The following is a 144,179-nucleotide window of genomic DNA, read 5'->3' on the forward strand; positions in this document are numbered from 1 at the left end:
AAACCACGTTAAATATTGTTACTTATTGTTGTACTTTATCTATCAGTCTTTTCACTAATTTTTACATTCAAGTAAATTCTCCATTCTTCCTTAACAACTATGTCAACAGTCTTTAATTATAAAGGTTCCACACGTTCTTTGATGTCAGCTTAATAATTGGGACACCTAAAGAAACTTGTTATTAAAGAGCCTTACTGCCATTAACAAATTTTTAATCTTTGATATGTAGAGTTAAATAAATCAATCTTACTGATTTTAGGCATAGCTTTTTACTATAATTTAGAATTAAAACCAAGAGTTCAATTTATTTATCAATGCATATTTATGAAGAAAAATATTAACAAACATTTTTAAAGATATTAAACATTAGACTCTTTGGTTGATAAGCATTTGAAAGCAGCTGATTTTCCTTTTATGTAGTAATTAACTGTTCGATTTCCAGAGGAGAAAATGAGCACTGAATAATAAAATAATCCAGTTTTCAAACAAAATCATCTGACAGTGTACTTCTGTGGAAACACAACTGACTATATTTAAAGTTTATTTCTTCATGAAAATAAAATGTTTCAATAGTGCCAACTATTTTAAAGCCTTATATAATACGGATTTTTTCCCAGTAAATTTGACTGCAGATTATGCCATACTTATTACAATTTTATACAATTTATATATATGGCACTTGGTTCATGCATACAGGTCATGTATTTTATTTATGTTTTTGCTCCAAGATTAACTATATGTATGTTATCATATATGTCAATATGACAATATTTAATAATACACAAAACCGGTATTTGAAAATACATGCATTCTAATTGATTAAATTTGTAGTCAAGAAAATATTTTGATGAAAAATTTTTAGTAACATTCAAGAAAATCTGTTACATTATTTTTGCATTGAAAAAGTAAAATACATGTGATTTATCATCCTTATTTATTTATTAAATTTGTTAAATAAGTAGAATTTAGAATTCATTTTTTATGTGACTTCAAAGTTACTTCAACTTCTAATTAAAACCGAGATTTTTTTGTTCTTTTTTGAGTTTAATCATCTTCATTTCTTAAGGCTCTTAAAAAATCTGCTACTGTAAATGAGAAAAATGGCATTATACATTGCATGCGACTAATTAATTCATTTTTCAAAAAATGTATATATAATACACAGACTAGAAATGTCTGTGTATTCCACAGTAGCTAATTAGAAAATACTTTTGAAGGAATCTGTTTATTCTCTGCTTACCATTTGCCTAAGGACAGAAGACATTTCTATGCAGATCAAAGGAATGATTGTACCTGTTTCACATATCTGTGAGTTATGACAGTCTTCATAGGCAGCTGGCATAACACATTCAATTTTACACAGTTTATGTACATGCTGTATTGTAAATGATGTGATTGACCATCATGGAATTTCTAACAACATTTACCACTTAATAAATATTTTATTACAATGTGAAAGTATATTGTACTTTACTTTTAATATTAACACAGTCTACTTTAACACCATATCTTGTATAATATTTGAAATGTAATTCTAATTACATTCTAACATGTAAATAATTCAAATGGTCATTTCAAATATAATGTTCTACTGTAATTGAAATAAATTTGGTGGCAAATCTCAAGCACCCAATATCCTGAAATAAATATTCATATTTATTTAACATATTTATGAGCATATTCATAAGTTTAAAGTTATAATATTAATGCTGAAAATTATGAATTAGGAGGATATAATTGCTTATTACATAATGATATATTTCTGATTCTTGTACCACTTAGGAAATTTTGGTATCCTAGAAATATACTTTTATTTATTAAATGTGAATAATTAAATTATTCCATACTTTTACATATCAATATTTTAGTAAATATTTATTTTTATACAACAAAATTAAATATACTGAAAAACACTGTACATGCATCCAAATGTATGCTAATATTAGATACTTATTTTAATATATTATGTAGTGATATTTCATTACCATGGGCCAAAAGCAGTGGCTCTCTTACAGGAACAAAATTATGAAAGTCTTTCTCATATTGAGACAGGAGGGAAGGGAGCAGATCACTACCATTGAAGGAATGACAGCAATTGAAGATAGGAAAAACCTGTTAGAGCCAAGATGGCAAAAATTTAACTTTCAGTGGACCTTGAACCTCATGGCACACACACAGGTGCCATGACAGTTCTCAGCCTGACTATAAAAGGCAAAAAAGTGGGCAGGGCCCAATTTCTGGAAATCCCCACTCCTTCATCACAGTTGGGAATAATCCACCCACTTGTTAGCATATGAAATTACCCAGCCCATAAAAACTAACCACCCCCCCACACCTCAGTGACCTCTCTCCTTCTTGTCTTCTGAGATGGCCTTCACTCTGTCTATGGAGTGTATATCTCTAAATAAATTTGCTTTCACTTTACTATAGCTTGCTCTTTAATTCTTTCCTGAGAGAAGCCAAGGACCCTCACTTGGCAAGATCTGGGATCTGACCATCCTCTCAGGTCCCATTTTTCTGCAACAATAATATCATTTTGAAATTTTAAACCTCTAGGAAATGTAAATGTTTCCAGTGCACTGTGATAACCAAGGTGTTCTAGTGAGGTTACCCACAAAGGCCACCGGGGTCCCGGGAAAAATAACGTAAGAATTTGGGTGATAAGGTCTTACCTCTCCTTTTAGGCTTAGTCAAGTTTCACTTGCTTCTAGTGGGCTGTGTGCAGAGGCTTTGCACCTAACACGTGGGACTAGTGTTCCCCGGAAGAACCAGTTGCCACGGACACCTGCAATTTGGCGTGCAGTGTGGAGAAGCACTGTCAGGGTACCTCAATTCAAGATGGCCATGCAGGCCAGGCTGTGTGCAGAGACACTGCTGCACTCTTCACCTCAGTCTGACCTGAGGTGAGCAGCACGCAGGAGCCTCACTTGGGAGAACCCACTCGCAAAACCTCTCATTAGCCAGAACTCCGCCTCGAGAGAACTCTGCCTCGCGAGAACTCCCACTCGCGAGAGCTCCCACTCGCGAGATCTCCGCGACGCGAGATCTCCGTGACGCAGGAACTCCGCGACTTGAGAACGCCTTCCTCGGCCTGCTGACGGGAACCTGCCGCGTCCTGTTCAGTCAGGCAGAGCAGTGCTCTAGAATGGGAGGTCGCACTTCTGCATCCTTTCATCAAAGAGTAAAGCTTTTCTTTGCTTTTGAACTGAACTCAGTCTCCTTCTATTGGCTGAAAGAACTTGGGACGGAAGGATGCTTGGTCGGGACCAGCTCTGGAGAGTCGGGAACGGTGAGAGGTATGGTATTTTGTAAATGCTTTTAAAAAAGCCCTCTTGTAGAAACAAAAGAGCATTTTTATAATGCCCTCTTTCTAAATTCAGTATTTTATCCACAAATGTTTGAGTGAATTGCTTTATAAGCTTTTTGTGAGAGCTCTGCTTGCTCTTGGCTTCGTTCTATTCAAAGGACACTGAATGAAAAAGACTAATGAACTGACTTCAGCTGGGCCAGTCTTTTTCACAAAGTACGCTGGTCTGGCGTTTCCCTTTAACTCAGGAAAAACTTGTACTGGAATCCAAGAAACTCATTACTTTACAACATACCCATCCTAGATTATGGAGTAAGACAGTCAAATCTCTAATAGCAGAATACCAACTTGCTCTTTTTCTTCTGCTTAACACCAACCAGTAATTTTATGTTACCTTGGCATTTATACACAGAATGCAGCGTCCGTGGTCAAGGCTGTTAAATTCTATAAAGAAAAAGTCAGTGGTTATTATAAGGCAGTAAAGAAATGAGGAAAATACATGAATTTCAAAATTTTTCTACACCTTAACCTCTTAATGTCACCTCATCATCTACCTCAGCCACTGCCCTGTCCCGAACCACACTAAGACCATGGGCCTTGAGGTTTTTTTTTTCCTCTCTTACGTGTTTTTCAGGAATGTTTGTATTTATCATTGTTTTCATATTGGTTGTTTGGGTTGTTGTTCCTGGAATCCACAATTACCTCTACTTTTATGTTTTATCTTGAGTTGATTAGAACTATGGTGTCCCAAATGTATCCTAATGAATTATCTCGGCAGATACTGTATGGCAACACTAAAATAGGTTCTTTTGCATATTTAGTGTGTGATTCTGCTTGAATACCTGACACAGCAAATCCCTGTGCCGTATAAACCCAAATGTTCATCGGCTTTTCTGACTGCCAGTTCAGTAGGCCGCGTTTTCAGGGCTGCGAGTGCAGTGACCATCCATGCATCTGTTTTTTGACCTCCAAAATTCTTTTTTCCGTTATTCACTTCTTGTCTTCCTTTTTGTTTGTTTCCAGGTTCATACCTTTAAAAAAATCATTTTAGTGGAGTTTTGGGAGAACATAATATAAATGAGTTTGTTTAGTCTTATTTTTAACTCAGAAGTCAGCAGTACATTTTATGCCTAGTGAGGGAGACAGCTATTTTTCAGAAAGTATTGTAAGGGCAATTTATTTTTACCTTAGAAATGAATGCCAATGCATATCTTAAAGGTTGGAATAGAAATCCAACATGAAATAAATATTTTCAAATTAAAGGCAACAGGAGGGCTTAAAAATACTGCAGTATTTACTAAGGTGAGCATGCTTTTATTGCTCCATTGAATGTTCCATGCTTATTAATAGTTTTATCATGGAATTCTTCTGTTCTTAGTCTGCACTAGACTTGATTTCTCATTCAGGGAGTCAGGGTACACTGTATTCATTCACACCTTGTTATGGATCTGTCAGATTAACACTTATTAAGTGGAGCACTGATTGCTGCATGGTGAGCCGTGGTCAATAACAGACCACAAGAGAAATTGAAATAGAAAAGCTTATTACTCTCAATTCCTGGAAGAATTGGTCAAAATAGGGCCACATAGGGAGCTCAAGGCAGGGTTTGCACAGACAGACAGGACCTGGGGCAAATGCCTTTATCAGAGTTTGTCAGTGAAGTGCTTTGGAGTTCCTGGGAGAGGGCCAGGTTGGAAGATTAAAACCAAAGGAGTGGGGTTTTGGTAAACCCCATGGAGCTCTTATAGAATGGCCCATAAAGGGAAGGTGTTGGGAGGCAAAGGAGATTGTTGATCACAGGGCTGTTGGGGAAGTCCTAGCAGGGATTTACATTTGCTTGTGACTCTGCGGGCTGGGCTGCTGTCTAAGACAGGTACTTGCATGAGAGAGCGAGTGTCCGTTTAAGGTCCCTGAAGGCAGCTTGACCAAACAAAATGGACCCCAAGGCAGCAATACTGGTGAAGTAGCTTAGCTAATCTCTGGACACACTAGCTGGAAGTAAAGGTGACTGCTGCTTTTGTCTAAGGCGGATCCAGGGATTGTCAACCTCTGTGTGCATTCATAAGATGAGCACTGTTTCCCATTTACTCGAGTCATTGCTTAATTGGAAATATTTAAGTTTTATATATAACAGAATTCTAATCCCAATTTTGACTGATATTTTACTGAAATTACATTAACAATCGATGAGGGATTCATATATCTACAAACACAGATATTTGGTTATGTAGTTTTAAGAAGAATAATTTAAGTAAAGCACTCTTAGATAAATTTAAAGCTGTTTTAAAGGAGCCATTTTTTAAAGATAATATAATGCATGCTTGAAGGTAATTTCTAATATTAGAATTTCCTATATTTCCTTAGACCTTTAAACAATGTTGCAATATTTATCTATACATATCCTTATGATTATTGTTGCCCTGTGACTTTGTTTTCCTCTTAAATTGGGTCAGTGGTTGGAAGGAAGAAAGAAGATTGAAGGTAATTTCTAATATTAGAATTTCCTATATTTCCTTAGACCTTTAAACAATGTTGCAATATTTATCTATACATATCCTTATGATTATTGTTGCCCTGTGACTTTGTTTTCCTCTTAAATTGGGTCAGTGGTTGGAAGGAAGAAAGAAGACTTCCCTCTCCATAACAAAAATGCTGTTATAATGGGGTCAGATGGAAAGTTAGTCAGAGATGTCCCAGTTTCTTGACTAAATAAATTGGTTCTTTATACAATAGCACAATTTTCCTTAGAGGATTTATCAACAAAGAAGGATAGCTCTCCTTTTTGAGATTTTTCTATTTAGCATTTGTAAGGTCATATTTCCTGTCAACCAACAAGAGATCCAATAGTAATTGTTTTGTCACTCAAAAAAAAATGTAGTTTATAAAACTATTTGGCAACACATAGCCCCAGGGCTATCACAGCAAATTAAAGTCTTTTCTATTTGAGTACATGTATACCCAATCATTCAATGACAAACCTACTTCATATCCAAATGGGAATACTCTTTTTAAAAATTTTGTTACTTCATATGTTTTTATTTTCCTTAAAGTGACTAAATCATTTTATACTATCATGAATTTTATATTTTAAAAATAATTTATTAAAACTTATAATTAGAGAAATTAATGTTTAAATAGTATTCTTAAAAATAAAGCGGTTATTATTTAAATGACTTACTTAATTAAATGTTTAATTATAAGTAAGTCATTTAAATAATTCAGTTACAAAAAGAGTTCCTAGTAAAATGATGAATGCATTATCCATATTGATAAATTTAGTTTAATCTAATGCTGACACTGAGAGTCAGATTCTCTGGACTGCCTGATAGTATACTAAATTTTTTTCCTGACAAAAGGTTATTTATCTGAATGTAAAAGGAGCCCATCAGAGAAAGAGTTCATACTCTGAGAGGACTATCTTTAATAAATCTGACCTGATATTTTGTCATAGCCAATTTGCAGGGAAATGAGAGAAAATAAATGATTAGTAATTTCAGATAGCTGAATTTTAAGATAGTTTGTTCTACAGAATTTTTGTGGCAATAACTGACAGACACAGTCACCAGCACATGTTTCAACTGTAGAATCTCTAATACTAGCATATGTTAGAATTCCAAAAGAAATTCATTAAAATAGATCACTGCTCCTTAAGGGAATATGAAAGCACTGCTTTATATTATACCATTCCTGAATTCATTGACACATTATAAAAATGATAACAGTTTATCATGTTTTTGCATATTTAATTTTGACCTATATTTTTCTACATGCTGTAGAAGGTATACATAATCGATTTATAACCAGTTAAAATGTTGCATAGACATTTTAGCAGTCTGTCCACTTAAATCTGCAATCTCACTAAACTACAAGTCAGAATTTTTTATGAGTACAGAGGTTAATTTTGCCTAATTGCCTTTCTAAAAGCAGTTTTTAGGGGATGTGAGGAAACTGAAGTGTACAAAAAATAATTTTTCTTTGATCAGAATGTGTATCATCAGTATCACAAATGAGTACCTAAAACCAAACACAGCCATGTTTAACCTACTTTGCATAAAACTATGTGACTAGAGATGACCACTCTCAGTATTAGTAACAGGAACAGACATTTGAAAAATACGAATTATTTACAAACTTTTCTATTCATTCTTCTTATTTCTGAAATATTTATTTTGTGTGTATAACTGTAGCATTATAACACTTCAACATCAAATAAAGCACATAGGTTAAATATGATGTAAATAAGAGTAACACTCCCACAAATAACTAGTTATGGTTATAATATAGTCAACTATCTACTGAAGAAAAATCCAAATGTAACCTACCATCATCTTTTAGCTAATGAATAGTTAGAAAAAACATGCATTGTTTCTCCTAGGATATGTTCGTACGTGAAAATCTGTCAAAGGTCATTTTTTAAAATCTTATTTCAATATGTTTATTATCTTTAGGAAAAAACAGAACAAATTTCTACTTTCTCATGAATTGCCTAATACAGCCAAGGTTATGCTTAATTTTAATAATGAATTAAAACTTGAGCACTTCTAGTATCCACAGTTTGGTTAAATAGACGTCAAGGGATCTGGCATTGTTTGAATTAGTGTATATGCTAATTTCATTTTCATTTTTATTAATGACACTTATGTGGCCTTCCTATGACCTAGGTATTTTTTAATTACTTGTAAATATTAGCTTTTTTAATTCATTTGATATTCCCAACAATCAACAACAGTGATTAATAAAAGTAGAAATAATTCGATGAATTGCATAAAGTAAACAGTATAAAAACACACCAGAAGCAACTGTGATATCTGGCTCTTAGTTGGATCAAAGTCAACAAACTCTAAAGTAAATTCCATAGATGTAAATATTTTAGGCTGTGGCAACTAAACTCAAGCCTGCCATTGAGGTAAAACGGCTGCAGACAATATGGAAATATATGGTCATGACTCCAATAAAACTTGTTTTTTAAAAGAAGCAACAGGTTGGATTGAGCCAGTGGGTAGTAGTTTGGCCTCCCCTAACTTAGATTGTAAGTATTGGATATGATTCTGATCATATGAATATAAGAGAAACTGATAACACTTGGCTCTAAACACCCTAAACCTTGTTCCCTTGAGGCATGCTCCTTGTGGGGAAACCATAAAAGCAATCCGTGCTCATTAAGAAAAAAGTGGAAAATGTAATAAAATGAGGAAGCATAACCATATATGATACTGTGGCTGACTATATAATATTTGAGTTATTTCATCTTTGTGAATTGAAAAAAACACTCTTTATTTGCAGTATATAAAAAAATCAAAGAAATGAAAGTTCATTGTGAAAAGAAGTGAGAATTATGTAAACATTAAACCATTTCCACAGATCGTACCTCTGATTGTATATTATTATTTTGTCAGGATGTTTACTGGACTAAGTCATTGTTGAAAGTAAAAAGATCACAACAAATCTTTTTATATTCTTGAATTTTAAAAATAAGATAACTGAAAACAGTAACAGTGCAATAACATTGCTTTCACATATGAAGAGATCACATTTAGTCTCCTTATTGATGAGTAATTTATGACTTTTGGTATGTTTGGCTAGCAGAGAGGAATTGAACAGCATGGCCCTAGTAGAGAGAATTAAATACATCAGTATACTTATTATGCCAAGCAAATAGAACAATTTACAGATTGGGAGCAGTGCAAAATGTTGTCATTCTGGGCAAGAGCAACATCTATCATTTCATACAGAAATAGAACATTCTGTTCATCGTGTTCCAGCCTTGTCTTTCAATTCCCAAGGTAAATCTTAAATCGGAACAAGTCGGGGATAGGATACAGCAGAGAGCATAACAGAGAGCTGACAATGCAGTGATTAGTTAATTAACCTGAGTAGTTAGAGCCTAGTTCATCTGAGAGAAGTTACCAAAAAAAAAAAAAACCCAAAAACCCTGAATATGTAAAAAATTTCCTATATTTGCAATGAATCTCATTCTGACTATAATAAATGATCCTGGCAATCTGTATATAGAAAAGTAATGTATTTACATTCCCTAAATATGGTGTTACATTTTAATTGTCAATACTTTGGGTCAGATTTTTGAAATAGTCATATTAATTCTATTTATTTATGAAAAGTGGAGAAAAATAGATTGTTCACTTGACTTAATAACTTGTTTATGACCAAGTGATAGATTCTCCTAGGCTTTCATAAAACTTTGTTAACACAATTAACAAAGACACTCTCCTATTGTATAATTAATTGTTTTCATGTCCATGTCCCTTTAGCTACTTGAATATGCACATTATATATATGTATTTGTATGCCTAATACCATAGTTGGCATCCAGTATTCAATAAGTAATTGTTAAATTACTTCAATTGAATATAACTTTTTGTTGTTGTTGTTTTGGGGAATGGTACAATGGAATATCTGAAAAGCACCTTCTTCCTTCCATTTCTGATTCCAGTTAGTTTTAAAAGTTTGCCGGTCTTGGAATTTTTTGGTTTAAAGGGGCAATTGGGAAGCACTGTCAATTGTGGCATTTTCTGTAAAACCAAAGTAAATGATCAAAATTCACAAATCCTAGATACTCAGATATATAAATTATGAAATTTCAGGACCAAGAAAGAATTCCCACTATCCATATGATAAATAAAATAAAATAATTATTTAGGCATTTCCTTAAGGCAAAATAGTATTTTATTTTAAAGCAAATTCATGTGAAAAAAGAAAGTATTCTAAGAGTCAGAGGCCCAGTATTGTATGTTTGGATAAATAGTTCACTGAAATAGATGCATGAACCACAAAATGCACAGGTAAACCACTTGTTATAATAGTTTAATATATTAGAGATAATTTGTGCTGAGTTTAATGTATATTCTAATAAATAAGGAGCTCATATGTTTCCTGTTAATATCATAAGCCACTGTCATGTGCTAAGCTTAAAAGATATGGGATAAGTGAGAAAAGTGACTTTTCAACCACTGGACAAGTCCTCAAATAATCAAAATTGGTGGTGGCATCATTCAGAAAACCACCAGCAGAGAACCTGAATGGACACTTTTCCAAGGAAAATATACAAATGGTCAACAGTACATGAAATGATGCTCAGCATCACTAAACAATAGGGAAATGCAAATCAAAATCACAATGAGATATCACTTCACATCTGTTAGAATGGCTGTTATCAAAAGGACAAGATATTACAGGTGTTGGCAAGGATGTAGAGAAAAGGGAAAACTTGTGCACTGTTGGTAGTAATGTAAATTGGTGCAACCACTATGAAAAATAGCATAGAGATTCCTCAAAAAACTATTCAGCCATAAAAAGAAGGAAATCTTGCCATTTGTGACAACATGGATAAACCTTGAGTGCATTACACAAATTATTGCAAGTCAGGTAGAGGAAGACAAATAAGGTATGATCTCTCTTTTACGGGGATCCTAGAAAAGCCAGACTTATAGAAACAGATGATGGCTGGTTGTTAGAGGCTGGAAGGTGGAGGAAATGCGATAATATTGTTAAAAAAAATAGAAACTTCTGGTTATAAGATAAATAAGTTCTAGGGATCTAATGCGTAGCTTGGTGACTATGGTTAATAATACTTTATTATGTACTTGAAAGTTGCTGAAAGTAGATCTTTAATGTTCTTACCACGCACACAAAAGATAATTATGTAAGGTGATGGATATGCTAACTAATATTGTTGTGGTAATCATTTCACAACATATACTCACTTTAAACTTATATAACGTTGTAAGCCAATTATATCTCAATAAATCTGGGGAAAAATTCACCAGAAGAATGGGATACAGAGGAAATGCATAGTGTCATGCAGTAATTTCAGTAACTTTTTTTTTAGTTTTAAATTTGATTGATATCTAATAGCCTTAGTGGGCTCATAATCAAGGCAGACAACGGTATATAAATACATAAATTACATAAACTCACTACGTGTGCTAGAAAAGCCATTGGCAGAAATAAAAAAAAAGTTTCTGATTAACAGAAAACAAAACAATTTGTGCCCATTTTATGACCTGTTTTGAAAATACATTCATAGGTAATAGGAAGAAATAAAATGAGTATGGACCATAAATAACAGACCGGAGTGTGATTCTTCTCTCCACTATTTGCTGTGTATATAAACATGGACATACTATAGTATTTAGTATCTCTGAGCTGGTAATCCCTAATATGTGAAAAAATGAAAAAAATATTTTCTTTATTATGATGCATTATTTAGGAAGTATATCAAAAACATGTATAGGCTTATTAAAATGGTAGCCACTGTCATTTTTAAAATATTTTATTGATACTCCTCATAATCAAGAATAGAAAGAAGATATTATCAAAACCAAATTGGTGTTACAGTGCAAGCTATGACTTAAAAAATCCTCACAGTATTCTGGTACTAGGGAAAATAATGGTTATTGGGGCAGAGAAACATAAAAATATGTGAGATAAGTTAAGCTGCTGAAAACAAGCGTGAATATCAGATATGGATGCCTAATCAGTAAAAGAAAGAGGGAGTGGAGTGCAGAGATTTTCTGAACCAGAGGAAGAGGACCAGGTGGTGGAAATATCCACTCAATTCTACATGGTTACAACAGTGAAGGAAAAATAATGATATAAATACATAATTAGATTGAGAAATTACATGAGGGTAGAATGAATCTGTTGGGCTCAAGGCAAAAGGAATAGGATAATCACAATATAATGAGCTCCCTGAGAAAGATTTTCTTAAGGAAAAAGGGTAAGATATATGGAAAGCAAAAGGCAACTAAACGAGTTTTGAGGTGGGCTATTTCAGTGCTGGGTCAGATCCTATATATCTACATATCTGTATCTATATCCGTCTATCTATATATATAGAGAGAGAGGGAAAACAGTTGATAACATTGTGATGCCAAGTTTAGAACTATTCAGTGGAGTAAAACACAGGTTAAAAAAAATTAAGCATATTGAGTACAATCTTGACCATTTTTATGCATTGTTTTTCACTATTTTAAAATAATTATAATATAAATCGAGACTTTTTGTGTCAACTAAAATAAGTAAAACATATTTTTGTCTTCATCAACATTGATAGGCTAAAAATACAAATATGATAGTTTTGCATCCTCAAAATATATAGAGTGGACTTTTTTTTTCTTGGTCCATATAAAACAGAAGAGAACCACTAGCGGCTTCTGTAGCGTGATTTCAGGTGGCCATTGGACATCCTCTGTCACTTAATTTATTCTCATTTCTTCTGGCCTATTTCTGTCATTGACTTGAAAGACTTTTCGTACAAATGACATTAATGCTCTTTCACACTGAGTGCTGGCAGCTCACAGGAATTTCGTCTAGAAAGTTTTTATCAACTTTTGATTTGTTTTATATAAGAATTGCAAGTGAGTTCACTATGAGTTATTCTTAAAGTCTAAGAGGAATAAATCAATCACTATTGTAATAAAAATTAATATAAAAATTAGAAATGTATTTTGAATCATGCATATTTTACTCATTTTATAACTTTATATCTTAATATTTATTTAAATTAACCATTTGTTTCTCCCTAATGTTTGTATTATATCTAACATAAACCCTGAACCCTGTTACGTTTTAGGGCCCTTTATAATTTCCATTAACTTTTCAGTTGTTAATTTTCATATCCTTCTACCTCACTGCAAATATGAATGTGGATCTTCTTATAGTAGTACACTTTAGGAAACTTTAGGTTTCTTTTACCCTTTATGTATAACACTCCAATGGAGTACAGGATGTGGGTTTTAAGTTCTCCTAAAGAGAATTTATTTCTCCTACTTTTTTAGTGTTTGATCCTCAGTGTTTTCCTATAGTATATTCTTTTTCAAATTCCATCCATTCAGCAAATCTTAAAATTATCTAAATTTGAACATAAAGCTTACCAATCTTCCAAGATAGTAATTTAAAAATTTTTTTTAAAAAATTTTATTTATTAATTTATTTTTTAATTTGGAGGGGAGATAATTAGGTTTACTTATTTATTTTTAGAGGAGGTGCTGGGGATTGGAACCAAGACCTTGTGTATGCTAAGCATATTCTTTACCACTTGATCTATACCTTCACCCCCCAAGAATTTTCTTAATGAAAAGTTTAAAAAATTTAAATTATTTCCATAATTACTGAAGAAAAGTTAACTGTTGTCCAAAAATTGTTCAATTCTCTCTATATTATTTAAGTCACTTTTACATCTTTAAATTTTCCACCTCCTTTATTTTTCTTTCATCTTTCCTAATTCTTCATGTATTTATTGCTATCTGAATATTATAAGTCTATCCAGTGGATATACCTCCTTCTTCCTCAGTTTACCCCCTAACTTCAGTCAATATTACCTCACTAAATATTTTTAGGTAGCTATTAATGATTTGTCTTAACATTTTCTGTGAAGTTTTATCTGAAAGAATCACCCTAATGACCATCAGGATTTGAACCATACAGTAGAGAGTAGGAGTCCCCATCTCAGAACACATTCTAACGTTCTTTTTATAGACCTACTAACATTTTTTTTTTACCAGCTCAGTTATTCTTTTTCATCCATCATCTAATGTTGATGGGTACACTTAATATATAATTGTTCTAAGGACAAATTAACTTCTTTTTAGTCGTTCTACAAAGGTATTATGTCAATCAGGGTCTTCAAGACAACTCCCAAATATATATTTTTATCTAGGGGATCATCATTTACATAAATCTGGTTTCAATTTCAAGTAAGAAATAAAGATATCCTTTATTACAACAAATAGCTGCAAAAAGAATTTTAAATTAATGCTTGATAAACCAGTGAGTTAAAATTTCATTGTTCTTTCTACCTTCTCAAAAGAAATATTTTTTCATGTATCTAACATTTTCCATAACCATGGAGAATGAACAGAAGCCATTTTTTAGTAAATTCTGGATTCCATCTGAATTTTGAATGTAACTGTGTCTCAGATGCCATGGTAGCACTACTTAAGGCACTGGCATTCAGATGCCATTATGTAACACTACACCCCTATGCCCCCAAATTTGGTACCACTTGCTGTTTCTTTTCAACCTCAAACAGTTGCACCATAAGGAAAAATAAATTCCCTTTCAGTCTGTAATACCTGGAATGTTAGAAAACAGTGATCAAATCTACATTTACTGACATTTTGGTTAGTCATAAATTTGCCATAAATTATTGGGCATCCCAAGAACATCCCCCCATTGCAGCCATCTTTAAAAACATTGAAATTCATGATTCCTACAATGTCTATAATCCTTTCTGGCTGATGAAGCAAACATACTCACAGCTTGTTGATAAATATGATGTGACATTAAAAATAATTATTTAAGTCCATTCAAATAGTGCTTTGTAGTCTCTGTAAACTGACTTTTCACCATAGGGAGTTTCTTAGAACATAACTCCCTCTATTGTCCATATTTGGGTTAAGTTTTTTTTTTTTTGCTATGATGATGACATTCCAGGTATGTCTAAGATTTCAGACTAAGTAGAGCAAGGCCAGCTCCTAACATCCCCACAGAATATTTGAAACACGTATATGTACCAGGGTGGATAAAGCCACCATAAATACAGTTGTCAATAAATGTTTATGTCATTAGTGCAGTTTCGGAATATGCTGTCAAAAATTATTATGTATATTATGAGTCTCTCAATTGTGTATATTCTTCCCTCAAAATTATTTGTTTGAAGAAGATACTGTAACCCATTCACAAGTATCTCTTGTGCTAATTTTGGAGGGCAGTTTTCTACAACATTATGGCCCATCTTTCTCACATCAAAGTAATTTTCACTTTCTTTAAATGAATTATATTCACATTCACATTTAACATACAGTCTTCCCTTGGTATCCATGGAGACTGGTTCCAGGACCCTCACAGACACCAAAATCTGCAGATACTTGTCCCTTATATAAAAGGGCGTAGTACATTCCACATATGCAGATTCAGTCAACCAAGTATCAAACCAAGGACCAGCTATTCAGAGGATGAAACTAAACTGTGACCTAAGAAGTTTTGCTCAATATTTCTCAATATTGGTAGAAATAAAGTAAAATCTACTTTATTCACACCAGGAAGCTGTCTTATCACCAATAGTATAACTAAGATAATATACTATCTTGGTTGTTGGAAATACAGAATTCAATAACTCTACTGTTTAATATCCAACATCCTACTCAATTGGTTTGCAGCACTTCTCCCGAAGTGTCTGAGGAAAAAAAAAAAACCTAGAAATTTAAACAAAACCTACAGACCGCATAGCAATAATAATTGTAGTCAACAGCCTATAAATTGAGTCGTCAGAGGATACTGTGTCATGCAAATTATTCAGGTGGAGTCTTTAGGGGGTATGTGTATATCAGCAGGAATCTAGTATTTTTCCAAGAAAATAAATCTGTATATTTCTCACAATTTACACCTTTAGTGAGCATCAGATCTAAAAGAGGTAGCTAAAAATACTATCATTTTACTCCATTTGGCTCAGTGGGAAAAATATGTTTACAGTTTGTCCTAGAATTGATAACCATTTATGAGGCCTTTTCCAATGACTTTAATGTCCTCCTGTTTCCATGTATTACATGGTTTGGTTATGGAGTGACCTAAAACATTTTTCCTCATGTTTCTTTTGCTTGGAGTTCTCTGAATTTCTTAGACATATGGATTGATAATAGTTTTCCAAACTGGGAAAATATTCTGCCATCTTGTCTTCAATTTTTTTTTCTCTTCCTACTGACTCTCTGTTGGGAATTCCTATTACCCATAGAATAGTCCTCTTAAAATTGTTCCACAGTTAACTGATGCTTTGTTCATGTTTTTCCAGCTTTTTTTCTCCTTGTGTTTCATTTTGGATAGTTTCTACTACTGTCTTTCAAGTTCATTAAACTTTTTGTTTCATTAATTTCATCTAACATATATACATATATATATATACTTTCTATGTAACACTTTCTTCTAGTTTATCAAATGTATGGAATACAGTTAGAATAACAATTTTAAACATCTTTGTTGACTAATTTTAACATCTATCAATTTTGAGAAACTGATTTTTCTCCTCATATGGCTTGTATTTTTCTGCTTTTTTGGTATAACTGCTAGTTTTTCTTAATAGATATCAAATACTGTAAATATTATCTTATTGTATTCTGGATACTTTTTTAATATAAATATCCTTCATTTTTGTTCTGAAATACACTTTAAGTTACAGGAAAACAGTTATTTTCCCTCATTCAGGCTTGCTATTAAGCTTTGTTAAGCAATACCAGAGAAGGATTTATTCTAATCTAAGTCTAAATCTTCTACCTCATACACCTTTTGACTTTAGCTGGTAGGAATAGGAGCTCTCTATAGTCCTTTGTAAGTGCAGATGATGTTTCTTTCATAATTTTAGATTTTCTTCCCTTGTTCTTGGGTGTTTTCCTCGGAAGATTGTATGGTAAGTATTCTCCTAAGTTCTGGAGGGTGACCGTCTGTGGATCTCCAGACTTCTCTCTCTCTGAAAATTCCTCCTCTTCATTACTCTGCCTTGTGACTTTATTCACCTTGGTCACCCCAGACTCTCATCTCATCTCCTTAATGTGGGACTTGGGTAGGCTCCCCCAGATGTCCCCTTCCTGTGCTGTGGTCAGCAAACTCTCTCAAGACATTAGTGCATGTGCAATCATAGAGCTCACCTGATTCGTTTCACTGCTCTTTGTTAACCAGAGACCAGTGTAATGAACACTGTGTTATCATGTGTTTTGTCCTAGCTTCTTATTCATTTGGGGCATGAAGGGCCTGATGTACTCTAAGTCTTTTAAACCTATCGCTTTAGGGTCATAACATGTAACATTTATGTGTCATTGTTTTAAGTGTTGTTTAAATGATCTACAGTTCTCACTAAATTTTAAACTTAACTAGGTATCTGTAAATTCTGATCAACAGCTTATTCACACTCAGTGTCTGGAAAAAAATCTCAACCTTAGCATCTTTTTTGATTTCAGAATATAAACCAAATTATGCATAACAGAAAAATGAATAAGTAATATACAAGTTAAGATATTAAAGAAAACAAAAGCATGATTTAAAATGTAGTTAAATTATTATTGATGTAACTTTGGGAATTAAGTAGAACTCTGCAAGGGCTGATAAATAATGGGTTCATTTCCATTATAAAAAGAAACAACTCTTAATACAGCCAAATTGTAAAAAGACAGCCTCATGCTGACAAAGACATTTTACACAGTGCATTGTTTCTTATCATCAGAATCAAGTAAGCACAGTTGGTGTGTGGCAGTTATTCTTTAATTTCTCAATAGGAATAGTATGAGGAGAGTACTGAAAGAAAACGCTCATGGAATGTTCTCTTATAAACAATGGAATAAATTGCATATCTTTTTTTAAATCTTCAATTTCATCATCTGAAATGTACTAAATCAACTTCTTAATTGGCTAATCTACATAAGCTCTTACTCTGAACCACACTATTTACTACATACTTGTAGAGTAGGCACTGAGGATATAGAAGTGGATCATAGGCAGCTCTAATGTTGGGGAGCTCATCATATTTTTGTAGATACAGACACGTAAATAATTGAGACATGTTAGGACAACTGCCATAATAGACGTGTGTGCAAATGGTAGAGGGAAAAAGATGAGTGAACAGTAAATTCTTTATAGAGTTATAGTGCTTGTTTACTAAGAACTTAAATTTCTATAGCCAATTTCACTTCCTAAGAAGTTGGTTGAAGTTGAACAAATATACCCTGGCTAATACTCAGTTGTACAATGAGAAAGAGTAGCTTTTACATCTTTCTGAAGTTCATCTTTCTATCAAAAATGAACGCTAAGTTTAACACAGGAACTTGATAAATATGTGGAAACTAAGTTATACAAAGTTGTCCATTAGATTGTTCTTTTTAGTGGACTCTTAAAATATGTTATTAAATAATAAACTGTGTAAAAATACAACTGTTTGTTATAAATATATTTGCAGCATTTTAAAATTACTATAACAAGTTGGAGCTATATATGACATTCAAAAAGAGCAATATAATTGAAAATGTGTTTATATTAGGCCTTTTACTTGACACAGTGCAGCTATTTTATATATACCACTAATATTCTCTTTTAGCTAAACCAAGGTACTAGGCTTCGCTCTCTCTTCCCCGGTGCCTCTCTCTCTCTCTCTCTCTCTCACACACACACATACATACTATGTTCCATGCTTATGACATTCATCTAAGTGACTTAACCACTTAAGAGAAACTAATATACAAGCCAAAGTATTTATACTTAAAATGGGCAGGATTCTTGTATTTGAACAACTTCATACTTTTGATCAGTGTTCGAAAGCTTTAAGAAAATAATTAACTTAGCTTAGGGACAGTAAGTAAGGGAGAGAAAGTGGGTACAGTGTGCACAGCATGTGATTAATAACCCAGCCTACACATCACTGGGAAGAAAGATGGGACAGGATCAAGCTGCTGGCACGACTCCACTATCCCACCTTTCCAACGACCTTGGCTTCCTCCCAAGTCAACCACATTCTGAAACATTTTTCTCTATTTTTTTTTTCTCTTTTTTAATCTGCTGTGTATGCAAAGCCAGGAGCCATAGGCTGTCCGTGAAAGTGATTCCCTCATTATCGTCCTTTACTCTTTTCATAAGAGTAATCAGGTTTTTCACCTGGAGCAATCACATGTGTCAGCTGGAGGGCTCTCTATGCCATGCATGGAGTTCAAATAATATATGCCTTAGATATCCTGTAGGATCAACTTGTTCTTTTTTTTTTTTGAGAGAAAGAGTGGAGAAAGTGAGGAAAAAAAGAATGGAAACAAACAAATTGAAGTAAAAACAGAGCAAAAACAAAAATACAAAACAAAATCAGCTCTCAGAATCTTCTCAGTATGCTTAATCTAAGCCTTTATATTGATTTTTTTTTCAGATTTGTTAAATTTTTATCTATGTACTTACTTTCATAACATATGGGCTACTTTCTTCTCTACTTACTAGAAAATAAATCTAGATTGCTCAAAATATGGTGACAATAGTTAATAATTACTGAAAACTTACTTTTATATCTGGAGAACACTTGATTAACATTGCCTGATTAAAACCTTGGAAAAAAGCTTATGGAATAGGTAAATACTAAATTATTGGTGAAAAAATTGGAGCTCAGAAATGCTAAGTATGTAGGCAAAGCCGAAAAATAATACAATACAGGCCAAGGGTATAACCCAGTGCTACTGAATCCAAATTATTTATATATATATATATATATATATATACACACACACACATATCTGACATGTGTACATATACATATATATTTAGTTCAAAATACCATATATATATACATAGATATGTACATATCTATTTAGATATATACTTAGTGCTAAATGCTACATTCATGTCATATATATGGTTTCCAATTGTCATGTGTTAAGAATTTATAATGGTAAAACATATTGTTAAAAATAGATATTAGTGCCTACTATATATTATATGTTTCTGGAAATTTATGACATTAAATGAGAAAAAAGCAAACTACAAATTGATCTCAAAGAGCATATGGTTTAGCAAGGAAAAAAAAATCACAAATGTGTTAATTTGCCAAGAGTCAGATGGGTGGTGTAAAGTATGATGAATGTCTATATTACACATTTGGTATAGTCAGTGAAGGGATGCTTGCAGTAGTAAAATTTCAAGTGAAATTAAATTAGGATTATAAGTACATTGGTGAAAAGAAAAAGTATTTCAAAGATGGGGAGATGTGCAATTATCAGGGCTGCAGAGAGCTTAACTTATAAGGAATCTGAGTTCCAGGTAAGAAATTGTGTTGTCAGATAATACCTAGTACACATTTTATTAAAATGAACTGATTTAGGGTTTAGTACACAACATATTGAAAAGTCTCTAAGAAACAATGAAAATGTTTAAAAGATTTTATTTTGAACACAAAATGTTTTAAATTTAGTTAATAAGATAATTTTAATTGTATTTCATGGAAAGAGATTCAAAACAAAATAGCAAATATTTTGCCTAAGAGAAATTTTTTAAAAACTAAGATGTGTTTGTGTTTCTTTTTCAATAAGTTTGTGTCATCAGAGAATAAAACAGTGAGTATGTGCAAACTGCCATATGTATGTGCAAAGTCAATATAGATAAACGTAATTTTGTCGTGAACAATACTACTCTTTTCTGAAATGTTCTATGAGGTAAAGAGTTATCCAAATGATTTTGCCTAAAGAAGAAAGGGTTCAATTTTAATTTTACATGTGTAATTTCCTTCCCTGAATGATTTTGGCACCTTATTATAAATATATTTTGTCTGTGAATATCAAAATTCCTTCACAGAACGTAGCAGACCTTCATCTCTATCAGAGTGTGAAACACTAGCCAAACGTATTAAAAAAAGGAAAGGGGGGAATTCTCTGTAACTACCAGGCTTGCGTTTAAACTAGAATATATGCATTTACAGAACATATAAAGAAAGTTGGTTTTAAGCAATTTGCATATCTTTGAGCATTAGTGACTTCATCTGTAAAAGCAGGTGCTAACAATACCATCTCCATATGAATTGAACAAGAGTTTGATGTGCTATATGCAGAAGAACACAGGCATGCCTAACTCATACTGTCACACAAACAAATCTAAAACTGAATTAAAACTGTAATAAATAATTTCAGAAAAATATATTTGAGAAATGAGTAAACAGCCTTAAGAAGCATTTAAAAAAGTACATTGGTGTATTGACAAATAATAATAGTCAATCTAAGAAAGAAAGGGAAAATTTTATTCAAGCTAACCTGATGATTATAATGCAGAGACAGTCTTTCAGAAAGTTCTGAGGACTGTTCAGCCCATCAGAGGTAAAAGCACAGTTCTACACATTTTTTGAGGGAAAGGGTTATACATCAAATGATGTATTGACAGTTTACACAGTCCACATCTGCGTGTACAAAGCAAGCAGTGGGTCATCATGACCCTTTCTTTACAAGATTAAGGAGGAATGATATGTCCTAAGGAGATCTGGTTAATGCAGGTGCATTATACATACTCAAGGAAGAAGGAAGCCCAAATGGGCTGGGAAAATTTATGTTTCAAATTTTCTTATTTTGCCATAAAATATGAATTTTATTTCAAGTGGACTAGCCATTGGCTGTGTGTATTTTATACACACACACACACACACACACATATACATATATACGTACATACATACATATATTTCTCTTTCATGCATTGAGATAATGAGCCCTGACTCCAGGGAGCTATAACAAAGAGAGACTGGGAAGAAGAGCCCTCTTTTGATGGAGTGAAAGTGATTATACCCATTTCCCTTTTCCCAGGAGCTGACGGTAGAATTCATGAGACTGGTTTCAGGAGTAATGTCAACGTTTCTGATCCAATAGTGATACAGGACTCCTTACACTCTTATTTTTCAAGTCCTTACCACCTTCCCATGTGCAATTTGTCTCATCTGCTATGTGAGTAATTAAGCCATATTCTTTTTAAAATACATAGAATGATTGAAGAGGCATTGTCCATATCCTGGAAAAGAGTGATTTTTTTTTTCCCAAGTGTGATACCATCTATTCCCCTCACAAAAAAGGGAAAAGTCCAGGTGAGTGTGCATTCCATAATTTGCTTTTCACAAAAGCCTCTTGTTTGTAAAAAGCTTCCCTTTTTGGAGGGCAGTGTCATTCCTGAATTTAAAGCTCAGTGTCTCCATGATGTCACTGTATTCATTCTGCCACCCAAAGACAAGGCCTTCATCAAGATACCCCTGTCTTCTTTACGTATCACATAAAAAGCTGAGCTAATAACATTCACGCTTGCTTGAAAGTGACAGGAGTACCAATTAGCCTGCAATGTGCCCAGTATTCTCTTTTCCCCTGAACAGATGCATTTGCAATAACTACAAATGATGCTTCTTATACAACTAATTCTTAAAACTTACATGTAAGTGTATATTGTCTTAAAATTTTATTTACATAAATTTCTAATTCTGTGACTCAACTTTTCTGATTTTTTGAGAAAATCTTCAGATATGTTCTTTTCTAAAAGCCAAAGCAAGTGGTTGAAATTTATTACAAAATGTCCTATGTTAAAAAATAGTCACAAACTTAAATTGTCTTCTATATTTTTCATTATAGTGGAAGTTTGAAGGCACTCATGCAAAGAACAATTTAACTATGTTGAGCAATATTTATTGGATTGTGAATGACATGTTTTTTTTCCCCTCCTAAACATTTAATTGTTTCCTACTTAATCCTAAATCTAGACAGAGGTTATGCCTACGCTTTAGATGTAAGGAGTTTTTAGTTTATTAGCCACAAAACGGTTTAGCCAAATGGAATCTACATTGTCAGCTGTGGCATTAAAGTGAAGTTGACTGTATGTCTCAGGCAGTAGTACACCACACATTGCCTATTTTCAAGGTTTAGGTCAAAATATATATTCCCAATTACAGATGCAAAAACCACAGTCACTGTAAGTACAGCAATAAAGTTATAAATCAGGTTCCCAGGGATTTATTCACTTGCTCTGTGTATTCATTCATTCATTCTTTTACACTTCAAACATTTGTCCATAATGTGAAGAAAAACAGAGTACAGCGCATTGTAACAAACAAGGTGTGTGGTGTAAGAGGAGCAATAGTTAGACCATTTGTAATAAAATGAGTGATTTGGGGGTTACTCATTTAAATTATCCATGTCATATCTTTACTTCTGAGATAAGAAAGAGGACACCCCCCCACACACACAGGTGAAAATTGAAGTCTAAGCTCTAAATCAATGTGCAGATGGTATTAAATTTAATTAGTTTGTAATTATTTTATCTGCCAACATAAGAAGTAAATATTGATGTTGACAGTTTTAGAGAAGATGGCTGATATTTTGGGTCTAATGTATTGGAATTTATCAGAATTGAAAAGTTACAGTCATCATACAGCCTATAGTGTTATCCCTTTATCACTTTCTGAACATTAACCACACTCTTAACAACAATCATATAATATTCTTAATGCATAATCTTACTTTTGGTGTGCTTTAAACAATTTTTCCCATGGCCACCAATTCCACTAGGAAGGTATTCAGTATGTTGACCCTTGTGTGAATTAAAAAAAAAAAAGGCCAAAATCACTCTGGGAAATATATGTTAAACTTGATTTAGCCATTGCCAAAGAATTTCTGTGACCTCCCTCCCTCCTAACATCGTTGAAACATCCTCCTTCTTCTGCTCACTTTTCTCTTCTAGTTAGTGTGCTCGCTGTGACTCTCGGGTCCTGCAAGCACTGAGGAACACTTGGACCAGTTCTTTCAACTGTTGACTCACTTCCTCACCTGAAAATAACTGCAGTTATTTGCACTTACCCTTCGAAGCAAGCTGATAAAACTCAAATTTCTGTTTTTCTCTGATTCTCAACATGTAATACATGCAATCCAGTCTTATTCAGTTTTTCATTATCTCCTACCAGCTGGTTTCCTTTGTACTACACATGGCTTCTATAATCCACACGCCTACTTTTTTGTAGTAATCAAATTATACCATCTGAAATTAGAATTCATGGTTACCATAACTTTTTATTAAAATTATTTTTATTGCTTCATTTGATTCTCTTTTGTTTGACACCTAAAAATCTTTTTAGATCAAATTTTTCTCCAAAGCCATCTTGTTTTGAAGCACCTATAATACAATTTCTAAACAGTTCGGTAAAAAGGTTGGAAGTTTTCCTTGCTTCCCAGTGCATGTTCCAGCTGTTTATTCTCCCACCCTCTGGCAACTATCCCTGCTGCCCAGAAGTTTAGTTTACCTACAGTGTTACACTATGCTTCCTCCAGCTTTGTTATGGTTCATCAGGTGAATAGGTTATTCTTTGCATTCACTGAGGAGTATCTGGATCTTTCCTTTACTGTACCAACTTCCGACATTACTATGTAGCATCAATAGTTATGTTCCACAGAACATACTGGGATATTCCTTTATCTTCTCTCCACTAATGACTTTCTTTTTTCATCCACCTCAATTTGGAAACACATTGGATTTCATTATTACTTGCAATTAAATAAACTCTCAACGGACCACAGTCTATCAGTTATTATTACTTTCTATTATTAATCTGTTCTGTGTTTATGAGTACTTCTCAAAATTTAATGTTGACCGACCCCTCCACTTAATGGCAAACCTCCTGACAAAAGCAAACTGTCTTATTAAGGAATCCAAAGTCTAGCAACTAGGTCAGTCTCTCTCTTCCTCTCACATTCTCCCTATCTCCTTGCAGTGTTTATACACGTATTTATTTCACAAGTGCAAAATTAATAAACATGAACAAGTTAGATTGAACATGAAGGGAAACTATAAAGAATTTTTGTATATTTTTAACACATATAAAAAAAATCAAAGTTTGTAAATGTTTAATGAAATTGCTAAAAGTGAGTACATAAAGCACCCATCCCTAAACTGAGTCATTGAATTCGATCAGCCAGTTGCTCAACTATATGACATGGTGTCATGCACACCAAGAAAGTAGTTTTTTAAGTTATACTATACATAAAATGTGGAGTATTTTATTGTGAAATTCTGTGTCCAGAGGTTTGACAGTGTACTACAGATATGTTAGTTTTATGGGATAGAAATTTAATTTGAATCAATAAGTGTTTAGTTAAACACATACCTGGCTAGAAAGATATAAAAAATTCAGTAAGTAAAAAATATGCAATACCAGCTGCAACAATAAAATTACTACTGTCATTTTAATAATGTAGAATATTTTAACACAATTGGAAAAGTGCTTATGTATTTGCATAAACATAATGTAAATGACATTGTGCACGTGAATATAATTTATAAACCAAATACATAATGAATATTAATAGCAATGAATGTATCATTATAAGTAAGTTTGTGATTGTGAAAATGTAGTTACTTTGGGTACACAATATAAACTGTCTGAGAAACAGTTTTCTTATATTACAAAGTATTTACCAGGAGTAACTGATTTTGAGGATTTGTGACATAAGTTTAGAAACAGATTCATTGGAGAGGGGAACATTCTTGGGGATGACAATATGAAAGCTACAAGTGTCTATTTAATGTTTATTTATTTAATAGAATTCAGACTCCACTAAGAAATATTTATTTTTTTATTGAAGTATAGTTGATTTACAATGCTGTTAATTTCTGATATACAGCATAGTGATTCATTTATACATACATATATGTATATTCCTCTTCATATTCTTTTTAATTATAGGTCTTTACAAGGTATTGGATAGTTCTCCGTGCTATACAGTGAGACCTTGCTGTTTATCTATTCTATATATATAGTAGTTAGTATTTACATATCACAAAAGAAGAACTGTTTATAAATTAAATTATTTATCTCTGATTATCTAGCATTCCTGTGATCCAATTTTTGTTTACCTCATAGTTAATAAAATTCTGATTATTTTTAATCAAATAGCTACAGTTTAAAATCTATTTTATTGTGGCTCTTTTAGAAAAATGTGTCTTGTGATATGAGTACTTTTACTCCATTCACCCTTATCTGATCATATTGGCTGAATATATTTAAGCAAAGTCTAATTACTAATGCCAAGTGATAAAATAAGGAATGCCAATTGCACTGTTGTTTCATCCTTCTACATCCTAAACCCCAGAAGAGACCGATGGTTATGGTTTCTTCTTCATCTGTGAGACAGATGTTTGCATTTCTCTCTACCACTCAGAGGCATGAGGCATAACTGGGCTGAAGTGAAGAATCTGGTATTCATGTGTTCTTCAGATGAGAAGAAAAATATGTTTATCGAAACCTTAATTAACCTTTATTTATTCATGACATCTTCATTTTCTATATATCAATTAACACCATTTTTAACTGTTAATATATATGATTATCCATTTATCTGTATGCAGCAAGAGACCATGAGCTTCATGACAGAATATGTATGATTTATCCAAGACCATTCATACAGTTACTTTTTATTTCTACAATAGAGTAAAATCAAGTATTTATGTTGGATTTTCATAAAACTTAATGCTTAGAAATTTTTAAAAATATAGAGTATAATATGACCAGATGACTTATTTCATCAAAAAGTGCTTAAACATAGATTTTATTGAGATACCATGTTTACAGTATTGTTTTTAATACATATTTTATATTGAAATATAATCAATTTACAGTGTGTCAATTTCTGATATACAGCACAATACTTCAGTAATATAGGAGCATATATATACTCATTTTCATATTCTTTTTCACCATTAGTTACTCCAAGATACTGAATATGGTTCCCTGTGCTATACAGTATAAATTTGTTGTTTATCTATTTTATATATATTAGTTAGTATCTGCAAATCTCGAACTCCCAGTTTATCTCTTCCTATCCCCTTCCCACCCTGGTAACCATAAGTTTGTTTTCTATGTCTGTGAGTCTATTTCTATTTTGTAAATAAGTTTGTCTTTTATTTTTTATTCCACATATTAGTGATAGCATATGGTATTTTTCTTCTCTTTCTGGCTTACTTCACTTAGAATGACATTCTCCAGGTCCATCCATGTTGCTGCAAATAGCAATTATTTTATTATTTTTTATGGCTGAGTAGTATTCCATTGTATAAATATACCACAACTTCTTTATATTTTATATAATTATGTTTTAGCTTTATGGAGGCAAGAACTATCTCATATATCTTAGATTTTGTCATTGTGTTAATCAAGTAGATCTAGTGCACTTGCTTAAAATTATTTAATAGACTATTTATGTATTTCTGATATTAGCTATTTCCCTAGCATATAATTACACCAATAGGAAACTTCAGCTTTCAACTATATATAACTGAAGTATGAAATTTTCATTATACATGGAGTCATTTCATTTTAATTAAGCTATAACTTGCTTTATTTATAATATTATAGTAGTTTTCTTGACTTAAGAATGAGATGATTTTCAAATTTTCTTACATCTTATGTTATTTTATATTATGGAATAAAAAATAATGAAGAATAAGAGTATAAAATTAATTGTATTAAATACTGTAAAATATTTCTTAATTAAATATAATAAGGCCATCGTAGAAGAAATAGTAATTTTCTCAAATACAAATATGAAATTAATTATTTGATCTTATTAATAAGAGGAAATTCTAATTTTTTTACAAGAATATGTAATAGTTCACTAGGTAGATTAAATCAGTAGTTTGTTCATCAACAGCTATGAATTATAGAAAATAATTGGATTTTTACATGAACAATTTTTAGATAACATGTAAAAAGACATTCAACAGAATGGCCACAATAGGTCAAAATTCCTGAGAAAAATATATTTCAGTTAATGCAAATCCTGTTTACCTATTTCAATGAGAATTAGTTATGATTACCTTAAAAACAGCTTAAGGATCTAGAATATCATTTCTGTAATAACATTTCCTTAGCTTCTTAACACCATGAGCTAATAAGGCTGACAGCATAAATAGTGTAAAAATTAAGTTGCTTTGGAAATTTCACAGAAAGGGGAGAATACCAAAATAAATTGAATTTTTAAAGAAAATTTATCTGATAAATCTTGATTGTTTTAAGGCATTTAGATTGAAATGGTAACCTTTTCATCCCTTGCTCATTATCTTTTTCTTTTAAATCTAAGAAAACCTAAAATGATTGAAATAAACACCTCATTTTGTGTCTTAAACAGATAATTCAATCTATGATGCAGCAGTGGTAGCTCATTAATTCCTTAAAGCTTAAACATTTTAAAGAAAATATAGTCAGAATGAAATGAATGCATAGCATGCAGCATGTAATGAATTTAGGAATATAAATTTTCATGTACTGCAAAAAACACTTTTGATTCAGTGAATAATCTGGCTATAAATCTGTCATCTATAAAAATTGCATCATCAAATAAAATACAGTACTTATAGGTATTAACATGCCTATAGAATTTTACTAACAGCATTAAATATATCAAGGTGTGATTGATATACTCAAAGTATAATATATATCTTATAGGAAGTAATATATTTTGCAAACAGCTTTCTAATCTGAATTCCAAACTGTATCTACCATACAATGAATAGCTGAGAAATACCTTCCAACTTCTTCAACACTGTCTTTTGCTTTCAAGGCATAAGAGCCAGATTAGGTTCTCTTGTTTTCCCTGTCTATATAATAAAAATGATAATGGTGCTTGTCATTTCCCTGCATTGATTAGAATAGTTACTAAAAATTAGTATTATTGAATAAATACTAGTGGCTTTTGTGATTGTAATTTTTGTTGTCTTTGATTCTTACAGTAGGAGGTAACAAAGAGAGTTAAAACCAATTTCCGTATCATTACTAATTCTGTTTATACCAGTTATGATTAACAGTTTTATTGGATGCCAGCCAAAGTTGTTAATTTTGAATATTCCAAAACATTGTTAACACATGTATAAATTTATATAAATTGATATATTTTAAATATTTTAACATATACCTATAATTGATGACATATATGTAATAGGTAATACTATTTTTCTCTACAATTTTCTCTTCTTTGATAAACTGACAAAGAGGTTATATGGAAGCCTATAAATCATAACATCTAATTAGGACTTTTATTCAGGAACACTTCTAACTCCAAAATAAAGAGACAAGAAAACAAAACAATTAAAATATGGGAATACTATGACTAGAAAATTATCCACAAGAAAACAAAACAATGAAAATATGGGAATACTATGAATAGAAATTATCCAAACAAGATATATAAATGGCCAAAAAAAGCACATAAAAATATACTCAACATCTTTAGCCCATCAATGAAATTCAATTAAAAAATTACGATAGAAAAGTATTTCATATCCACTAAGATGATGATAATCATAATCATAAAAACAGTGATAATATAACAAGTGTTGGTGAGAGTGTGGAGAAATAGGAATCCTCCTACACCACTGGCAAAAATGTAAATTGATGCAGCCACTTTGTTAAGCAGTCGGTTATTTCTCCAAATGTTAAAGATAGAGTTACCATACAATGCAGCAATTTGACTTATAGGTATTTACCCCAGAGAAATAAAAACTATGTTTAGAAAAAAAATTGTTCATGAATGTTCAAAGCTGCATTATCCATAGCAGCCAAAATGTGGAAACAACCCAAATGCTCATCAACTGATGAATGAATAAATCAAATGTAAAATATACACATGATTCAGCAGTAAAAACAAATAATGTAGATGGATATATGCAATTGTATAAATGAACCTTGAATATATTACTCTACAAAAAAGATAATTCTAAAAGGCTGTGTATTATATAATTCCATTTGCATGAGATGTTCAGGAGAAGCAAATCTGTGGAGGAAGAAAGGAGATTACTGTTGCTTAGGACTGGAGGTATAGCAGAAATGAGTATGGATTGCTAATGGATAGAACATTTCTGTTTGTGAAGACTGAAATATTCTAATGTTGATTGTATTTATGGTTGCATAACTCTGTGAATATACTAAAATTCTTGTCTTGTACACTTTAAATGAGGGAATTGTATAGAATCTGACTTACTGCAATAAAGCTGTTGTAATAGAAGAATAAACTATATCCATTTTCAAGCAGTTTAATACACAGTGGTCATATTAAATGCCTAAATTGAAAATGACAGAACATAAAATGAAAGTTAGAGTGTCATATTAGGTTAGATTTTTACCCATAAATAATTAAATTCATTCACTTACAAATACAAGATCATTCAGAATATAATGCATATTGTATAATGTTTGGTTTGGGGAAAATTATTTGCGGTGACCCATAGAGAAAGTGAATGAACCTGTCTTAAAGGCAGATGCAGTTAGAATTCTATTCATTTCTAACTGCACACTTCTATATTTGACCAATTAACTGTTTAAAATGTTTAAATAAGCTAATGTAATTGTGATAATTAATTTGTCAATTTTTTTTAAGTGAAATCTGTGATTCAGAGGATAGTTAAGTAGTTATCTCAGAAGGTACACAGCTAGTCAGAGGAAATCTATGATCAAACTCAGTTAGGTCTTATTCCTAATCCTATGAACTTTCTGATTCTCTTAACTACCACATAAATTAATTTGGGAAGAAATTTTTTTTTGTGTATTAAGATTCAAGTAGAAACTCATTTACATTATTAGTATGACCTTTCCATAATAAATAGAAGAGAGAGACATAAATGTTAGAATTTGCATAATGCTTCTTTAATTGAACAGTTACAAATTTTGCAAATTATTCACACAAATCTATTGAAAATCATATGTTTCTACTTCAGGTTATTTATGTTATCTTTATCATAGGACAAAAATCAAACTAATAAAGGCACTTACCTGTAGTCAATGTAATATTCTGTCACTAAAATAAAAAATTTAAATACCCTAAATTGGTTATTTTAAAATCCTTTCTCAACAATTAAAAACAAACAAGCAAAAAAGAAACTATAAGCACTATAATTTCTCAAGATCAGATGTTGAAAATAGTCTTAATCTACTCAGTTTATCATTAACTCCAAAGTAGCTCTTCTGACTCTCTTAAAAATCTTCAAATTCTTGAGTATTAAAAGAGGCTGCATTATTTTGATAATGTTTAACTTTATTTTGCAGAAGCAACAAGCATTTAAATTTTTGAATAATTTGTGAAGCTTCTGATTTTTAAAGAATCACATAAATTTCTCCCCACCTAATACATATGAATGTTTCAGATTTTAAACTCTATTTCTCAAGTGGTGACTTTAAATAAGTGAATATAGCATAACAAGCTCTTCTAGTTGGATTTAAAATAACATTAACATTTAATTTATAAGTATGTAATTTCTTCAGGCTGAACTAACCAGGTATTAAATATACAGTCAAACTGCTGTAAAATAATTTTTCAAAAATTAATTATTTTCATGAGTTAATTTTAATTTTCACAGTATTTTTCTGTATGTCTGAGGTTTCAGGATGATGTGCTTGATATCTGAATCAGTCTTACTTTGGTAATGTTTTGATAATGACAGATACACTCACAAGTTTCATGTAATTGCCTACCAAATAGATAGGAATACAGTCAAAGTATGCTCAAAACTACAAGCCACTCTTTGTTTACTTTTTTTTGTTTTTTTTTTACTTGAAATTACATTTTATATTTGCTAATAATATTTAGATAGAAGAGAATTAAAGGGATTCTATTCTGTGTTTTAAAAACAACTTCTGTGTCTATCCATTTCTGTTTACTATCTATCAATCATCATCATCATCATCATTATCATCATTTATATTAGAATGTTTTAGTCCTTAGAGATATAGTAATGTACAACAAAAAAAGAACTTAGTATTCAGGGAGTTTATATTCCAACTGGTGAGGTCAACTTACAAAGTGGATAATTACATGGACTATATTTCAACTAAAAAGAAAGTGACTAGCATTTGGATCATTTCAGATAGTTTGTAAGAAATATCTTCTTTCAAAGATGTGGCATAGGACAGAGACTTGATTAATAGTCATTGAAAATGTATGGCCAAAAAAGGAAAATAAATATGACCCCCAAAATTGGCATTATTACAGTTTCTTAATGATTGGCAGAAAGGCTATAATACTAAGACCAAGGGGAAAGTGGTTAGCGGTAAAGAAGTAGACATGAACTGAGATGGGTCATATGAGACTTTAAAGTCATGGCCACAGGTAATTCTATGATTAATGGAAGCTGTTAAAAGGTTTTAAGGAGAGTAATGCTACATACAGTCTGAAGTACATTTACTAATAGTGAAGTATAGTTGGAGGAGAAAATCAGAAGCATGAAATCAGTGATTTTATAAAATTCTAGGAGAGTCTTATGTTCATTCAGAGCAGATAAAATGGCCTTGATAAAAATTGCTTCATATCTGCAGGCAGAATTAAGAAGAATTGCTGATAATAGAATATACAAGCGAAAAAAATGTAAGATAACCTCCTATTTTTTTAATTTGAGAAATATATTTTCATTTACTAATATTGAAAATGAAAAAATGGAATTTGAAAGGTATGACAGTGAGTCTTAAATTCTTATTAGTCATATACGGAAAATTACAATGACGTGGTATTTGAATAGTACTTAGTCATTTAAATAAAAGTATGAAATACAGGTAATGAAAAGCATTAATGTTTTCAGAAGATTAACAACACAAAAAACTTTTTGAAAATACTTATGGAGAAAGTGCTCCAGCAAGAAAAGAAATGAAGGAAAATATTTGATATAGAAGAAATAACTCTAAAAAATGACTCAGTGATGTTTGTATTCTAAAAAAGTCAAAGATCAGAAAATGGTATACGGAATATACAGTACACACACACATAATTAAATGTATGTACATACATACATGTAACTAAAATTATTTGTATAAAAGACACCAAAATAGATGAGGTTTTGAGTATTTGCGTGAAATTATGGGTGGGCATACAGGAGAAAATAAATAATTCAAAAGAGTTCTTAATGTTAGTTTTCAATTAAAATAATAAAAATACAACGTCACGAACCAAAATAAATCTAATAAATGAAAGAAGAGAGAAAAATATGTACAAAGCAAGGTAAATAAAATACACAATAATAAGATGCCAGATTAAATCCTAAAATTTTAAAAGTGAATGATTATGTGAGTCAGTTTAATCTACTAGAGCAGAAAACACACTACGTATTCAAATCATCATGATTGCATGGTATATTTATCAAAAGCAAATAATTTGATGTGGTTAGTAGTGAACATGTAAAAAGTACAGCTAACTGTTATAAAAGATATATTCTTAAGAACATGTTGATAAGCAAATTAATTTGTGTTTTATTGAGAAACATTGGAAAAGAAGGTACTCAGTTTTCAATTCTATAGATATCACTGTGTCTTTGATAAAAATATGACCATTGCAAAAAGGGTATTACAAGCGTCCATGAATAAGATAATGAGCAAAGCATTTGGAGTGAAGGCAAAATATATACTAAGGGTAATTTAAGGAAGAATCATCACTATGTAGAGACTGATTAAATGTTGACAGTACAATGGAAGGGAGATGATAAATTATTCATGTCTCTTCTTCGGACTATGTGATATGACAGTAAACAGAGTAGAGGTTCCTGAAGACAATGCTAAAAATGGGTGAGAGAGGCAGCAGTGTGAAATTAATATTCAGTTTGGGGCATGCTGTGAAGCAAACAAATATAGATATCCAATATAAATGTAATATTTATGTCTTACTTTCAGAAGAGAGATCACAGCTAGTGATTCAGATTTGAGAATTGTGGAAGTTAACATATGTTTGCCCAGATGTTTTTGTTCCTACGTCTTTGATACTAGATCTTTATGGTGGGAAAATTTCTCCCTTGAATGCATAGATCCACACCTTTATTCCACACAGGTATAGGACACATTTCAGACCAATTTCATGACTTCTGTCAGAAACTGGGCATAAATGTGTTAAGTCACTCCTTTGCCTCTTAGGAAAATAAAGTTTTTGTTGCTGATATTTAAGGACTGCTATTCCCACTAAACTTAAAGTATCTTCTTGTAGTTAAGGTCTTCCTTTAATCCTACAAACTATTTTCATTTCTTTTTGTTAGTTACTGTTGGTTTCTGTAGCTGGCAAACAGACATCTCAATAAATTATTGAAATTGGTTCCAGAGAGAGAGCTATAGGTATTATTCCCTCTGAAATATATGATGTGTTTGGAATTAAATACTGAGCTACATTTCAGTGAATGGCAATGAGCGTGTGATTCATATTTCAGAATGGTAAAAGAACAGCTTATTTTAGGAAGTTGAGAAACAGTTGCTCAAACTATGTTTACATAGGGCCATGAGTTTATTGAAGAAGATGCTCTGAGCCACCAGACAGCTGCTGCCATAGGATGACTTAAAAGTTAGTATGAGTATTGAAGCCACACTTCAAGGAAGCTGATTTGACATTACTGAAACACACAGTGAGAAATGTACACACTCAAATACCAAGTGGAGAGGCTGGTGACAGGTTAAAAACCTGTGTGGGATTTTTTAGGTCTGACCATAGGCAATGAAAAATGCGTGACCTGGCAGACCCTGTGGAGGAAAGCTGCCCGCCCACACCATATTTGGTGCTCAGCCAGTGTGCTGCAATGTCTGATGGGAATTACAGTCAAGAACTCAAGGACTCTAGCTGGTCATTCTCTTGGCATATTTGCACTCTTAGCCCAGGCACCTTCATTCTTAGGTCTTTTTACATGAAGTCTTAGGGAGAGGTCTTCTCCAAGCACCTCTTCTGAAGCTTTCTTATGAGGAAAAGAGGGATAAATCCCTTCCAGCTCAGCTGAACTCCTGACATCAGGATGCTCACCACAAGATACAGAATGTAACCCAGTGTTTTTCCCTGTTCACACTGAAATATTCTATTATTGATTCTGACTCTTAACAATGAGATCATTTATTGGCAACCTGGATGGCTAATTCTGTAGGTTGCTGCATTACAATGTCAGTTGAATTTACAACCTGCTGTGTCACTCTGTGTGAACTTGAAGGCACTGATTGATACTGAATGAGATAAGAAACACAAGAAGATGGCTATCATAATGGATATGAAAGACATGGAGCAATGTCCCCACTGTGGATACCTTGTCTAACAAAGCCACGTTCACATGCAAAAGGAAGCTAGTAATGTTCAAAGTCCCTTTCTAGTAATAATGTTATAAAATTTACCTGGAGACCAGGATAAAAGCTTTATAGTCCTTAGGCGTTTGGAGGTAAAAAAAAAAAAAAAAAAAAAAAAAACCAAAAAAAAACAGCAAAGAGAAGGATTTTACTTACAGAAAGTGTATACATTTAGCATTTTGTAAGAAATCTTGAAAATTCATGCTCCTGCTTTGCAAAAGTAGACAAAATTATTGAAATGAGTTTGTTCATTAGAAGATTTACATATATACTTTAAGTTGAAGGATATATGACTTAAAATAATTTTTGTTGTTTTTGGATTTATGTGCTGGGTTCCAAAAAAAGGCTTAGAATAAGGAAAGCCGTTGGCATAGTATTAAAAAGACATTCAGTGGTTATAGGATGACAGACATTTAGACTGCATCTGTTGTAGGCACGTGGCTAATGATCCTCTTACTATATCTCCCTCAGAGTCTGGACAACTATTTTTCCCTTCTTCGTGTTGCTGAAGATAATCAGAATTTAAAAAATGACTTAGCATCAGTGGCCAAGAATGCTAATACGACAGGCTGCAGTAAAAATTAAAACCTCAATTATAGTGCAGATTAGAATAACTCTGGATAACCATGTTCTAGTGGATAAATATGATGTACAGGATCATATGATAGGAGACATTTAATCAGACATCAAGACACAAACAGGTCAGTTATATGGTTTACAGCTTGCTCTCTATGTCTTCTTATTTGATTTATATCAAATATAAAAGCCAGCAAAAAAATTAAAACATCCTCTGTCTCACCAACACTAGTGAAAATAAGCCATGCTGAGCTATTAGATTAAAAATTAACAACCTTTCACTGAATGAGATTTGTAGTCTTTCACCAGATCACAGTCGTAGGGCTGGTGGTAGTAGCACTACTAGTAGCAGAAAGAACAATAGTGAAAGTTTAAAATATCGCCGTTCCCTTGAAGAAGAAGCACATTATGACATGCTGTATAATACTACATTTCAAAGGAAATTGCAGATTATCATCACCATCAGACACATCAAGGATATCGGTCACTCCTAGCACATTATAATTTAACTTGCCGTTGCTGAAAGTAATAAAATGGGTTGATGTAAATTTTATTGGGTATTTATCCCAATTAATTTGCTTTTCCAGATGTGGTCTCCTCATTTGAGAAAATAAATATAGTTATTTCCATTTAGAATAAGGCTACTGATTTTTCAAATGTGTTTTCTGAATTCCAAGAAAAGGAAAACAAGAGAAATAGAAATTTTTAAGGTATAAAAATATCAACCATGACTTTTCTATGAGTTTCTAAAGGGGAAGCATGATCAGATTGTTTATCAGAAGTACACACACTTATAAAATATAATTCATCTATAGCCATGGATGTAATTCAAAGAATATACACTTTCTTTATTCCTGTAAATATACATATATATGTATATGTATATTTACAGGAATACATATATATGTATATGTATATATATATGTATATGTATACATATATGTATATGTATATTTACAGGAATCAAACAAACAATGGCAGGAAAAAAATCTCTCTCTTTGGGAACCCATTTACTGGTCTCTGGTCTGCCGTATGGTCTCTCACACTTTCAGGAATGAGACACTCATCCTCACAGGTTCTGGAGTTGTGGAGAATGTTGACTCACAGCTGAGTCTAGGATTCAGAGAGAGCAGCCTCATCTGATGTTAACATTTTCCAGGGCTGCCAAGATCCAGTGATTGGTCAGTATGAAATTATACAGATCCAGCCTGGTTGCCTCTAGGCAGGACAATTCTGAAGGTTGTTCAGAGGTTACTGTGAGATGCTCTGAGCTCTCTGTTGCAACTGCATTGTAGTTTTCTCACTCTGCCCAGTTCTACTTCCACCCTTGCCAATCATTTCTAGTTACGAATGGGCAATCCTGTAAACTTCCTAGGTGCACATCTTCATCCCAGAGTTGTCTTCACAGAGACTCTGACAGAAGATATTTGTGAGAGAATTGATCTGAGGAATCACTCTAAAGAATGGGATTTACAGATACTAATATATATATAAAATAGATAAACAAGTTTATACTTGTATATAGCATAGGGAACTATATTCAATATCTTGTAATAACTAATCATGAAAAAGAATATGAAAATGAATATATGTATGTTCCTATATGACTGAAGTATTGTGCTGTACACCAGAAATTGATGCAACATTGTAAACTGACTATACTTCAATTGAAAAAAAAAAGAATGGGATTTGGGAACTGAACCACAGACCAACTGACTGGCTAACACTGAGAGCAGATGAAGCATGAAATGTCCTCGGTGTGTTGTAATGGCACTGGTTTTTATTGGGACATCAGAGAAAGGGAACATACTGACAGGTACAGTATTCTAAGCATTTGAGAAGTTTTGGGGAAAGTAGTAGTTGTAAAAAACATGAAATTGTATGATTGCCTCTGGGGAAAATTTGCATATTGGAGAAAAACAATGAAATTCATTCAATTCATCAACAACTGAAAGTAAGGTACACAAGTCAGACAGCTTCCTTGACTCTTAATCTGTGATCAGAGGACAGAGCATTAGGTCCAGGATTTGTTTTGAAGAGTAGCCGAGCTCCAAAATAGGCCGAGTTCTCAAACTTGGAAGCTCTTCTTTGCCAAAGTCGGAGACTTGATTGGGGATAGATATTTCCTAAGACACAAATACATAAGCAGACAAATAGTGTATTATTCTCATTTACAAAATCGTAATTTTTATTTATATCTTATTTTGATGTAGCAGACATTTAAATCTGCTTTTAATAGAATATGGTTAGTGCAGTTTCAGCATTTTCAAATACGAGCATAATTTGTATTTGCCTTCAGGCTAAATACAAGCTACTGTGATTGTTACAGGAGGGTTTATATGTAGTTAGCTCAGGATTCAAATACCACTTTTATTAATTCCAAACTAAGATGCTTTGGCAAAGTTTCATAAACTTTTCAACCATTGATATCATCATTTCTTTTTTCTTTTTTTAGCTTCACAGTTGAAATAGGAATAAAGTGATACTTATCTCACTGGGCTACTTGTAGGATTAATAACAAAATTATACAAATCAATAGTTACAGTGCCAAATACATAGAGGACATTAAATAATATTGGATGCTAGTATTTTAGATAATGATTTACATAGATAAAATCATAGGTCAAAATTGTATTCTCTCAAGATTTTTGACATTGCTCCATTGCTTTCTGTACTTAATTTTGAATCCAATATTTGATGACAGTTCAACTTGTTTCTATCTTTATATTTTTCTTTCCAAATATGAATCAGTATAAGATTGATTTTTATTGCTTTTTTTCTGTCTTAAATGTGAATATATTTCTCTTTTCACCATTTTCATGATGATTAGTACTTTCAATACATGCATCATTATAGATTATGATATGTGCATAACAGAAAGGGGATTTGATATGCCTAATTTGTAGCACCAAATTCTAATATCTAAAATGTAATCAATAGTATGCTGCCATTCTGTATCTAAAAAGCAGTATATGTAGACAATTTCTGTCAGACATAGATTCTGTAACCCACACACTCCCCTTCCCCAAATATTTATATACTGATTTATTTATTGGAGTCATATAACATAGGGTACAATGTCCAATTCAGTGTTCTTTTTTTTTATGGTCATTTATCTGTTCTTACATTAATTCAATAAACAGGTATATTTGGCAATGTTCACTATATGCCAATTTTCTGCTATATACTATCAGTTTCTGGTAGTTGTAGAAACAGAATCAGTAAAGGGTACAAAGTGTTAAGATGAGGAAACTCAGTCTGAAGTAATCCCAGCACAAGGGCAACAGAAAAACGCCTTTCTCATTTTCCATTTATGGCAGATGTTAAGTTTCCATTCTTGACAAATATTTTCAGTTCTATAATTTTGATGATTATAAATTAAAGCTAATGAGTAGAATTTATTCACTTACATAGATCAAAGTATCTTTGAGGAAAGGCAATGATCACAAATAAGAACATGTACACTGCAGATTATTTGCTTCCAGGGATTGTGACTTGTAAATTAAAATGTAAAACAAAGACGGAATGTAAAGTACATTATCTAAAACCCTATTGTAATTTTGTTTGTCTAATGTACGCATGGCTGAAAATAAGGCAATTGTGTTGAAGTCTTCCATCTGTTCTTTCATTCATTCTTCCCCCCTACCCCCATCGGGTTGTCTGAAATGATCAAGCTCTAGAATAACTAAAAAAAAAAAAAATTCAGTTAGGTAAAAAAAAAATATATGTATGATTTGAATTACCACTCCATTGACTTCAGCCTTTTGACTCTTAGTCTGTAAAACACAATCGTAACAGCACATTACTCCATATTTGATCTATGTTAACCAGGTTTCTTTTGGCACTAACATTATATGATGCTTCAAAATCTCTTGATTAGTATTGACTTGTCTCTGAGTTGTGTGTCAACTTCTTTGAGCTTCCAGGGCTGCACATCTCATTTTAATCATGGTTTGGCATTAATCTTTATGAGAGATAAGAATGTGTGCCATTAGAAAGTAAATTGATTTGAGTGAATGCCAGAAACTACACAAAACACTTAAAATCTTCATGCTGTGCCTTTGAGATTTGATATTATTATTTTCAACATGCATACTTTGCTGTTTTAGGACATTTAAATACTAATGAAATTAATGTTAGGTGAGTTTATGTTAACTTCTTGGGGATAGGGTTGATATATTTTTCTTAGGAAATAATACATTATCATATGAATAAATATTTGAATCAACTTTTGATTGAAACTTTAGTTTTTGGGAGATTTTGAATTGAAACCTACTCACTTTCACTTTTCTTAATCTCAAAGACTTTAAGGAGAAAGTTATAAAATTAATGATTACAATTAATTGACATTATATCCAGGTAAACATTAAAGATAAAGTAAAATCATAGTTGATAGACATAGCAGTTAGCTTTTTCTGTTTTCTTTTAAAAATGAACTGAAATAAAATAGTGTATGAGACAGAAATTTTATGTGTGGGTGGAAACCAACATTGAGTATTAAAAAGAACAGAGTTTAAAAAATGATTTCTTATCTAAGAAGAAATTCATAGCTATGAAGTCTAGAGAAATTATTGCATTTCTTGATGATATTAGAGAACCAGGATCCATCCCTGTTTTTCTCAGTCACCCTCTGTGTAGCTTATGGGCACTCACAAGATTGCTACTCTTCTGCAAGCATCAGGCCCATGTTCCAAGCAGAAGTAAGAAGATAACAAACAACACCTGTGAGCACACTAACATTGTAAGAGTTTATCTAGAAGCATCACCAAACAAGTTCTACCTGTCAGCAGCACTTCTAGCCTCAGTGCACTAGTGGAATGTAGTAATGCCATCTGGGAAATTTGTCAGTTTACATAAACTGTAGATTTTGTTAGTAAAGCAGAAATGGGGAGCAGATATTAAATAAACAATAATCCGTGCATGTCTCAAAATGTGAGAGATACGATATATTAAGTTTCACCAGGAATACCAAGGAGACTGAAATGTTGCAATAAGCTTAATAGGAAGGGGACACAGTCAGGTATCCTGAATTTTACAGCTTCAGAGTGTACAAATTGAGGAACATGTGAAATTACTATTTTAAATATATATTTGTAAAGTGGCATTACAGATAAACTCCTTCTTATTCCTCAAATTCCTTCAATTATATCATCTTTTATTATTTATACAGCTATTCAATATAAATAAATTACTGCTAGTAGTTACAATGCTGTCAGTCCTGTCTTTGTGTGTATGCATGTCTGTGTGTATATATATATATATGTATATATACACATATTTGTCCCAAAGATTTTTATGGATATATGATTTCATGGGTTTGCTTAAAAATTTTATAGCTCAAAGCCAATTTTTAAAGTTATTATTACAAGCCAAATATAGATAAGTACAAATACAATAGATAAGGACTGAGAGATATAATGATGCTTGTCTAGTAATTTTAGTAATTTTTTCCTCTTATGCTTTCTTGACCTGTGAAATTTCATCTGCTTTAAGGATAGGGATCCATCAGAAATGTTTCTTTGATTTCACAGGGATTTCACTATTTGTAATCAGCAAATAACCCCAATTGACTCATGATTTTGGTAGAATTGTGTTTATCAATTGCCCTGATAAAGAGAGATAGAAAGGAAAGAAGAAAGGAAGGCAGGAAAGAAGTGGGGCGGGGAGCGGGGGGGGAGGAGGAAGGAAGGTATCTAGATTCATTAATTCTTTTTGTAAAGTATATTTGAGCCCCTAGTACTTGCAAAGCACATTTCTATGCAGCATCGTTCCGACTGTGAGAAAAACTTAAAAAAGAAGAGTCTTTTGGATTAATGAGTTAGCATTTGTAGGAGGAGGGAAAATAAATAAAGACATCTGTAAGATGTCAGAAGCTAATGAGTACTATGAGGAAAAATAATTTAGGGTAAGGGGATTGTGATGAGAAACTGCAATTTTAGACAGAGAGAGCTGACAATGAGTATTTCTTGAAAGCTGACAATTAGCGGAAAGCAGAAAAAAGTGCTGGAGTAAACCAGTAGGTAGTTGGTGGAAGAGCCTGGAGGCAGAGGAAGAGCACTTACAAAGTCTCTGGGGTGAGGGAATGTTCCATGAGCAGCAAAGCCAGCAGGTTGGCGGAGATAAGGAAGAAGAGAGAAGGGTAGGGAGGTGTGGTGGGATGAGAGGCCAGAGGAAGGGGTTCACAAGGGCTATAGTAACATTTCTGGATTTTAATCTGAGTAAATGTGAAGTAAATCATGGGATTTGAGCTGACATAATCTGGCTCTTTTTCAGATTGCTTTATGCAGAATAGAGTGAAGGAAAAACATCTATTTTTTTATATTTGTTTCTGCAGTTTTCCTGTGTGCTGTTTTTCACCCCAATTGTCTTATTGAAAATGGTGGTATTTAAGTATGTATTGTCAGGAATCAGTTTCTTCACTTGTACTCCTTCAGAGGGTGAAAATTAATTAGCAATATCTTAACTATATTCCAGAGTTTATATCTTTTGTTGGCTGAAATCCTTAAAATTTGATTATGTGTTGCAATATTTGTATACATCTTATTTGTATATCCATTAAATTTTTGTTTATATATACTAATATGTAATATACATTTAAATATAATTTTTCACATATATGCACATACACACATTGATACTAACAATAAACACTCTTCATAATCTTTATCCCCAATTATGACCATTAACTTTTTGTTTTCTTTCATTTTTTAATTAACTGATAATTCAAATAATCCAAACTCAGATAGATAATTTGAGTGTATGTTAAATATACTTCTCTCTTTTTTTAATAGAATTCAGTTTTAAACAGCTGTGCTAAATTTCAGATACATATTAAAATTTTAGTACCTCTTACAGATTTTAGTGATTTAGTTTCAAGTTCTTTTATTCCACAGTATATCTTTTACTCTTTTAAAGTGTACATGAACAATGTGTTTTGTGCCTTTGCCTACTTCTAAAATACATTGTTAGTTTGTTCTTTGTGGTAGTTATTACTGCTTCTCACATAGATCTGCTGGCTCTTTGACTTTCAAACAGATGGTAAGATTTCTCATCCTAATCTATTTCTAGTTGAGCTGGCCCATATGATTAGTTCTATTGAATATGATGAGAGCGGAAGTTCTGCATTGCTGGTATTTGAACACAGATATGTGTTCCATAGATCTCTGTTTCCTTCTGTCATGGCACCAGCAATATTTACAATGGCCCCTTCTCTATTGGGCTTTAACTGTAAATGTGTAAAATGAACAAATCCTCACTTCTCTCAAACAACCACAATGGCTCATATAGCATAAATGATATACTATCCATTTGTGTTTTAAGATACTGGATATTTGAATATGTAGCATATCTGTTACCTTTTAAATACTATGAAAACACTACCTAAAGTGAGGGTGCATCTATAACAAAAATATATGTGTCAATTTTAGGTGTGAAGTTTAGTAGAAATAAACTATTTAGGGGGCAGGATGGTTTGTCATCCATATTATAAGGAAGCAAAATCTGTAGTTCTAGGATATGAGATTTAAAAATTTAATTTTACTATTGTGGGTTTGCTGTTGTTGCTTGTGTTTGAATAGTTGTAAAAAAAAAAAGAGATTGTAAGAGAATTGTCTAATTTGAAATTAGAAATGGAGAGTCAAGGAATTCACAAATTCAACAATTTATAGGGCGTGAATAAATTATAGCTTCTTAGTTCCAAGCAATCATACAGTTAGGGAAGCCTTTAAGCAAAAAGGCAGAATCAAAATCAGCTTGTAGCTAAGATCAAGTCAAGGGGGTTGGCTGTCACATCCATAGCTAGAAACCCATGAAAAAAGATGAAGTCATTACCAAGTAAAACCCTTTTAATTGGACTAAATGACTCAAAGCAAATTTGCTAAGTTTTGAGTGTCTGTTGGAGCAACAGAAGCCTGCTAGGGTTACATTACTTTCTTTAGGGAGAGGGAGGGAGGAGGAGAGAGAGAGAGATCCATGGAGGTGGTTAGCAAAAAAACGAGTAATCTAAAACAAACCATAACACTTCAAGTATGTCTATTAGCACAAAAATTAATAAGAATAAAATAGAAAAGAAAAACATGACATTATGCCTTTGAGATAATTGATTTACAAAATATGTATCAATTTAGAAGAAAAATGTCTCTGCCTCTTTTGGACTTAAATGACCCTTGGGGCAGAAAAGAGGCTTAGGAACATGCTTAGCCACCAAAAGTAGACACTTCAATAGGTGCCAAGGTATTTAAAGAAAATTGAAATAAAAAATCTGTGTTTGTTAATTATCTGACTGTGAATAAATTACTGAGTATATATAATTTTGCTTAAATTACCATTACAAATATTTCAACCTCAAATGGTGCTTTTTAAAATCAATAGAGACCAATGACAAATATGTCTTAGATATTGTGAATGTGAAACATCTATGAGACCCCTTACAGAAAAATCACTGCATAAGAGATAATGACCAATTGTTTGGCTCATTTCAACATAACTTAATTAGGCCTTCTGTAATCTTGTAATTCCAAAAAGATTCTTACACCATCCAGGTTATTTTTTAGCAATAACATTTTCCAAAATAAAATTTTTACTGAGAACTACATACTTTTTATTTGATCTCTAATTTATTAGGGTTGGAAAACATCTTTACCATGTCATTCAAAACAATTGCATATACCATGGAGAATAAGCTCTAAATGAAATGGCATGACCTACTAACCTTATCAAAAATCTGATATCTTGGACTGACATTAGTGGCAGTCACCATTTAACTGGGTCAGTTTCTAAGAGAAAAATAAAGTGGAAACAAAAATTGTTCAATTTTTTAATGTCAATTGAAATACTGCGTTTGATTGGCAGAAGACACAGATTCACAGTAGTTCAATAAATGGAAGTATCTAACATGACCCTGAGCACTCACTCTAGGTTACCTGGAAAATGAGCTACTTGATACTGGAAGAACATCATCCCCTCTGCCTAGAGGGGACTGTACTCAAGACAATGTTAACCCCACAGTGGAACTCTTAACATGCCACTATTGCCCTAATTCCTCAGGAACAGAGCAGCTGGTATTATCGGACAGTCTTAAACAGTTGACACCCCATAACTGGACTGCCTGATGTCACACAGTTCATTTTCAATCCAGTTAGCAAAATGGCTTTCCTTCCTGTGCCATAAAGAGGAGCAAAATGGCAGCATTAGTAGTTCCTGCACTGGAATATAGACCCATATTGCAAGTTTACCTTCACTCTGGCTTCAAGATGTGAGATGACAGGGAAACAGAGGGATTTATGCCCTAATTCCTCTCCTTTCTGATCTCCAATTTGTGAATTTTCTTTTCTCAATAAAGCTGCTTGCTTAACTCAAGCCATGTTGTGACTGAAGTCTATCCCAAACCTTAGTTCATAACAAATGAAGGCTCACACAGAGGATAACATCACTCAGATAGAAGATACACACATACCATTAAAAATATGGAGTGCCACGATCCTTGACCCCTTTTATTGGGTTTGAAAATGACAACAATAAAAAATAACTTATTCATAAATACTGAACTGCAAATATGAGTAAACCATTCATAAGTATCTTTCTACACACAAGCACACATACACACATGAAGTTAAATGATCATATTTTGATGATTACAAAAGGTAATTTAGAAGAGGGGAGGGTAAAACTCAGTAATAGACTGCGTGCTTAGCATGCAAGAGGTCCTACATTCAATCCCCAGTACCTCCTCTAAAAAATTAATAAATAAATCGAATTACCTCCCCCATAAAAGGAATAAAAAGAATAAATAAACAAAAGGTAACTTAGGATATTTTCTTGAACTCAAAAATAGTATAGAGCCATGATGAAAATATACAAGTATTGAGGTTAAGCTGTAGACAAACAACTAAAAACAAAATAGATTTTCCCCACAGTTACTTTAGACAGTTCTCTAGCTTACTCTGGCATATTCTTTCTATTTTTTCTCTTATTTTCCTTCTTGCTTCGACATGGGCAGAGGAGACAATAAACACAAATATAGGTACCAATAAGGATGAAAAATCAATAGCTTCACAGAAATAGATAAATGGAAAAATAGAAGTTTATCATTTTGACCTTTCCAAATATTCCTGATTCAAAATTTAAAGAAGATTAAAATAAGGATATGCGTCTGTCTGTCTCTCCCTCTCTCTCTCCATTTATTTATCTACATTACATATAATTATACATTAATACATATATATTATTTATCATGAATTTATCTTTATCATTATTTATCATATTTATCTTTCAATTTAGGTGTATATTTAAATATTTTAGTTATATATATGTTTATATAAAATAGTTCTCATACTTATATAAAATATCAATAAACAGAAACTTCAATTACATAAAGTAGGGAGGCTGGAGTGGAGAGCTCTCATGCCATGTGAACACAGCAGAGTCCAACAGAAAGAAGAAAGACTCCTTTTGATTCCTGGCAAGAGCTCAACCATGGAATGCCATGGACTCTTTGTATACTATAGATCTCTCTTTTCCCCTCTATAAAAATGTTTTCCTTTTCTTTTTTTGTGGGGACTTGCATGTGGATTACCATGATTATAGACCCCAAATTGCAGTTCTCTGCTGATCCTGAATAAATTCATCTTTGCTGTTGAAAGAACTGGAAGTCTACTTATTTTAGGTCAATACTTTCATATTATATTGAGTTTAATGTTGTTGTTTCTTTTGATTTATTATTTCCCACTGCTTATAATATATAGTAATTTTAACAGAGTTGTATCATAGTAATATTAGACTCAAACTCAATTTAGATCTGCCTTTTTATTATTTTTCCTAGGAGAATCTTTTACTACAAACATGTAGGTACTCCTCATAGGATTCCTAAAGTAATTTGAACACTATCTTTTTTAACAGATATAATTCATAAAATAATTTTTTAAAAAATCTCATAAAGTACTAGTAGTATTAGGAGTACTGATATGAATAACTTAATAGTTACTTCTGTTGCATTTGAACTTAAAATGATGGCTAAAAGGCATTCAAAGTATAGCTTTAAAATAATATCTGAGATTTACATGTTATAAAAAACCAAACGAGACACTGAAATAAGAGTTAAGCTCTACTTCTGACAATAACAGAAACCAGAAAGTATTTCCTTAATTTACGTTCAGTTGAAACATGCAGTAAAACTTTAGATATATTGAGCTTAAGATTCTCAACAACTTTATAATTATAAAATTAATGAAATTAATATCTTGGTGAGACCAGTGTTATTTTATTATATGACTGCTTCATCAGTCTCCAAGCTTTTTAAATAAGTTTCCTAGTTCATTTGGTTAAGAATTCACATTATATGGTTAATCTGAACAGCATGCTTCCAGCAAATGCTCTTGAATAAAATGAGTTTGTAATTGGAAAGCTGAAGTGTTGCTTGAATACCTTCCAGTCAATTAGAGTAAATACAATTACCTTTTTAATTGATAGGATGTAGTACTACAAGCACCAACTGTATAATGTTATTTTAAATATAAATAGACATGATGTCAGACACAGGACTTAAACCCAGAGTTTTCACTTTCCTCAATTCTTCAGCTTTTTAAAATATTAATTAAGTGGTATTTCAAAATATCGTACTCCTATTAATAAAATAAACCTGAGTCCTTGTAAGAAATAGTCTAATGTCTTTTGATGGTTTCATAAAAAGTTATGAGATTGTAAGTTATCTGAATTCTTATTCATAGAGTGGGAGAAAAGTTCTTTCCTCCTTTCTACCTCCTAGATAGTGGAAGGTTCTGTACATTTTTGTCAGACAAAAATTTAAAAATAGATACATTCCTAGGTAAAAAGTCAAATAATTTATATTGTTTCAGGACAGAAAAACAAATTGATGACAATATACTACATTCCTGCTTCCCAGACAGGTGAGGAATTGTCCAATTTGAGGGTATTCTGGAACTCTGTTATCAAGAAGCAAAGCCCAAAACTGCCATATCACATTTGGGTTGTGGACCTAGTTATTTTTGAAATTTTAAGTTTTAGTTTTTAAGAATAATAGACCAGGGTGGTGATATCAATAAAAAACAGTAGAGTAAGGAATTCTGAAGTTCTCTCATAAATAAGATCAATGTGAAAAATGGTGAAATTATCAGAATCAGTGTTTTCAAAACTCTGGAAATTAACCAATTACTCAACAATCTGAGAGCATTTATTCAAGAAAAAAATCACTGAAACTTGGGGTAAGAACTCTGTGCTTTGTGATATTTTAACTTGCTTTATTTTTATTCCTCTTCTCTAGCTCTGTAGTAGTCTTAAAAAAATACTCTGCAAATGTAGTGAAAAATCTGGCAATCACTGAAGTTCGATAAACAAAGTTAGATTTTCTTCAAAGCTATATTCTCAGAGTGAATTATATTCTACATGTTTGATGTTTCCCTGAAAGATTCCGGTTTCAAGTTTGCCTTTATTTTTCTGATTTGGAAGTTACCCAGGATGATGCCAAAGGCATTTATCAAAAATTGTTAGAGACAATGGCTTAATGTTCCAGCCTCCTGAAGATGTAGATAACAATTGGGGTAGACAGTAGGCTAACTAAAAAGCTTAAAAGTAAAATCTGGAAGGTGAATGTCTATATGGACTTTGAAAAATTCTGATATATTCCTTGGAATCTAGAGGGCCATATGCATGTACAGAATTGTTCAAGCCCAAGGCCCTGGACTAGCTTAGACAACACCTGAGAAGGTGCTAATCTCTCACATCTGACTGACCTTGAGCCTCCATGCAAGCAAGAAGTGAAAGCTAAGGCAGAATTGTCAGTCATCTGGTGGAGTGCTAAAGGCATGCCATAAAACACACACAAAACACCTTGACAAAGCCTGGAGATATGCTGATTCCACATGTTTAGCAAAATTTCTATCCAATAATTAAATGACCACTAAGCTCCTTAGCATAGATTTCAACGGCCTAATATGACAGACTGCAGACTTGCAGAATTGGTTTAGAAAAGTCACTAAACAAATAATTGATGCTATGTAGCACAATTAAGGAAGGCTTTAAGAAAAATAGAAAGACATTCCATGTTGATGGATTGGAAATTTTAATATGGTTAGGATGTTAAATTTCTCTAACTGATCTGTAGATTCATTGCAACCCATATCAAAATCCCAGATGTCTTTTTTTGTAGAAATTGACAAACTGATCCTAAAATTTATATGGCAAAACATAGGACCCAAACAGAAAAAAAGAATAGAGTTGAAGAACTCATACTTGTTGATTTTTTTTCAGTTCTGTGGGTTACCTTTGCATGATTCCTCGTACATGTAGCTGATACTGATAAGCCCTGCCCTTCTTGTTCTGTGCCATCTCCAGACATCTCAGTTAAGCCTATCTCCTCAGCAATCCTTTTTGTGTTGTTATTTTGGGGTTTTTGCTTCACTGCTGCTGTGGGTTCTCAGCTGGATTCTTGAGGACCCCAGGGCTACTTTCATTCATAAATAGTAATCTAATTGTTCTTTTTTTTTTCGTGGGGGAGGAGAAGCTTGGTATCTTCTATTCTGTAATCCTGCTAACCTTACTTCCTTGAGATCTAAGGCCTGTTGATGTTTGGCAAATGTGCCAAGGTAATTCAAGGGAGAAAGGATATCCATTTTAACAAAATATGCTGGAACAATTAGATATCCATATGTAGATAAGTAGATAGATAGATAGATAGATAGATAGATACATAGATAGATAGATACATAGATAGAAAGATAGAAGAAAGAATGGCTGAATAAATAATTAATCTCACTCCATACTTCAAACCATATATAATAATTAATTTAAAATTATTCAGAGACCTAAGTGCAAAGCCAAAACTATAAGTGTTAAGAGTAAAATGTAAGAAATACCTTTGGAGCCTTGGGTTAACCAGAGTCCTTTTAGACAAGACACAGATGACACAAATAAAAAAATTGCTAAATTTAATTTTATCAAAATTACCATTTTTTTCTGTGAAATATACTGTTAAGAAAATTAGTAGATATACAACATACTCCTATAAATATTTGGAAAAGGCATGTCTGGTTAAGGAATTGTACCCAGAATATGTTAAGAATTTGCACAACTCACTAATAATAATAATAAAAAGGAGTGTCTATACAAGGCAGGGCCTGGCTACCATCTGGGCTAGGGGCCAGCCAAGCCTACCAGACCTCCCACATAGTCAGCCTGTCACAGCAGAAGGACCCATACAGCCCTCTTAGGGGGAACCCCTAGAGCATATAGCGTGGGTGACGAGAGGAGTGCATTGCCGGGATGCATAGGACATCTCCCACAGAAGGCCACCCCTAGAAGGTTGAGAAATGTAACTTCCGTACCACATTCGTAAAAATACAAACAGAAACTTAGACAAAATGAGGCAGCAGAAGAATATGTTTCAGGCAAAGGAACAAGATAAAACACCAGACGAAGAACTAAGTAACGTGGAGATAGGCAATCGACCTGAGAAAGAGTTCAGAGTGATTGTAAAGCTGATTCAAGAACTCGGGAGAACAGCTGCAAACAGAGAGAAGTTAGAATTTTTTAAGAAAGAGAAAATATAAAGAATAACAACACAAAGATGAATAATACAGTAACTGAAATGAAAACTACACTTGAAGTAATCAATAGTAGAATAAAGGTTACAGAGGAACAGATAAGTGAGCTGAAAGACAGAGTAGAGGAAATCACTGCTACTGAATAGAACAACAACTAAAAGAGTATAAAGAAATGAAGACAGTTTAAGAGACCTCTGAGACAACATCAAGTGCACTAATACTTGCATTATAAGATGCCCATAAGGAGAAAAGAGAAAGAAAGGGCTTGAGAAAATATTTGAAGACATAATAGCTAAAAAGTTCCCTAACCTGGGAAAGGAAACAATCACCCAAGTCCAGGAAGCACAGACAGTCTCATACAGGATAAACTCAAAGAGGAACATATCAAGACACATTATAATTAAAATGACAAAAATTAAAGATAAAGAGAGAATACTAAAAGCAACAAGGGAAAAGCAACAAATAACATACAAAGGAACTTCCTTAAGGCTGTCAGCTGATACTTCAGCAGAAACTGCAGGCCAGAAGGCAGTGGCATGATATATTTAAAGTGATGAAAGGGAAAAACCTACAACCAAAAATACTCTGCTTAGCATGGCTTTCTTTCAGATTTGATGGAGAAATCAAAAGCTTTACAGACAAGCAAAAGCTGAGTTCAGCACAAAGGGAATAACTTTATGACAAATGTTAATGGAACTTCTCCAAGCAAAAACGGAAAAAAAAGATCTAGAAACGAGAATTACAAATTGAAAAACCTCACTGGTAAAGGCAAACATACAGTAAGGTAGGAAATCAACTCTGCTTCAGTTAAAAAAATAAATTCTTGGGGGAAAAAGGAAGCCTGACACAAACCTGATATACTATGTTTTCTATTTATTCCGTTATGGAACAGGCAAAATTACAAGGAAAAAAAACACATCATAGGTGGCTTGTTTGGGGAATGAAGGAAAAACTTAGGGTGATGGAACTATTACATATTTTTATTATTTTGTTAGTTACAAGATTGTATATGTTTGTCACAACTCATAGAACTGTACATAAAACAAGTTGAATCTTAGTGTATGTAAATTATGTATCATTAAATCTAACTTGGAGAAAGGTATAAAATGTAGTCCCTTGAATTTTACATCAATATTCACTCAATTTCGTTTATCTAACCACTCACTGAATTTCTAGATAGAAGTGATTTTTCTGATACAAGTGATAAAAAACTATAATAAAACTTCACTCTGTGATTGACAGGAGAATGCCTGTGTAGTTGAATGTGGTTTACTGGAGCGAAACAGGTACATGAAAGGTTGCCAAAATGAGTATTCTCAAGACACATTGAAACTAATAGTACCATGTCCTCACACAGAGAAAGATCAACTCAGTGAATTTATTTCGTATATGGTTGGGAAACTTTTCCTTGGATTGTCACCCATTTCACATATGAATTGTTAAGTTTGCTAACTTCCCAATATAGAGGTAGGAGTACAGTACTCTCTTTGGTAACTATGACTCCCAAATGCTTCAGTACAAGAAAATGTAATATGTTAATTAATTCTATAAATGCACAAAATGCGTATTTGATTTTATGGCATTTTTAGGTTTTTATCTTTCTATGCAAAATTCACTAGAAAAGAAAAAATATTAAAAAATTACTCTAAATCTCATATGCCTTTTTCTTAAGAGTTTGAATGACATTCTAAAATTACTATTTTATAATTATAGAATTATTTTAAAATTATAGCCACAGAATGGAGATTTCAAGAGTTGTTCAGTATTCCTTATGGAATATTTGAAAGTAACATTGGAGATTAAAGAGAAAAAAAAACAGAGTAATTGGATTTAGAACTCTGCATTTTATTATTACTTTTTTGATATCAGATATTTTAATTTATTTTTGCATTTAGACAATTTACATTCTGCATTTTAGTCTCACCAGTATCATGGCCACAAATTTTAGCATCTCTGAGAATATCCAAATTTTAATAGTTTCCCTGGATTTATGATGTTTTATCACAACATGTGTTAGATCAATATGTTCTTGATATTCTATATGTTTGGAAAATATGTAGTAAGAGAACTAGGATTTTTCTATTTTAAGGTCTGGTGACATTATTTTCAGGACATTAAGTATATACCTTTAGTCAACTTTGATGATAGAAAGTATTCAGTATTGATTATTTAAAATATATGTATCTTTTAATAGGTAAGACCAATAATATTGATTTAGTATAACAGTAAGAAATAATCAAATCAGAGTTGAAATAATAGTGCAACAATGTTTTGTTGGAGGGTGAGACAGCTAATCTTAAGGATTTTCTATTTTAATTATAAAAATCTTTCATGTAAAAACTTAAGAATAATTAAACAAGGATAATGGATTTTCCTGTCTTTGCCTTGAACTTAATACCCACATGTGAAAGGACTTAAATACTTTCCATTTATATACATTTATTCTTTCCAATAAAATTTATAGTCACTTTAATGCTTGTAAAAAAGAGAGTTGGTGCTAAGGTGTTTGAACAAATGGTGTACAGTAATATCTGGGTGATTCCGTACATGCTCTTCAATGATTCCATGAGGTTACCTAAGTTTCTTTAGTAAAATGAAATAGCAAGAGCAGGATGATAAAGAGAATATGGAAGGAGAGGAGAGGCAAGAGTGAGCAGCTGTGTGGCATTATTTGCGGAGGACAGAATGTAAGAGACAGTCACCTTCTTCTACTCATGTTCCTCAGTTATAAGCGAATATGGAGTTCAGACTTCCATTTTCAAGTCTGTCCTTCCCTTGATTATTCCTCAAATACCAAGTTCTTCACTATAATTTAAAGATTGTTTTATTAGCTTATTATTTTGAATATAATCTAATACTAATCATAGCTATTTCTGTATACCAATTATTTATTTTGGTGAATATGCATTCCCAAAATTTAGTAAAAATTATCTTTGCCCAATTTCATGGGTATTAAGTGACATTTAATTGTCAGTCTAGTTTGTCTTTCCAGTGTTCTAAAGGGTTGAGCATCTCTTCAAATGTTTATTTGCTATTTATGACTGTTCTCTACATTATCTGTACACATCTTTTTTTTTTCTTTTTGGTTTCTATTGATTTGTTTACTATGAATTGTTACCTAGTAAGTGGTAGAGATCCTTTATTTTCTACACATATATACAAAAATTAATTTACTCTGCTTGTATATTGTCTTTATGTTTTGAGTAATAGATGTTCTTAATATTAATGAAGTTAAATTTTATATTTTGTTGTGACACCATGCCTCTTTTAAGAGTCATTCCCTAACGTAGAATTATAACATTTCCTACACTTCCTCTTCACAGTCTCCATATATTTTTTTTCCTACTTTGGTCTTTAAGGAATAAGGAATTTATTCTTGTGCATGGATAGATAGTAATTAAGTTATTTTTTTTCCTGTATGAATAACTAATTCACACAGCATTATTTCTAATTGTTGGTTTAGTGACATTTTTCTATGGATTAATGATGTGGATTACTTTTTCATGTGATTAATGGACATTTATTGCTTTTCTTTGTGAAGATTTTGTTCAAGTTATTTGCTCTATGGGAGGACGTTTGTCAAAAGGAATTATTTATATATCCTAGTACGAATGCCAGGAAGTTACAAGTTTTGTGAAAACACTGTCATTAAATGAACATTTTCTTAGGTGTATTTTTTTTGAAATTTAATACAACAATGTTTTGACAATCATTAGTTATAGTATTGTATAAGAAATGTTTAATTCTGTTTGCTGTGAGGTTTTTCTGTGTGTTGAGTCAGTAGGTTTAATTTAAAATTTTAATCCTTTACATTTAGGTCTCTAATGCATCTCAAATTTTGCATAAGGTAAGAGGCATGTTTTTTTTTTCCATACGAATATTCAGCTGTGCCATCATTTTTTTATTAATTTTTTTCTTTCTCCTATAAATTGTTCAGCATTTTAAAAAAAATCTATTGAGCTTTGAAGTATGTTTCTCTATGTAGACTCTACATTCTGATCCATACTTCTCTTCCTTTATGCCAGTGCTACATTCTCTTGATTTCTCTACATTTATATTTAGATTTGATATTAATGAAATGCAGGTTCTTCAAATTTTTTTATTTTTTGTTTGTTTTTGACCTCCTCGATCTTTACATTTCTATGTACATTTTAGAGTCAGCTTCTCAATACTTATATTAAAAATTGCCTACTGGAATTTATGTGCTTCTGCTGAAACTGCACGTCATTTGGTGAATCATCTGTTTTATAAACATTTTAATTAACTTGAAGGGGTTTCTGACTTTTTTAATCTTTGAAAATTTTAGTAATAATGTAATTAATAATTTTTCTTCAAGTTTTCCCGTCTTAACCTCTTTTTCCTCACTTTATAGACTGTAATTACTTGTTATCCTTCTTTATTAGAGTTCTCCAGAGAAATACAATCAATACAGTGTATAGAGAGAGAGAAAAAGATTTGTTAGAAGGACTTGGCTTATATAATTATGGAGACTGATAAGTCCAAAACATGCAGCGTAGGCCCACAGAGGACTAGAAACCCAGGAGAACTGATGTTGCAGCTCTAGTCCAATGACAGTTTGCTGAAGAGTTCCCTCTTACTTGTGGAAGCTGGACACTTTTTTTTTCCATTCAGGCTTTCAACTAATTAGAAGAGGCCCACCACATGAACAATCTGTTTATTTAAAGCTCATTGATTTAAATGTTAATCTCATCCAAAAACACCCTCCCAGTTAATACATAAAATTAACCATCACATCTGTTTCATCATCTGTCACAAATCATGGTTTTTCTTACTTTTTACCAATCTTTATACAGTCTTTGTTTCAGATAATTTTTTGATTTATTCTCAAGTGTACTGATATTTTATTCTACTGTGTCTAATGTGCCATTTAGCTAAACTAGTGAAAGTAAATATAACAACATTTTCTGTAATCAAATTCCTAAAAGTAAAACTCTTCAGTATTTAAGTTTCTGTATTGTAATTGCTAATCACTAATGTCTGTTTTTGAATCTGTTAGCATTATGGAATTCTCCAGTTTTTTTCTTTGCTTCATCATATGGGTTGCTTATACTTAGAGAAATCAGATGTTCTTGAATTCATATTTTACTCACGAGGACAAATGCTAACACATGAAATGTTCTCTTATTACATCATTGTTCATAAAATATATTATTAAACCTTCGAAGTCTTAGATAATCTTTCCAGGAAAACATAATATTTCCTGAAATAGATACTATTTGAAAGAGTTTGCAACTCATTGGGCATCTTTTCATATGGGAAATTAGACAAACTAAACAGTAACTAAGATAGCAAAATAATCTCAGTATTTGTCTTCAGTAAAATATTGTATAATAGACTAGAAAATAACAATTTACAAGTGGCACTACTAGTAAAGTTAAAGATTTGAGTTTTGTAGCATATTACAGCATGAAGAACCCTGAGTGCTGATAATCTCTCTACTTGTCATATTTCCATCACCTACGAAGTCCAATAATTAATTCTCATTTAATAATTGGTTATTCAAAAGTTCAGCCTTTGGTATTAAGACCAAAAAGGAATCTTGGCAACAATCAGGATTAATTACAAAAATGAGATAAAGATGTCACTAATTTTACCTCCTTTGCCTAGTCTAGCCATTGGCAAACTATTTTGTGGTTGATCTTTGAAAAGATTCTGATTACAGAGGTCATAAAGCCAGATTACTATCCTGAAACAAGCTTCTAAGAATGGCTCCACATTCTCCCAACTTCACTAAGAAGTTGGTCTGCTAAATTTTTCAGAATAGTCTCTATATTTTTAATATAAATTATTCATATTTTATTAGTTTATATTGAAAAGACCTTGGAAATTATTCAACTATTTAATTAAGAATTCAAAGAAACAGTAAGTGAGACAAAAGAGGGATCTTTTCTTTTAATATCTTTTTTTAATGTAGACACACATGATTTTACTGAAAACAAAACTGAAATCATTAGGACAGCATGCTTAATATGAGCACTAGGAAGACAGTATAATACAAGAGTCCAGTTTTAATGGGGTAAATTCATTTGAAAAATATAGTAGAATATTAATAGGGTTTCTTAAATCAAACTATGGGAGGTAGTCAGGAACCTAATAATATTGAAGGGTGTTATCTGATTTCTGCCTTTGTAATAATTAGGGGCACATCAAAACTATGGTAGCTTTACACCAACACTGAAGTAATTCTAACTCTCATCTACCTGAGTCATTGAGTAATAAGTCAGAATGTTGCTAAAATATTTACTCTCACCATTTACAGTATAGAAGAAATGTTCTGAAACTTACTGATAATTCATGGTATTCAAAATGGTCATTTTGATGGGAACATATGATAAAAATTGAGGCAATAGTCACTAAAGATAAAATGTCATATTAAAAACAAATATTATAATTTATTACATATAGAAAATATATTGCATGCATTTTGAATAATTTATGTGTAATGACAATTTAGAAATGATCAGGAAGGAACCTATATGACTTCGAAACTACACACTGTTGTTAATGTAAGAATAGAAAGGAAATGATATATTTATATGAATGTTAGATAATTTAAATGTTTTTCAGCCTTCTGCTCTGCTGTTTAGATTTGTTCAAAAGTAATTATTATTATCATTCCATAAAGACAATAGAATTAAGTAAAAAAAGTTTAAACACTACAATTTTAAAATTATGTTTATCCATAGGAATTTTAAAATATTCACCATTCCTTTAAGATTTTTCTCCAACTCAACATTGTATGAAACGATAATAATATCAAATAATTTAGTTATTGGCTTTGATTCAGAATATCTATATGGCTTTCTCCCAAAAAAGCACTCAGTGATTTTTTTCTTTTGCTTTACCCACTGAATTCTGATACATTTATAAAAAGCATTGAACATTTGTCCTGAGAATTAGAAGACTGTCTTTGTTAATTATGTCCTTGAATGTCTATGCATAATATCAAATTGATGCAGAACAAAAGGAGGAGCAATAAATAAAGGATCATTATGAGTAAAAAGGGACTTCATTAAACTACTAGAAGTAATTTGCCACTTATCATAAAATTGCCTGATGAACACTTCCAAAATTAATAGTGAGCAAAAATGTTATTGAAAGTTCTTTCTAAGTGTTCTTTACAATGACTAGATAATAATAGAATGAAAATTACCCAAAAGAATTATAACAATAAAGCATAAAAAGTGATTTAATTTGGATTTTTATGAAACAGAACTATGTGGATGATACTGTCATTAAAAAGTAATTTGGAAAAGAGATATTTTCTAGGAGAGTCAGAATTATAGTATATTTGGTGATTTATAATTTCCAGAAAACAGGAATGCATAAAAATTAGATTAAGTCACTGACAAATATGTTAGCATAAAAAATCAACTCAATACTTATGTAAATGATCTCTTGAGGAATATGGATAATTTGTCTCGAAGTCATCCTTACAAGATAGGTTTTTTAGCTTTTTTATATTTTTAATAAGACATATTTTGAAATATTTAATGAGTATAAATTTATCTTTTAACATCAACCTGTAGTCCAAAGCGTACTGGAAATTATCATTGTAAATCACTGGTATAAAGTTATGGAGCATATAATGTATTAAACTTACCTAGAAGCATTTATGTAGGTATTACAAATATATATATTTTGCTAACCTTGTGTCAGCTGATATATATTCTTCCATAATTTAGACAAAAGATCATTTTAAAACTGTTGAAATGTAACATTTGCTGAAAACTGATTAAAAATGTAATAAAGTTTTATTCATGCATTTTTTTATTCCAGTAATTTTATTTTAGAGAAATCAACCATTTTATTTCAATTTACTAATATATTTTAAAATGAAAAAATAGCACTATTGCTAACTATATGACTAATTTTTTTTTTTCATTTCTTCTGGCCAGGTTGCAGAAGATCAATTAATCAGACATATACCACAAGATCAAAGTAATTTAATGGTATGCCATCATTTTTTACTTTAAAAACTTTGGCAAATGAGTGAAAATTTATTATTTACTATAATTTGCATTCTGTTTGGAAGTCACATACAGAGTATACTGAAAGAATTTAGAATTTCAATATTTTACAATGATGTGTGAAATCTGCTTTTGTTTTTCAAGAAAGCTATATTGTTTCTTAAAATAAATATAATGCTAAGTTAAAGGTAGTGTATATGGACTTTAACGTGCAAAAAGAAGGAAAAGAAGACATATCTTGAATTGGCATTGTTTTTCTAGAAACTTTATTAAAGAGAGTGGATATAGAATAATTTTAAACAATATAGTAAATTTGAAATGTCAAAATTAAGTTTGGTCAGAACGGCAGTATGCTGAATAACTGGAAGTTATCAAGCAGGAGAAATCAGAATCTTGGCAAATAATCTATGGGACTATGTATTTTAAAATCTAATATAGTTAAACTTACCATAATATTTTTCATGTATTTGCAAATGTAAGTTATGTAAGTTTTATTTTGGGGCTACACACGAGATTAGTAGCTTTGTGTTTAAAACCAAAAACATGGAAAAACAGTTTAAAAGTAAATATTTACAAATATAAAATCAACACGTTTGTCTTTCATTCATTTAAGCTTAAAAATGTTTATTGAGGCCCTACAGATATTATCTTAGTCACTGGACATATGGCAATATACAATAAAAGAAATTCTCTTCTATTATGTAGTGTACCATATGCAGGAAGATCCAGGTGATATTCAAATCTTAATTCATTGTAGCATCCACCATTAATAAATTATATGTATATGCACACATATATATATGATGTATATACATGCATTATATACACACACCCCATAAAGTATGTAAAATTGCAGATACACATATACATATAACATACCTAATATGATATATATCATAATAGATGATTATAATATTAATGGAATCTGCTTTTGAGCTGTGCAAATATCTGTGGAGAGTAGAGACAGCAAGTGCAAAACAATTTGGGTTGAGAAGCTGTGTGGAATTCTTATAAAACAGTAAGGAGGTCAGTAAGGAGCAGGAAAGCCATTGAAGGATTCTGAGCAGGAAGTTGAGTGGACTTGTTTGACAGAATTTTGAAATACCAATTTGGCTGCTCCACAGAGAATAGTCTTTGGGGGGTTAGTGGGCAAGGATGAAGACAAGAAAATCACTTTGGAGCTCTTACACTAGTTCAGAATTAGTACTATGGATGTAATAATGGGAGTGGTGATAAATAATGAGAATGAAATATATACTTTAGGTAGTTTTGAAATGTTTTGTGATGGATTATATGAAATATATGGAAAAAAGGAGCCTAGAATGACTTCTATTTACTTAGCTTGAACAAAATAAAGGAAATCATGGTTTTAGTTTTTGAGATAGGTGAAAAATGTGGAAGTAGCATATCATGGGGGTATTCAAAGATTCAGTTTTAGACATTTTTATTTAGTATGACTTATTTGGAATGGTAAATAAGTTGTGAGGAAAACACACACCTCTGAAAATCTGTATGAAGAGGAATGTCAGTGCCACAATCCTTTGTTTATTTGAAATTTTCATAGTGATGACCCAATGAGTATCTTCAGAAAGAAAATACAATTTTTACACGAAGTATTTTATTTAGTATGATTGCCTTCTTCATCTCACAAACTCCTTATAATTGAATGCTTTTCTCAGGTTTATTTTTCTTTCAAAATATTTGTATGAAGTAGGCTATGTAAGTACCAAAACTTATCAAATCAGAGATATGAAACAAAAATAATTTTGCACATAGTTTACATAAGCTACTTTGAAAATTAAAATGATCAGGTGTGAATTTTATAGGCTATTTTCTATGTTAATCTAATTTATTATCATCATATCATTAGTTCAGTGGCACAACTAAAGCATTAGTTGTGGATCCCATAGCCCAAACACTCAATACTTCAAATTATTATAGAAGACAATGCTAAATTCCAACATTACTACCCGTTTCTCTTCTAAGTTATCCATGGACTGCTCAGGCAGCAACCTAGCCGGCACTAGAAGGAGAATAATTGTTACAATCCATTTAAGTTTATCCCAGTATCTCTTGTGCCTACAGATGGTGGTGGTGAAGGAATGGGAAAATAGAGATAAGTAATAGAACATAAAAATGCCTGATGCCTAAGGAAACATAAGGTCCAGGCTCTGCTTCCTGCTCTTTTTCAGCTTGAGATTCCCTAGAGAAGTCTCTCTGGATCCTTGAAGCCATAAATTATCCTGAGGGATAGCTAGATTTTGAAATAGAGACAGAGATCTTGGGATCTAATTCCACCTCTTAGAGACTTTTGAAATAGTCTCCAAGTTCTTATTTTTATTCCATAACTTGCCTTGTATTGTTCAGTGAATCCAAATTCACTTGAATTTCACTTGGATTTTCTTGACTTTGAGGGTAAAAATTATCAAGCGTCTGCTTGTCATTCCCTTTGGGAAGGAGCATGATATTCTCTGTCTCTTGTTGACTAACTCTTCATTCACCTTTCGTCTTTCTGAAATTGGTGACATCTCTTGTTCATAGTTAACGCCTATGCAGTCTCCTCTCCTTGTGTTTTAAAGCTCTGTATTGTATACTTGTATTTTGATGCACTTTTGGGAGAAAGAAAGGTTAAAAAATCCTTACTTTCAAAGTGAATATTCAATTAGAAGTGCCAATTAAATGCTATTTATGAAATATTTAGTGGATTGCCTTTTTGGCAATTACTTTTTGTAATAATGAAACACTGTTACTATAAATGGCAAGCTATTCTTAAAGTTAGACGTTCGCAAAATAGTAATGTTCAGACTATCTTAATGGTGTAATTTAATCATGTGCTATAGGTTACAAACCATGGAAAATCATGTAATAAATCATTAATGGGATTTTATCTGTTTCATTGATTTCAATTTCTATAACTCATTATGCATTTTTCCATGATTTCTCTTTAAAGCAATAGGAAATAAAAGTGTCTGCCAGGAAAGTGTAAGAATTGTTGGATGGTGTTGCTAAATCTAATTTCAATTTTGAATACTTTGGTGTGAGTATTTATGTGATTTGTGAACTGCAGCTATACTGGAAATTAAAATGGAAACACTTTGGCAAAAAGGCTTCATTGTTTTTTATATATTTGCACATATAGCTTAAATTAGTTTGGTGACCATGCCAAGCAGCAAACAATACAAAATGAGATTGTTTATGAACTTCAAGTGAACCAAGTATGCTGATATAAAAGGTTGATTAAAATTATACATATGATAGAAAACTAGTACTGTGAGAAAGCAGAAGTCAGATAGATTCATTCTAGCTGCAGTGATGGTGAATCTCTCCTCCTTTTAGAGGAAAGGTTGGCAAAGTTTCTAGTAATGTCACATGCCAAGTATTTTTTGGTTTGAGTTACACAGTATTGTTTTTAGCAGCAATGGTCAGTCTTTCTTTTGAAAACAAACAAGCAAACAAAAATATTCAAAGTTCTCAGTAAATGATTTATACCAGACATTCATGATAATTCATAATAATGGGAACAAAGGTACAGATATTGTTGATGTCATTGACACATACAGTCACCTGTGACTGAGTCAGAATTTTAAGTTCTGTTTGTATTAAGAATCAGAAGAGAATATAAGCAGTGTTCTTCCATCTCATCCATCAGAACAAAACTCCACAGAAATCAGAAGTCAAGGAATGCCACTTTGAACCTTTATTTTTCTTTTTCCACCTTGGTTATTTTCTCATTTCTCCAATGATTCAATATACATTACATTGTTAATGGACCACCAGTCCTTTGATTTTTGTGCTCCTAAGATCCTTACACCTAAGAGCCAACAGATATGGGACTAATTTCTCAGATGCTGATGAAGTTAAAATGTTTACATTCAAATTAATTGGGAAAAGGTCACTAAATTATCTAAAGAAGGTAAAAATATATAATGGATAAATAGTCATATGTGATCCCCAAACTCACACAAACTACTATGCATCCTCTATCCCATCAGAATATAAAAAAATGAGCAACAAAAAGAACACGAAAGCCCCTGCTTGTTGATATCTAAATGACTGCTATGTCAGCCTCAGTGTATGTTCTGGATATATATCATGATCCATGATATGTTGGTGTAGATCAGGAATGATCTGGTTTATGCGTTTGTTCGCTTAATGGTTTTCATGTCTCTACTGACATTGATTTGAAGGGATTTATTTATTTATTTATTCACTTCCACAGTTATTTTACTTGGAGGTCATGTGAATCAGAATGCAACCCTGTAACAAGAAGCAGGTACAAGAGAAATCAGATCCTAGAGGGGGTTCACTTTGGCTCCTGCTGTGTGTGGCTCCTTTCTTAACTGTAGTGGCAGAGAGAAAATTAAATTGCTGTATTAATCCTATATACACCCATAAGAGAATAGTTATAATACTCTCCCCAGAGCAAAAACATATGAATAGGGGAAAGGTAACTGGGTATCCCCACCAAAAAAATGTTTATGTTACCTTTGAGCCAGTCTCATCCTATCACTAAGCAATGTTGTGGCTGGACCAGATCTTGAGGTTCTTACTATGATTGGAAGATGACCTCAGTAATAAACATTAGGAAACTCTGAAAGAGACAAGGCTAATTGTTCTAAAGTCCTGGAAATTTTATGGCACCATGGGAGCCAAACAGGTCACAAGTGAAGAGAGAGAGAGGAAGCATGGCATTCTGCTTTTATTGGGTTGAGGGTGTGGCCCTAGGGTTTTTCAGGCTCACTCTTCATTGGTGAATTTAAACCGTAAGAGCAGGCCTAACTCTTTATCTAGTTATGTGGTTGGCAATGTGTCTATTAGAGATAGCCATCTTTGAAGTGAATGCCTCTTTGAAGTAGATGTGTAGGCAATCAAATCTTAAGTCAGGCATTACAGAAAAAGAAAAAGGAGCTGTCAGAGCTTACACTACAGAGGTGTTCCAGCAAAAATCTAAGTAATTACACATTTCCAGGTAAATGGTATCCAGTGGGTATTGGAGTTTCCTTTGATACAGGATAAAGTGAGGGGCAGGAGAGAATGGCTATTACCCAGGTCCCGGTTGGGTTCCTGGGACATGCCCCACCAAGTGAGGGTCCTTGGCTTCCCACAGGAAAGAATTTAGGAGCAAGCCATAGTTGAATAAAAGTAGATTTATTTAGAGAGATATACATGGGTAAGAGGGGGAGGTTAAAGTAAAGGCAGATATACACTCCACAGACAGAGTGCAGGCCATCTTGGAAGGCAAGAGAGAGAGAGTGACCACAGTGTTGTTAGTTTATTGTGATGGAGATTACAAGTGTTTACTATATTTTCTTTATGTTAGCTTTCTTTCACAATCATCCTACAATTTGGAAGAAGACATTAACTAAATTGTGAATAAAAGTGATTTGTGTCACATTTGGGCAAAGGCAGTTGAAAGTCAATATGCCTTCTGCATCTCTTTCTTCTCTTACATAGTGACCTTAGAAACCATGTTATCTAGATGATATAGTTACAAGACCATGTAGCCTCCAACACCCTGAGTCCCTTAAGAGCAGAAAGTCTGTCAATGCCTGAGGGGGAAAATTATCATATGAATCTACTGAGATTCAGGTAGGGTGACTGCTGTGACAGCAAGTATTAACTACTTTGACCAATACGTGAATGCTATAGGCATTCTTGTGTTTATTCTTGTGTTTATTTCATCTTTTCTCTTCTATCAATAGTCTCCTCTTTCTATGTCATTTTAAAAGGTTTACAGATACATTGTAAAGTAAAATAAAAATCAAAAATGAGATACATACTCCTATAATTTTACATTCTGTCTTGGGTTACTAGCCTATTTTTCTGATACTTCATCAGTTCAAAATTACCTTAGAGGTTATTCTCTATTAGGAATCCTCTTCTTTATCTCATATTTTATTTGTAATGACTCCTATTAAACTTTCAATTAAGATAATTTCGTTTTGACTTTTCTGTCAAGGTCACTAACCACCTCTACCTCACCAAACTGGATGGTCAGTTTTGTTCTTTGTAATTAATATCTTAATATCATTAGGAAAATGGATTGAAAAATAATTTCCTGTCATCTCCTCATGGACTTTTCTTTTTTCTTGATCTACTATTGGCTTCTCTTCCACCTTTAAGGTTCTAAACACTGGAGTGCTCCAGGATTCAGGACTTAATTCTCTTAATTCAGAAGTAAATTCTGTTTCCTTCCATTTTTTTCAGGGAGGAAGAAAATTTCTTCTACCATTCTAAGTTCTCCTGGCTGGTCTAAGAATTAAATTCACATGAGACAAAGTAATAGGAGAAAAATCAAACAAAAGTTAAATAACACATATACATGGGAGAGACCCAAGAAAACTGAGTAGCTCACCAAAATGGCTGAAACTCTCACCTTAAATACCATCTTCAGCTAAAGGCAAATGAGGATGTTAGGGGTAGTAGTTTGAGACTTCCAAAGGGAGGAAGGCATTTCACATCAAGATGAAAAAGCAAATATTTGGTACACAAATGTTTCCTGGGCCATACAGAGAAATGGAACACAGAGAGGAATTTTAACAAACAGACTTCTCTAGGTTCCTCCCTGTCTTCACTCCTAGTAAATAATATAGTTACCTATGATGATAGCTCCCTTCCCAGAATGTGTCCTCTATCTATTTTTTAAGGCAGTTAGGTCAATGTTCATTCCTGAGTCTTTTGGACCTTGACTGCTTTCAGATGGAAATAATCTGTATGCAAAGAGACATTTTGGGTGGCAAGTTTTGCTCCCCTATAACTTCCAAGGAGAGAATGGGAATTCACAAGGAGATAGAAAAACAGATGTTTAATACACAAATGTTTGCAGAACTATGCAGAGACAATGAAACACAGAGAGGACTGTGATCTCCAGGCCTTACTGAGTTGTCTCCACCACACCTAGCACACATGCTTTGCAGGTATCTCTGGTGATAGCTCTGTTTTGGGAAAAGGTCCTTTATCTAAATTCTCAGGCAGCTAACCATCAGGTAAAAAGAAAGACTTCCTGAGTCTTCTGTTTCCTAAAATCAACCCAAATGAAACTTCATGCCAAATGGGCACATTTTGGGGGGTAAATTTTGCTCCCCTACACTATACCACTATCCATATGAAGGAATCCATGTTCTCAATATTGAACAAATAAATATCCTAGGAGTGACTATTATTTCTTCCCTTTCTCTTTGTTCACATACCATCTGTCGACAAAGAAAAAAAAATTAGTCAATCTAAGAAAGAAGTAGAAAATTTTATTCAAGCCAAATTGAGGATTGTAATATGGGAACAGGCTCTCAGAAAGCTTCCAGAACTATTCCACCAGTTAGGAGTCAAGGTACAGTTGTGTAAGTTTTTGAGTCAGAGGGCTGTATGTTAAATGATGTATTACTGAGACTTTACACAAACTAGCAAGACATGGGGCATGGGTCATTGTGGCCCCCTATAAAATTAAGAAGAAATGTTATCTTTGAAGGAGTTTTCTTATTGGTTCTAGGAGAATGTTGCTTTTTATGGTTGAGCAGGTATTTCTGCCAGTGGGGAGGTTTGGTCGATGCATAATGAAGATACACAGTGTGCACTAGAGGGGAGAGAAGAGGCCAAAGGGCAGAGAAAATTTTTTGCTCATTTTTTCTTGTCTTGCCATAAAATATGAATTTTATTTCACACATCCATTATCAAGTCTGTTTGTCTTTATTGTGAAAACCTATTTCCAATCTGGATACCTTCCTTCCATCAACTACCACCACATTAATCCAAGCCAATTTCTTTCTCTCAAATACTGCAATAGCTCCTGAATCCTACTGACTTCTTCCACTATGTCCCTACTGCAGCACAACCTCCACATTGAGGGGAGAGTACAACTTCTGAGATTTGATTGTGATGCAACTACTCTCCCATTTAGATCCCTCAGTGGCACCAATACATTAGAGTATAAATGTTGCTACTTCCTCTTTGGAATTCATCCTCCACTTCATTCTTCCAAGTTCACCACACTTCAGACACCTTCCCCTGCTGTTATTCTCAGAACATTCTGAGCTTATTTCTCTTTCAGAGCATTAATATTACTCATCTCAAATTAATTACCCCACATGATACCTACGTCCCAATATTCAGGAGTGTTTTCCTAAATCACCATCTCATGTAAAGTCTTCCTTACTAGGCTAATTTTGGCCAGTCATGCTCTAGTCAATTGAATTATTCTGTTTTGTAGTACATAGTATAATCAGGAAAATGTTTACTTTATTTGTTTAGTTTATTGCCTGTCTCCACAACTGGAATGCAAGTACACTGTGAGCAGGAATGTGTTCTGTTTACAATGGTATCCTCACCTCATAAAAGATGGCCTGTCAAATGATAGGAAGTTAGTTAATTTTGCTGGCAGGAAGGAAGGGAGGAAGGAAGGAGCTAGCTTGTCTTTCCCTAAATAATAATGTAAAGTTTCTATTAATATATTTAGCACTAGTAGGTGAAATATTCCTAGGTTCATTGTAATATATTGATATGGGGTAATAATTACTAGTTGCTGAAAGGAGCACACTAGAAGAAAAGGATGCCAAACAGACTTATGACTGTTTCTAACTTTTAAGCTTCCAAAGGTAGTCAAAATCTTATTTTATGTTATATTTGGTACTGAAGGGAAAATAAAGTCATTAGTAAAATCTACTTGAAACAAACATAATTAAGTTCAATTCCATTTGAATGCATTGAAATATTTTTGTATATATAAAATACTGCTAATGGAAATATTTAAATGCGGACGAAGTCTTGGAATTTGAAAATACAACAATATGGAGTGGAATCCTACTTATACTTTTGATACATTCCAGTTTCGAGGAAAAGCATGCTCCATTTCATTCTCAAAATGCTTTTGTGTTTATGCTCTCTAATTTATGCTGTATAAAATGGAAATTGTTGGTGGAAAATTCACTTTTGTAATTTCATATGACCTACAGATATTAATACTGGGATTTCAATCCATATTTGCCTGTTTCCGTACACTAGTGTTTGTTTTAGTTTATCACAGGGTCATCTGTGAGCAATTGCTGCCCAAATTCCTGTTTGTCTCCAGTTACCTAGAGAATGTTTGGGGGATTTGATCATTAACTCAAATTATTGCATGCCTCAAATTTTATAAAAATAAATCTCCATTCATTCACAAGTATTTATTGACCAACAGTGCACAGGTCAGTCATTATGAAGAAATGAGCAAGAGATTGTACTGAAAATACTGAATCAAGTATATCTAAATATCTGTCTGCCTCTGTCTGTCTGTCAGTCTTTCTGTCTAGCATCTATCTATCATTTATCAATCTATCTGAAGGTACTATTTTCAGGAAAATAAAAAGAGAAACAGGCCCTCGGGTGGTATTTGATATTTTTCAGGCACAACATGTTAGGGAAGCATGCGTAGCAGAATCAACAGTGGGAGGACAGACACATTGGTGTGGACAAATTGTGTGAGGTATTCTTGGCCACTTGTTTGCTAATAATTATGACAGAATTTGAATTTATCATCTTGCACTTAAAATAAATCTCTTAAATTGAGGTCCAGTTGTTTGAGAAATGGTATGTCATTATCTCAACTCAAAAATTGTGTAGAATTTTCTGTGTATCATTTTGATAAAGTATCAAAGATTTAACACATTTTGAGATAACCACTGATGTTTTGTCCCTTTTGAGCTTTTATAGTTCTATGTTGAAAAGAAATGGATATTAATGTTATTTTGCTGAATTAAAATTAAAAAATTAGGAGCCTTTTCCATCTATTTTACTGATAAATAATTGAATCTGAGTTGTTTATTATTTCTGCATCCTTTTTGATGATCCTAGGTTATTAAACTCTTTTTAATGTGTTTTAAAATCCCAGTATAAGTACAATATTTAACTTGTTGCCATAATATTTTTCCAGTTAGTAAGTTCTGGGCCAAAATAAATTACTTTTACTTAAGGAGTGAGTGAAGAGCATTATGAAACAGCATTAGTAGTAACTATAGCACTTGTTAGACTACATGAAATGCTAAGGAACATCTTGTATGTTGGATAACACTTCTAGTATAGATTCTTATTAAAAATAAATGAGCATCTCTGAAATGCTATTGACTATCATGGGAAAGAAGAGTCAATAAATATATAATGGAAAGTTTATAGTCTCACATGAGCACAAATATGTTATTTTCTATGCCAAGTAATAACAATTTTAATAATAATTAATATTAAATTTAATAATAATAAAATCTCAGTAATGTAGCTTTCCACCAAAGCATTTTTAATGTCTGTTTTCCTTAGGAGCTTTATAATTTGGAGAAATTGTCGTGAATAAATTTTAAGTGGCTAGACCATCTATCAAGTTTAAATACTTAGTATTCATTGGAAACTTTAGAGTCATTAATTGATAGATAGCACAGAGTATGATAATCAGCATTTTTATCAGTTTTTAGAGAAGGAAATGTATCAATCTGTGAACACAAAATGAGTTAGTAACCCTTGTTAATATACTACGCATTAGCCATTTTTGTCCTTTTCAGTTACCTTTTAAGAATGAATCACATGCAAACAAAAGGAGATTTAGGCACAATCAGATAGAATTTTAGGCTGAATAAGGACTAGGCAGTAATTCATTAGAGGCAATGATAATATTGAATTAAAGACATATCTTCACGTTTCTTATCTCTGAAAACAACCCAAATAAACAAGGAGGGGAAAAGAAGGACAAAAATGAAACTTTTATGAAACCTCTAGTCATCTATAACTCTCAACAACAAAGCAGAAAGCAATAAGGAAGTCAGGAATACATGCAGGCCTACTAAGGCAAAGCTCAATAGTCATGTGGAATCCTCAGGTGAAAACGTGGACTTGAAAATGAGGCCAGATTCAGTGAGGAAATGGCATGCGTATCTTATAAGCAATCAAACCAAACCAAACCAAACCAAACCAATCCAACTGACCAATCACCAACTGACCAAACAGACAAACACATCTAAAAACATTTGTCTCTCTGTATGACATATTGGGAAGAAAACAATAGTGGTTAGTCAACTTGCCAGCTAGATTTCCTGATGAAAGAAATTGAAGGAAGTGTTAGAAAACCATATTAAGGATCTGTAACATACTGACTTTCTCTCTGACCCACACAGATGTCTTGCTCAATAGAAAAGAGACATACCCTCCAAGCAGAAATTCTGTGAGATGGGGTTCTGTGATAACCTAGCAAAATTTAAGTAATTTGCATCCTAGTTCACTCTATGTGATGTTCTTTTCTACACTCTTACAAATGGATGACTCAGAATAAATGTTAGATATTCAAGGAAGAATGACAACTAAATAGACTCCATTGTGGGACATGCCCAATTGCACTAATAAAATTAGCAAAAAAGGAAACAGCAGATGAAAAATGAAACAAGTCATTCCACAAAATAAGTTAAATTTATATGCAAATACTACTTTTTGATATTTTAGAAAGTCAATACTGTATGTTTACAAAGAAGAGATGCTAAGACCGTATAAGGCAATGAATGTTAAGGCAGCCATAATTTAGATATAAACAGATGAGAGAAGGAAAATGATTAGATGGAAACAAATATTAGTAGACATAAGAATTTACATCATTTCAAACAACACATGTGGAAAATACACAATACTAAGAAATTTATAAAGATTAGATAAAATTAAGCAAGATTCAATTTATGAAACACAAGCACAGGCACACATGTATCTCAAGTGAAGAGATGATAAAAAACAGTTGAGAAATAAAAGGAAGTATGTAGTAGAAGATAAGAGGTCTTAACTTAAAAAATAAGGATTTATCTGCAGATTGAAAAGACAACCCTCCCAAGACAAAAATTAAGCCATTCTATGGAAAAATTTCAGTCTTCAATTATAACATGATAACATTATTTGGAATTCAGTGATAAAGATTTGTGTCTATATTTACCTAGAAAAAAAATCCAAGGAATTTAGTTACAGAAATGCTCAAAAATCACACTGTTTTCATATTTTTCTACAACCAAATGTGGTCAAAACATTTTCTTCCCAGCCATACTGCCATTAGAACTTGCAGGATATAAGTGAAAAAGTATTATCATGAACTATATCTAGAAACATAAGCCTACATGCCACTTTTTCACCTAATCATTATTCTTAGAAGAAGAATCATAAGTAATAAATAATTTATTACATATACTTTTATGAGTTGTTGACCTGAAACAAATGGACTGACATATTTCTCTGACAAATATATGTTTATTGGGAATCAGCAAAGAATTGCAATTTGGGGTCCACAATATCTATCTAGCTACATTATATATATATTCATAGATAGATATAGATAGATAGATAGATAGATCGATAGATAGATAGGTATTCACGGTCTGTTACTTTTCCATGGCTTATTTATTTTAAAGAGAGCACTAAAATATTGCATGTAATCATCAAACATATATATTAAAAAGTAGTATTTTTTAACTTATTAAGTGTTGACTATAGGAATGTTCATTCAGTACTGCCTATTCGAAGTATGAAAAGTGTGAAAGATCAGAAATGATCTTTTCATATTATGTATAATTTTTTCTTTTAGTTAAAGGAGTGTTTAAGATAAGCTGACCTTCAAGGAAATGCTATGTCTAAATGAAAATTGAATAATTTATTTATACAGTGTTAACAAAATTAGTGTGATACCAATTTAAAAAATAACTCAGAAAATCAGAGTAACCATTTAATAACCAGATTTTAGAAATATGTTTCACTGTGGACAGTTTTAACAACATGCTAACAATACTTTTCACTAATGTTAAATGCATATATGCAGAAGGAAAAAAATCATCATCATGGAAGATAATTAAAACTGCAAAACAAAATCAAGACAATTCTTAAAATGTGTTTTAAATCCTTTTCGTTCATCAGTTGCTTTTCAAATGCAAATCATCCAAGAAACATTTGATTGACTGCTACGTTCAAGACTGTTGACATTATCCTGATTCAATACTTTAGGTTTCCCTGCAGGCAGAGTCTGAGACAAGATCTTAGTGCAGGTGGTTGATTGAGAAGTGATCATAGAAGTAAGAGTATGTGTGTGGTAAGAAAGGTACAGGACAGGGTTAAAAGCCAAAACGAGGATGACCTATGAAGTTCATTATTGTAGTTTGTAGGAGTTATTTCTTCCCACATCTGAGAAAATTCCAGACCAAAATCCACAAGTACTCACCTGAAATACTGGCGGCTGGGATATTGATTTACTGGCTCCTACAACTAGAGGGTTGCAACTAGAGATATTATCTTCTCCAGGGATGTTAAGTTTCGTGGGCTTTAAGTGTGCAGTGGGTTTCTTCAGGTATCAGAAGAGGTCCCAGAGCAAATGAAAAAAGATGAGCAACAGTCACTCCAGGGGAGACAGTGACAATGCAAAATGAGTCTGAAGCCACACAGAATCTTCAGTACCTCTAGCTGAAATCAGGTACAAGTAAGGAGATGTAATGCAGTTGTTAGAAGGATCTGCCACTCCTGGAGGCATAAAAACCAAAGCTTAGTACTGCAGGAACCAATGAGAGAAGATACTTTCTTTTAAAGAAAGAATTACAGAAGGAATGAATTGTGTAAAGTAGAGTTATATAATAAATTAAAGAGTTAAATACCTGCATTGGCTTGGTGGGGAGTTATTAGTTACTGTTTGCCAAGTATATTAGCTTCCTATTGCTGCTATAACAAATAAGCACAAATTTAGTGGCTCAAAGCAAGACAAATGTAATGTCTTATATTTCTGGAAACTAAAAGTCCAAAGTCAGTTTCACTGGGCAAAGGTCAAGTTGTTTACAGGGATAATTTCTTCTGGAGATTTTAAGTGAGAATCTGTTTCCTTGCATTTTCTGGTTTCTAGATTTCACCTGTGTTCCTTGGCTCATGACTCTCTCTCCGCCCTATCACATCTGTCTTTAAAGCCAGCTACTGTAGCATCTTCTTTCTTCTCTGACTTCTGATTCCATCCTCATATCTCCTCTCTCCCTGACCCTAACTTGCCTGCCTCTCATCAGGACCCTTACGATTACTTTAGGCCCAGATGGATAATCTCCCCATTTTAGGATTGTTGGTTTAATCACAACTAAAAAGTCCTTTTATCCACGTAAGATAACATACTAACAAGTTCCTGGAATGAGGATGTGGAGATCTTTGGTGGGTCATTTTTCAGCCTACAGTACAAAATAATCTGGTGTTTTATGAAACTTGTATGTAGTTCTACCTACTTCTCAAAGTTCTTATTCAAGGCAATCTTTCAAGAAAGTACAAACATCTCAAATAAACAAATGAGAAACAAAATATAAATAAATTACTCCAGATCCTTTGAATGATTCTCTCTGGGAAAAAATAATTTCTTTGTATCCTTCAAATCTAAGTTTGGGAATAAAGAGGCTGAGTATTCTTTAACAACTTCTCCAAAAAATTCCCTTTCTTTTGTCTCAATATGGAACAACTGTTTAGGTTTACCTATCCATGCCCCCATCCACTTAGGGTAAAATGTTTTATGTTTAATGAATGCTGATGTCATTTAATTACTACAAGTCCCTCACCACCCCACCTTGGAGCAAAGGGAAACATGGTTGTTGAAAAATACTCATAAAGTAGACATTTTAGAAAAGCTGTTTCTCTCAGTCAGGGTAAAGCAGACTTAGATGCCAGAAATATATCTCAGTTCTATGTCTAATTACCATAGTAAATGTCAGGAAAGAGTGGCTTTAAGTGTATTTTCATAAAAAGGCTATAGTGTGCAGTGGGTCTCATTATCTTGGCTAAAGGGTGTATTTTGTAGTGGAGTTTCAACGACTCAAAGCCAGGCTATCTTTCAGTGATTTATAATTCCGATTATCAGGATGTTCTGCATGATGAACCAGCCATTTCATCAGACAGAAAGTTCTCAGTTGTGCATTTCTCTATCTTGAATCAAACCTGTTTGTGGAAAGAAAGATTTAGGAAAGCATTCCAAATTTTTCAAAAACATAACGTTAAATCTATAGTTGCAACCTACCCTCTCAGCAGATTTAAAAGTTACAAGTAGAATTTGCTAAATAAAAATGTTTCTATACATAGTCAAACACAAACACACAATTATTTCTCCAACTGTTGAGGATATTTTACCATTAAATATTATGGAGAAGATTCCCAAAAAATTATTACTGAAAATAACCTTCAGAATAGCTGATGAAAAAGTAAAAAGTGTGCATGATATAAAATCATGCAAACAGATAGTAATTAAAATAAATAATAAACACTCTACCTCTGAAAACCTTAAAAAATAAATTTTGAAAAAATATTATTCATACATGTAAAATTGATTAATACAGAAAAATTTACATTCTATAAGGGTGCATTATACTGATTTCTAACAAACTGAACACACCACCTATATTACCAGCAGCTTGAAAAATCTCTTAATTCTCCCTTTCAGTCACTATCTCTCAAGGAAAACTACTTCCAGATCTCGAATGAATTATTTCCCTCTTTTTGTGTTTTATTTAAATTAAATTCTATAATAGGTATTCCTGTGCCTGGCTTCATAGGTTTTAATTATGCCCTCTCTCTCTCTCTTTTTTTTTTTTTGTCTCTGTTTCAGAGGATGTTACTGTTTGATTCAAGGAGTATTGCTTTTGTGATACAGAAAACAACCACTTAATAAAAGAAAGTTCTCGTTATTATAATATTTAAAAAACTCCAAAGTAATCAAACGATATGCATTTTATATATGCAAATACATATTTAAGATATAATTGGAACCATATAGATTGTTGGGAATATCACATGGATTACAAAGTTACAATCTCTAAAAATACATTTTGAAATCAAGAAGAAAAAGTGTGCACATACGTTTTTAGTGACTTCAACATATTCAAGACAGCTGGTCTTTTAGAAAACTATGCAATCTAGTTTTAAGGATTTTTTTTAAGAATAGCATTTTTAAATCTTGTCCTCAAAATATTCCCAGGTAGTCCTGTGCATTACATTAATACTGATCTAAAGACACCCCTGCAAACACTTTAAGTGGGCCTGTCATAATTCTAAATTGTGTTTTCAAGAATGACAAATAAACCAACATTGAAGCTATTTTTGGCATATTTTAGTTAAGAAATATTATTAAGGCATGACTACTAATTGGTAAGAATTCCCTCTCCTAAAATATCATGGGAATATTAATAATCTGCAATTTTTCTGCACTTAGTTATATATGAACACACATAAGGTGTATGTTACCTGCATGCATAAAGCTCCATGTAGCTGGAATAAATCAGCCTTAGCTCCAGCTGCCTCAGCCATCACCCCCAGAAACACTGAGAGTAAAGGCGATCAATAATTTAGGCCCAACTGTCATCAATTGGGGGCCACTCCAGTGTGGTCTTGTATATCCACTGGGAAACTCTTATGCTAAAGTCTTACCATTTAGAATGGTCCAGAGAAGGGCCACCTTTGAAAGCACTTGTGAACTTGTTAGAAGTTTGTAAACTCAGTCCTACCCTATTCCTGCATTTTAATAAGATTTTGGGTTATCCATGGGCACATTATAACTTCAGAAGTACTGCTATGAAGAAAGTAAGAGAACAAATGATAAGTATTTTTGTGAAATGAGAGAATTAGGATATATATATATTTCTTTGGTAGAATGGAATACTTAAAATCAGAGGACTTAAGTATTTTATTTGCATCTTTTTACAAATATTTTTACCATGTACAAATAAAGAATCATCTTTATTCAAATTGACCATTTCTGAAAAATAGCTTCTCAGTGGGATAAATTCACTACTTTCTCCATTCTGATTTATCTGTGAACTGGTGAAGAAAACATTGATTAATTTAGTCATTGGAAAAGTAATTTACCTATTTTTCTATTAAAAGATATTTAAAGAAGGAGATTAGTTTTAAAAGTCATGTTTGGGTATTCTGTGATTCTCTGGTTTTAGATAAAGATTTTTTTCTTTTTGTTTTTAGGTATCCATCTCTTTCCAATTCACTGTCATGTTTCACAGTGTACCAAAGACAAAGAGGAAACTCTATTATCTTTTGTCTTTGGAGAGATTCTTAGGTATAGTTGTGAAAGGAATTATGTGTTCCGCAAACAAAGTAAGTTTGCCTATTTTATGAAAGTCAATATTTCAGATGTATTTGCCAATATACCCTGGGGCACTGTTAGCAAAGCTGCAGTTTGTCTCATGGAAGTTTTGCTCCCTACTGCTTCCAATGAATCAGAAACGTCTGATGCTCCCTGCTGGGTAGCAGATTTCTGCATTGAGATTCTGTTCTGCTGCTCCATAGAAGTACTTGGATGTTGCCTTTAACATTTTAACCAACCAGTTCTTAAAAATATAAGTTTAGCTATGCATTGTACCTAAGCTCCTAATGAGTTTGCAAATACGGAGTTTTTAAATAAAATGACTCGTTTTTATGTAATACTAATCCAGGGCCATTATTTCTAGAGAAACAATGTTTATGTTAACCCTGAGTTACTTGTCAGTGTCCAAAACAGAGCACTCTCTCTCTTCTTTTTTGTCTTGACTACTGACATATTCTTAAAACTACATACATTTGTTTCCAAAGTACATATAATGCAAAATTTCACAGAATACATAGCTGGGAGAAAATAAAAATATAAAAGTGAAAAGAAAAAAGGAAAAAATATTTTATTTAAGACCTCTCCATCATTTTTTGTGAGTAAAATTTTTTCTGACAGATTAATAGCAATTGTCTTTATATCTGTATTTAACTACTGAAGTAACTGTGTCTTTGGTAAGATGTCTATTTAAAAAATACTAAGTTATAAGGTACTTACTTTGTGCTATGTGGAGATTTTTATGCTATGTTTTTGAATTCAGATTTTAGAACTGTTTGACATTTTAATCCATGTATATAAAGAACTATATATTTTCCATTTATGCAAGGAGAAGGTATACAACAAACTTTGAAATAGGATATACAGCTAGACACTGAGCTGAACACACACAAACACACACACACATATATAATCATGTAAGAATGCATATATATCATATGCATAATGAAATATGTGTGCAATCTTCTAAACTTTATACAGATATTAAAGAGGCAGAATTCTATTTGGCAACACATTTTCTTTATGTTCTTCAAGATTTAGGTGGCCTAAACTTTTTTTTGCCTATATATATTTTTCTTTCTTTTTTTTCCTCTCATGGAAGTTTGATATTCTATTAGGAATAAGCCCAACTTGGTCACAGTAGTTCACATGATTTTATGATTTGCTTGGTTACTGGTACACAGGAAGTAGGTCTCCAGGAGAAAGTGATTCAATATCTGCTCAAATACTTACCAATTTGGATAATGGTTTGCTTGATTTTACTGAGATATTTTCTCGTTATGTAAGATGGAAAAAATAATGATAACTGAGTTGATGTTTCTTGTTATCAGAAATGGGGTCAAGATGTACATTCCAACTTAGGTATATCTTAATAGATTTATTGGCCCATGGAAAATATGAACTAATTTATTCAGTACACAAATAATTCATGTGATTAGATTAGGCCCATCTAGATACTCTCCCTTTTATCATACAAAGTAGCAGAATCATGAAATGATATCTTATAATATTCACAAACTCGACCCACATTTAAAAGGAGGTGAGTTATGCAGGGGCAAGGAACTTTGGAGACCACTCCTAGAATCCTTCCTACCATATACCCTGTGTGTGAAAATAAGTATATCCAACCATAAGCCTTCAAACAGGAAAAAGTACAATACTCAAAGAGAGTTTTCTCCCAAATTTCTTGTTGACAGAATAATACTATATAATATAACTTTAAAATTTATGGGATGAATAAATTTAGTTAATGTCTACAATATCCTACTTGAACGTAAATCTGAAAATACATTGAAATGAATAAATGACTGGAGTTTAGTTTTCTTCCTTTCTATGATGAAGTCTCCTGAAAACCCAAAATCTCTTCCAAAAAGAAGAGAGAAGGAATAAAATTACACCTTTAGGTATCTCTCTTGATAGGTATTATGTTAATGTTGCCTAGTATATAAATAGTATGAGCAAGGTTCTACTCATTATTTTAATCCAGGATTTAACAGTTGAGTAAAACACACACACACACACAACTAAGGAAAGTTAGAGTGTAGCCCAAGTGTATCTTTTCTCTGATGCTCCATTAGTTTTAGCAGATTGAAGCGATTTATGTAACATGCTTTCTAGAAAAATGCCTGCTGCTATCTGCCATCTTTTGCCTGTGTGCATTAGACTACTTTTTATATTTAATTGGGTTTCTACTGGGACACTGGTTTCTGTAGAATGTTTCTGCTTCCTTTTCTCTTCCATCAGAAAATACTGTTGACGTTCCTGCATCTGTTGCATCATACCTGAATTTACTTGAGTAACAACTAAGAATATCTTTCCTAAGCAGTTCACATATGTTGTATTTTATAAATCTTTGGTTCCAGAAAACTGCAAGAATTTTCACTTCATGTAATAAAACATTTTGTTATTAACTCTCTTAAAATGCTTGAAAACAATTCTGGGGTAGTATCAAGAGTGGATTTATCTTTGTTTTTTTCTTATTATAAAATATTGCATATTTATTTAAAGATCATTACATTTTTTAACATTTGGTTTGTCTTCATATAATACAAATTCTTTTTGTGTAGAATATGCTCAGTTAACTCCAGTGAGTTCATTTATCATTTTTTTTTGTATTCTATGTTTTCATTCAGCAAAGATTAACTGAATTATTAATGGAACCTTAAGAAAGGAAAATTATTTATTTTACACATTTTTCAAAGTAATTTGATATCATACAAAATATTCTTTAGAAATTAACTACACATTGTAATAGTTCAATAATAATTTGTATGTCAGGATGTTTTAAATTCTGCAGGCCAGTAACATATAGTGGTAACATCTTCAGTCAGAAATCCTGGATTCTAGTCCTGATTAGCTACTTTGCAGCTAATTAACACTGAGCAAGTAGCTTAATCTAAAATGCAACTTCCTAATCAATTAAACAAATTGTATAAAATGCTATGTCAGTGTAAGCTATAATGATGACGATGCAATGACAATACTTCCCATTCTGCGACACCTGTGAGGTCTGGAATTGCTCAGCTCTATTCTTAGGAGAGCATTCTAACAAGAAACATACAGTTTTTCTGAAGAAATAGATCTTGATAAAGCATCAAACAATACAGTCATTGAGGATTCACAAATTCTGAACACCCGAGTTATTTTCATTTTATCTTGTTCTGCAACCCTATTTGTGTGAGGAAAATTGATGGCAATAAGATTCCAAAGCAACCTGTGTATAAGGAACTGAAGAAAACCAGTTGTGCAACAGATAGTTGTAAGAAATTCTTTAAGAACGTGTTGAAGCACAATTTGAATCAATATGGTGACAGACTTGTCAATATCAGAGAAACCCAGACTTACGCGCCTGTGCAGCAGAGCGTGAAGGGGCATCTCAGTCAGAACAAAGTGGTCTTAGGAGGCAAAGAGACAGAACTATAAACAACAGATTGTGCAAGTGGTAGCCAGTCATTAAGTCTGAGGTAGTTTATATGCATAATCAATTTTGTGGAAACTTCAGTTTATTCATTAAGCCATTTGACTCACTAGACCATGTTTTTATATTGGATGTAACTGGGTGCCATCAAAGAAAATATGTATTCTTAATTCACTGTTTCAAAAAGGTAACATTTTTAAGTTGTTGGAAATGCACCTGTTCTCACTCTGAATTCTTCAAATGCAGGAGAAATAGTGTTGGTATAATTTTAATTCTCAACACGTGTAAAAATCTTTCCCAGTTACTGAATGATTCAAAAGCAATATAAAACATTCCTGAAATTTACTCTCTCATTCAATCGTATTTTCTGACCAACTGCCATGTGCCACACTTGGAGATGAAAGAGTAAACAAGACAGATATGGTTTCTTCTCTGTTGTTTTAATATGATGGCAGAAAAAAAGACAGGCAATTACACTAATGTGTGACTAATTCTGTGTCAAAAGTAAAGCATAACATAGAACCAATACTGGAAGAATCTGATCCAGAGTACGCAGTGTGTGGGAGCTTTCCCAGAAAGCATCTCTCTTTGACCTTAGCTAAACATCTCCCAAAATGGCTTTCTTAGTTCAGTGTTTCTCAAACTGTAGGAATAGCTTCCTTTAAAAAGAAACAAATCACTTAATAGAAGCTGAGCATTAAATTATTTTTATTATAATATTATTTAAATATGCCCAGTCATGAAACTCAGAACAAGGCTCTTGAAGTTTTAGTTCTTGTGCTACTTTAAAATGAAGTAGATTGTATAATGAATCATAAAGCAACGCAATTCAAATTACTGGAATGGATTATGTTTGCCTAATGGTAAATTTTCTTTTCACAGTGTGAATATGAAATTCACTGGATCTTTAACTAATGGCCTGATTTACTGCTAAATGATTTCTCCCACAAAGTTCACTTGATAACTATTGAAAACAAAACAAAATAAAACAAAACAATAGTCACAGTTATTCACCAGAGGTCTGCCTCAGCAAAGGCAACGTATAGAGAATTGTGTTGGAAAGTCAGTACACACTCAAGAATCAACAACATTTTGAATAAGGTTACTATCTTAAATAAGACATAGGAATACAAGGAGACTGAATTACAGAAAGCAAAATAAAAATAAAAATATACTTAGAACTTTAAATTTTTTTTTTGTTTTTTAGAGATGTAAATGAAGGATCTGTCACTTAAACAGAGATCAGTATACAGTTAGAAGCTATTGGAGAGTTTGGAATTTTAAAATATTAACTGTTGAAATTAAAAATGAATTAAAGAGTTCAGAATATGTAATTAATTCCAGGCTAAACAAAACTGAAGAGATGATTATTATGGTGGAATGTTGAGCTGCAAAATTATCAGAGAAGATAGAACCAAAAGATAGAGACAGCACTGGACAGACACTCATATGTGCTCATACCTACAGGTACATGCCACACAGGATCATCTGAAGTAAAGCTCAACAGTTCTTAACAGTGTCAAGGAATGGAGGTGGAATGGGACTGTCCGGTCTTGTATGCAGTATTTTCATTGTTAAAGGAAAATGCATTGCCACATGACTTACCGAATTAAAAGTCAATTTTAAAGGACGTGAAATAATGGACTTATTTGGAAATGGAGGAGTGAAAAGTAATATAAAAATACTACCTGACATTTATTTTAGTAACCAGTGCACTTAAATAATGTGAGTTGGAAGTCAAGTTTAAAAGGAAACATTGGTATAATCCATGATTCCTGTATGATTTAATCAAATAGAGAAGCGTGAAAAGAGAAAGGAAGAAAGGGAGGAATTTTCTACTTAAGCTTCCCTAACAAGTTAACTTTCAAAGGTTCCCAGCTTCCTTAGTGAATAGACTCCTAAAAGTGTCATCACTATTAAATTACTTCAATAGCAAAAAAAAAAGAAAAATGTAGTGAACCAAATTCTGAAATGATTAACCGCCACCAGTTAAAATACAAATTTGTTCTTGATATTGATGACATAACTGCACATTAATTAGAAATGTCTACAAATAACTTAACAAATGCACTTAGAAACCCTAAGCAGCATTTATCATGCAACCTAAACTCAGCTTTAGAACATAAACATTACATGGGCCTTGGTCTCTTCTCAAGTGGCTTTATATTATTTGAATGGATGGATTATGTGGGAAGTGTTATATGATCATAGTAAGTCATAAACAAGTGCTTTCTTGACAATATAAAACCTAGAACTTGTAACCTTTGTAATCTATTTGATAATACTTTACTATGTGAATAAAATAAATCCATATTTTGCTTTATTTATTTCTTTGAAGTCATAATTAAGGACAAAATGCAGTGAAATTATGGATTGACTTACTTCTGCAAAAAAAAAATACATATATATATATAGTTTAGGCTAAAATTTATTTTCCCAAAATAAAGCTAAGAAAATTAAGGGGTCTTATATCCAAAAATTATTTCATTCTCTTAGACAATAATCCCAATTCAAATACAAGCACCCATTTGTTGAGATTGGATTATTTTTAAATTTTTAATCTTTCAGATGGGATAATCCTGGTTTATTTTTCATAAGAAGTTAATTTCCTTACATGTATAAATAGTATTATACAAAAGTATAATAGCATTTAAAAATATAATTATGTTGCTCTTTGGTTGTGTAGAATTATAACTTTTCCATATTGCTTTACATTTTCTAATTAAATAATTATTCAGCATGTAAGTCATGTTTCCAGTTGAAGGTGATGAAGAAAAATCAGTGGAGGAAAATAAACAGGATAGTTATATTTTTTAAAAAATGAAGCCAGAGAGCTCCTGGGGTCAGCAAGAGATAAAAAGAACAGAAAAGAGTTTTACTCCCACCCTTATAACAAGAACAAAACTGGAGAAACAGCAAATTAATGACTTTTCTTAAACCCATCAGAAAACTGACTGCAGGGCGAACAACTAATCTGAAATGTGAAGAGGGATAAACGCCTGCCTTGAGAAACAGGATTCCATATTTTCTTACTTAGAATGAAAACCGAATGTCACCTAAACAGGAAAGAAGGTTCAGTTAGGGACAATCAGGTGATTGACAACTCAAAAAAATTCATAGAATTACTAACTTTACATCAGTTTATAAAAGAAAAAGAGAAATCATGTTTTTGTATTGAGATCCAAATTACAGGCAATCAATATATGTTAGGAATTTTTCTCTTTGGTTTTAGAGTAAAACTTAAGAGTATTCTGGACACCAAAAACTGACATTAATTATTTATCTGTTAAATTGATGTGATTAAAGACTTTCTTGAAGAACAGAAATAAGGTACTCTAAGAATGCTCACAAACATAGCAAGCTGTCAAGATTCACAGAGAGGCAAGTAAAGCTATAAATGATAATGATGATAATGAAGAGAAATATAATTGCATGTCTGAGGCTAAAAAAATGACAAACCATAAGAAATCCTGGCAGCACATAAAAAGAGAAAGAAGTCAAACAAGGCTGGTGAAAATAATGTTTATTTCCTCCTCTTATTTGGTACATTGACTATTTTGCAGGCTTATTAAATGTATCAAGTTTAGGACATAAAACTCCCAAGTTCTGTCAATATTCTGTGTGATACAAATTTTGGACTGTGTTAAAAGTAGAATATAAAATTTAAACAAGATTGATATAGTGGCATATTGAATCAAACCAATTAGCTAAAATAAAGAATTCTGTTATTTGAAATAACCTGTGCATTGATATAGATAAATATGCTGCTATTAGAAAATAACTGATTATATTTGAATACATTAGTATTTCTCCTAGGAAACTTCATCTAACATTTTTGCCAAAATAGGTTGTGATTTTATTTTGAATAAACACAAGGCTGAGATGTTGCCTCTGATATATTTATGTTTCATTTTCTTTTAAGGGAAACAATATGTCTCTTAAAGTAATTTAAAGCAATATCATCTTCTGCATAAAGAAAAGCATAGTTTATTTTAATTCTAAGTATCATTGACTCCAGAAAAAGCCAGATTGCATTTTATCTCATTACACTGTGAGGTCTTTGATGGTTTAATATGATGCTGCATTTTTTGTATCCTTTAGCCAACAGTTTGGCATATTGTACAATCCAAAATCATCTGAAGAATAGAAGTAGAGAAATAACTTGGGAAATTTTTAGATTTTTCTAAATTAAAATTGTAAAATTAATATGTAAAGTACAGAATTTGGCAAAATAGCCATATACTTCAAACCTGAATTGCATCTCTTTTCTGGGATAATTGATATTTTTAAAAAAAATTATAAATGTGAGCATATGCGATAGAATTTTTGTCTTTATTCTTCATGTGTTAAAATCTAAAAGGGTTGGAAATTGAATGACAGAAAAAAAAAAAACAACCCTACTAATAGACTTGAGGATACAAATCAGAGAAGATCAATGACCTTATTCTCATCTGGAAATTTAAGGACAAAATACTTCTCAGATTGTCATGTATCAGTATCAGGCTGTCACTGTAGAAGATAAAAAGAAGTAGGAAGGTGTGCTTAGGTAAAGTAAGCCCTACATTATTACTTCCATACTCTTTAGTTTGTTCTTGTTAAGTGGAAGCCAAGAAAGGCAGTGAAATTTGGCAGATGTGAACAGTTCTAGGAAGGGAACAAAGATGGTACAGAATGTTTTTAGATTATTTTTTCTAGGACCGTCAATGAAGCAGTAAAGGTCAGCACACACAAGGATATGTGGGAGGGGGTCAAACCAGTAGATGTTGCTGGTGTGCAGAGGACAATAAACAAAGATCAATTTGGGTGAAGCCTCTCCCTGGAATTGGTAAAGGCAGTCCCACTACTCTACCTCCTCATGTTGTATAATTTTCCTTCTACTCATATGCGCCACTAGATGGAAGAAAGGGTTGAAAGAGATAACTGCCTTTTAAAGGAGATTAACTTTGAATTGACTGTGTTTAAATCCTGAAATAACTGATAAGCTACATAAAAGAGATTTTTTTTTTTAAACTGGCAGACATTGTCTTAACTGGAGATGGAAAGGTTAAACTGCCCCTCACCCAGACTGCTTACCAGATATGAACTGAAATGAGTTCCTTTGAGCTATTAGAGATTAGTAGAGGACTAACAAGGAAAATTGCATGTCTAGAATTCTGAATGGCAGGGTAAATGTCTTAAAACATCTACTATGATAGCTAAAACTAATTGAGTGCATGTTCTATGCCATGTTATTACCTAAACAACTTGCATGTAACAACTCACTGAATCCTTATCAGTTCTACAAAAGATAAACTGATTTTATCACCATTTTATCAATAAACCAAATTAGGCAAGGTGAATGTCTCAAAATTATACAGGTAATAAGTATTAGATTGAAGATTTAAGATATTCTGAATTAAGAACCGTGCTATTTAAATATTACAGTAGAAGTAGAGGATCTTCAGTACTTGCATTCAAATAAAACATTGCCTCCAAAATTCAAAATTACTTAAATCTACTGTCCAGTAATAACTAATTGCATTGTAGTAAATTAGTGAGTTTCATACTCTTGCCAGAACAAGTGGCTTTTCTGATTATAAAGATCAAATTGATATTGGACACCATTTAATCTCTGTTCCACAATTTCCGTTTGTATAAAATAATGATACTGTTATCTCAATCATAGTTATTATGAGAGTTAAGTGTACAGAAGAACATGTGCCACCTGTTAAAGACTCTGTAAATTAATCTTAATAATGATAATTTACACTTCTGATTTTTGGACCTTGAGTCTTCATAATTAATTAGAACATCTTAGCTTGGAATCTTTGGAACACAACTTATAGTAAAGCTTATTTGTAGATACTTTATTGGACATAATAATTGCATTACAGAAATAATTAGAAAAAATGTAAAATAAATACAAGGTCGTGAGTCACCATGCTGGCTACAGCCAATCCAAAAAAAAAAAAAAAGAAAAGAAAGAAAAAAAACCATATTCTTAGGCATTCATTGATTCTTCTGTCCATATAGAAACGTGTCTATAAACAATCTAATGACAAGAGGGAGGAAGTAAGAGAAAGAAAACGAAACAATTGATTTGGTCAGTATTTCCTGCGGTGTGATAACTGCCCTCTACTTCTGATTTAGGTCCTTTTGGTTTTTTGAATACCCACTTGAGTAACCATATTGTTTACCTAAGGTGTGATGTGTCTTCTGACCCTAGAACTAATAGGTCCTTAGGTCTAGCTGGGCTGGGGCACCATGGCTGCTGAAGCTCTGGCTAAGTTCTGCTAGGCAGAACAGAGGACTCCGCACCACCACCCGGGGTATTCTGAGAGAGCTAGTGATGGTAAGAAATTAAATCATGATGGCAGCAGGAGATGACTTTTATTTCCCAAGATGAAGAGACTAGATGGGCCATATTAATCACAGGAGAATCATGACTAGGGTACTGTCTATCTCTGGCAACATTCAAATCAATTAACGTCCTCCTAAGTTTAGACTCTTTCCTAAGAATATGATAATAACGTGTATACATAGTCCATGGTAGGATAAGTGAAAATCCAATCCTTCAGGTAGGTGGCCAATTGCAGTATCTTAAAAATAAAGTGAGATTGCAACCCAAGCTATGGCCCACTGCTAAAGGTAATCCTAAAAATTGTAATTGACATGCATCATTTCTCTACTCACCCATACATTTGGAGGTTACTCACACTTAGGTAGCATTTCAGATGATTTTGTTTGCTTGCCTATGGGCATTGAGCCTTTGAAGCCATACTGTTTGGAGGCAAAGAATGTCATAATTCATTTTTCATAATTATAGCTTAACATAAAGCACCAGGACACCCCCACTGAATCCCCTCCACTTCATATATACTTTCACCCTGTCCATTATTTAATAGCTATTCTAGCTTTTCATGGAAATCAGAGTCAGTGTTTGTACCAGCACACTGTCAGTTCTACTGGATGAGGAGTCCAAAGTTGCCAGTTTAGAATCACAGCTTCACTTTCACATCAGTAAAATCTTAACTTTTTCCATGGACAGGAATGCCCTGCCCTCCTCAGGAGAGCAGGAAATATAAATACCAAGTTCTTAGATTTCTAGAATGAGAAACAAAGTGTTCATAAGTGGGTCCCTGGGCATAATGGCGAAAGGAACAAAACTTTCTTCAGTCTGTGGATTTCTGGATCACAAATATTGTGGCATTTGAAACTCAACACTATATACTGACTTACTGTTCAGGACATACATTGTAATTTGTAGGACAGCATCTTAATCTTTCAAGTATTTTCTCTTTAATGGGAGATTATACAGGCTTAGGTTTAATAGGCCTGCTGCTTTTTGGTAATGTGATATATAGTAAGATCCATGATTCACGTAACTATGAAACTACAATTGCTCATTCTTTATGGTAAAATGGGTCTCTTGATCTGATTAAGAAGACACTCTGTAAACTCTCAGATTGTGTTGCTTAATAAGATATTCTGAGCTATTTCCCTAGTGAAACAATACCATGTTTAGGGCTCAGGAGTAGCTCTGCTGACAGATTCAGCATTTACTATTAATTAATTAATAGTTGTACTATTAAATACGCCTAGGTAAGACAGAGCCTGTGTTAAGACAGTACATTACCACTACCCTTGCTATTATGGACAGTCTCTTCCTTTGCCTATTGTGCAAACCTTTAGAATATGGAGGAGAGAGGCTGGCTTACCTCACTAGGTCAGTCATACTGTCCACCCAGTAAAATTCCCTACGTGATGGTCTCTGGTGAACTTGAACATGAGAAACTAAGATCACAAACTCTTTTCCGTTTCATTGTTCCATTCACATCTCTTTCCTAGTCTCATTCTTCCAATATTCCAGCATCGTACTATCCAAGTCCTATGCTATCCAGGGCAAGCCATTATTTTCCCCTCTAGGGAGATATCAGTGGTAAACCATGTGTTAGGCTACTTCTCTCTCCAGTTTGCATGAGGCAATGAAGTGTAATGCTCACAGCTCTGCTCATGGAGAAACTGTGGTTTTCTTTACCACAGATCTTCAGGGCTTACCCTGGATGAAGTGAAATGCAACTGCAATCCATTTTGGACTACCACTGTAATATCTGATGATCTTTATGTGAGCTAGGCCCAAGTCTTTTCCTCCCCTCATCAGTAGGTCATAAGAAATATGCTATATAACAATAGATGAAAGTTGAAGGGCAGGTCTTGGTATAAAATAAATAAGTGGCCTGGGAGTCTGAGCCTCATATTTCTACATCTGCTTAAAGCTAGTCTCAAGTGTACCACTTCTATGGTATAGTAGATTCCCAGTGTGCTTGCCTAAAATTATGAATCAATCTGTGGATTCCGTAACACTCAGTGCCAAAATGGGAAGCTGTGGTAACATAGTCAACAGGTGCCCTATAAGCAAACACACAATCTCTACCAATCCCAATGACACCCTAGGAGCTATTTCTAAAGAGGACATTTTTTCTATCCTTGTTAAGAGATATTGAGGGAAAAAAAAAAAGCTACCACCAAACTAACAGCTACATACAAAATGTCAGAGGCTGTATTGATCTACTCCAGATAAGATATAACACCTGGCATTTTGGTCTATCCAGTGATTGATGTTATGATACTCTTCTGCTTTCCATACAGGTTCAGATAGTGAACTAAAAAGAACAGTGATGGATACACATCTCTCTGCTTCCTTGATGTTTTGCTTTGGGTATAGCATTTTGGCCAGAGAATTGGTAGTTTTGGGGACTTCCTTCTAGGGCCTCCTAGCACAGCGGCCCAATATGGGAACCAACATGAGGCTTCTTTATACTTAGTATATGTATCCCAAATAGAAGCTTGGGAAATTTAAAATACACAGTGTATCCAAGGATATGTTAGATATTCTATGTGATAAGCTTAATTCAATACCATTTATTACTTGGTGTTCGTATATTAGTCAATTCATAAGATTGTTTTAGCATCTCATGTAACTTGGTTTCAGTGTCAGCTCAGACATTATATCTTAAAAATTTTTTTTTAAGTTGTAGGAATTTTCCTTTCCCTGGTACAGAGTTGCATTAGCAAATTACAAAATCTCCATTTGGAGAAGAATCTGAAGTATGTATAGTGACACTGACAGATCTTTCTTTCTCAAGAGGACCTTTCATCACTTCAGTCAATGGAAAGTGACTTAGGGTGGGAAGCCTTGTGAAGCAATATTATTTACCACCATCGTGGCTTGGATTAACCTTCTTGCCAGTTTTTCTGGCCTTTCATCCATAGCTCTTAGAATACTGTTTTCTGCTAAATATGTTCAGAACAAAGCATGCTGATTGCCACTCCTACTTAGATAGCCATTATAGAAATCTTCATTTACCTTCAGTGTTAATGTGCTGCTATCCAGACGTCAACATCTAGAATTCCATTGCTTTCATTAATATTGGGGATACCAGTTCCATATAGTATCTCTTAGTGTTTATTTGAAATTTGTGGTAGATAATCATCATATAACCTCTCAAAGATGCTGTATTACACCACACTTATCTCCCACACTAGTGGTGAGCACCTATGATGCGATGAATTGTGTCTCTTCAGAATTTCATGCATTAAACTCTTAATCTCTAATACCTCAGAATGTGTCTTTTATCAGAAATGTGATCTTAAAAGAGATAATTGAGTTAAATGAATGATTAGTGTGAGCCCTAATCCAGTATGACTCATTTCCCTATAAAAAAGAAAGCTGAACAGTTACAGAGGGAAGACTAGGTAAAAAAAACAAGAAGATGGCCATGTACGAACCAAGGAAAGAATCCTCAGAAGAAATCAACCCTGCTGACACTTTGAGGACTTCTAGCCTCCAAAACTGTCAGAAAACAAGTTTCTGTTGCTTAAGCTAGCAGGACTGTGGCACTTTTTAAATGGCAGCCTTAAATGAATACAGTAGCCATATTTTAATTAAAAATCTACTTTTAAGAGATTCATGTACATTGCATCTATCTACATTTAAGTACCAATATCTCTTCATTGAATTCAAGAATCATATACCCCAATGAAAACTCAGTATTTCCATTTGGAGGCCTAAGTTTTTAAAAGTTAAGCACATGAAAAATTGAGCTCCTTATCTTTCATGAAAATGACATTATTGTGGTCTCCCATTCTAAACTGTCAACAAATCAACCCTTTCAATCGTTCAGCCAAAAATCTCTCCATCAAACTTGACTACACTTTGGTAGGAGTAAAGTGAATAAGGGGGAGTAAAATAGAATATGAAGTCACTGAAATAGGAAATAGCATAGAACCAAATTTATTGTGTAGTTTGTAGGTCAGTGTAATAACTACAGCTTGAAATGAGATGGGAAGACAGTAGATAATTATAAGCACAAGAGTGATACGATCTGCCTTAAATTTTAAGAGGATTATACTAGCTACTGCATTAAGAAGAAATGAAAGGGGAGCAACCTAGATGAAGAGATACACTAAGAGGATTATTGCCAAGTTACAGGATAAAAATGACAAGAGTATTGGTGCAAGTTGGTAATATGAGGTGATGAGTACTATTTAGATATTTTCAGATATTCACCACCTACTTTTCTTAACTCCTATATCGATTACTATATATTTAACAGAAACATTTTAAGAGATACAATGTCTAAATAATTTGGTTATATTTTTCCTTAAATTCTTACAGAAGTCATTGCCAGTTTAACCACAATTAATACTGAGAGAGAAATTATGAGTGCTGTATATGTTTACACCCCTGGAATAAAAAGCTAGAATGATTTAAATGACGCAATTTAACTTATTTAATATTAGTTTATATGTAATGGGAATTCCAGAGATTACATGTCCAAATGCATTTTTTTCCTGTTATATTTTTAGATGTTATTTTCATTATATTTTAATCCTTTTGAACACTAATGTAAGTTCACTGATAAAAAATGGATGTCTGCATACATGGAAGTCAAAGACATCTATATACATAATAGTTATTTTCAGGTTCTCCATGGAAAAATATTTTTAAAGTTATGAATGTCCTTAATTTAAAATTTGTTTAAAGTTTCTGATAATTAAATAGTCAATTGTCTCTATATAAGTGTATTTACTGTATGATAGAAAGATATTTAAGATACTTGGATGATAATCGGAGAGCTATTGAACAAATTTCTACTTCCTTTGAGAACATAATAGAACCCGCAATTTGATTTACTTAATTTTTCATCACATTTGAAATCTGCACGTTAATTCAATAGCTTTAGATTATTATTTGTCCTGCCTAAGTAAGTATAATATGTATATTAAAATTCATATATAAATTTGCTTTTGCAAAATCCTCAATATGCCGTTTACCTCCGTCTGTTAGTAGTCTTAGCATACACTATCCAGGGGAAGGATTTTCATTTAAATAGTTCAGTAGAAAATCTTATATAAACTTTCCAGATCTGCTAAAGAAAGCCTTTGATAGTAGAGGTGATTTAAATTAGTGCTAATTTAGAACCCTTTTGAGAATATTTGCCTGTCAGCTCAGTGCTTAACATGAAGTTAATTAGAGCTATTTTGCCCACAAAAGATGATTGTTAAGTCCAGCAACAATACACACTGAATGATTAAAGTGCCTTGGAAACAGAAATAGAAATGCAATTTTCATTAGAGGATATTTTCTTTTCTGCTTTTGACCTCATAGATTAGATTTTTGAAAGAATAATACCTCATATTGAAGATACTGGCTGGGACAAAATGACTGGTTTGACTTCTAGAACGAGGATAATAAATAATTGTATATTTCTCTGGTAAAGATGATATAATTTATAAAGCACATTCACTTAAACAAAACTATACATATTCATATTTCACTTAATTTATCATTGAAACTTAAATGGAAATGAAGTGATAACCATTTACTTTTTTTTTTTTTGACCGCCTTGGATTTTTTTAACTGAAGTAAAATTGACATAATATACAATGAACCATTTTAAAGTGGACAGTCTGTGGCATAAGGTACATTCACAGAGTTATGTAATCACTATGTCTCTTTAGTTTCAAAACTTACTCATTACTCCAGTGAATATCCAAGACCCATTAAGTAATCTCCATCATGACTTTCTGCATCCTAAGCTGAAGCAGCTATCTCTTTTGCCTCATCATTTGTAAGAAATGGAGAATACCTATTTGTCAGGATGAACTTCATATTTTTTATTTTGGTCCAGAATACAGTACATAGATATTCCTGGAGCTAAGGGAGAACTTTGACTTTTGGCAATGGTGAATCCATACATTTCTCAAATGTCTCACGCTGCTTCTTACTACGTGCAGGTGTTTAGTCATATGCAAAGATATTTTTCCCCCTTGAAATAAACATCCTTGAGATTTTTGGGATTTTCATACCATTAATATTAATTTTGATTAAGGAGGAATTTCACATTGTGTTAATTCTATTTAGAGGAGCTGAGTTGAGATACAGAGATATGTCTAGTAGAAGACTAATAGCCAACTTTCTTATTGCCATCTTTGTGCTAGTTCCAAGAACTACTTTTGGGTGGGGAGGAGAGGCAATCCTGGATTTAGCCACTGTATATTTTTTTCACTTACAAATAGCCTTCAGATTGAAGCTATCTGTCAATTTCTCCATTTAGAATAGGTTCCTTCTTGCCATACAGCTTCCTTTCTTCCTTTTGTAGTTTCTGACTTCAGTTTCCCTTTACCTTAGCCCGGAAATGAGTATTCTGGGCTTTGGACTTCTACTTAGTATAAAGCTTCTCCACTTTTTATGTTATTTTGTAAGATATGGGAAATGGTATGTTTTAATAACTGAAGTTTTCAATTTTAGTTTGATCCACTTATGAATAACTTTTAAAGTTAGTGCTTTCTTTGTTTTATGCAATAAACGTTTCCATAAGTGAGGGCATAAAGATATTTATTTGAATGCAGTTACTTAAAATAACACATTGCTAAAATATTTGTCTACGAATTGAGAGGCCGTAGGCATTAGGAATGCTCACTAAAGAAGCAGGTTGATTCATGATTATTTTTCTTTCAAGATGAATAGACTATATACCCTTTGTTGCCTCAGTTGACCTACTTGCACAGCACGTATAACAGTAGAATCAACTTATGAGTTAATTGTGGATTCCTACTGGTTTAATTGATGAAAAATGCTTAGAACAATGACTGGCACAATGTGCTCTCTTTATTTTTATTAAAATGATTCAATTTATTTGTCCTAATTGGGATGACTGAGTTATTTTGATGGCAAGTTTTTGCTTTGTGTACTTATTAATGCCTGCCTTCCAATGTTTACATATATATTACTTATACTTCATATCCGTGTACACTTTTCTCTACTAAGATACTATCTTATATTTTTATTCTTATAACACTCATACTTAATTTGAAAATAAAATTCAGTAGTTCTGTTTAATAACTGTGATGCCAAGCTATGATTAATTTTCCTTCCTCTACCTTACTATACATCCCTTTTAATGTAATAAAAAATTTATTTTCTTATAGGAGACTATAAGATATTTTATCAGGATTAGATTATTAATAAAATATTTCTGGATTCACTGACCACTCCTGTTTTTTCTCATTTCAGCCCACATTGGCATGTCTGTTGGAATGTTGGCAGGTTTTATTGAATAGTAGTGAAAGACTCACCTCCAAAGGCAAAGTAAATGTCTTGAAAACTAGACTACATTCCTTATGAGTTAATATTGATTATTTATGGTTCCAATGTGATTTTTATATCAATTATGTATATTTTTCTCTCAAATACATATTATATCTTTGAAATTTTTAATGTCCAGCAAGTTTGGGTTTTGCTGACTCATGACTGATGATGGTATGTTGGACTTCCTCCTACAGTAGCCTAATATTGGATAAGAGGAAACTGATATAATCATCTTCAAACAGTATGTAAAGAAAAAAAAATGTAATACAGTTTGGTTATGTTTCATTGGTATTGGCCTGTTCTTTTTTTATTGAAATATAGTAATTTTACAATATTGTGTCAATTTCTGGCATACAGCATGATAGTTCAGTCATGCATTTGTCTTTTATGTTCTTGAAAACTGGAATATTTTTTGGTTTTTGTAGATTTATAATTGGTGTTCAGAAAAATAATCAACCCATACCTAGGTGTCTGTCTTTACATTATATTTTATTTTATGTTTATGTTCCAACTATTTCTTTTCCACTCTTTTCATAGGACTCCTTTATTCTGTCATTAGTCTGGATTCACACATTTCTTTGCATTTTTGTTATGGTAACAGCTACTTCTTTCATTTGATGTTTTACATCATTATCAATTATTTTCTTTGTATTTTAATTACTACCTTTGTAATATTTCAACTGAAACTCCTTTTAAGCCAATATATATTAAAATATAATAAAATCAATTATTTATACCTACATTGATAAATGCATTGGAAATCTTAATCATAGAGTCAGCATTCAACATTTAATAAGTTTAAAAAAATTCTTATTTGAGATATAAATCTAATCAAGGGATCACCATGGGTAAATACCTACTAAATACCTTGTTGACTTTAAAAATATTCAAATGTATTCCTGTTTTCTATTTTTTCCCCATTTTACCATGGAATATTTCATGACAAGGATCATTGCTTTTTATTCATTTGTACATATTTGATTCATTTATTTTATTGGTACCAGGACATGAGAAATGTAATCTATGCCATTTAAACTATTTCATGTTATACACATGTATATACATATGTGTATCTATGTCATATAATACACATGTACATATTTTTTATGTATATAACATACAAATGTAAGCAGGAGTGTTCAGTATAAAGCAAAAGAGTCTATGTTACTTCTTTCATGAACAATGATTACAGCATAAGATTGTGAGATACAATCTAGTAATTTGTTTCATAATAAAATATTGATTGTGAGCCAAAATAAGAATATAAATGATATATTTTCAAATGAACTGATTAGATTTGAGACAACATGATGGTTCTTAATAATCTAGAACTTAAAGCAATAGTGACTAAAATTCTGTGAAATTTTATTATAATCTAGAACCCAGCTATATGTTCAAACACTTTCACTTATCATTAAGCATATGTAATGTAACATTAACTGTTGCATCTTGTCAATGTAATATTTTTGTAAATACTTTTGCAAAAAGAAGCATTCTTCATTGAATAATTATTTCTATTTTTATTTTTATTTTATTCCATAGTTACATCATAATAATATTTTATGATTTAATTAAGTGAAAACCAATTGGATAACTGACAGGAAAAAAAATGAATTTTTATAGCTAATAGGGCATGGCAATTTTTCCAGTAAAATAAATATCCTTTTAGAAGAGGAAGCACTGTTGCATAGATATATTAATTTTATATGCATTAATTTATTCCTCAATGCAGATCATGCACTATACTTCTTAATGATTTCAGATGGCAATATTAATTCTTTTATCAAGTCCAACATCTATTCATTTTATAAATACTTATTGACTCACCTCTATGAGTGAATTTCTGTGCTTACATGTTAGAAAACACAAGCCTTCAGAAACTGAAAACCCATTTGAGTAGTGATGAATACTGGGAGGTAGTAGGGAAGTTGGAGAAATTAGGAAAATAGGAAAAGACAAACTGATGTGATTGTGACTATAATGTGTCTTTGGAAAAACATGGTACTTTCTTAAACCACTTTTTTAAATGTTCAAGTAAATCTTAAGCATAGACCACTCTCTAAACAAGAAAGAAGTACAGATAGGTGGATTGGGTGTATGTGTGTGTGTGTGTGTGTGTGTCTGTGTGTACGTGTGTTGTTGTTATTGTCACTGTTGTTCTTCTGGGCTTCTTTCAATCATTTAAATAAAGTTCTTGGTATATTTGCAATCATTTTATCTGTAAGTTATATCATTTACAGAGATGAAGTATACCCAAAAAATGTGTTTCCTTATGCTCTGATGGATGTTAAGATACAAAATTTGTTGATGTAAAAAGATAGCTGATTATGGTTGGAACAAGAAATTCAATTTTACTGGAGTAATTGGTACTACTAACTTATGAATTGCAAATGAGTGCTATTTTACTCTCATTCAGTATTTCTGTTTTAAATATTCACATACATTTTTATGAGTTATATTTTTATATTGGCTTCTTAAACTTTTTTTCTTAATTTTTCCTATTGCTAATCAAATTTATGAAAATATATGGTTCTTACTAAGCCAGTTCATCAGTAAATTAAGATTAATAGCAAAGGAGAGTGATGACAGTGGGTCCTATTTCAAGAAGTATTTCATTTAACATTGTTATTCTTGGCAGGCATCTACATTTAGCATAAACGATAGAGACTATTTTTAGGTTATAGCCTATTTTCATTTTGTCAGGAAATGATCTCAGGCATGAGCAAGAAATTATTTTAAATTCTGCCATTCCCTCTCTCCTCACTTCAAATTCAAAACTGCGTGTTAAGCTTAACCATAAACTTGTGTTTTGGTTTTGTTTTTTTTTTAATTGTTGGTTTTAGAGTTTCAATTATTCTCACACCTGTTTGAATATATTAATTAATTTGTAAAGTTGTTTTATGGTAGGTAATGTTTGTTGAACTCCAAGGGTGGTGATGCATGATTGGTGATGAAAAAATCTAATATTGACTATATAACATAATTATTTTTCTAAATATAGTCTGTAAGGGTTGTTTTTTTTTTTTTTGCTCAATATACATGATTGGTAAAGTAGGAATAATACTGTGAGTTTTAATTTTCATTATGCTTTTATAGATTTTATAGATTATCTATCTATAAAAATGTGTCCCTTTATTAGATCATTTATTTCACTATTTTCTTCTTTTATTAATTATAGAAAATATATTTGCTAGCTCCTTTACAGTCAATCAAGTTGATGGCCAACAGTATACAAATGTAAGATTCCAGGGAAGTTTTAGCCTTTAGCTCTAAAAATGAACATAAAGTTGTTCTATTCCTGATATTACTTTAAAATTAAAAAAGAAGTAGTATATAGAAAGCTTATTGTTTTTTCAGCCTCTTTTAAAAGTACTTTTCAAATATTAGCTTAGCTTAGGAAATTTTCATAAATATTGTGAAGTAAATAATATTGTCATTTCTACTTTAAATATGGAAAAATTGAAAGATAGAGGCTAAGTATATTACCCAAAGCCACATAGTAAACAGAAAAATTGAAAGTTGAGCCTTAAAATTTGGCAAAAGTATTTGGGCTAGCAAGCACTAAGTCATTCACCTCCATGATGATCCCAATAATGATTACTTCCTAGTGATGCTATTGTGTCGTTTCCTCCTACAGTGCGTCAAGACTGGCTGTCCTTGTGTGACCAGTGGAATGAGGCTAGGCCATTAAAGCATTGCAATTTCCAGTTTGTTTGCTTGACTCTCTTGCTCTGGTGATTGCTAGTTTCCATGCTGAGATGACACTTAATAGCCCCATAAGAGGTCTCCATAGAGAAGTAAGGCTCCTAACCAACCACCAGCACCAACTTCCCATGCAGATGAATTTACTTTTGTATGACTTCGGTGAAAATTAATTCTACAATCATACAGTTGACTTCAGTCTAGCTGATATATACTGCAATCTTGTGGAGAACCCCTAGCCAGAACCTCCCAATTAACCAACACTGAAACTCCCTACCCCTGGAAACTATATAAGACAACAAATAATTCTTGGTGTTTTAAGCCAGTTTGTTCTGAGTAGATGTGTTATGCAACAATAAATACATGATATACTTATGCTCCCTTCTAAACTTTTCTTCTAAAACTTAGCAAATTAAAAAATATATAATAATTATGTTTCTATAGATACAATAGTCATGGGGCTGGGAGGCAGGGCTTCATATAATTGCATTCCCTTCTAATGACACATCTCACTCTGGTTATCAATGCATGAATAATTAGAATTTCTGAGTAATTAGAACTCTATGGATTTTAGTTTGAAAATCTCAGTTCTAACCAATTTGTCTACCAGCTTTAATTAGTTTTAAAATTTAGCAGGAGTGAAACATGTACTAGGTGAACAATATTGCATTAGCTTCATGGGAGTAACACAAAATCTAATGGCTACCTATGATTTTTAAAGGGTTTAAAATGTAAGTGCAAATTCAAGTATTGTATGAAGTCCAAAATAAGTGAAATAAAAATTAATAGAGGAAAAAATTTTATATAAACTGCTTTTAGCTTAGTGGTAAGAGAAAATAATTTGGTCATACTCTGTCCACTTCTGCCAAGTGTTTTTTTTTTCTTTCCTGTTATAAAATATTTATGATAAAATATTGCATAACTACTTAAGTGGAAAAACCTGATAAGTAATTGATAAAAATACTATGAATTAAGACCAAAAATATATTTTTGGAGTAGTCAGGCTGTTCTACATAAAGCTTGCTTAATTAGGGAGTCCTCTTAATTGGGACTTTCCCATCTTACCAAATCGAGCCTAATAACATGCAACTGGAAAGACAGGTGTTTAATTGGGATAGTAATTCTAGATAATTGGGGTGCCTGCAGGTGATCAAGAGCAGCTTACATCAATCTGATTTCAAGATATTATGTCTCTGTAGGTATCTCCTGCTGTGACTGTTTGTTTGCTCTGTAAGAATGACCTCTCCACTATTAAGAGAACAAATGTCTTTTTTTGGTACTAACTCCTGCAATTTTTAGTTCCTATCTTAGTTCTTAATCACATTATAATTCTTAAATTTCCTTGCTACTCTAAACATAACTACACTTTATATAGGATGATTTAATATTACTTAGTGTCTCCAATTGAATATTAATGCAAATAATTAGCACACAAAAATCCATGAACTCAAACATCACAAATCAAATAAGCTCTAACATACTAAACTATGAGAAATAATAACTATCACCTCTGAATATCTGAAATGTAGTAATTCATCATGTGTAAATAAATTAATTTGCTTGAAAACCTTTTTTATTTCTTTCTTAAAGAACTACTTAGATGAAGTTGTCTGGATTTGAAGATAGACATTTTGTTATTTTAATTGCATGATTCTAATTAACTTATCACAGCAATGCAACATATAGTACTGCATTTTGTTCAGATGTACTATAGAAGCTTGCAAACTCAGGATGAGATAGAATTGTCTGTATGTGAACTTCTACTTAGAGAAAAGTTATTTCTTTACATCTTAGATTCTTTAAAATATATTTTCCAGTAGGAGTAATATTATTATTCATGCCTCTTTTTTAAGTTAATAGATATATTTTACAACTAAACTTGAAAATTTTTAAGACTCATAGAAAAGTTATATTGATTTATGGCAAACAAGTTCCACACAATTAAAGTTTCTGAATTTTTGCAGATAATCTTTATTAGGTTGTGTTTAAAGTAGAAATTTGAATACATTTCCAAAGGAAAATGTTGGATAACCCATTTTTCTAGGCAAGAACCATAATTTTAAAAATAATACATTCAGTAGCAGGCCAAGGTATCAGCAACAACCTCTCCTGCCTGCAGTATCTCAGTACCAGGTCACTTTCCAGCAGACTTGGGAAACAAGCCTGTCAGGACTCTCTAGCAGGCTGACTGCTGAAAGGCTTTTTCTGCTGCAGTAAGTCTGAGAAGACTGATAGGGGTGACTGCTTCATCAAATGCACAGACACCAATGCAAGACTACAAGGATTATGAAGAATCAGGGAAGTGTGAAACTACTGACAGAACAAAATAAAGTTCCAGTAACTGTCCTAAAGAAATGGAGATGTAAGAACTGCCTGGCAAAGATACAAGATAGTCATATTAAATAAGTTTAATGAGTTAAAAGAGAACACATTTAGATATGTAAACCTAATCAGGAAAACAATACATAGATAAAGTGAAGGAACCAAACAAATTTTGAAGCTGAAAAATACAGTAACTGAACTAAAAAAAAATTCAATGGAAAGCTTCAACAGCAGACTCAAGGTAGAATAATCAATGAATTCAAGTACAGGTCATCTGAAATTATCCAATCAGAGAAATAAAAAGATAAAAGAATGAAAAAGAGTGAAAGATATCTACAAAAGTTCAGGATAACCAGTGGACCAATATGTTCATTATAGGAATCCCAGAAGGAGAAGAGAAAGAAGTAGAAAGCTTATTTAAAGAAAAAAAAGAAAAGATGAAAAACTTTACAAATTAGAGGAGAGAAGTGGACAACCAGATTCATGAAACCTAAAATAATCAAAATATGGTAAGTCAAATGAAGTCTGTATCACAATATATTATAATCAAATTGATTATTTGAAATGATAAGAAAAATTGATAAACTCTTAGCTAGAGTAATAAAAGCAGAGAGAAAACTCAAAAAAAATAAAATCAGAAATGGAAGAAGAGATATTACAAATAATGTCACAGAAATTTAAAAATTATAAGACTATTATAAACAATTATATACCAACAAATTGTACAACTTAGAACAAACTAAAAATTTCTAGAAACGTACAATATATCAACATTGATTCAAGAAGAAATAGAAGGCTGGAACAGACCAATGAGTGAGGAGGTTGAATCAGGAATCAAATACTTTCCAACAAAGAAAAGCCCAGAACCAGATGGCCTCACAAGTCAATTTTACTAAACATTTAAAGCTAAACATTTAAAGAAGAATTAATACCAGTTCTTCTTAAACTCTTTTGAAAAACAAAATTTTTATGAGGCCAGCCTCACACTGATACCAAAGCTACACTAAAAAAACAAAAGAAAACTATAAACCAATATCCCCGATGAACATGAATGGAAACTGCCAACAAAATATTATCAAAATGGAAATGAAAACAACAGCACATTAAATGGATTATACACCATGGCCAAGTGTCATCCCTGGTATGCAATGATGGTTCAACATGTGCAGATCAAACTGTGCAATATACTACATTAATATATTAAAAATCACATAGTCGTTTTAATAGATGCAGAAAAAGGGTCTACTGCTTTTTTGCTATTTTTAAATAAGAATTTTTGATTAGACTAAATTCAACATCTTTTCATAATAAAATTCTTAACAAATTAGGTTTAGAAGGAATATATCTCAATGTAATAAAGGCTATGTATGACAAGCCACAGCTTACCCACATATTAAGGAAGAAGTACAATTATCTCTGTTTTCATATGGCATGATCTTATAAACAGGAAACCCTAAAAATTCCACACACACAATATTATATACGTATACATATGTTTATATATTCCTATTAGAACTAATAAACAAATTAAGTAAAGTTGCAGGACACAATATCAACATACGAAAATCAGTTACATTTCTATGTACTAACAACAAACTACCCTAAAAAAATTAGGAAAATATCACATTTGCAATCGCATCAAAAACAGTAAACTACTTAGGAATAACCAGGGAGGTGAAAAATTTGTACACTGAAAAGGATAAAACACCGATGAAGAAAATTAAAACAGATACAAATAAATGAAAAAAACATTCCATGTTCATATATTGAAATAATTAATATCGTTAATAATGTCCACACTATGCAAAGCTAACTACAGACTCAGTGCAATCTCTAGCAAAATCCCAATGGCATTTTTTATTTTTACAGAAATGGAAAAAATTACTAAAATTCATATGGAACTGTGAGAAACTAAGACTATCCAAAGCAATTTTGAGCAAGAACAAAGCTGGAAATACACTTTTTAAAAATTTCAAAATATACTACGAAGTTACAGTAATAAAAATCAGTATGGCACTGGCATAAAAACAGAGTATCCACCAGCAGAAGAAAATACACAGGTCATAAATAAATTCACATGCATCAACTGATCTTTGACAAGGATGCCAAGAGTACACAATGGGGAAAGCAAAGTCTCTTTAATAAATGGTGTTAAGAAAAAAATATATATATTTAGACAGAAGAAGGAAATTAGGCCCTTATCTCACACAATACACAAAAATCAATTCAAAATGGATTAAAGACTCAAATGTAAGCTGTGAAAACATAAAACTTCTAGAAGAAAGTATAGGGGGAAAGCTGCTTGACATTAGCCTAGGCTATGATTTCTTGGATATGAAACCAGAAACACAGGCAACAAAGATAAAAATGGACAAGTAAGATTACATAAGACAAAAAAGATTCTGCACAGCAAAAGAAACAATCAACAAATTTAAAAGGTGACCTACAGAATGAGAGAAAATATTTGAACTCCAGATATATGATAAGAGGTTAATATCCAAAATATATAAGGAACTCACAAAACTCAATAGAAAAAAAATGGGCACAGGAACTGATTGAGCATTTCTCCAAAGAAGACATACAAATGGCCAACAGGTATCTAAAAAGGTACTTAACTTTACTAATTATCAGGAAAACGCAAATTAAGACCACAATGAGATATCACGTCATGCATGTTAGAATGACTATTTTCAAAATATCAAAAGATAACATGCGGTGGTGAGGATGTGGAGAAAAGAAATCCTTGTACATTTTGATGGGGGTGTAAATTGACAGCTGTGACAGAAAAAACATATGGCGTTTCCTCAAAAATTAAAAAAGAGCACCATTATATGATCCAGCAATCCCACTTCTAAATATGTATCTGAAGGAAAAAAAGAACTCTCTTAAAGAGACATCCGTACTTCTGTGTTCATTGTTGCATTATATACAATAGCCAAGGAAAGGAAGCAACCTAAGGAGAGTTTTTAAAAAGAGTAATTTTAAGAAGGAGTAAATTTAAAGAGAAATATCATAGAAGAACTTCAAACATGAAAAGCAAAGACCCACAAAAACGAAGGGCACTCAGAGAAAAGTCAGAATAGTTAAGAATAAAAATTATATTGATAACAGATATTTCAGTGTCAAAAGTATAAATCAAGTGCAATGCAATTATTTCTTTGAAGTACTGAGAAAAAGCGTGCTATCAATGTAAAATTTTATACTAAGTTAAATATAGATCAAATATTAGGACAATTCTTTATTGAGTGAGAATTAATGAAATACTTTTCTCAGTATGTTTTTAAAGATATTTTATTGATTATATGCAATTGTAAAGCTTTTTTTCCCCTTAGATAGAACTTTGAGCCTGATTTAAAATCACATGAAGAAAATACTTTAGGTTTTCTTCAGAACTGGAAATATCAAATATAGGGATTACTGCCAGCCTAGTGTGTCTCTTACAGCTGGAACTCTAAAAGAAGCTGTGGATAGGAATGAAAACAGTGATTCTTTAGCCTAACAAAAATAAGGCCCATGACGGAACAATAGAATAATTTCCAAATTTTATGCAAAAATACACTATCTTCATGCTTTAGAAATCTGACTCAGACTTGACAATAACCAACCAATATGCACAGGGAAGAATGTGAGAAATTACATTACTTCTAATTTTGTTTGAAAGTGCCTTATTTATATAATATTAATAAACATTGGCTTTTCCTATCATTATGGACGGGGAGATAATTAGGTTTATTTTTTTTTTAAATGGAGGTACTGGACTTGAACCCAGGACCTCATGCATGCTAAGCATGCACTCTACCACTGAGCTATACACCCCCTCTCTGGCTTTTCCTATTATTAAAGACAAAAAATTATGTATGTATATATATATATGTACACACACACATATATGTATTTTAAAAATAGGGGTAGTAAGATTCAACATTAAGATGGAAAGAACATAGGAAAGTAAGAATTAAATCATATTGTTGTTTGAAGTGCTGAGATACTACAAATCATTTGAAATATTTTGCCTTGTAAAGAAGGATTTAAAGATTGCTACATTAGATTATTAAAAATAACTTAATATGTTAAATTGTAAATATTGTTTTAAGAATTTATTATATAGAAAGATATTTCAAATCAAAATAAATTAATAAAGATATTACAAAGATATGAAGGAAGATAGAGAAGAAAGGGAGAATAAAAAGATGGAAGGATGAATAGATATATACAAAATTAATGACTTATTACAATTTTGTCTTAATATAGCTGCCTGTAAGGAATATGTGCATGTTGACTTAAACAAAGTATATATTTAAAACAAATTATATCTTCCATGAGGTCTTCTAATCACTGTTAGCTAGATGACTAATAGAAATAACTGTTAATGCTCCTTTATCAATCTCAAAAATATGATCGAAAGAAACAAACATTCAGAATGAATACTACTGCCTTGGAGAAGTTGAGAGAGAGAGGAATGAAGGGGTGAGGGAAAGATGGAGGGAGGGAGAAGAGGTGTAGAAGCGAAGTGAGAGAGAGAGAATGAGGATGAGAGTGGTTCCTGGTCAGCTGCAGCCCAGCCCATGTGCTAGACATTGGAATGAAGAAAGCATCTTACATATAAGACAGAATTGTACCTTCAGGGAATTTTTGACTACAAGAATATGAGAGATCCCAAGAGAACAGTCCAGCTGTGAATAGTCAACAATTTAAGCACTGTGTTCTGTGGCAGTTTGTTCTATTACATTAGACATAAAGAACAATCTGAGAAGGGATGCCTGAGATAAGAAAATTGTAGTATTGAAATCTGTCAACAAATATTTGTGATTTTCATTGGTAATGATCAGTAACCAGAGGCAAAGAAAGCAGAAAGTATGATATACTCTTCATGTGAGATATGCAAAAGTAAAAACACTAAGAAAAATACTACAAAAAGGAATTTTAAAGTGACTAGTATACTAAGGTTTTTCAGTGAAAGCCGTTAATTTTGTTACTTAATGTAACAGGCAACTAAAAAGTACATTAACCATATAAAGTATTTGAAGTATATAAGAAAATTATGAATTGAAAATAAAGCTAGGTAATTTTAAATTATGCAATGCAAGCAGTGTTATTTTTATATGTTAAATTAATTGCTTAAAAATTTAAAGTATTTGCTTATATTTCAGGTGATATACACATTTCAACATCACAAATCTTGCAGATTTATATATTTCTAATATCCAGTTTAAAAAGAAAATTGGTAAACAAAGTATTTTACTTACAATTAGAGAATAATATAACTTCAAATCAGGTGTATGCACATTAAGTAATAAAATTTTGAGGTATGTTTTCATGCACTCTTGAATTTTAAAAATTAGATTTAAAATAGTGAACACTGAAAGTTTTAATGTTTATTTAGCTTTCTATAATGTTTGAACAGTGTTTAAATACAATACTTAAATAATAAAATATTTTTAAATGATACAGTATTTTTGAAATCACAGTGAAAAGCTTAGTGGAAATAAAATTGTCAACATTATAAATTATTTTAAGTAGATTTTTAATATTTTTATTGACAGCTTTCAGGATATTTTAAGCCTTAAAATCTTGCAAATAGACTTAACATTTCAACATGCATATTCATATCTCTTAGTAATCTCTACTAATTTGGGCATTAGTGACTCACTTTCATCCTTAATCAGCCTTATTAGATCGGATCATGTGACTTGCAACATGTCAAATTTTATTCTCACACTTCAAATAAAAAACGTAGCAGCTGGTAAGGATGCATTAATAATTCCTTGGGTAGGAGTTTAACCATCATATGTAAAAATCTGCTTCAGTATGTTCGTGCATATTGAGTCGAGAAACTTACTTGACACTTGAATTTTTCTGTTGACACATTGAGTTATATGAATATAAAAATGATTACATATAACAGTAGCAATTTTGATTTAAAAAGTACATCCTAACCAATAGAAGAAAGCCCAATATATCATTTTACATTCCAATAAATATTCTCATTCTAAAGCTTTGTATGCCAATTGCATTTAACAATGGCAAAGGTATTAAAATGTTATGAATTAATATACAGATTGCTAAATTAGGAGAAATAGTCTTAAGTTGTTTTTTCCATTAAATTTCTACAACAATATGAAGTCTAAAGTCTTGATAAGTAAAATGCTTATTGTTAACACACAATTTCCTTAATATATATTTAATGTGTAATTTGTCTTATTTAATCCATACAAAAAATGTGTTACATGTTACTGGTACCAGGATAATTTCTACCAGCTCTACCCTCCCTCATTTTTGCTCATAGTTTCCCAAGATAAAATGTGCAAACTTTGAACTTCCCTTTGTACGTGATAATTCTGATTAGCCACACTACTTTCACAATACTCCTGAGGTCAGGAAATCTGGTCCAAATTGGATAGTGAAACAAAACTGTTACAAAGACTCTTACAATTATAATATCTTCTAAATCTGCAAAACAAACATTAACATTTAAATGCACATAAGCAAAAGGGAAGAAGAGGTAGAGTCAAATATTTTTGTTAATCTGTGTTCATTCAAATTATTTTGAATATTAAATATAATTCACATTTGGCTTCTGAGGTTCAGATTGATGAAGTATAAATGTTATGTCTCACCAATTCTGGGAATTAGTTTGAAAACCATAAAAAAGTGAAATCAGCATTCTTTTTAATTTTTACTTTTTAAACTCCTCTGTATTCCTGGCATTGCAGTTGAAAAAACATGTACTCATGTTGCTGAATAACATTTATGTTAAACATGTACTTTGTATACTTGAGTGCTAAAACCACTCAAATTGACCACCCCCCACCAAAAAAATATATGAGGCTAGAAAAAGCCATCTAGTTTATTAGATAGCAAATAGCAAGTAATGGTTATACAAAGAATATTTATATAAATAGTAAGATATATTTTATACAACACTGCATTTTGCAAAGCTTAATTGAAGTAGTCTTTATAATTATTCATTTGAGAAAGAAAACATAGATTGAAAAAAAAAGGGTAACTTTTCATACATGATACAATTCTAATCAGTGACAAAGTAGGAGATCCTAAATGAATTTTATGATATAGACATTCACATGCTTCTTTAAACTTAGAATAATCTGTTGTTAAAATAATGCTGGTAATGCCTATTACATATTCATGAGATCACTTTCATTTTGTTAAATTATAAAGTGTATATGGCATGAACTACAAGAAATATTTGGAATAAACATCAGTTCTAGAGGGCAGTTGTGAAAGTTGTTACAGATGGTCCCTGACTTAACAATTGTTCAACTTTACAATAGTAGAAAAGCAATATGCATTCAGTAGAAAATGTACTCCGAAGTTTGAATTGTGATCTTTTTCTGGGCTAGTGATAATACAGTATTCTCTCATGATGCTGGACAGCCACAGTGAATCTCAGCTCCCAATCTATCAGTAGGATAGACAACCACTACATTTACAACTATTCTGTATTCATACAGACATTCTGTCTTTCACTTTAAGTACAGTATTCAATAAATTTCATGAGATATTCAACATTTTATTATAAAACAGGCTTTGTGTTAGATGATTTTGCCCAACTGTAGGCTAATGTAAGTGTTCTGAGCACTTACAATGTAAGCTAGGCTAAGCTATGATGTTCAGCAGGGTAGGTGTATTAAGTGCATTTTTGACTTACGATATTTTCAACTTACAGTGAGTTTATTGAGATGAAATCCCATTGTAAATCGAGGAAGACCTGTAGTCACTTAATCAACAAAATGCATTGGACACAGATTATATGATCTCCTTTTGTGAATTTAATGTAAATGAAGACATGAACTGGTTTTAGAATATTAAATTCCAGAGGCGGAGATAATTAAACAGTCCTTGATTGGGGGCATTAAGAGATGGCTTGATAAACTTGGCTTTATTTGAACGTTGATGGAGTAGGCAGTTTTGCTTTTCTTTTTAATTTGTGCAAGAGGGATTTTCTACAACTGCCTTTATTATTTTATTTCCTTTGAATACAATTTACTTATTTTAATAGCTACTACATGTATAAATCTGCAGGTATTTATTAAGATCTTGCCTTGGACCAGGCATATGTTATTCTCTCAGTATGGATTGAAAATCAAGGCTTAAAATGTCAGGAATTGGGCTGCAAATATCTATTTAGGTAGCAAGGGAACAATTATATTTTCCTATATGAACCATTAGATGTTTCTTCCTTTCATTTTTCAAGTCAAAGCAAAATTATCCCAGATGACTTGAGTGCATGAATTATTTCACTCACTTTAGTTCAAAAACTAGCTCATGTACACAGAAGGCAAGAAGGGACTAAAGAAAGAGGCAGACCATTACATATGATTAGGTGGTAGTCTTTTATAAGCAAGGGAACTTACATAAGAGACTTGTCTTGGGAGGCCACAAAAGAAGTAGATCCCATGCCCATCTTCCAGAATCTTAAAAGTTTAAATAGAAGCCTTAACTCGGTTCAGTCATGCACACAATCCAGATGTTCTCAGTAACACATTGCTCTCTCAAGGCTATGTATATATCCTTGGATCAGCTCCCATTGTGGAAATGGTAAGCAGAGTGTACATTCCGAAGAAGAGAGGATGAAGAGCCTCTAATCTCCTAGGTCCATCTCACAGGTGAACCCACAGACACATCCCCTTGGTGACCTCCTCCAACAACTTACCATGTCTCTTTTCATGATATATGTACATACAGGCACATACAGTCACAAAGCACGTGTATTTTTTTTCTTTTAATGACAATATCCTCAAGATTTTCCTCTGTATTTTACTTCTCAGAGTAAAATTCATCACTTCTTAACATAACATGTGGTATGTTTTCCAAGAAAGTAATTTATTTTATCTGTGTTTATCTTCAAGTCTCATAGTAATGATTGTATGAGTTTCCCAGGACTGCTATAAAAAATTATAAGAAATATGGTGGCTTAAAACAACAGAAACTTATTGTCTCACATTTCTGGAGGCTAGAATTCAGAAATCAAGTTATCAACAGGTCACACTCCCTCTGAAAGCTCTAGGGGAGGATCCTTCCTTGCCTCTTCCAGGCTTTGGGTGGTTGCTGGCAATCCTTGGTATTCTTTGGTTTATAACTGCATCACAGTTCAAACAACTACTGTTGTCAAAAGTGATATGACTATACATTATAAAAAGTTATAATAACCTAGAGTCATGTAAAGAGCCAAAAATATAAAAAATTTATATCATGGTAGTTTCCTCCAACATATGTATAATTATATTGATCTATTATCTTCTGTTGAAAATTATTTTTATTAAGTACCAAATTTTGGATAAATATAAAGGCATGTTCAGTCATATTGTCTCTCTTCTATTTGATTTTTTTATTTAAGAATTTTCTAGCCTCTCTGAGGTACCTGTTTGGATCAAATTTTTTCCTGTACATATTGAGTATTTCTATGATATTACATTTGTATACATAATATAGTCTTTTAAACCTTTAAAATAAAGTATTTGGAAATTGAATTTTTCACAATTATTTTAATTATGTTCTACATATGAGATTAATACATTATTTTGTAAAACCTACAAAGCATGGAAACTCGGTATAAAAATAGCATAATTTTTCTGGTGATCTAAACAAAAATAATAGAGCAATACTATGGCATATTTTTTGGTGTCACAGTTTATCCCAATGAAAGCTGTTACCAGAAACTTAAAGGGAAAGTTAAGGAAAAGTGAGTGCCTAAAATCACAGGGTTTTAAGGATAAGGGATTTTAGTGAAAAGAGATCATCTCCTGACTGAACATTTTGCTACAAACTGAGCAGTTTACAAAATGAAATGAATCAAAACTATAATTCAGCTGGTCATTCAGTCTTACTCATGATTGCATCATAAAATGATTCCTTTTTTCCCCTGAAATATTGAAAGTTATTATAAAGTAAAATTATAGATAAGTGGAGTAGGTTCATTGTCAAATCTCAATTCTACAAAGATAAAGGCAAACCGAGTTCCTGACATCAGCAGGAAGGACCTACAAATGTGTCAGAGGAAGGTTTCAAAACAAAACCTTTTCTCTCTGAATGTATTATAACAATACTGGTAAAGCAAAGGGAAAACATGCTTCTATAAAATAAGATGTTTTATTTCCAGCCTATTTTCTTTTTGATACAATAGTCACTCTTCCTCGTGTATTTATGAATTGCACACATCCTTGTTGCACTGGAAGTTCACTGCATCCACCTTCTTCTGTCTTTATCACTCCACATCAAATGTAAAATCTTTTATGCTGTGAAGGCATTTATAGATAATGACTGAAGCAGTGAATGTCTGCATGTGCAAAATACCAGTGTGCTTGGTATTATATTGTACTTGGAGAGCAAGTCTCCTGTACTTAAAAATATTTTATTTTGGAAAAATTGCCGAGTATATTTCCCCAACTTTCATCCTTTGTTAAATATCTCTGTTGACTCTGCCTAACAATTTCCCATCTCTTCCTTTAAGGACAATGACTCTGCTTTCCAACCCACCTCCATATTCCAACCATAAGTTTCTAAGTTTTATATTACTGGGGATTTCTGTCTATAGGTCATTGTCTGGGAAGTAAGCAATAAAGCTGTTTCCTTCTAAGAACTCACATGCCTGTGTTCAAAACACAAAGAAATAGCTCGTCTCAAAAAAAAAAAAGCTAATACAGGAAGAAAAGTGGAATGGAAAGATAGATTATTGGTAATATTCAGTTGCTGGTGCCATTTGTTTTCAAAAGTCTAGACATGTATTACAAACTCACAATTAAATGAACTATACAGTATATTTTATTCTTTGTCTAAACTTTTCCAGGATAAATCTCTTATATTTCTTTCATTTTTTTATTAAGTTACCTCTATTTTTTCTTACAAGAAAGGCAGAGAAATTTATCAGGAAAAGAACAAAAAAGCAAAGTAAATCATTATTAATACTATCCCCAGTTGGAGCAAGTGGTTAAGTTATTCTTAAAATATTGTTTAGAATAGTATGAATCAGGTGACAAATATAATGAGAAGGATTTGAAAGTAATTAATTTTATTAGAAGTAGTTTTCTAACTGACTGTTACCATCTCTCTCCAAAACCAAATCAATGATTAAACCAATGCTCCTTACTTCATAGTGTAAACATTATTTTGATGGATTGACAGATTTTTAACATTATTAAATATGTAAATAAATGGTAAGTTATTGGTTATTTATAAACAATTTGTCTTCCTTAAGTATACATTTATGTTTTTAACCAAAAGACTTATAGAAAAAAATCCATGATTTAAGAATATTTTATAATATGCCTACATTTTTATTTGCTTCATTAATCAGTACACAAAGTAATTATTTAATGCTTATTTTGGAAGAAAGCCAGGGATACATTCATATGGGAACATATTAATATGTTTCATACAAGTCATTCTTCCTGGGCAGAGAGCAAGAATGAGGAGATTGAAGTGTGGATATGGAAAGTCAAATGGAAAACATCTGGCAAAATCACTCTTTTTTTCCTTTATCATCAATTCTGTTTTTAGTTCAAGTAAATAAAGTACATCCAATGAGAAGAATTCACATAGATCCATCACCATAAATCTTCTCCTTAGAGGTGGATAACAAGTCTTAATCCAATCTGAAACTTAACATATTAGCCATCACTGCGTTTTTCATAGGGGGTTGCAAAAATAAGTAAGTAAGTAAATAAGTAAATAAATACATAGATAAATAAATAAGGTGATGAAGATCATTAATAATGATATAAAACACAAATGTCACATACCCCTCTTAAAACTTGTCATAACTCTATTTGGTAATCTTCCTTGACTTCTACCATCCATTTCATATTCTCCAGCCCTCAATCAGCACATCAGTTATAAAAGGAGAAATCCAGCCACTTACTGCTTCAGTATCAGAAAGCTTACTAATGTTGTCTTTATCACACTGCCTTAGTTTTCATTGCCCTGAATTATTGTAGTACTTAACAGAAAAACCCAAGAAAATTTAGAATTCCAAATGTAGGCCTCCCCGTTCTAATTAAATTTTAACAAAGTGACATTGATAAAGGGGATTAAACATACTGTCTATAACAGCAACCCCCTTAGTGACTTGGTGTCTCAGCTGCATGTTATCTTTTCTATTGAAAAATATGAATATTTTATATTAACCTGCACATTATTACTCCATATTGCTAGTCAATGTGGATCTGATTTTAGAAAGTAAATTTTTCATGTGCATTCTTTCAATATACTTACTGAATATTATAATGAACAGATATTGTGACATTGAACTTTGTATTCAGAAATTTACTCTTATGTTCATAGAATACAAGGTTTTAAAGCATTATTAGATTTGTGTATAGGTAATCTTAGTATAAAATATTTTTGTGCTGTTTTTTCTAGATTATCATTTCAATCCTAGACAATTTTTTTTGTCATCTAATTTATATGATTATCTGAATCTTGCTTTTTCTAGAATTGATTCTAGATTTGATGATCTGCTATTGACACATTTGTGGTGATTTTATAAACTTTCCCTTTTTTCTGTATTTATTCTTAAACTCACTTATCTGCATATTACTGAGACTCTATCAGTAACTTTTTTCCCCCATGGAAATCGTCACCTCTACAATTTTAATTTGCCATATAACCTTCCTTAGTTCATTCTTGTGAATTTTGGTAATTCTTTTCCTGTCCATGCCTATATTCTCACTAAACAATTGAGATTGAACACAATGCTCTTAAAATTTTGAAGTCCAATTCAGAAAATATATTTTAATAAGACTTTTTAGACCACAAATTTATGACATTGTGGACAAAGAGTGTTGCCTGCTACTCCAGTAAGCAACAGATGTTGCTCACTCTTAGGCCGTCAGCCACTGCAGCTGCCTCTGAGATGCTCCCTGATGGGAATTCAGGATGGAGAGAAACAGGATACTGGCTCTAGATAGTTAAAATGCGTATCTAAGGAATAATTTCAGTGAGCCCAGACTCTTGCATCTTCCCATACAAAGAAAAGTACTAAAATTGTTAACTTGATATCTGATTTTTATGATTAGTGGTAATCTTTTGATGTTCCACTACATGCTTTTTTTTCCCCCCAACAAAAACTGTATATCCTGGCTCCTCCTTTACCTCTCTGGAAATGTTCCTCAGAGCTATCTGAGAGGCTGTCTCCCAGGCTAGTGATCTCAGTAAGGTTCCAGAATAAAACATAACTCACATATTTTAGGTTGTGTGTTTTCCTTTTGTTGACAACAATATATTTCAGATTATATTTGCCACTTGGAAAAGGGACTGGATAAAGCCATTGGAGAAATAGTTGTATTGAGTAGAGAAGTATCTGGTCTGTACTACACTGAACTGCCCATGTCGTTAAAATGTATAATTAATCAAAATGCATTTTGTTCATTATTTCTTTTATAGTAAAAATATTAACAGAAGAATAAAATAAGTATAATCTTTGTTCTTAATCCAAATTCCACCTTAACATTTGCAACCCCAGATACTTCTGAATGTGAGAGATGTTTTTAAGAGACAACAAAGCATCTTAAAATACGCTGTATTTCTCTATTAGCCCTACCAGTTATATGTTCAAAGGTATTCTCCTTTTATGTGTGCTCATTGACATGCAAATTTCTTAATCAAGTATTTCCAATTTTAATACAATTATATTTTTAAACTTTATAAAACATGTCTAGAAAGTAAATTCATTTTTAACACAAGAGAGCACAGATCCTGTCTACTGCATGTAACGAGTCTTTTTCAGTATGAATATTTGTATGAATTTGCCACTACTTGAGAATGAAATTTTTCTTTCAAATTTTTGCTGGAAACTAGCAAACTGTAAGAATTAAGAAATAGATGTGTTTTTTAAATTAATTTCCACAGGTGTTAATGCTCTCTTCCCAAATGTGCTCACTTCCTATTTTATCACTCACTTTTTAGTTTCATCTATATTTATGCTTTTGTTTTTTATGCAGATGAATAGTTTATACAGGTAATAATGAGAAAAATATGAAATAACATAGCAGTTGGAAGAAGGTGCTATTGAGGAGAATTAATTTTTTCACAATAGGGAGGTTTTAATGTTGTACAGAACTAAAAATTTGTTCAGAGTATTTTTATTTTAGTATTATTGAGCTTTATATTTTAAAACTATTTCTGTAAGAAAAATATTAACTATCCCCTTTACATATGATCTGTAATGATTTATCAATAGCCATATAAATCATGCCACCATTTTCTAAATTGTTCACTATGGGATACTAGTCCTCTTAAAAAAAAAAAATCTGTGAGCTTATATTTATATTAAAAAACAGACATTTGGCCTGTAATAATTACTTGCTTGAAATTAAATCTGTGTAGGGTTTATAGTGACCAAGACAGTCTTAATGTTCCCCTTAGCTTAACTAAACTGAAAACAGGTTTCTTCCTGAGTCTAGTTTCCTGACATTCTTTTTTCTTAGAGCATTTACTTCAGAAAACTTGCAATTTACAGTTGTCCCTTTGGGTTTAAATCTTCTCCCAGCCTCTTGCAAGTTTTATATTCCTGGAATGTCTTTCTCAAGAATCAGAATCAGGGTTGGGGAGAGTATAGTTGAGTGGTAGAGTACGTGCCTAGCATGCACAATGTCCTGGGTTCAATCTCCAGTACCTCTGTTAAAAATGAATGAATAAACCTAATTACCTCCGCTTCCCCCCCACAAAAAATAAAAATTTTCTTAAACAAAAGAGAATTAGACTTTTCTCTGAAATGTATGCAAGAAAGATAGGGCTCCTATCTCCCAGTCTGGGAGACAGCAGAAGCCTAAATTGATATGAGCCAGTTAGCAAAGACAGCAGGTCTATTCTCATTTTGTCCAAACCCACTGCCCCATCATTTCCTTCAGTACTTTTTCACTGCTCATCTCTGTTCTTAAAATCTCTCAATTGTCCTTTTGTTTCAGAGAAGTTAATTCTCTCCCTCCTATTGCAATAGTTTGACCCTGCTGTAGTAGACTTGAATATGGTCATCTTTGCCTTTTTATCTGTTCTAGTACAATTTTCGCTTGACAATAATAAGATAGTTGGAAAAAACTATAAAAAGTACATTTATTTAAAGTTGTATTTCTCAAAACATTACTGCTTTGATAATCTCAAGCTCTGTAAAGTATAATTTATGAAATACAGTATAGATACAAATTACTTCTAATATTAACTACATCACTAAATATTGAGCACTCTCTGGGTAAAACCAAATTACTAGTATTGAAGTAATACAAAAGTAAACATGACAATATATCTACTGAAGACTTTTGCACATGTTAGAAATGGAGATAAATACCTACATTGAAAATTATGAAACAAGGCTTAGAAATATGCCTTCTAAAATTATGAGACATGTCCCAAAAGAAATATTCTAACAATACTCCAGAAAAAATGTGCAGATATAGTGTCTGGAAACACCATTTTGTCCCCTTATCCCTTTAGGTAATACCCTTTTTCAGGTGTGGATATACCAGAGCAGTTCCCACACTGCTAAGTAGCTATTGTGGGAAGGGGGTATCCTGTGAGCACATGGGAACACTGATAGAATTTTGTTATTGTAAACATCCATGTTCCCACTTCCTTCCACCACCTGACAAAAAAGGATACATAAATATTTTTTTAGTAATTGATTGTTCTGAAGACAGAATTGGGAAAGATCTGGCCAAAATTAGTGATGAGTTCCTGATGCTAACAGAGATAAAAAGCATGGTCAGCTTACAAGGAAAGGAATCATGTTCACTTTCATTTCTGTTCAACTATGGGAGACATTACCGCCCTAGAGTTCCACAAAAAGACTGCCAAGCTTCATTTAAGTTACTTTTTTCTGTGGCTGGTAGACAGAGCATCTGATCACTGTGTGAAAACTTGAGTTGTCCTTTTTAGTTTCTCTTTTCCTTGATCTGAACAGCCTTACCCCTACTAGCTTTACTTGGATTTGTTATTGGAATTGAACTAAGTACTACTTTTATTTCAAGCAGGGGGCTAGCTTTCTGCTAAAGTCTGAGGAGTGTTCAAAGTATACTATGTATGGCTTGGGAACACCTAACCTAGAACCATCTGCTGTTGCACAAACTGCAATAAGTGCAATTACATGCAAAAAGGGTATTAATCACATCTATGGTCTCTCATTCTGAAAATTTATTATTAAAAAAAAATAGCCTTGAGCTTGGGCAAAGACTTCCCTCCCCCAATAATTATTGAATTGAAATGAATCAAGATGGTGTTTTTGTTGTTTCTGTTACTGTTTTTTGATGGGGGTGGGAAGAAGTTTACACAGCAAGGTTACGAGAAACAAATTTAAGGATAAATGTGATAGTATGAAATTTTGAGATTTTTCTTTAAACCAAACTGTCAAAGTTGTCTTGGCTAAGAATTCCTCAATGATCTTTGTGTTGCTGCCCATTTTAAAAAACCTCTTTCTACTCTTCCCATTCCCTTCCCCCATCTGCAATGTTCCCAAAACTTGTCTTTAAGACAGCCTAATTTGCAAGCTTGACCTTGGATTGTGAGAGAATCCTGAGCCTGCCCTAGGGGATGGAAGTTCTCAAACCACCATTATCAAAACTATCTTTATCCTCAAATAAAGTTATCCACTCCTGCTCCTGACGTCTGTGTGTGTGTGTGTGTGTGTGTGTGTGTGTGTGTGTGTGTGTTTATCTGTAACTTCAGGAAAGAGTAAAAGAATAGTAAAATAAATCTTTGAAAATGGAGGAAAGACCTAATTAAGCTAAGAATATTTCCTTTTAAAGAAATACTCTTAAGCCCTATTATCTTTTGCAAAGTTTGCATAAATATGATTGCAAAAACAAACTAGGACAGTATGTGAAAATGGAACAATTATACAATAGACATTCATGTAAAAATCCTAAATATGTCTTAAAACAAGCAAAGTAGATATTATATTAAGTTGATGTTCATCATGAAAAATTAATTCCCTATTCATACATGTTTTGACTTAAATTTTCTAAGAATATTAGTCAACACTTTAAAATCTTCATTTAACAAGTACATATTTTATATTGATTATATTCTAGGTATTGAAATAATAGTTGAAGATTAATAGATTAAGAGATTAACAAGTTACAGATGAAATAAATGATCATATAACTATATATAGGAATGATATTAAAAGCCAAATAATATTTGTCCATGAAAAAACTCAGCAAACAAGAATACAAAATAATTATACATTTCATTAAATGTAACTACCAGAATATATATCAATAATCAGAATGATCAAGCAGAGTACTCATACCTATGAAATCTTCAGTACATTAAGTTTAATATCAAGTAGTTTCATTGAGCAAATGATAAATTATTTAAAATTAACTATGATAAAAAAATAAATATGTCACAGACATAAAGAAATAAGACTATCAGACAATGCCTCTACAGAAAAATACAGGTACAAAATGATGTAATATAATTGAGACTATAAAGAGAAAGATTATTATAAAATTTTACAAAGATGAGAGAACATTTTATTTTCTCATTTATATAATGAGAAATTTTAATTTTAACTCTCTATTTAAAAAAGGATAAGCTACACTGTCCATTAATGCTTAACCACCACAGCAATCAGATAAAACAAACAGCATAAATCAGTACATTAGAGAGCTGATTACATGTTTTTGTTTGTTAAATATATGACTCCAGGGATCTAAGCATCACCATTATTTGACACATTAATCATCTAGAGTTGTCATGAGTTAACAAAACAAAAATTCCCAGAGTCAATTTTACAAGCCTCAGTAGCTTGGGAAGTCTTGTCTTGTCATACTTTTTATGGTTTTAACATTTAGCACAGAATACAATTATAATTGTTTATTTATTCAGGCAAAGTAGAACCTTAGAAGACATATAAGAGCTATGACCTGTATAATTAAGAAAAGAATGGTGTTTCGATTAAATAGACATGAGAATTTGATTTGCCCCTAAATCCACAGAGCATTCTTTATTTTTTTTTTCCCACAGAGCATTCTTTAATCCACAAACAACTGAGAATATGTTAATTTTTCTATTACTACTCAGAAAGAATACCAAAGATTAAGAATACATAGAAAATAAAAATTTAAAACAGATGAGTGCAGCTAAAATGAAATGTATGATACTATAATATATATAATATTAACATTTTTCATGTAAAATTTGTAAGAGTTTTTTAAAAACCCTATTGCAGGTATATTTTAAAAAATCTTTTCACTAGGAAGTAGAAGATATAAATTCATATCATATGCATGACATGCAAAGCTATCTGGTCAAAGTATTGAATCTCAGTCTCTCTTAATCACTTTCTCTCACCTACCCTCCTTCCTTTCATCCTTCCCTCCCTCTCTGTTGGTTTGATAATTTTAGTCAGATTTCTAGTTGAAGCTGAGATTTTAATATTTGCAGAAACTGGTTAATTTATTTGGAGGACTAATATCTTCCTTATTTTGCCATTTGGTGATATTGCCTAATTTGGTCATATAAAGTAATAACTATGAAAGATAATGCCTGTTCATTAACATATGCCATTAAGATAGTGACAATGCAACATTTAATGTGGCTGAGATATTTTCCACACATGCGAATAACTGTTAGTGGCCAAGAGCTTATATTAAGAAAATATAGTGAAATCCTAAAATTAAAAAAAAATGCAAACCTATAGCAAAATGAAAAGGGGCTGGGAAGTGGTACTAAAATTAAAAATACATATATATATATATCAAATGCCAAATAAACTTGGGAATAAAAAGATTATCATCTATATCATAAAAGAAATAAAAGTATGATATAGGTGACAAAAATGTTACAGTGTTACTATGTTTAATTTCATTTGTCTACTAAACTAGGCTCTGGTGTTTGGTCAAATACAAGTCCAGATGCTCCTTTGAAGGTACTTTTTATACGTATTAACAGTCAGTAGACTTCAAGTAAACCAGATTTCTCTCCACATATTGTTAGGCCTCATCCGATCACTGAAAGTCTTAAAAGCAAAAACTGAGGTTTCTCAAAGAAGGAAATCTGCCTAAAGACTAATAGAAATGTGAGTTTCCAGCATTTTGAGTGCCCCACAAATCTTGGTTTGCCAACCCCGACAATTGTGTGAGTTAATTTCTTAAATTTCCCCTTCTTTCTCCTCCATAATTTCATGTTAAAAAAATCCAATGTAAAAGCATTTACTTCCAGAAAGTTGCCTAAGGAGTTCCATAGACCACTCCCTAATGAAACAAATTTAAATGGTGAAATATATATATATATATATATATATATATATATATATATATATATATATATATATATATATATTTCATTTACAGTAGCACCAAAAATTTTAAGAAATTTAAAACACACTATGAAAAATGATAAAACCTTTTGGAACAATGCTAAAGACCTAAATAAATGGGAAGACATTCTTTCATAATTGGAAGACAATCTTATTAAGGAGGTGTCACTCCTCATATTTGTTTACAGATTAAACACAGTCCCTATCAGAATCCAATTTAACTCTTTTTGGCAGAAATTGACAAGCTAATACTAACATTCACATATAAATTAAAGTGACCCAGCATAACCAACACATTCTTGAAAAAGAACAACCAATTTGGAAGACTCATTATTTCCCATCTTCAAAAAACTTACTGTAAAGCTATATCAAAACAGTATGATATCGGTATAAGTGTTGAAACATAGATCAATGGATTTGAACTGAGAATCCAGAAATAAACACTTATATTTGCATTCAATTGATTTTTTAAAAGGATGCCTGTACAATGCATCAGAGAAATAATTCTTTTAAATGAATTTTGCTGGAACACATGCAATAGAACAAATGAAACAGTACCTCTTCCTCATACCATACATAAAAATTAATTCAAAATAGATTGTAGATCTACATGTAACTACTAAAATTAAAAAATTCTTAGAAGAAAATTTAGAAAGAAATTTTTATAACCTTGATTTGGCAAAGACTTACTTTGAATTCAAAACATATGGTATCAAAGAAAAAAGGTAAATTGAACTTCATTAAAACTTTTAAAAAAAGTTTTTGCTTCAAAAAACATTATTAAGGAAGTAAAAAGACAACTCAGAATGAGAAAATAATTTTAAATTATGTATTACTAACTTTTATGTTGATTATATGAACTCTTACAGTCTAACAATAAAAATAAAAAGGCAACTAATATTTAATAATGAGCAAAGTGTCTGAATTGACATTTCTACAGAGAAGATATGCAAGTAGTCAGTAGTATATGAAAAGATTTTCAACATCTTTGGTGGTTAGAGAAATGCATATGAAAATCACAATGACATACCATATCACACCCACCAGGATGGCTGTAAACAAAGAGATAATAACAAGTGTTGACAAAGATGTAGAGAAATTGGAACTCTTATACACAGATTGTGAGAATATAAAGTGATGTGTCAACTTTGAAACCATTCTGAAATTTCTTTAAAACGTTAAGCATTGTTACCATCAGCCTGGGATTCAATTCCTAGGTATATATGCAACAAAATGAAAATATACACCCATGTAAAAATTATATAAGGATGTTTATGGCAATGCTATTCATCAGTCAAAAAGTAGAAACAGCACAAATGTTTATCAAGTGATTAATGTATAATTATGTTATAGCCATACAATGGGCTCTTTTTCAGAAATGAAAAGGAGTGATATATTGCTATGAGATGGATAAACCTTGAAAACGCAATACTAAGTGAAAGAAGACATTCACAATAAACGATATACTGTATGATTGTTCTCCTATGAAATGTCCAGAATAGACAAATCTATTGAGACAGAAAGCAGGTTAGTGGTTTCCTAGTCCTGTGAGTGTTGTTGGAAAGTAGGAAGTTTCTGCTAATATGTATGGGGTTTCTTATTGAGGCAATAAAAATGTTCTAAAACTGATTATAGTGGTGACTGCACAATTCTGAATATACTAGAAAAAAAAAAAAGCATGCAATGGTATGATGTATGAATTATATCTCATTAAAACTTTGTGACAAGTGTTTCAGTACGATAGGGATGAAATATAACAAACAGAACACAATACCATCTTCAGAAAATTAAACATAAATAAAAGTGATTTCAGAAATGCAAGGTTGATTAATATTTGTAAGCCCATAATTAAAATGCACTAGGCATCTACTCCTTCTGGCCAGGAAGGGAAGGCCTGTAGGTGTATTACCATTTGGAATGTAAATCAGTGGCTCCCTGGGAGATAAATTTGCAATCTCTCATGAGGTCTCTGTATTTAACTTCCAAAGCCTGTTTACCATTTAAATATCCTTTACCCTATGATACCAGCAATCTAGGCTCAGGAAATCTTGACTGTTGAAACAAAAATATTAATGAAGCTTTGTCTCCTAACATCTCTCCCTCTCTCTCTCTCACACGCTCACAGAGTAACATAAAAGAAAGTAGATATATGGAGAAAATATGCCATTTACATACCTATAAGAGTAAATTAAAGACAACAACAACAAAAAGCAAATGGTGAGAACAGGCAATTATATACAACAATGGAAAACTTATACACTGCTAGAATGATTTTTTTGGTCCAAAAACATTGCAAAAGTTGTAATATTATCTGTTAATTTGAAAGTACGCAAGGTGAACACAATTTCACTTTTGAGTATGCACTCAAGAAAATATATTTATGAACTTGTGAGCACCTAGAAACTTAGGATGTTTCAGAACCTCAATCATAATAGATAGTAACTGGAATAGAAACTCGAGTGTCCCTTAAATATAAAAAGTACATACAATTGTGAGATATTTACATATTTGAGTAGGACAGCACAATAAAATTGAATGTACTTCAGTCACGTGAGACACCCTGAATTATTCTAACAAGATATTTCTTTAAAAAAGCCAGACAGAACAGAATTCATATTGTATGATTCTATTTATATGAAACTTAAATTAGGAAAAACTAATGTTTGGAGTTAAATTCAGGATCATGATTAACTGTGGTAGAAAGGGGAGAGGTAGTGATTCAGAAAACATAAGGCCCTTCTGAGGGGTTGAATAATTCTATTTATTGGACATTTTGAAAGTGCGTGCCTATGATTACTTTTGATATTTTATTGAGCTTCATATTTAAGATTTGTACATATATATAGGAAATGTATAAAAAGTATATAATACAGGCCAGCGAAAAGTTTAAAATGAGGTCATCGTAGAGGATTAGTATTGGCCTATATCAGTAGTTAGCTTCAAATGGAATAGTTTAGGGGTGCTTGTTAAAGAGGGGTCAGATTTTGTGTATTCTTGTGATGATTTGAAATTGTCATCATTTTTGATTATAAACATAACTATAAATAAATTTTTTAAGCTTATAGTTTTAATGCCAATAAAATATAATGCTTGTTTACAAAAATCCTACATAAACATAAAAACAATAAAATTTAAATTAACACTACTTTAGTGTCAGGTGTTGTTTTGCTTGAATTAATTGTATCCCAGAAGTAAAGTATTTTTCTGTTGGTGACTTTCAATTGCAAATTATCACTCCAAGGAAGAGTTTTGTCTCCCGAAATGGTAAAATATTTCAACCTGACAACAGTAGCAGATGCTTTAAATAGTGATCAGGTTGTCTTAATGAAATTAAGACATTCCAACTTAATTCTCCTGAACATACATGTTTCCAAACATAAGCACTATATTCTTACACCTTTTTTCACTCATCAACAAATCAAACAATTTGAATAGACTGACACATCACAAATCACTTCAAATTTAGTTTGTTTAGATTGCTAATTATGCTTGTATAGGTTTTCTTTTTTGACCAGACTAAAAAAAACCTATACAAAGAAGAAACTTAAAAACTTATAAAAATCCAGTGATTATTGGAAAATATCAGTCTAAACCATATACAAAGAAAGGAAAGGCTGTTTTAAGTCTTTTTTAAAAATTTTTTTTATTGATTTATAATCATTTTACAATGTTGTGTCAAATTCCAGTGTAGAGTACAATTTTTCAGTTATACATGAACATATATATATTCATTGTCACTTTGTTTTCTCTGTGAGCTACCATAAGATCTTGTATATATTTCCCTGTGCTATACAGTATAATCTTGTTTATCTGTTCTACAATTTTGAAATCCCAGTCTATCTCTTCCCACCTCCCGCCCCCTTGGCAACCACAAGTTTATATTCTATGTCTGTGAGTCTATTTCTATTTGTATTTATGCTTTGTTTATTTGTTTGTTTGTTTGTTTAGATCCCACATATGAGCGATCTCATATGGTATTTTTCTTTCTCTTTCTGGCTTACTTCACTTAGAATGACATTCTCCAGTAGCATCCATGTTGCTGCAAATAATGTTATGTTGTTGGTTTTTATGGCTGAGTAGTATTCCATTGTATAAATATACCACCTCTTCTTTATCCAGTCATCTGTTGATGGACATTTAGACTGTTTCCATGTCTTGACTATTGTAAATAGTGCTGCTATAAACAATGGGGTGCAGATGTCATCCTGAAGTAGGGTTCCTTCTGGATATATACCCAGGAGCAGTATTCCTAGGTCATACAGTAAGTCTAGTCCTAGTCTTTTGAGGAATCTCCATACTGTTTTCCACAGTGGCTGCACCAAACTGCATTCCCACCAGCAGTGTAGGAGGGTTCCCTTTTCTCCACAGCCTCTCCAGCATTTGTCATTTGTGGATTTTTGAATGATGGCCATTCTGACTGGTGTGAGGTGATACGTCATTGCAGTTTTGATTTGCATTTCTCAGATTATTAGTGATATTGAGCCTTTTTTCATGTGCCTTTTGATCGTTTGTATGTCTTCCTTGGAGAATTGCTTGTTTAGGTCTTCTGCCCATTTTTGGATTGGGTTTATTTTTTTCTTATTGAGTCATATGAGCTGCTTATATATTCTGGAAATCAAGCCTTTGTCGGTTTCATTTGCAAAAATTTTTTCCCATTCCATAGGTCTTTTTGTTTTACTTATGGTTTCCTTTGGTGTGCAGAAGCTTGTAAGTTTCATTAGGTCCTATTTGTTTATTCTTGCTTTTATTTCTTCTAGGAGAAAATTTTTGAGATATATGTCAGATAATGTTTTGCCTATATTTTCCTCTAGGAGGTTTATTGGATCTTGTCTTATATTTAAGTCTTTGATCCATTTTGAGTTGATTTTTGTGTATGGTGTAAGGGAGTGTTCTACCTTCATTGTTTTACATGCTGCTGTCCAGTCTTCCCAACACCATTTGCTGAAGAGACTCTTTATTCTATTGTATATTCTTGCCTCCTTTGTCGAAGATTAGTTGACCAAAAGTTTGTGGGTTCATTTCTAGGCTCTCTGTTCTGTTCCATTGGTCTATATGTCTGTTTTTGTACCAATACCATGCTGTCCTGATGACTGTAGCTCTGTCATTGAAGTCTGGGAGAGTTATTCCTCCAGCCACTTTCCTTCTCTAAAGTAATGCTTTGGCAATTCTAGGTCTTTGATGGTTCCATATAATTTTATTATGATTTGTTCTAGTTCTGTGAAATATGTCCTGGGTAATTGGATAGGGATTGCATTAAATCTGTCAATTGCCTTGGGTAGTGTGACCATTTTAGCAATATTGATTCTTCCAATCCAAGAGCATGGAATATCTTTCCATTTTTTAAAGTCTTCTTTAATTTCCTTCATCAATGGTTTATAGTTTTCTGTGTATAATTCTTTCACCTCCTTGGTTAGATTTATTCCCAAGTATTTTATTACTTTGGGTGCTATTTTAAAGGGGATTGTTTCTTTACTTTCTTTTTCTGTTGATTCATCGTTAGTGAAAAGAAAGGCAACTGATTTTTGAACGTTAATCTTGTAACCTGCTACCTTGCTGAATTCTTCAATAAGCTCTAGTAGTTTTTGTGTGGACCTTTTAGGGTCTTCTATATATAGTAACATGTCATCAGCATATACTGACACTTTTACCTCTTCGTTTCTAATTTGGATCCCTTATATTTCTCTCTCTTGCCTGATTGCTGTGGCTGGGACTTCCAAGACTATGTTGAATAGGAGTGATGATAGTGGGCATCCTTGTCCCAGATTTTAGTGGGAAGCTTTTGAGTTTTTCACCGTTGAGTACTATGCTGGCTGTAGGTTTGTCATACATAGCTTTTATTATGTTGAGATATGTTCCCTCTATACCCACTTTGGTGAGAGTTTTTATCATAAATGGGTGTTGAATTTTATCAAATGCTTTTTCTGCATCGATTGAGATGATCATGTGGTTTTTGTCCTTTCTCTTCTTGATGTGATGTATTACATTGATTGATTTGCATATGTTGAACCAGCCTTGTGTCCCTGGGATGAACCCCACTTGATCATGATGTACAATCTTTTTTATGTGCTGTTGGGTTCTATTTGCTAATATTTTGGTGAGGATTTTGATGTCTATGTTCATCAGTGATATTGGACTATAATTCTCTATTTTGGTAGTGTCTTTGCCTGGTTTTGGTATCAGGGTGATGGTGGCTTCATAGAATAAGTTTGGGAGTATTCCCTCCTTTTCAATCATCTGGAAGAGTTTGAGAAGGACTGGTATGAGTTCTTCTTCGTATGTTTGGTAGAATTCCCCAGTGAAGCCGTCCGGTCCTGGACTTTTATTTGTGGGGAGATTTTTAATTGCTATTTCTATTTCATTTCTAGTGATCGGTTTGTTCAAGTGGTCAGTTTCTTCTTGATTCAGTCTTGGTGGACAGTATGTTTCCAGAAACTTGTCTGTCTCCTCTAGGTTATCCAGTTTGGTTCCATATAGTTTTTTGTAATATTCTCATATGATATTCTGTATTTCTATTTTATTTGTTGTAATTTTTCCATTATCCTTTCTTATTTTGCTAATTTGTGCTCTCTCTTTTTTCTTCTTTGTGAGTTTGGCCAGAGGTTTGTCGATTTTATTTACTTTTTCAAAAAACCAGCTTTTGGTTTGATTCATTTTGTCTATGGTCTTTTTAACCTGTATTTTATGTATTTCCTCCCTAATCTTTATAATCCTTCCTTCTGCTGCCTTTTGGGGCTTTTTCTTCTTTTTCTAGTTCATTCAGCTGGTGGGTTAAATGATTTATTTGAGATTGTTCTTCTTTTCTGAGGAAGGCCTGTATCTCTATAAACTTCCCTCTTAGCACTGCGTTTGCTGTGTCCCATAAATTTTGTGTGGTTGTGCTTTCATTTTCATTTGTCTCAAGGTATTTTTTAATTTCAGCTTTGATTTCCTCATTGACCCATTTGTTTTTTAATAACATATTGTTTAATGTGGTGTTAAAATTCCCAACTATGATTGTATTCCCATCAATATCCCCCTTTAACTCTGTTAGTAATTGTTTTACGTACTTAAGTGCTCCTATATTGGGTGCATATATATTAACAAGTGTAATATCCTCATCTTGTATCACTCCTTCAATCATTATAAAATGTCCTTCTTTATCTTTCTTTATGGCCTTTGTTTTAAAGTCTATTTTGTCTGAAATCAGTACTGCTACACCTGCTTTTTTGGCTTTTCCATTTGCATGGAATATCCTTTTCCATCCTTTCACTCTCAATCTATATGTGTCCTTCTCCCTAAAGTGGGTCTCTTGTATGCAGCATGTTGAAGGTTCTTGCTTTATTATCCAGTCTGCCACTCTATGTCTTTTGACTGGAGCATTTAGTCCATTAACATTTACAGTAAGTAATGATAGACGTGTGTTTATTGCCATTTTGAACTTATCTTTGCAGTTGATTTGGTATTTCCTCTTTGTTCCTTTCTTCTTCCTTTTGTGTTTGGTAATTTTCCTTTATATTATCATGAATTTTATTTAGTTTTACTGACTCCCTTGTGAGTTTTTGGCTTGTGGTTACCCTTTTTTGTAAGTCTATTAGCCCATTACTATAACTTTTTATTAAACTGATAGTAACATGATCTCAAACCCATCCTACTGAGAACAAAAAATTTAAAAAAGAAAGAAAAAAAATTCTATGTTTTCCTGCCTCCCTCTCCCTCTTCCACTCTCAATGCTTTGTATGTCTTCTTTTATAATTTTGTGTTTATGTTATTTGTAATTTATGAGTTATCACCTTTCCAGTTGTGAGTTTCTCATTTCTGTAGCATTCTGCTGCTTTTCTATTTAGAGTAGCCCTTTCAATATTTCTTTTAGCATGGGTTTAGTGTTGCTAAACTCTTGTAGGTTTTTCTTGTCTGTGAAATTCTTTATCTCTCCTTCTATCCTAAAGGATAGCCTTGCTGGATAAAGTATGCTAGGCTGCATCTTTTTTTCATTCAGGACTTTGAACATATCTTGCCACTCCCTTCTGGCCTGTAGTGTTTGTGCAGAGAAATCAGCTGAGAGCCTTATGGGTTTCCCTTGTAACTCACTCCTTGTTTTTCTCTTGCTGCCTTTGGGATCATTTCTTTATCCTTGACTCTGGCCATCTTGATTGTGATGTCTTGGTGTGGGTCTATTTGGGTTTTTCCTGTTTGGGACCCTCTGAACTTCCTATGCTTGGATATCTGATTCCTTCTTTAAGTTTGGGAAGTTTTCAGTCATGATTTCTTTGAAAACCTTTTCGATCCCCTTTGATCTTTCTTCCCCTTCTGGGACCTCTGTTATGCAAAAATTGGCATGCTTTATATTATCCCATAGGTCCCTTATGCTATTTTCATTATTTTTTATTTGCTTATCTTGTAGTTCTTCTGAATGGGTGCTTTCTATTGCCCTGTCTTCTAGATCACTAATTCGTTCCTCTGCATTACTTAGTCGGTTTTGCACAGCCTTTATATCATTCCTCATCTCAGCCAGTGAGTTTACCAATTCTACTTGGTTCTTCTTCAGAGCTTCAATTTCATTTTTGACATATTTTATATCTCCAAACAGTATCTTTTTTAGTTCCTTCAGCACTTTGATCACTCGTTTTTTTAAATCTTGATCTAGTAGGCTATTGATGTCTATTTCATTGATCGTTCTTTCAGGGGATTTCTCTTGTTCTTTTAATTGGGAGTGGTTTCTCTGCTTCTTCATCTTGCTCATACCTCTCTGGCACTGTGGTTTATGGAGTATCAGTTATCTATTGTGGTCCTTAAGGAGTTTATCTATATAATGCCTATGTAGGAATAAAACTTAGAAATGAAAAAAAAAAAGAGAATTTTAAAAGAAGGGAGAAAAAAAAGGTTTGAAAACAGTGTATAATGAATAATAGAAGAGCAAGTTGAAGCAGAGTTTTTAAAAATAATAGTAAAAAGTTTTTAAAAAATTTAAAGGGATTAAAACTGGGGGCATATATAATTGTTTAAGAAGTAAAATTTAAAGGGTAATAGAAAATAGAACAGGTAAAACAGATTAAAAAAAGGGGGGGGGTTGGTGTTCTCCTGGAGACTATGTGCTTTTAATGTGAAGTCTTTCTGTCTTCGTCCTGTTTTGGAAGCTCAGCTTGCTGTTTCCAGAGGCCCTCCATTGGTGCCCTCGTCTGTGCTGCTCCCAGTGCCTGTCGGCAAGCAGATCGGTCCTCCTCCCAACACTGGGTCAGGTGCAGCTCTCCTTTGCTGTGGGCGGATAGGTCACTGCCCCTCCTGATGCCGCAGTCAGATGTTGCAGACTGGCCAGGTAGGAGGAGGAGGTTGCACCCCCTCCCAGCCCCACGGTCAGGGGCTGCGTTCCAGCCCGGAAGGCAGGGGGCCACCCGCCCTCTCCCGGCACTGGTCGCTCCGCTGCTCTGTGCCACTGCGCACTCCTCCTCGGGTCAGCGCTCTGCAGGCGGGCTCGAGGAAGACCGAGGAACAGCCCTTTCCCTGCTCCTGGCCCAAACCCTCCTTGTTTGTCTTGGTGGAGCAAGTTCTCTGAGGGACCAGGATGGAAAGAGCCTATCTGCCTTGGGCTGTAGACAAGTCTCTGGCCTTTGAGGCTGCTAAGTCCTTAGGTGCAGATGCAGGTTTTGCCCCCGCCCCTGCCTGGATGCTCAGCGCTGGAGGATGTGGCTGCTGTGCCTGAGCCCCACTTCTCTTCCCTCGAAAACTTTCCGCAGGTTTTCGGAGATGGGGGTATGCACCCTTCCCCCCAGGGTACATCAGCCATGTTGTTTTATGGAGGACCCAGGTTGTTCTGCCCTGTATACCCACAGCCATGGCACACAGCCCCCTGCAGTCCCCTGGGTCTGCCTCAGTGCAGCCGTCCCCCTCCTTCGCCTGGCTGGGATAGCCTGACCCTGCCCCCAGCTGCCGGACCACATCTCGGGCTAGGTGTTACGGGGATCCTCTGTGCCTGTTAACTTAGTTCTGTCGATCAAGGGCTGCTCTGTACAGATCCGAGCTTCGGAGGTTCCCACTCCGACCTGCTGGCCTCTCGGCTGGAGAGGGGAGACCCAGCGAGTGAGCGCCAGTCCTCCTTTGCTGCTCCCTCCCCGCGGGACCCGTCCCGCTCTGTCCTGCCTTTTCTTCTTTCTTTTTCACTTTTCTCCTACCAGATTTCTGTCATCTCTATCTTTTGAAGAGGATGATGTTCTGTCAGAGTTCCTCAGGTGCCCTGGTTGGCTGCGTGGGTCTGTGGATGTGTCTTGGTGCATCTGTGGGAGAGGGTGAGCTACGAGCGCCCTTCTACTCCGCCATCTTGGCCTCCTTCTCTGTTTCAGTCTTAATAATATTAAGCTAAATAGACAATTCATTGAAACCTCATAGGAACTTGAAGTCCGCAGTACTGCGATGCCATGCTTCTGTAGACAAGGGGTCCCAGCCTAGTTTATGTCAATGTCTTCATTCTGGAAAATATTGGTCATGTACACCCTGCACTCCTGAGTTCAACAATCATCTTGGTTCAGAAGTTGCTCTTTGAAGACTGTCACAATCAACCTTGGATAGATAAAAAATAAGTATACAATAAATCTCTATAAACAAATGAATAGATAGGTGCACTATAACACTGATCATGGATTCCCAGTCTCTCCAGGGTAAGAGTTGATTTAGCAGATTGTTGTAAGTTTTTCTTTGCAATTCTTCTGTAATTTGTTATTTTAACATTAATTCTATTTTGGAGTTTTGTTTGTATTTCTGATTTTACCTAAGACTTAAAAGATTTGGAGTATATGAATTCAAAATAGGCTGCTATGAGTTCTATATGGACAAGAATTACGAATAAGAACTACTAAGCAGCAAAGCAACATATTAAAATTATACAAATAGGAACTCCTTTTAGATACTCCCCACCCTTGTGATGGCATTTAAAACTATTTCCCAATCCTACCAATTGATCACATCTGGTTTTCACTGAGTTCTCTTACTGAGCTATTATTTCTTAAAAGCTTACTGCATTTATCACTAAACGTAGTACTATAAACATGTGAAAGATGTTTCTTTTTCTTATTTTTTTCTGACTTGTACTTCTTGTTTGAAATTCCTTTATCTTGATCTTTCTTCTCACCGATCATTTCTCTCATATATTTCTCCTGTACTTTGAACATAACATGCCCTGATTAAAAGTTTCTTTCTCTCTTTTTTCTTTTATGCAGTCTCTTTTGTTCTCAGTGTAAGAGAAGTACATTTTGCCTGAGAATATTATAACTTACTGGAGAAAAATGCTGCTTAATTACAATGTCAACAAGCAAACAAATGAACAAAATAATACATTTCAAATACTCTCAGAAAAATTATTCTCTCTAGCACTGTTAGGTTATGAAAATTAAGATGCTATCTTTAACCTCTATTTCTGAAATCTAAAGGTTCCTGAAAGTCAACAATTTGTGACAATGTCAGTAGTTTGCTAAGTTTTTGTAACCCAGACAGTGTAGCTTAACCAACAGAAGTATCATCTCACAGTTCTGAAGGCTAGATGTCCAAGCAAAGCATTTGCAAGTTTAGTTTCTCTTGAGGTCTCTTGGCTTACAGGTGAGTGCCTTTCTGCTGTATCCTTATATAGTCTTTCCTGTATTCATGCACATGCATATCAGTTGCTTTCTCTTAATCACCTTAATAAGGACAACAGTTTTATTGAATTAAGGTCCAACCGTATGACCTCTCTTTACCTTAATTACCTTTCTAAAGGCCCTATCTCCAAGTACAGTCACAGTCCGAGGAACTACTAATTAGGACTTCAACTCAGGAATTTAGTGGTACACAATTCAGTCCATAATAGACAACTATTTAACTGTAGCATAATTACTACCTAGTGCTTGTGGTATATTCATATTTATAGAACTTAAGATTAACATGTCTTCATGAAAGTAATACTTGAGCAAGGTAATCAAAAGAAATAATATCGCCTGCCAGCCTCTCAAAGACTAACACGTGGGTTCTAATTTCCTCAGCCTCTGTCATTCTTTTAGTGATAAGTATTGACACCAAAGATACAAAAGGGAAATAAAAAATTCCTCTCTTGCTCTAATGGCAACATCAGTGCCAAATTATCCCCAAAAGGTCCTGTCTGATTTGATCAGTTGGGATTAGGAGATGGAAAATAATAAATAAAAAATTTTAAAATCTTTATATCCATATAAATATGGACTATATATATAATATATACAATATATATGTGATGTTTTTCTCTCAAGTATAGCCCCGCAGTGTGATTGCCGTGATTCCCTGTGATGATCTGTCTCATCTCTCCACCATCTTTAGCATGTTGCTAACGGTGTAAGATGGTTTCTGTAACTCTAACATTCACAAATATTTCCAGCCAGCAGAAAATTTGAAAGACATGAAATGAATACACCTTACATTTGAGAAAATCTCTCAGAACTGCCACACAGATGTGTTGTTTACAGAAGTTTACCACTTGGCCATATGGACTCAAGTAGATTTGAGAAACAGTGCTTTATCTAGATAATTGTTTTGAACTGAATAGTGTCCTCAGAATTCATATGTTGAAGTCCTAAGCCCCAGTGTCTAAGAATATGACAGTATTTGAAGATAGAATCTTGAAAGAGGCGACTAAGTTAAAATGAAGTCATTAGGGTGGGCCTTAATCTAATAGGATTGACATTCTTATATGAAAAGGAAGTCTGGACACAGACATGTACACAGGGAAGACTGCATGAAAAGACAGGGAGAAAACTGCCTTTGACATGTCAAGGAAAAGGCCCTAGAAGAAACCAGCTCTACCAACATCTTGATCTCAAGTTTCTAACCTCCAGAACTGTGAGAAAATAAATTCCTGCTGTTTAAGCCACCCAGTCTGTTATGGCAGCCCCAGCAAACTAATACAGCCAGATACTTTAGACAACTGAACTGCAATTTCTTGAATGTTGACAATTTATCACTCTATAAAGACTTAATGTCAGATCTTGAGTTATGGGAGCAGCTGAAGATACTTTATGAATATTCATATTTAAAAAGATCTTTGAATAGCCAGTTTAGTGATGGAAGAGCAGAATCTTGGGTGTAGGCAACACCAATTACAATAAATATATAAAGTAATTTGTAAGTGCTTAAAGTATCCTCAAGCTAGACTTTCTACCAGGCCAGATAACTGTATTTCTACTTGAAAATTAACTGCTATGATACTTTGCTATGTGATAATTTAACCTTTCTTCTCAAGATATGTCTACTCTGAGATATCAGCCACCTTTTGGAATGCTTTATTATCACCCTTTCTACAATTTGAACCGTTTTCTTCAGAATTTACTACTGTTGTGATATTGGAGCAGATTGGTACTCTCTTTGTGGAGGTGGGGATAGGCAGTGAGAGCCAGAAATGCTTGTCATCGTCCTTTAGAAATTCTTCAGTCCCATACCTCAATGTGCACAACTCTTTAGAAATACATTAATGCATAAAAATGTATCAATACATAAATTACAGAATGAATATTGAAAGCAAGTTTCATCTTATCATGTGTTAATGGTGACATGTACATTTAAATTTTACTAGTTTTTTGCCTTATTCATTTTCTATCTGAGAGTTTGTACCCCACTTTTTATTACCAATCTCTCCTATTCCCCTCAGCCCTTAATGTTACTATTTAAATATTTGAAACGGTAATATTAAAATATTTTATAAGAATTTGCAGTATTACCATAAATTATCTGAGTAGTTGAAAATGTGTGTCAACTAGGAAACCCATTAAAAGAAATAATCTCAAAAAATAATAGAACACTACTAAGAAGCAAACTCTTGCCATTTCTTGACAAGCATTACTTTGTCCCATAATGTAAACAGACAAACAAATATCTTAACCATTTACATAAAGTTCTAGATTAAAGAAATAAATTGTTACACATTATGTCTAATACCAAGATAAGCACAAATTCAAAATAATTTTTTTTGCTGTCTTTTTTAAAAGTTAGCATTGTGAAAACATTTGTCTCCATTTCATTCTGAAAATCTCATTAACATAAAGTAAATTGTACAAAATTGAATAGACATATAAATTACTATAAATAAAATAGAATTATTCATCAGACTACAGATATATAGAAGTAGATATCTACTCTCCAGTTCAGCAGGGATGGTAGTAGGTAAGTAGTAGGGGCAGGAGAAACAAAACAACACACACACCAACCCAAAACCAGACATTACATCAGCACACATAAGGGGACCAAAATGATCACATGGGAAAACTGATTACAGAATAAACAAGAGTATCCACTGGACAGAGAAGTATTTTAAAGGATTGTGTTCATTATCATTATTACTTACATCCACTAAAATAGCAACTCTCATGAAAAATAGAACTCAGAATATGAGACTAAGGAAACTAAAAACATATAGTTATTGAAATAAGGAATGTGGTCAAAGTTAGTCTTGAAAGAAAAATTCAAGTGTTCTGAAACAGTAGTTATCAAATTGTACATGTATTAGAATCCCTGTAGAGTTTCATCAGGGCCTCCCTTCCCATACTGGTCCAGTGACTACACTTTAAGCACAGCTGTTCAAAATTGTCAATGATGACCAAAGTGTAAACTAAGAAAAAGTGTTATAAGCTTACAGCAATACAACAGAAATGTTATGATCTACTTTCTAGAGAGAGAGAAAGAATTTAAAAAACAATAAGCAAATTGTATATGAGACAATAAAAGATAAAAGAAAAAATTACCATATAGAAAAAAATGTGAACAGTTCAAAAAATAGTGCAAACTGCCTACAGAGATTTTCATAAAGGATCCTATCCTAGAAAGTCCTTTAAAATTATTAAATTAAAAAGAACACTATATAATAATTTATAACAGAATTATATCTGCAGAATATTAAACCTTTCAGAAAGAAAAGTAAGCACAAATTAAAACACACACAAACATTAACATTAAATATATTCTTTTGAGAAAAGACTTCATCTTAAGACTTCCCCCAGAAATATAAAATGGAACCTAATAAAGAGATAGTCACGGTTTCAAGGAGAGTATACTTACACAAATGGGGCAGTGACAGTCCTCTCAAGGTAAATGTCCTATATGTTAAAAATAAACTCAGAATATATTATATAATTCCACATACAGTAGTACTAAGTGGTTGGAATTTATAAACGATATGTTTATGAAAGTTGAAAGGTGGTGATGTTGGACAAACTCGATTAGGGGAACTACATAAGAAATGAAAGATTCAAATATGTAACAAACTAACTTACAGAATATACTTGAGTATTTTTTTATATATATATATAAGAAAAAAGAGAGCATATGATGTTTATGCTCCACTTTTCTCCTCTAAAAGTTATGTTTCATGATACCACTTTATTTATGAATCCAGTAAAACCATGTAGTTGTTGATGATTTCTTTTTTTTATTGAAGTATAGTCAGTTTACAATGTTGTGTTAATTTCTGGTGTACAGCATAGTGATTCAGTTATACATATATATATATATATAATATTCCTTTTCATATTCTTTTTCATTATAAGCTATTAAAGGATATAGAATGTAGTTCCCTGTGCTTTACACTATGAATTTGTTGTTTATTTTGTATATAGTAGTTAGCATCTGCAAATCCTGATCTCTCGATTTATTCCTTCACCTTTCCCTTTGCTCTCCAGTAACCATAAGTTTGTTTTCTATATCTGTGAGTATGTTCCTGTTTTGTAAAAAAGTTCATTCATGCCAATTTTTTAGAGCTCACATATAAGTGATGTCATACGTTTGTCTTTCTCTTTCGGTCTTACTTCACTTAGTATAAAAATCTCCAGATCCATCCTTGTTGCTGCTTAAGCTGAATCATGTAATCACTATTTATTAACTTTAAAAAGCTACGTAAAGGTAAAGCACAGAAGAATTAATCAATTTTAGAATAATGTAAATATAATAATAAATATTAATAACAAAAATTAATATCATAGGTGATAATATTTTGAAGTGGAGGTGATACAAAGAAAAAAGTAGGAGGGAGATAAAGGGGCAATTTTTTTCTGATATATATCAGGAGCTATTTCTTAAATTTTATGGTTCTGAAGTTCCATTTCAAAAAGTGGCACAGAAGTTGAGATATAAATCTTTGTCCCAAAGATTAAAAAATATGCTTTAAGGATAGCATAAGCTATCTATTTGCAAATAGCCTATAGTTTTATGATATGGTATATCATAAATTCTAATTTCCAAGCATATGGATTATTAAAATATCAGCATTATCTCTAAATATTTTTTCTCATACTATTTTGTCTTTGCATTCTAGCCCCATAGTAATCTATCCAAATTAAAACTCAGCCAGAATCTTTCAAGCTATAAGAAGGAGCATGGAGTTATATTTCACTGACTTTGGCATTCTGTTTTTGAGAGCTTGTGAGAGCTACTAGTAGATTGTTTCATTAAATCTGCATGTAATGTATTTACCTGAGGTTATTTTATTTAACCTTTCTCTAACCTAATTCTTAATTTCAATGATTTGTTATTCTTATATGCATTGCTCTTTTTAATCCTCACTTTAGTTTCCACCCATCCTCATTTTTAAGGTGAGAAAAATGCTTTTCAGGGATATATGCCTTAATCAATGTCACAACACATGTTTTTGTGTGAGTAGCTGAAATTTGTTGTCAGATACTTTCAGAGACCATACTAATAACAATATGACTAAACCTATTGTGATGTTAATAAAATCAGAGAAGAGGTAAGTTTAAGATAATCACTCTCAATTGAGCTAAATTCATTATCAGGACCAAACATATGCTCCATATGCAGTATCTTAAACTTACATTTTACTCCTTGAAATATATCAGTCTCATAATCCTTCATCTCATCATCATTCATCATCATCATCACTATATCCATCATCCATTGTTACCCATAGAAATGTATTCTATGTTTGCATAAAATGAAGAAAAACATAAAATATAATCTCCGAACTAGAACGCCTTTTTAATGAGATGGGTGACATTTTCCAAGTAGAGCTCTTTTCCAGCAAAAAAAAAAAAAGTCAAATTTCTCAAATTAAAACCCTGGTTGGATTTTTTTCTAAGCATTGGTGATAATCCAATATAAGTTAAGAATGGCAAACTTTTTAAGAAGACTGTAGACATTATACTTTCAGTTTACATGGAAGATTCTAAGGATCCAAACTTAAAAATCAGGTTTATTCATTAAAAGGTGCCATTTCAGCAGGTGGCATGGGATTTGCTTTGAGTCATTTGCTTCACTGGTGAAGCACATGCTGTTATATTAACAGCCATCATGAAGACATGAAAAGTAATTTGATCCTTTAGAGACTCTTTCTACTAACATAGAGTAAATGACTCCAACTTTATTTAAAATAAGGAAAACTAAAATATGATAGAATAACAAAATGTTGCTACTAAAATGTATGCTTCTGCTTCATCATGTTTGTTTCTCACTTTGATGCTTAGGTTGAACAGTTTCACAAGTAAATATAACTGGTTGGCTCATGTTTATTCAGGAAGAGGAGAAAAGAACCCCGTTGGAATAGCTCCACACAGGCAAATTCCCCCAGACAGCACTGAATCTTGAAGCCCAGAATTGAATAGAGCCCAGAGTGAGCCATGTGCAGAGATAGAGGAAATTGAAACTCACAGGGGATGTTGTTTTTTGCCTACAATCTGTATATGCCACATACAAATATTTCTACTGCCAAACATGTATGTAGTCATACTGCTGAAACTGTCTACTGATTCTCTGTGCCTAAGGGATTAAACTCAGTTACAACTCCAAAGCTGTGTGATTTGGGAAGACTTTATCACAGTAAACTGAAATTTCTCTTTTGTGAATAGTTATTCATTTTAATTATATAGGAAATTGTTCATACACAATAGGTAATTAATACAAATCTATTGTGGATTATTAAAAGTTCAAAAATGCAGAATATGTTCCCTAATCAGAAAGTGATATATTTCTGAATGTTAATAGGAAAATTTGTGTTAAATATTAAATAAAATATTAAATATATAAATAAGCAATTATAGTGGGCAATGTAAAATTACTAGTAGTTACCGTATTCTAGTCTCCTAGTATAAAAAAACAATTTCCACTAACCTAAAACAATAATACTTCTTTCCTCAGTATTAATCTTCAATCTCTCATGTGACAGCAATAAGCCCATCATATTTCCTTCTCTCGATACCTCCCTAGAGTACAAGTCCTATCCATTCTTTTATTCTCCTGGTGAATTTTTTCTTTTGGGGGCCATAGCTCTATCCTGTGTATATGACTGCATAGCACAAAACCATTTATGAGTGCTTATAACAAAGGAAGTCTAGTTGTTACTCTCCCTACATAGTAGAATCCTAGGATCAAACTCAGTCAATATACCTAGTTATGTAGACATTGAATTAAGAAGAAAGGATGGATAGACAGAGATAAGGGTGTGTGTATGTGTCATGTGTGGGTTGTAGGTGGTACATAGAATTTTCTTGTAAAATTAAAAGACAACATGGTAGAGAATCTACAATTTAATAAATAATTATACTCACCGATTTTTATTCTTTATAGAAGGAATGAAGTTTTATATATTTAATTTAATTAGTATCATTTGTGAAAAATTCTTGTGGAGTATTTTTTCTAATATAATTAAATATTTCACATACCTTAAAATTAATGAGCAATATTGAAAGATAAGAACATATTCAAAGAATTTCTTCTCATATGTTGAGACATAAGGTAATTTGGTGTTATTTAAGACTTTGTTCTGTTGATTGGACATGTGGCTGGCATTCTTAAGCATTCTAGATGACAAAATCCATGTAGATGTATTACTGTTTATTTTTTAAAAGCAAAAAGAAAGTAAGCTCATTCAATATGGATTTATTATATATATTTCAATATAGATTATGATGTTTAAGTTCAAAAGAGTTTTGTAAGTACTAAAGAAAGTAGATTGTCATATTCCTACCTCTACCCTATTCTTATATTTTGTGGATAGCTGTGCATCGATTTATTCTTTATTCATATATGCATTCAATCAGCAACTCAAGCAACTCTATTTGAAAAATTCCCTTGTAATTACTGCATATAAAATGGTACAAGAAAAGTTTCTAACTTCAAAGACCATATCAGCCAAAATAAAAAACATATGCATTAATAATAATTTTATGAATGGATTTTAGTATTCTAGTAGGCTGATTGTACTTTCAAATCATAGAAAATGAAATTGATTTCACTAAATTAAAAAGGAAAATTGAAGTTGCTGTTGCATTTTTTTCAGAATTTACTCTTTACAGTGTTTAGTATACACTAGACTCCATAGAGAATGTTGGAAAAAGGAGAAATTTATGGATTCATCATCTATTAAAGAGATAAAATCAGTGGAATTTGGTTAAGAATTAATTTTCTATAGGAATCGAGTTGGAGTGAAAAGAGAGGAACATGAAGGGTAATATCTAGAATTTTTTTGTTTGTCCAAATGGAGAGGGATGCCACTCAGTGAGTGGGAGACGCTGATGATAAATGGGCTTATAGAGGAAGAATTGAACTTGTAGGAATGTCAGTGGACTGAAAGAAAGAACTGGAATCAGAAACAGGAGCACTCTAAGCAAGACTATCTTGGTACAGATGTCAGGCACCCAAAATCAGTCCGTGTTTTCCAATTTCTGTTGGAGCACACATAGAGATAAACTAGAAAACCTTTCTTGCCAGTTCAAATACCAGGGTAGAAGATGCAGTTGAAAATTTAGGACAGCTGTTTGTCAACCAAAGTGATAACTCTTTACTGGTCGCATCTGCTAGATGCCATATGGAAGAGGGCTTCAGAAAATAGGAGTGTTATGGCTGAAAGGCTGTTGTCCCCCACAAAGCAAAGAAAGGTAGGCCCTCCATATCCACAGGATCTGCATCCTCCGATTCAGTCAACCTCAAATGGAAATACTTGGGTAAAACATTCTAGAAAGCTCCAAAAAGCAAAATTTGAAATTAGCATGATACAATTAACATAACTTGAATGGGTGTGTAGATAAGAATGTATAATCGTTGATCGATCTAATTTTCTCATCTTGATGAATTTTAATTACATTAAATACCCTTTATTTATAGAAAATACACACTAAAGAATTAAGGTATGACATGGCTTAATGTTAGTGATTTATTTTAAAATTGCCCAAGGGGAAAAAAAGTTCTTTCTACAATTATTCCAACATTTTATATGTTGGTAGTTATTTTGAAATAAACACAAAAACACACACACTCAGACTGTACATCATGTGGAAAGGTCATCAGGAGAAACATGGCCAGCTTTTTACTTAGTGGCTGTAAACACAACGATTGTTGGTATGAAATTCTTAGCATGTTGCTATCTAAGGGAAAATATTCAGAGCTATATTAGTACTGGAGAGAAATAAACAAATATAGAAATATCCAAAATAATAGTAATATTAGCAAAATAAGCATTTCTGTTTTAGATGTGAGATTTCTCCAAAGGTATCTGAGTTCTTTTCAGAAATGGCAGAAATGATCACCAATTAATAAGGTGACCTATGGGGTCTTACAGTGTTTCACAAATAAGTGGATATTTCACTTTACTTCAGAAATATATTTTGCAGTTTCTGGAAGTGGTTATTAGGACATTTGAAGTCCAACTAAATTCTTATAGGTACCCAAGGTACCAATAGATACTCAGGGAAAAAAAGGTGACAGAAAAATCATTGTTCATCATATTGATCTCTTTTTAAATAATTCAGTGTAGCAAAACCAAGAATTAGTATACTCAATACATGTTCAATAGAAAGTAGCAATACAAACAAAATTCTATTAGTAACAAATTACTGTGTTCACTACACTCAGGTTAAGAGCTGCCCAGACAACAACAAATATGGTACGGCTCCTGTGAGAATCTCACTTTTCATGTCTCATGCTAAGTTCCATTCTGAGGAATAGAAAGACTTTGAAATTCTGTTTTTAAAGTAAATGTATTAAGTAGCAGGAAACCAAGTGTCTTCAAACAACCCCTTCATTTCTAAGGGGAATTCCATCCTGAGAGAGTTAAAAGAACTTCATTAAACATGCTGGTAACCTTCTGCTTGGAACAGAAAGACGGTGACACTGTATGTGGCCTTCCTGCCCCATGCATATAAATCAGTTTATTGAATGAACTGAACTACATAGGGGGTCATCATAAAGCAACTTCATTCCTTTGGGAAATTGTCCTGCCATTTACTCTCTCAACGTTTTTCTTGCTCAGAATGAAATACCTGTTTTTGGCAGTCAACAGAAAACAATAAATAGTCCATTGTTCAAATAACAAAAAACAGTCCAGGAAAATATGAAAACTCCAAACTTATTTAAGTGAAGTCCAAGGCTATCCTGAGCCTGAAAAATCACAAACAGCAACCTGTTTGGTATTTTCTTTTCCTCACTTAAGGTCATCCTTGTTCTAGCTGATTGGTTTAGGCTTCAGCACATTTGGGAAAAGAGCAGAGAGAGAGGTAGGGGACATTATGGACGGGGATAGTTGCCTCTACCCTGGTGGTTGCTAGTTATGACATATTTCAAATATTATTTTTTCTTTTGTGGCATGTTTCCTATCGATCCTTCTGAAAACTCCCATGAGTATGATCTCGCACCTGGAGTTTCCCTGATGCAGGCAATGATTCTCACAAATGGGATGATTCTTTTTTGAGAGGCAGCCACTTGAGTTTCCTGCCTCAGTCCCTCATATGACCAACAGAAAACATATGTCTTTTTCTGTGGCAACCTAGAAGTTGACTTTTTCAAGACACTCATCTGTCCTTTTTAGCAACCCACTTTTACTTTAATATTCTGCATTTATCCTCCATAAATAAATTACACAAAACAACAACCATAAAAGACCTTAAAGAATAGATGCATTGATTTGCCTTTATTAAAAGCACCTATTCAAACATTCTCTAATACCATATACAAAAATAAACTCAAAATGGAATAAAGACCTAAAGGTAAGACTGGATACTATAAAACTCTTAGAGGAAAACGTAGGCAGAACACTCTTTGACAAAAATTTCAGTAATATTTTTTTCACACCAGCTCCTAGATAAATGGAAATGAAAGCAAAAATAAATATATAGGACGTAATTAAATCTAAAAGCTTTTGCACAGCAAAGGAAACCATAAACACAACAAAAAGACAACTTACAGAATGGGAGAAAATACTTGCAAATGATATGACTGACAATGGACTAATTTACAAAATATATGAACAGCTCATACAGGTTAATATTTAAAAAAAAAATTTAAAATGGGCAGAAGACTTAAATAGACATTTCTCCAAAGAAGACATGCAGATGGCCAACAGTTGCATGAAAAGATGCTCAATATCTCTAATTATTAGAGAAATGCAAATCAAAACTACAATGAGGTATCACCTCATATCAGTCAGAATGGCCATCATTTAAAAGCTTACAAATAATACATGCTGGAGAGGGTGTGGAGAAAAAGGAACCCTCCTACACTGTTGGAGGTAATATAAATTGGTGCAGCCACTACAGAGGGTAATATGGAGGTTCCTTAAAAACTGAAAATAGACTTACCATATGATCCAGCAATCCCACTCCTGGGTATATATCTGGAGAAAACCATAATTCAAAAAGACACATGCACCCCAGTGTTCATAGCAGCACTATTTACAATAGCTAAGACATGGAAACAACCTAAATGTCCATCAACAGATGATAGATGTGATATATACATATATATATATGAAAATTACTCAGCCATAAAAAAGAAATGAAATTATGCCATTTGCAGCAGCATGGATGAACCTAGGGATTATCATATTGAGTGTAAGTCAAAGACAATTATATGATATCACTTACATATGGAATTTTTTTTTTAATGATCCAAATTCTATTAACAAACCAAAAACAGACTCACAGACAGAGAAAACAAACTATGGTTGCTAGAGGGGAAAGGGCCGGGAGGGATAAATTAAGGGTTGGGGATTAATAGGCACACATTACTATATGTAAAATAGATAAACAACAAGGACCTACTGTACAGCACAAGGAAATAGATTCAATTTCTTGTAATAACATATAATGGAAAATAATCTGAAAAGAATGTATATATGTATGTATATGTATAACTGAATCACTTTGCTGTACACCTGAAACTAACATTATAAATCAACTACATTTCAATAAACAATTAAAAAAGAACACCTATTCAACAAATGCATCACAGATAAAGCCCACGAAAATGTATCAAGAGATTATAACTGCAACTAATACTAATCCGATATCAAAGTATAAGCATCCAGAGTATCTCTTTCTCGCTATCGATAAAGTAGGGGTAACTCCTTATAAAGCATAAACTGAAGTTATTAATTGAAAATGTATAGAAGATAAATAGAACACTAAATCTACCTCAACTGATTTCAGAGAAATGAAAATTCTACTAGTATATATTTTCAAACACACAAACCTTTAAGGTAAATGGAAAAATCTAATGATGGCATATGAAAAATCTAAGAATTATTTTACTTGCTGGTAGGGTATAATTAATAACTCTTGGAAAAAATTTCCAACATCTAGTAAATACAAAGACATGACACTTTGTTTACAATTCTACTCCTTTATTTATAAATAAAGACAGCCTTCCTTACGTGCCCAAAGAAAAGCCAAATACATGAATGTTTATTGCAGCACTGTTTTTAATTACACCCCCCAAACTGAGACAATCTAAATGTCCATTAGTAGAAGATGATATAGCCGTATGATTAACCACAAATCAATGTAAATGGAAGCTTATCTACTAATGTGTATGCTATCAAATGATATAGTGATGGGTGAAGAGAAAAAGTTTTACTAAAATTTGATATTAGTTCCAATTTATTAGTATAAGTTTATTTAAATATTGACATATACATGAAAATATTAAACGTAATATTCAGGGTGCAATACATGTAGGGAAATAAAGGAGGGAAATTAGTTTGAAGACTTTAAATATATCTGGAAAACATTCTTATTTAGATTATAAGGAATTGACTTTTGAACATCTCGGGTGGTTAAAGGTGCCAACCCTTATGAAGTCAAAAATCCTGTGGCAACTTTATAAGCAGTCCTCTGTACCCAAGGTTCTGAATCTACAGATTCAATCAACCCCAGATCATGCAGTACTGTAGTATATATTTATTGAAAAAAATCCACCTATAAGTGGATTCATGCTGTTCAAACTCATGTTGTCGGGGAGTTAACTGTATCAAAATATTTAAGACGTAGCGAAGAGGGATGATAGATACATAACCATTTTTATGTTATTTGTTAATGTACTGTATGCTTATAATATAGGATGAAATGAATAAAACTATTTTTAAAATGACTAACAAAAATTCTCATTCATATATTTTCCCTAAGTACTTTTCTTTTCTGATGTGTCTTTCTCCCTAAGAACCTGTGTTTATTTTTATAAATGAAATATTTTCTTAAACCATCTTAAAGAATACTAGCATATTTTATTATTAAGCATCTTGTACAACTTAATCACACTTTATTTCTTCTGTGGGCATATGCATTAGTTTTCAAAGGCCACCATAAAAAATATTATAAACTTAGTGATTTAAATTAGCACAGATCTATTATCTCTAGTGATTCAAATTAGCACAGATTTATTATCTCACTGTTCTCTAGGTTTTTCGAGATGTTCTAACCAGGGTCTCACTGCATTAAAATCAAGGTGCCTGCAATCTTCTTCCTAGAATTTCTGAGAAAGACTCTATTTCCTTTTTCAGTAAAGCTGTTAGCAGGTTTTATTTTCTGTGGTTATAGGACCAAGACCCCCATTTCCTTCTGGCTGTCAACTGAGGGCTATGCCCAGCATTTACAGATCAGCACATTTCTTGGTTCACACCCTCCATTCTCCAGGTTCAAAGCCCCCAATAGGGGTAGCAGTGGCTTCTAAGGTTCCTGGTATGTCTTTGAATCTGGACGAGGCTTTACTCCACTGGTCAGAACATCCATCCAAAAGTTTGGGATAGTGTGTTGCACACTTCTGTTTTTCCATGGACTGAATGATTGTGCTCTGGCCTCCCCCAAATCCATATGTTGAAGCTCTAACTCCCAGTGAAATGGTGTTTGGAGGTTGGGCCTTTGGAAGTAAATAGGTTTACATGAGGTCACGAGAGTAGGGACCTTACTATGGGATTAATGAATTTATAAGAAGAGAAGAGAGACCAGAGCTCTCTGTTTCCCTGTGTCTGTCTCTCTCTGTCACTGTGCCATGTAAGGGCAGAATGAGGTGACTGGAAGCCAGATAGTTCTTACCAGAAACCACGTCTGCTTGCTCCTAGAACTTGGACTTCCCAGCCACCAGAACTGTGAGAAAAAAATGCCTGTGGTTTAAGCCATCTGGCTTGCAGTATTTTGTTGTAACAGTCTGAGATGACAGACAATTTTCATTTCTGTTCTATCTCCCAAATCGAATGACACCTCAATTTCCTATGTTTTCTACATTAAATTAATGGTTTCCTTTATTTTTAATTGGTAGTTGGGTTTGTGAAGATGCCTGATCTTTCAATTACATCTTTTTAATCAAGTTTTACTAAGTATGGCAATTGTCTACTTTTCTGTTGTTTTTGACACATATCTTTACTGAATTGACTAAAGCTGAATCCTGTCTCACACTTCGAAGACTTTCTTATAGTTCTCACTTATAATTCAGAAAGAGACCTCTTATACCTTAAATTTCATCCTTTCTGTAAGGTAACCTGGGTAAATGGAGGCTGCCAGTTTTTGCTGTTGTAGAATATTATCAATATCAAATGAAATATGTATATTTTCATTTATAAAGTAAAAATATCTGGCTCTAAACTTATGTCTAATATACTTAATCCAAAATATATAGTTTTGTTCTTTCACCTCTTATACTATGAGATTTTTATAAATAAATAAATATTCAATTAACAGTAAGCTCAGAATTAAAATCACAGAGGATATTTGATATATAACTTGAAGTTAATAGCATCATTAAAAAATTGTGACCCTAAAATAAATATTCTATTTTTCAAGTAAAATATATTTTGGAAGAAAATTATTAGATCATTTTATAATCAGCACATTATGAATATATGAGGTTATTGCAAGGAAAAATGTATGATTGGTGAATACTTAAGTTGCATTTTTTGTTATTTCCTATGAAGTGCTGAGTGTTAAGTTTGCTTTAGTCTTGCATTTTAGTTTTTCAATTTTTCAAACTTTTTTTCTGTTATTTTAAATGAACACCATTTGAATGGCATTTCAATTGCATTCTCTGTCAATCAATCAGATATATATTTCATATGATAACTGAAAGGATATTGCACATATGATGTGAGAAATCAGACTTGGGGTTATGGAAGTGCAGGGAAATAATGAATCGTATGAGATGTGATAAATGGTATTTTCATATTTGGGATAAAATTTCATATTATATTTTCATCATAAATTATCAGTACATTGACTTCAGTTTTTGGAGACAATGATATAATGTTTTGCTTTTAAATACAAAAAGAAAACACAGTAAACTATATTTTTAAGTTTACAAAATAATTTGGGCAATTTTTAAAATATCATAACAACCAAAATAAGAATATATTCTCATCAATACAAAGATTTTTTTTTCCTGTATGTGAATGAAGGAAACTACTAATTGACTTTTTTACCTAATCTCCTGTTCAGGGGTAGGCAAACTATGTGCTCCTGGCCAAATTTATATGCCACCTGTTTTGTGAGCTACGAATATATTTTTT

At 32.5% G+C, this 144,179-nt stretch overlaps 1 long non-coding RNA gene across 1 annotated transcript; it reads left to right on the forward strand.

Moving 5' to 3' along the window:
- Positions 1-3,108: 3,108 nt before the first annotated feature.
- LOC140685534 (uncharacterized) lies at positions 3,109-108,675 on the forward strand. Its single transcript, XR_012058790.1, has 4 exons — positions 3,109-3,296; positions 21,625-21,762; positions 57,955-58,008; positions 108,647-108,675. It is a non-coding gene; the product is annotated as an uncharacterized lncRNA (long non-coding RNA).
- The last annotated feature ends 35,504 nt before the right edge of the window (positions 108,676-144,179 follow it).

The sequence above is a fragment of the Vicugna pacos genome, chromosome 14 (genome assembly GCF_048564905.1).
Source record: "Vicugna pacos chromosome 14, VicPac4, whole genome shotgun sequence".
Taxonomy (NCBI): domain Eukaryota; kingdom Metazoa; phylum Chordata; class Mammalia; order Artiodactyla; family Camelidae; genus Vicugna; species Vicugna pacos.